General features: G+C 40.2%; 8 protein-coding genes and 2 long non-coding RNA genes across 15 annotated transcripts in view; 7 read left to right on the plus strand and 3 right to left on the minus strand.

Annotated features, from left to right (window-relative positions):
* LOC145482335 (uncharacterized) overlaps positions 1 to 756 on the plus strand; it is an 8,697-nt gene extending 7,941 nt beyond the window's left edge. For both annotated transcript variants that reach the window (XR_014048759.1, XR_014048760.1), the window contains exon 3: positions 1 to 756. This exon is cut by the window's left edge. This is a non-coding gene — a long non-coding RNA (uncharacterized LOC145482335).
* A 1,722-nt stretch (positions 757 to 2,478) lies between these two features.
* On the plus strand, positions 2,479 to 5,131 carry LOC145481767 (uncharacterized). Its single transcript, XM_081460300.1, has one exon. It carries the CDS (start codon positions 2,628 to 2,630, stop codon positions 3,798 to 3,800), a length of 1,173 nt encoding a protein of 390 aa, XP_081316426.1. The 5' UTR covers positions 2,479 to 2,627; the 3' UTR covers positions 3,801 to 5,131.
* A 12,895-nt stretch (positions 5,132 to 18,026) lies between these two features.
* LOC145463044 (uncharacterized) lies at positions 18,027 to 33,282 on the plus strand. Of its 2 annotated transcripts, none has more exons than XM_081446751.1 (3): positions 18,027 to 30,802; positions 31,233 to 31,363; positions 32,414 to 33,282. In XM_081446751.1, exons 1-3 carry the CDS (start codon positions 20,510 to 20,512, stop codon positions 32,565 to 32,567), a joined length of 10,578 nt encoding a protein of 3,525 aa, XP_081302877.1. In that variant the 5' UTR covers positions 18,027 to 20,509; the 3' UTR covers positions 32,568 to 33,282. The 2 variants fall into 2 exon arrangements, with proteins under 2 accessions (XP_081302877.1, XP_081302886.1); XM_081446760.1 differs by having other exon boundaries at positions 31,236 to 31,363.
* Positions 33,283 to 33,421: 139 nt separating this feature from the next.
* Positions 33,422 to 54,759, plus strand: LOC145463073 (RNA polymerase II elongation factor ELL2-like). Its single transcript, XM_081446792.1, has 15 exons — positions 33,422 to 33,629; positions 33,770 to 33,817; positions 37,031 to 37,281; positions 40,498 to 40,529; positions 40,639 to 40,735; positions 41,786 to 41,856; positions 42,706 to 42,755; positions 44,878 to 44,937; positions 45,671 to 45,720; positions 47,952 to 48,024; positions 48,846 to 49,068; positions 50,508 to 50,556; positions 51,121 to 51,292; positions 52,756 to 52,800; positions 54,155 to 54,759. Exons 1-15 carry the CDS (start codon positions 33,495 to 33,497, stop codon positions 54,260 to 54,262), a joined length of 1,464 nt encoding a protein of 487 aa, XP_081302918.1. The 5' UTR covers positions 33,422 to 33,494; the 3' UTR covers positions 54,263 to 54,759.
* Positions 54,760 to 54,839: 80 nt separating this feature from the next.
* On the plus strand, positions 54,840 to 79,982 carry LOC145463057 (solute carrier family 15 member 2-like). Of its 2 annotated transcripts, none has more exons than XM_081446772.1 (24): positions 54,840 to 55,767; positions 60,181 to 60,227; positions 60,711 to 60,795; positions 61,432 to 61,573; positions 63,436 to 63,522; positions 63,939 to 64,038; positions 64,472 to 64,562; positions 65,243 to 65,320; positions 65,479 to 65,561; positions 65,775 to 65,855; positions 66,524 to 66,613; positions 67,165 to 67,209; positions 67,510 to 67,542; positions 68,407 to 68,495; positions 69,827 to 69,908; positions 70,523 to 70,648; positions 71,512 to 71,676; positions 71,889 to 71,941; positions 72,308 to 72,445; positions 74,370 to 74,424; positions 74,945 to 75,031; positions 75,619 to 75,750; positions 76,610 to 76,717; positions 77,344 to 79,982. In XM_081446772.1, the coding sequence occupies exons 1-24, from the start codon at positions 55,602 to 55,604 to the stop codon at positions 77,542 to 77,544; spliced, it is 2,364 nt and encodes a 787-aa protein (XP_081302898.1). In that variant the 5' UTR covers positions 54,840 to 55,601; the 3' UTR covers positions 77,545 to 79,982. The 2 variants fall into 2 exon arrangements, with proteins under 2 accessions (XP_081302898.1, XP_081302906.1); XM_081446780.1 differs by lacking the exon at positions 54,840 to 55,767 and adding an exon at positions 56,282 to 57,012.
* A 1,261-nt stretch (positions 79,983 to 81,243) lies between these two features.
* On the minus strand, positions 81,244 to 82,650 carry LOC145484713 (uncharacterized). The gene is made up of 2 exons (XR_014049065.1): positions 81,966 to 82,650; positions 81,244 to 81,749 (listed from the first exon to the last, which is right to left on the minus strand). It is a non-coding gene; the product is annotated as an uncharacterized LOC145484713 (long non-coding RNA).
* A 25,850-nt stretch (positions 82,651 to 108,500) lies between these two features.
* On the plus strand, positions 108,501 to 112,499 carry LOC145502754 (uncharacterized). The gene is made up of 4 exons (XM_081482150.1): positions 108,501 to 108,511; positions 109,736 to 111,291; positions 111,493 to 111,952; positions 112,365 to 112,499. The coding sequence occupies exons 2-4, from the start codon at positions 109,772 to 109,774 to the stop codon at positions 112,497 to 112,499; spliced, it is 2,115 nt and encodes a 704-aa protein (XP_081338276.1). The 5' UTR covers positions 108,501 to 108,511; positions 109,736 to 109,771.
* A 61-nt stretch (positions 112,500 to 112,560) lies between these two features.
* LOC145481334 (tetratricopeptide repeat protein 28-like) lies at positions 112,561 to 116,262 on the plus strand. 3 transcript variants are annotated; one of them, XM_081459825.1, is made up of 3 exons: positions 112,561 to 114,579; positions 114,743 to 114,831; positions 114,992 to 115,076. In XM_081459825.1, exons 1-2 carry the CDS (start codon positions 112,632 to 112,634, stop codon positions 114,799 to 114,801), a joined length of 2,007 nt encoding a protein of 668 aa, XP_081315951.1. In that variant the 5' UTR covers positions 112,561 to 112,631; the 3' UTR covers positions 114,802 to 114,831; positions 114,992 to 115,076. The 3 variants fall into 3 exon arrangements, with proteins under 3 accessions (XP_081315951.1, XP_081315936.1, XP_081315943.1); XM_081459810.1 differs by lacking the exon at positions 114,743 to 114,831 and having other exon boundaries at positions 114,992 to 116,262; XM_081459817.1 differs by having other exon boundaries at positions 114,743 to 115,045.
* Positions 116,263 to 122,497: 6,235 nt separating this feature from the next.
* Positions 122,498 to 123,547, minus strand: LOC145481873 (uncharacterized). Its single transcript, XM_081460435.1, has one exon. The coding sequence runs from the start codon at positions 123,495 to 123,497 to the stop codon at positions 122,508 to 122,510; it is 990 nt and encodes a 329-aa protein (XP_081316561.1). The 5' UTR covers positions 123,498 to 123,547; the 3' UTR covers positions 122,498 to 122,507.
* A 12,607-nt stretch (positions 123,548 to 136,154) lies between these two features.
* Positions 136,155 to 143,140, minus strand: part of LOC145482269 (U6 snRNA-associated Sm-like protein LSm6) — a 7,593-nt gene continuing 607 nt past the window's right edge. Inside the window, exons 2-4 of the mRNA XM_081460933.1 lie at positions 142,916 to 142,986; positions 136,775 to 136,817; positions 136,155 to 136,344 (exon numbers count right to left, since the gene is read on the minus strand). Of these exons, the coding sequence (XP_081317059.1) occupies positions 136,307 to 136,344; positions 136,775 to 136,817; positions 142,916 to 142,986 (152 nt within the window). The 3' untranslated portion in view covers positions 136,155 to 136,306. The remainder of the gene's footprint in view (positions 136,345 to 136,774; positions 136,818 to 142,915; positions 142,987 to 143,140) is intronic.

Raw genomic sequence — 143,140 nt, forward strand, 5'->3', positions numbered from 1 at the left:
GGTCAGTCGACAACTCCTCCTCTCACATTTCTTTTCATAATTTTGGATTTGCCAGGTTTGAATGGAAGCCATAAGAAAGTTGTTGAAAACATGTCAAAAAATGATGAAAAAAAATTAGTTTGGTGGCCTGTGTTAGAAGTGCACCACTGTAAATACAATGATAAGTATTATATTAGTATGTCCAAAAGGCATTTACCTGTCAAAAATAGAATTTCTCAAACTAATTCTAACTTTGGTTATTTTGCCTTTGTAACAATACAAATCTCAAGATTATAGTGGTTTTACAATACAGGCTAAAAACAGGCCCTAAAATATAATTTTCGAAAATGGAAAAAGCAACGGTTTGTATCATCCGTGAGCATTGCAGGTAATTCAAGCCAATTAATTCAAGGTCACAAGTCAGATTGTTTTGGTTCGCCCGTGTGTAGAAAGATCTACATGTATAAGATTCCGGTTGATAGTGATAATGGTAATTATACCTGCTCATGAAAACACCAGTTGTGTAAAGTCCAGTCTAGCCATAAATAAAAAAAAAAAGATTTGTAATCTTCTTTGTCATAACTGAATTATGTTATTGAACTAGTATGAGGTCCGTGTTGGTAAAACATTGGTCGAGTTCTTCACCTTGCAATGTTATGGCGAGATCCATAGACTTGTAAAAAAAAAAGAGATACCCATATCAGTATCCGACGTAAGTTTCATTCCTTGTTCAATGCTAAATTCCTGAGTGGTATGCCTACAAACGAGGACTAACAATAGAGCTATAAATCAATGAACATAATAAATCCCTCTAAGATTCTCCAACCGAAACAAGTGATAGGTTGTTGAGGTATCACTGAATTCCTAATTTTCAACTTTCTGCTTTCATTTTATCGTTTCTCCCGGTTAATAACAGGCACCCGTTGTAGCTAGTTCCAGCCGATCCCAGGAATGCAAATCTCATTAGCAGTCAGTGCTCTGTCTGATAACCATAACGAGTACTTTTAAGGGTATCAAGTCTTATATCGGAGATTCGGTGATATTTCTTTCTAAGAACAAAAACTGAAATAGTGTTCAACACAACCTGCCTCAGCATGTTTGCGAAAATCTATTGGTTCCCTTCAGAGGTTTCTTTAAGAGCATTCGGCTAACTTCCAGGTACGATTTCCGTACAGCTCCATACATTAATTATGTATGCAACTATGTCAAACTATCACATTATACTCAAACAGCAAACGTGAAAAGAACGAGTCAGTCAAAAAATTGCATGCACAATTAATGTAAGGGGTGGTGCGAAAATCTTGCCAACCTCCCTGTCAAAATAAGAGAGCGCTCCTCTACCAGTTTTGTCCGCATAGTATAACTTCCACTGACAGAATCGCTATGATAACGATGACAACCACAAAGCGTTTTGTGGTGTATTGAATAGGCCACAAAGCGCTTTATGGTGTTTTGAATAGGCCACAAAGCGCTTTGCGGTGTTTTGAATAGGCCACAAAGCGCTTTGTGGTGTGAAAAATTGGAAAAACCAAATTATTTCAGAAAATAGCTGTGAGATATTTGCGAGTCAACGAGCCATCCAGTTTTCAATGTTAAATCCCAAAATAAAACACCACATAGCGCTCTGTGATGTTTTGAATAGGCCACAAAGCGCTCTGTGGTGTTTTGAATAGGCCACAAAGCGCTCTGTGGTGTTTTGAATAGGCCACAAAGTGCTCTGTGGTTTTTCGACTAGTACTGCTGTTTTGTAAAGCAAAGCGAACTAGGAACAGTTAGAAAGCACTCCGGCCATAAAATCTACTCGACAAGAAACTTTCTGTAATAAATGTTCGATGCTACAGGAGACGGCTTACCCAAAAAGGTTCAGTCAGTCAGCCTCAACAAACCTATAATGAGAAGAGGGCTTTCGCGAACCGGATTTCGTGTGAGTGACAAGATTGGGAATAGAGAAATATTGCGCAGATTGAGTGGTAGTTTTACAGCACCGAAACTAAAATTGGTTACACTGCTTCTCAGAAATTTTGTTTTGCCTCTGTAATATCATTGAACGACCTGAACGATTTGAGAATAATCAAAGCGCGGAGTTTGATATTGGCTGGCCGGGAACACGCAGTTCGCAAACCGGAGAGCAACCACTGTTTAAATCTTCGATCGAACTTTCATGTTGAATTTGAAACTGAAAATACACTAAGCGGTCAATTTCCGACAGAAGTCTTGTGATGTAAATGCAATTCTTGCAAATAGTCGCTGCATATTTACGTTCAGAGTTACTCTGGTTCAGAGTAAAGACATACAAAGTCAAATACTGCTTCCGAACGCTACCCCTCCAAAAATCAATTTTGCTCGAAGACCGAACTGCAACGGAGTTTAGTTACCAGTCTTATGCTGCGTGTTATTAGATAGAACGCATGATATGATTGGCTCCGTATATCACATTACGTCAGAGGACATGTCTGCCACATAGGACATAACTGCAATGGTACAGACGGTCTCTCGTGTTCGCAAAAATACGACTGTTTTGCAGTCTACTGGTAATCGAGCCTAGCGATAAACGCGCACTGAAAAACCGAAACATGTGACTATCTTATGACGATCCCGTAATACTGAAGGTACTCGCGTTGGGTTACCTCTTTTCATGTTGTACAACTATGGCCGTAATACGAATTGTACTTCTTGTGTGCCTGTTGCAAGGAACATGGGCACTTGTTTCTGTCAATTCAAAGATGAAGTCTTTCTCCTATGCCATAAAGAACGGTTTTATACACCCAAACGTAGAGAAAACGCTCTACGAACACGACACTGGGGAACCGGGTGTGATTACGGAGCAATGGTTTACCGGTCTCACGATGAATCAAGATACAAGAATAAGAATCTACATCGACAGTGAAGTGGAGGCAAGTTTGGATTTTAATCTCTTCCTCGCTCATGGATTAGGATTCTCCGAGAGAGACGACCTCGCAAACATTCCATGGGGGACACGGCGAATCGCTCATTCGGCTGATGGTGGAATCTACAACACTTTTCGCATACCGTTTGGTAAATCATTCCGAGTGACTGCCACCACAACCGATTCTGGTTACTTTTGGTACATCATCCGAGGGGTGGAGAATTATCCTTTGGTGTTGGGTGATCTGATTCTGCCGTCACATACAAGGCTGAGGCTCTATAAGAACGAAGACGTGCACCTGAAACCGTTGGAGTTCCTTCGTTTGGCATACGTCAATAACTCTGCTGGCGCATTGTTCATGGTGACATTAGTTGCCAGCAGTTCTAATCTTGTTTTTCTAGAGGGCTGTATGCGATCGTATATCGATGGAAGTAACAAAACAACTTGGCTATCCTCTGGCACTGAAGACTTCTTCCTGTCTGCATATTACTTCGATAAAGGACTATACCATCTCGACAATGCTGGCTTGACTCATTTAGACAAAGGCGGACTTGTGAGCGCTTACAAGTTTTTCGAACACGATCCATTGCTGTTTACAAAATCCTTCGAACTTTGGTGGAGGTGCAGTGATATGGACATTAGCAAAGATAAGTATGGCTGTCCTAACACCTGGCCAGATCCCACCCCTCCCAGAAATGAGCAGTTTTTCACCAAATATTCTTCCATGAAAGAAAAACTGTACAGCAAAGAAGAGCCCTCCATCAAGGGAAAACCATCCAGTAAAACAAAGTTCGCTGGGAACGAAGGGTTCTTCACCAATGACAGTCGTACACTTAAAGAGAAAATTGCAATGACTGGAAACTCCTTTCTATTAGACAGGGGAATTATGCAGCCTGCTGTTGTGACCACATACACCTGGGTGTATGAATGGTGAAGATTTGCTAGGCTGCATTAGGTGAACAAAAATTCAGATAGAACTCTTTCACTCATGCATTTTGTTTTCATCACGTACATCATGTGTCAATACTAAAGAGATTATTGTCTTTGAAAACAGGTAGCCCAAAAAAACTGACCCCGGGTCCGCGGACCCCCACTACGGACCAGGTCCGCGGACTACCTATGCACCAGTCCACAGACTCCCCCTACTGACCACCCCCCAAAATATAATAGAATTAATAAATAAATATTTCAGTTACGGGTTGTCTAATAGATTACTCGTGATGGCGAAATTTTGAACGTTACATTGTGCAAATGTAACAGACCTGGATTCAGGCTCGGGTGCAATTTAAATCATTACACATTGCCATTTCCTTTGCTGTGGCCATAAAGTATATGAAAGACGCGTACGGGGAAGCCCCCGGGAAGCCTCAAAATTTGTGTTCTTTCCCCTCTGCCATTTTGTTCAGCCCATTCTCCCGTGGATTCGTGAACTCGTTCCAGGCTTCACAATTTGCTCAGTGGAATAACAGATACAAACAACAATTGACAGCCTAAAAATATATCTTCCATAGCCAGATTGAGCCACGAATGGAAGGTAAGAACTTTCCTTCTTACCATCGGCATCTCCTTACGCTGAAAACAGCTTTTAGACATTTTTTTAGGAAGGGGGGTGGGGTGTTAAAAACCCAAGTCTGTTGCATTTGCACGGTGTAACACTCGAAAAATCACCGACACGAGTCTGAAGACAACCCATAAGTGAAATCTTTATTTATTATTTTTACACTAATTTAGGGTGGTCCGTAGGGCGGGTCCGTAGGGGTAGTCCATGGACCGGTCCGTAGGGTAGTCCACGGACCCGGTCCGTTGTGGGAGTCTGCGGACCAAGGGTCAGTGTTTTCAGGTTACCCTTTGAAAACTGTTCACAATCATGCTGGTATGCATTCATTTCAGTAACCGAGACAAAAGCTCAAATCACCTGCGAGTAATGTCACACGGTCTACAGTGAGGAAACAAAATGTACAAGTGAAAGAGGTCTCACATTGATTGGTGTTTGTCTAACATGTAAATACATTACATTGTAGTGCGACTGCACTGCTTCAATATCCACAGGTTTATTCAGGCTGAGGGGGGGGGGGGGGAAGGGTGCTAGGTTAGCAGGTGCAAGGGGACAACTGGTACTCCTAATTCTAGTGTTCTTTTGTAATGAATTGCGAAAGCATTTTATTCTAATGCTCATGAGTGAGGTCATGGCCCGCTTGTGTTGGGATGAACTGTTTTCAGCTGGTTGTTGTTGTTGTTGTTTTTTTTTTTCGTGCTTTGTTGGGGGGGGAAAAAAACTGTTTTTGCTTGCCGTTTGGTTGATTGTCCATTTCAACCGGCTGAGAAGTATGTTGAAATGGTTGAAGATGATAGGAACCATCTGCTGTTGATCTCAAATGTTGAAAGATGCCTTGGGTTGACTGCTAATGAGATACATAAACCTCATGTAGAACACAAATCCATATTACTAAGCTATTATGCACAGAATTGTTTTAAAAAGGAAGGGACATGAAATTGCCAAATCTCTCAGTGAAATATCAAGTACCCAATTAAAAATATCTGCACTGAGTCAGTTCTGGGCATGAGTGGAGAAAGGAACTAGAAGTGTCCCAGTGACTGACAAAAACTGAATTGTTCTCTAACTTGGTTATTACAGCAGTTGTGGATACATCTGTCTGTCAAAAAAGGTCCATCTTGGAACTTGAGAAAAGCTAGTTTCCTTTCCTGTCCTTTTGTTTACATTTCATATGCCTTAATTTGACTTAATTAATGCAGTAGATTATTAGTGCATTTCAAATGTATCCAGAAGGGTGTTCTTGAAAACACTTGTTTTGGTCACCACAATAATTGTTTGAAATTGTATGGTACGAAACTATTTGTTTAGAACATAGGTTTTACATGTAATGAAGATAGTATTCATTTCTTTTGATAGTTAGAAGTTTTGTAACAACAATTTTCATGGAATATTACACCAAAGAATGTAAAATGGCCTTTTGTTTCAAATGGTGTGCACATAAGTAGAGTTCACTGAGTTTGCACGCTTTTTTAACCTCCTACACAGACATACTCTTGGCTCGTCACGCAATCTTTCCTCCCCAACGATTGCATGATGAGCCAAAAGAATGTCTGCATAGGAGCCTATGCTCTTTTGGGCTTTTCCATGACTTTCCACGACCCTTCCCAGTTTTCCAGGAGCTACACACACCCTGTAATCAATGGCAGTGGTGGATAACTCCTTAATATCCCTAGCAACACAAGATCGTGACACTTTTTTTGCGATTCTCTTAACCAGCTTTTGACTCATCCTTTTTTCAACCCTGAACATAAACAGGACAAAATGGAGTTTAGTCGTTAACTAATACAGGATTCAACAAAATATCAAATCTATATTAGCAATGACATTAATTTAGTGTTGATTGTTGGCAGTTATTGGGCATCACAGACAGTATTTACAGTACAAATACTAAACATATTTCTCTCATCTCTCCTTGTGTGAACAAAATATGAACTGACTAACATATAAAAGAAGATCGACTCTTAAGCGATACTTGAGAGGACTTAATGATCAAAGGGTGCAGACTTTCTAGGATAAATAAAATTTTTGAGGTAAAAATGTAAATTTAGTTTACTTTTACCTCATCTAATAGATCGTTTTCACGTGACGTCATCACTTTCTAAAATCCAAAACTAAAGAGCCACCAAAGTTTTTATCTTCATCAGGCATAAGAGGCGGTATATTTGCATCTGTTTACAATTTTACAGCTCAATAGCGTTCGTTTGGAATCCAGAGCATTTTGAATTTCAGGGTTGTGGAGGTGCGTGACATAAGGCTATGATCGAGTTTGTCGAAAAATATATACTTATCTCATGATTTTGGGCCTTTTTAGAAGTTAGAGCATTAGGAAAAGTGCTTAAGTAAATGCTTGTTTGATCAGTACTGATAATCAGTCGCCTAGATAGCCAAAGTAAGTTCCAGATGGTTACACTATTTTCCAGCCGCTATAATCATGTATCACGGAGGTACACCTACATGACGTTTTCATACTGGGCTCTGTAAATATCTGCGAAACATTTCGACGAGTATCTGAAGTTTGGGGAAACGCACAGGCCTAAAACTTAGAGAAGTGTCTTATTTAGCTATCTTCTATAACATCATAATTTCATAGCTTTTTCCAATGGATGGTTTTCGATTTATTTTTTTATTGCGTGACAGTGAAAACGATCTATACTTTAGAGACTTTTTGTACCCTCTATTTCGTATGTTGCATGTCCTGTTGGAGATTGCATGACTTCCCTTATTCGGGAGCTTTTTCCACTGGATGGTTTTCGATTTATTTTTTTATTGCGAGACAGTGAAAACGATCTATACTTTGGAGACTTTTTTTGTACCCTCTATTTGGTATGTTGCATGTCCTGTTAGAGATTGCATGACTTCCCTTATTCGGTCTCATTTCGTCACATGCTCCGAGCCTGCGCTCTGCCTGCGGTTTTAGTTACCAGTCCCAAGCTTACTTTGCAAAATTAAAGGAGACCATCTACAGATATGAATTAACTGCATAATCTCTTTTGTTGCTGTTGACTGACTTAATCCATTTTTTCTAACAGTTCACTGACTAGAGCCACACCCCATACACCTTATTCCAAAATGACCGCCATTTTAGAGTTTTTTTGTTTACCTTCAAATTACCCTTTGTTGCCTCGTTCTTAAACTCGAAATTCAAAAGAATATTTTCCCTTGAACGAGGCAACAAGGGCTAAATTGCAAGCAAACAAAGGAACACTGAAATGGGGGCTATTTTGGAATAACGTGTATTGACACTCTCCTTCATTGTGCCAAATTTGGCTCCATCTCAAACGCACCCCCCCCCCCCTCAAAAAAAGTCACTTTGGGCATCGTTGCTTGGAGCCCTTCAATAAACTGCCATGCAAATTCAAAATTTTCGAGACATGAAATTTCCCAGTTAAAGTTACATTGTTTTGATTGACTTAGTCATCACTCAGAGCTGAATCCACGTTTTCAAATTTGGGGGTCGAGGGTCCTTTTCAAAATTCTGAGGGCCCATTTAATTATTTTGAGGACCAGCTAATTAATATTGCAAATATTTGTGACAGTATGATTACTTTGTTCTCCAGTCTGTTATGCATAAGTGTTTATCAGTAAATAATAGTAGAGATGCTTCTTTCTTGTGGCGAATTGATCTGTTTACCAACAGTTCATTTTCACATGTTGAACAGTTAAGCATAACTCTGCAAAATCATATTTATGTTTCATTAGCATAAACATTCAATTTACTTTTTTCTGTGTTCAACTGGACCCTTGTCCCATATTTTGTGTGGCCAACTGGTAAATAAGTGCATTCCAGGATGCAGTGAGTTATGACGCACTGGATACATCTCTGGTCACATAAGCATTACAGGAGTACAGACACAAAGCCAAATGGAATCAATTTGTAAGGCAATTTGTGACATAAATCAGTTTGTGCTTACATAGTGTAGTGAATTATGCTGTACAGTGTAAGGAAGATTTCTACAATTCATGCATTGAAGTACATGGATAGTGTTTTTTAGCACAGATATAAATGCAATTTGCATATGATTAATCAGCCAAGCAAGTCTTCGCCATTCACCCTTGTGTACGAGGTAACAGTAGCAGGCTGCATTTCACTTCCTAGTAGAAAGGATTGTCCTGCTATTAAAATTTTCTCTGTCAATAGGACATAAAGCATTGCTCTGTAATCACACCCGGTTGCCCAGTATCGTGTTCGTACAGCGTGGTCTCTACGTTTGCGTGTATGAAACCGTTCTTTATGGCATAGGAGAACGACTTCATGTTTGAATTAACACAAACCAGTGCCCGTGTTTCTTGCAACAGGCACATTAGAAGTAAAATTCGTATTATGGCCATAGTTGTACTACATCAAAAGAGGTAATCAACTCGAGTATGGGATTGTCATAAGATAGTCACACGTCTCTGTTTTCAGCCGGTGTGCGTTTGTCCTTTTTCCAGCGACAGCCAATAATATTTAAGGAAAATTACCACGTTGTAAATATTTTTTTGGGTCTAGTTCCAGTTCGTTCCGATGCCTCCTGCAACAGGCACGCAAGAAGGAGAATTCGTATTGCAGCCATCTTCTTAGTTCGCGTTAGACATGCTCCAAGCCGCCCTCTCGAAACTCTCCGATTGAGAAATTAAAGCGAGCTTGAAGTGAGGTCGCGCAGCGACCGAACGAGCGACGAAAGACTTTGAGAAAGTCTAAGTTCTCGTGCAATCATGAAATAAACCGAAATTGAGCTTATACCAGTATGTCAAGTGATTATTCTAATTGTTACTTGGGCGGAGGAGCCCAAGTTATGGTTTCCGACAGGGCTACGGCCATTATAAGTGGTTCCAAAGTAGATCCATCTTCACTTTGAATTGTGCATATAAAATGCCAACAATACTTAGTGCTGACGAAGCCTAAAGATTGCTGTCTTCAGAGCTCACAAATAAACCTTCCTCTGATTGGCTACGATAACTTAATTCGGATTCGAACCTTCTCTGACCTCTGGCAGGCAATTGCAACGCACGTTACCGAGTCTCGGAAAAAGTTAAAATTAAGAGTGCTTCGTCATTTGAACCTCATTCTGGCAGTGTGCGGTTGTTAACAAAAAGGCGGCTGCCTTTTTGCGTTTTTGAAGTGTCTGTGAAGAGGATTTAGATAAAGTTTTGAACGACTGGTAGATATTCGCTTTTGATTTCTGTGCGGGATATTTGGCTCAGAATGCGCCTTTCCCTGGGATTGCCCTCGTCAACTGTCAAATAGTTTTCCGCACCTCGCAGGAGCAAAATATCCGCTACTTTTTCATCTATAAAACTTTAAGCGGTAGAACCGTCCGAATGATGAATTCTGCTACATTAACCAAAATGGGGAACTGAAGTGCACTTTAAAATATTGAAGTACAATACTGCTCAGTTCCCTTCCCCAGGTCTTTCCTCTCACCCCTACCCCCACCTCCCTCACTTTCGTTTTCTTTCTCGTTTCCAGACTCCTAGTGCCAGAGTCAATTATAATTCCTTTCAAAAAAAGTCATTCTTTCCAATGGTGTTTTTCCAGTTTCAACCTGCACTCAACTTTTCTTACTCCATTGGCTGTTATTACAGTGGAGAGTGTTCCTGATGATGTACTGGTTAGCTTTGCTGGAACAGCAAACAGTCACGACGGACACGACTTTTGAAAGCGAGAATTTTAACATTTCGTCGTCAATTGAACCTCATTCCGGAACTGAGAGAAGAATTTTGAAGACACTCTTTACCCTGAGGAAATAAGAAGACCAGCTTCATTCACTAAACCGCAACAAAATGATACTCTGCAAGTTTGTCTGGACAATTAACGAAGACCTCAGTAAGGTATGAATTCTACACTCGGCATCGACCTTCGATTCACAAGAACTGAATCAGAGTGACATTTTCAAAGGAAGCTCGGTTGCTGCTTTACTTTTAAACTGAGATCACTGTATTTTTACTTGATAATTATGATTTTAAAGTTGCTGAAGAGAGTGAGTTTTTTTCATTGTTCTTGATTTTAGCAATCTTGCACCATCAGTCTGAGACAAATGTTCTACGCGTTAGCTTACTTGCAAATGCGAAGGTTCACATTCATAGTAACGAAAATTTCGCTCGCTACGTCGTAAAACAGTTACCTTAATCCAATTATTTCTCTCTAAATTTTGCTACAAGGCTAGTTTCAATGCGTTTGTAAATTTAGATCCCCAAATTTCTGAAATTTGGACGGAAAGGAGTTTAGTGTCACAGTGCGCGAGCAATCGAAAATGCCAGCGTTGTTTATGACGAAAAACTCGACTACGGTTTCCATGGATTCAGGTGAAAAATCTAAATCATTTGCTTCGGCTATCGGTGCGGTTAGTATCGAGTTTTGGAGCGAGAGAATTGCGACATTTTTCGTAGTGAAATTGAAGAGAAATTTTTACAAAAGACAAAAAAACAAAACAAAACAAAAAATATAATATACAAAAAAAAAAAAAAAAAAAATACATTTTAAGTTTTTGTTAAGACCGGTGTAAATAGCCGAGGATAAAAAATGGCTTCGCGGCTAAGCCGCGAAATTAGTGGTGGTGGCAATCATCTTCCTCCACTGAAACAAAAGTCTAAAATACCAGTCAGAGTGACTCGGTTGAGTGGTGACAGCGACAAAAGCTCTTCATCAGAAGACGAAGGCAATAAAAAGCCGAGCTTGTCGAAGGATTCAGTGGAAAAACTTCAAAGTCAGCGACCATCAAGGATTCCGATTAAGGTCGGTCAGAAAAAGAACAAGATCGAAAAGGACAAACTCCCAGAGAAGAATGTGCGAGCCGTAATGGGAGAAAAACCTTTAGGAAGAGACTCAGGTATTGTGTTCAATTTGATCTTTTTCTTTGGACATAAGCTTAAACCATGACAATGTAGATTGTATGTAGTAAGCTTATAAGAACCATGTTAGCTTCTGACCCAATTTTATTGCAGTGTTTATTCCAGTTAAATTATTTTTGTACTGTTTCATCATTTAGTAATCGTATCGTAATGTGCGATTTTTAATTTGCCATTAGAGGGAAAATTAAACCTAAACCAGTTTTATTTTAGAATCAGCTTTGGAATCTATACAAAGTTGGAGCTTACATTAGGTCCATTAGAAAAAAAAACAAGACTTAGAGTGGACGGTTGGATCAGGGGAATGCTATAACTGAAAACTGGAGAGAGCAAAACAGTTGTTTTGCTCAAATGAAACACTTTTCTTAGTACCATACCTGTGTATGGAACAAAAAATTTAGTTTTCAAAACACTCCTTCCTTTGTTCGTGAAGGGGAGAATGTCTCCCCGATTTGCGATTGTAGCAGATTTTTCTTGTTTAACTAGCGAAGGGCAAGCAAAAGATGAAAACAAAAAACACCTAAAATTAAACACAACTCGATAATCCGCAGTAAGTTCTAAAGTATTTATTACATTTCAGTCAAATAGTAAGAAAAAAGAACTACAATAAAAGGTTAAGATAGCCACTCAAAGCAAATCAATTCCGCTACATTGTAAAATGATAAAATGAGGTTCCCAAAGTTTCTGCAGCCTAAATTTACGATTAGAAGCTACTTCTCTGCAAGTAACCAAAGCTCTAAAGCTTTTTGAAACTATTTAGTTGACATGCTCATTAGTTTTTGTGTGTGTTCTGGGCTTTAATGATTAGAAATTCCCACCATCGAGATAACACGGCAAGGACACGGCACGAAAAATTGGATTTACTCTAAATTTGATCCTGATCAAAGTCGAAGTCAAATATGATCATAGCTTTGATCCAAACTTTGACGCGCGTCAAATGTGTGTCAAAAATGTCATGGCTTTGCCGATACATTTGATCCATGACAAAGAGGAGGGCAAATGTGATCTTAACTTCGACTCCACCTTTGACCCACGTAAAAGGGGGAATCAAATATCTTATGGATTTGCCATACATTTGATCCCTGCCAAAGGCGAGGTCAAACATGTCAATAACTTTGACTACAGTTTTGACGCGCGTTAAAGGCGTTCAAAGACACCACGGCTTTGCATACCTTTGATCTCTTATGTCAAAGGCGTTCAAAGGCGGCATGGCTTTGTACAACTTTGATCCTACGTCATGTCATGTCAAAGGCGAGGTCAAATATGGCCATATCTTGCGACTCCGCTTTTAACCCCCTAATAACCTGCGTTTTCGTATTTTTTGCTGTTTTAACCATAAAATGAAAGCTTCTTTTTTGTCAATGTGTATTTTTTTAATAAAAAAGTTTTCACTTGACCTGGAGGTGGCACAAGGAAACAACTCGAAAACAGCGGGAAAACGCGGCTGGCAGCGGCTTCCCGCATTTTTCTGGCCAATGGGAATAAAGGTCAACGAAGTCGGCTGTGAGGAAAGCAGACATTTTTCTTCATTTGGCTTCATTATGGCGGCTTTGGTGAAATTTTCGTTGTGTTTTGGACCAGGAAAAGGTAAGTCTCTGAATTTCGTTCATTTGTCTTCAATGTTCAGAGAATAACGGAGTTTAAAAAGTAAATTAAACGCAGCAATGGCTACATAAAGAGCTGTGAATTGTGTATATTTATGGCAAGGCAGATCCTCGGCAGTGAAAACAATTTGGTCGAAGGTTAATTGCACTTGACTGAATCACAGTTGATCGGCAAAGCTCTTCGTTAAGAAAGACCAAACTTTATTTTCAATTCACATATACTTATTTACAAACGTTGACAAAGATTTTTTTTTTTTTCTCACTCAGTCAAGTCTTGTGCATTAAATTGAAGTGTCTGTCATAGCATAGATTTTAGCATGATCAGTGCTTGAAATAAACGTAACTTAATAATTAAGCTTAAACTTAACTCTATTTACGTATAAATGGTTGTGCACAATACCTCTGGTAATTTCTGAGCTTAAACAATTCCCTTGAAAGAAAGCTCATGTAAATATAAAGGAAATTTGCATTGAAGGAAAAACTCAGTCAGCCATGCATGACAATCCATCACGACCTGACTTAATTATCATATTCATTATACCATTAAAAGAGTTGTTGACTCTGAAAATTTAATCTATGGATAAGTTTCTGCTTTTGTCTCTAGTTACCATTCTATTGAAAAAAAGCTCCTGGACAATACCAGTAGTTTTAGAGTTTCATGTCTTGGTCTTTTGAGCAGTAGACAATTAAATGCCAATAAATATGTGACTAGTGGAAATTTGCTTATGAATGTTGTTTTTATCCTTCAGCTAGCCACTCTAGAAGAACTGAAGAAATTAACAGAATAAATTCTGGGAGAGGATACAATATACAACTCTGTAGCTCATAGTCAACTCAGATGCAGTTAAATCATGCAATGCTCCAAAGTGTGCAAACATCAGAACATTTTGGTAAGTAAAAGGCTGGAATATTCATTTGTTATTTCTATAAGTTGTAGCATAGACCATCTTATAATTTCTTCAGCCACAACTTTTAATATCTTTTTCCAGTAAAGAAAGGATATAAATAGATTTTGAAAACCTGGCTATAGCTTATTAATGTTATTTTAATTGATCATTTTTATTACAGTCTCACTCTGTGAAAAAAAAAGTTGTTTCTTTTTGGTTCATTTAAGGGCAAGTAAGGAAATGTTGTCTTTCTTAAGGGACAAATACATCAACTGGCTCACCTGGATGAAAATTAAGTAATTAAAATGTTATTGAAAACATGCAAGGGGTGGGAATCTTTTTGGTAAATGAATCAAAGTTGCAGAATGTTGCAAACCAGTCTCAGGAAATGTTGGTTTTTGACTGGTAAAAGCTGAGTTTTGAATCTAAATTTTGAGTGGTTGTCTGCAATATCGACTGTTTTGGTTTGGCCATCAGGTTTCCAAACCAAATTTTTCCACGCAAAATTAATAATATGGTTAATTCATAACTATTGATGGGATCAGTAGAGAATTTAAGGTGTAGAGGATTTGATAATAACTTAGTAAAAGTAAATTGACAAAGACATTTATTTGCTTTTACTCAATTGAAAATTTTGTTGGCAAATTTGACTGGATAATAGCCATTTCTCTCTATGAGATGTGGCTGCACTGGGAATCATAGTGGTTGTATTCATCATCTTGGACTGGATTTTTGTTTCAATGAATGAGCCATGCGATTCCATGCAGGCATGTCTCATGTTAAATTATTTAATTTCAGGAATTTTTTTCAGTGGAAAAAAGTGTACAAGTAGTTGCTAACTGTTTACTAATCAAATGTGCAATTATTTTGATATGTTTATATGCTCCTTTTCACATATGATCTACAATGAAAATAAGGAAAAAGATTACACTACTGAACATGAAGAGATCTGTGGAAATTAAACAGGAACAGCAATATTCCCAAAGGTGTGTGTATTCCTCATTTCTTGTCACAGTTTATGTCAGATTTGTTGATTTTTAGATTGCTATTCTGCAACCATAAAAGATCTTTGTTGTAAGAGGTCTGTAAGATGTCTTTAAGAGACAGGCAGACAGATGGACTGGTAAACTGGCTCTAGGCTTTTTGTTTATTTGTGCCAAGCTGTACACTTTTAAAATGACCCCAAGTCTTTGTTCTCTTATGAAATTGTAGCTGGGGATAACCCTTGTTCAGCTGGTGAAATTAGCTTGTTAAACTGGCTCTTAATGACATACCTGTGTGACCAAATCTCTGAGTAGAGTGGAGAGAAATACAAAAAAAAAGGCTGCTATTGACAGAAGCACAAACTATTCGGAGGAGGAGTAATGATCTGATTGGTCACGTTTTATTAATGTGATATTAGCAAAAACTATAGGCAAACTTTAAGGAATAGAATGCCAAGATTCACCCTTAATATTCATTTCCAACGTTTTTGTCTGTTTGCTTCTGTTTAGACAAATGCGGACAAGCAGTGGTCGACAGGATGGACTTATCCAGTGAAGATGCATTGATTAATTTCGTCAACACCTTAGACTTTGTCAAAATGTGTCTTCCCTAGAAATCATGGGTATTTAGTTGGCATTGACCCCCAACAAGGCAGTTTAACCACTTTGATGAGAAAGAAGTGGAAAACACTGTGTTCCATTCCACTTATAATGCAAGAATGAGCAAGTGCAAGAAGCAGAAAAGGAGAACTGCCAAAACATAAGGAGTTCCATGCAACGGACTGTACGTGCCATCTGGAAAGGACGCTTATACACTAGTTGACTTTTGTGCGAAGTTTGCTATATCTTTCCCGAAATTTTGCGGTTGTCTTCCCTATTGTCTAGTCTGGTCTAGTAAATTTAAGGAACTGAGAATTTAGCCATAGTACTTCAATGTTAGATAAATGCAGTTTGTACCATGGAAGATTTGTTGACTGTTGTTTTCACGATAGACAGAACAATGTTTTCCTTATGATCAGTCTCATTACGTGTAGTTTGAAACCAAGCCTGTAACGTGGCTTTTTGAAACCTGAAGCCCAAAACATTTATGTAAGGTACTTGAAGGTATTTACTCTTGATAAAAACGGGGGAAAAAATTGAAACTGAGATGAAATTGAACATATTTATTTTCTTAAAATTAGGCGCAATGATCTTTCCGGGCCGCTTTTCCGTTAACATTTGTCAATAGTTTGGTACAAAATAACCTTATTAAAGCTGATATATTCTTCAAAACTTGTCAGACATAAATCAAGAGTACGGATCTAATTGCATCTTTCGTATGCGGAGCTACAAAGCTAGTGTAGCAAGCAGAAAAAAGCGTATACGATGTGGATCGCGCGAAACGTGATCAACGGTCGCGCAGCGCGAAAGAGGAGCGCGAGCGAGAAGTTCGTGCGAGACGCGCGAGCGCGGAACGCGCAGAGTACCTTTGACAAACCTTTGGCCTGCGTCACAGGCATCTTCGACCACGTCTTTAGCAAACCTTTGACACGAATCGCAGACAAATTTGATTACACTTTTGACCCGCCTTTGACAGTGCGCAAAGGCGTATCAAAGGATCACCTTTAACCCTAAAAACACAGGCGTTCAAAGGTGAGTAAAAACGGCCTTTCACGCCTTTGATTTGGTGGTAAAGGTTTATTCACAGATGATCTTTGATTCGCGTCACAGATCGTCAAAAGCGTGCAAAGGCGACCTTTACAAAACCTTTAACAACACATTTGACGCGCGGTAAAGGCGATTTTTCGTGCCGTGGGAACGGCAAGTATTTACGTTGCTATGGAGACTATTCAGCCCCAAGCCTCACGCTTATTTGACTCCAAAAACGCGAGAAGAATGGGGAGGGGAGTAATGTTTCTTTGTCATTTGTGGTTAGTTTTCGTCGTGCAATTGAGCTTTCCAGTTTTGTGGCATTGATAAATTTTGTCTTTTTTAATACTCTGTCAAGAACATAGGAAGACTGAAAGGAAACTAATGGTTAAAATTGCTAATAGGTATTAATCTAAGAGAAAGGCGAGGAAAACAAGCTAAGGCTAAATTCAGTACCAGTCCTCCAAGAGCTGCGAAACGTAGCAGTCGTAAACCTGCCAAAGAACCGACACCACAAGTGAGGCGACGAATACCAAGACAACTTACTCCGATAGAAACAATACAGGTAAATGACACGCTCTTGTTGCCGAAATGATGTAAAATAAACCTTTTCTTTTTCATACCCAACTCAAACTTTAATAAAGCGAATCAGAACAAAAGTATTCAAGGAATTCAACCAATGTTAGGGAGGTCCGTCTTGTTAATCTCACTAGATCCCTGCGGCTACTCCTTGGGATTTTTGGCGAGGATATGACACCCTGGGGAGGCATTATTTTAAAGCGTCTAAGAGTTACTTTTTTTCTTATTTTCAAAAAAAAAAACATGCAATTTTAGGGAACAACGATAAATCTTATTCCTGCTATCAGCAATGCATTACTTAGGTGCGTGGTAATTTGTTTGGTGAGTGATGGAGTCAAGAAGGAGCTCCTTAACTTTGCAAAGGAACATTGTGTTGATATTCTGTTGGTCAAATCCTAGTCAAGTTTGTCACCAAGCGTTTATAAATCTTATTGTATTAACAAACAGGTCTCCAAGGATGAAAAAGAACCACGCAATGAAACCTCGGCCGGTGATTCATCATCTGCAGCTAGGACAGATGAGATTACGCCAGATTTTGAGTGTAACATTCCGCGCGTGGAAGATGAAGATCTCATGAGAGGAGCAGAATCAAACATGAGTGGAAGTGAATATGGAGACGACTTTGAACGATATTCAGTCTCCAGCGATGAACAAACACTGCCCAATGTACCGCCATGGTTAAGAGAAGCAGTCGAGTAAGATTTAAGTCTGCAAACTAAGTTATTATAAGAAATTTAAGGCGTTCTTGTACATTTGATGATCCTGAACATCGTGTCGATAGACAGGTCAACAAGAGCAGAGAATTCCTCTCCCTCCCCTCAAAAGCAAAAGTTCTTACTTACGAAATCTACTTTTCAATTGTTGCAGGGAACAAAATGCGGCAAAACTGGCTGAAAAAGACAAGTAAGCATTCCTGTTTAGTAGCCGTCAAAGAACTGAAGAATGAAAACGATATCTGTATCTCTGAAACTTTCAACTCTTATCTTTAATATTTTAAAATTTTCAGGATTTTTTTGGTTTAGAATTGATTTTAAAATCGACGATTCGACAAATTTAACTGGCATTCTCCAGGAATAAGAATTAAAATTAATATTAACCTTGCGGAAAGAATCGCGAAAAACATAAACAACTTTTCATTCAAAAAATTTTACGGGCAATTTTTAAAGGTTAAGATTTACGTAAACTTCAGAAGCGACACATGTACTAACAAGTAGAATTTATTTTCAATTAAGGAACGCCTCAGAAAGTGCCAATGATGCCACAAGTGAGCTTGGTACTGGCCATAAAGACATCCGTGAAGACCTAACGGTTACTTCGTATCCGGCTCCAAAAGATATCTGCACTGACTTCGTGGCGGACGAGTTGGACAAAATAATTGCCGACCTGAGTGTCATGAACGCTGACATGACAGACGAGGAGCATGCTGATGCAATGGCGTCTTTGTTGTTGCTACGCGAAGAGGCCAGGTATGTCCTGAGTAATGTGTCCAATTATTTTACGTTAGCGCAAGAATTCAATGTGAGGCTTGTGAAATGATTAAAGATGTTTTAAAATGTGTTTGATGTTAAACGTCTTTACCAGAGACTAAGAGTATAGGGCTTCTGCTATAATGTACATTAAAGGCTAGTTCTAAATTCCTCCTTCCAACGTTGATGGATTTTCTGACACTGGTGTATATATCGTATAGTGTGCGTAGCGGGCTGAAAGAGCTTCAGGCACTAGTGCTTAGTTTCAGCGGCTAAGGACTCTCCTCGTGACTTCGCGGCCAAACAAAGCGCGTGCACGTCACGCAAGCTTAATAATATAAGATATTTCTAAACTTTTCTTTTAAAGTTGCTTCTTTCAATGCATTTTTGTATTTCATCGACATATTTTAACTTCAACGATTTCACTGTATATGTGGTATACTTTCCAAAATACGCCTTCAGGCTAAACTTAGACCTCTAGGGTTCGGCAAATCACTGCAGGGAAGAGGGGCGTGAAAGACTCCTATGCAATCTCATGAAGCTGTCTGTTTGAAGTTGATAAAGGTTAATTAACCGCCATAGTGAATTTGTAAGAGCTGACGTGTTGAACGCTAGCCCTTTTGCTGCTGTGAAACTCAGAAGAAGACCTGCCGTTAGTAACCTCAGATTCGTCAAATTCTCCAGGGGGTGGGAGTGGGGACATTCGTTTATTAATTTCTAAGTGTTTCACTGCACTGCCGATGCTAACCTGCAATCATACCCTCCCTCCCTTATATTCAGACGTGGGGAAGGAGGGCATGATACATTTACTTGTCGGATCATATGTTAAAAAACCAGATTCTGGTTTTTTCTCTGATTGGTGAAAACGAACTTATGAAACGATGCGTTCTTATTGGCTTTCATATTTCAACCTCACTTCCGGTCAAAAAGCTGGCCTGGCTAGAAGAAAACAAAATGGCAGAGACAGAGCGAGATTTTAGCGAGGACGAGTCTTCTGCTGCGTTAGTTGAAGCCCTGAGAAATTTTCACTATGATTCCCGGAAAGTAGAGCAGATAGAGTGCTTACGGCGAGTAATTTGTTTACGTGAAGATGTTTTGGCAGTTCCGCCTACGAGTGTCGGTGTAAAATAGGGTTGACTAGCCTACACGACTTCTACCGTTCGTGACATTTGTACATTTGCCGTTTTCTGTTCGGTCACTGGACCTTTTTTTGTAGCTTCACTCGTGTTTATGAAAGGCACTTCATGTTGTGTTATAAGGAAGAATTTTTAGTAGAGTTGAGCCGTTAGATTGTGCTATGGCAAATTATAGGTCTGCATGATTTCCGCTGTTATCTGCATGTTGCTTCGTCGAGTTTGACACCTTTGTAATTTGCCATGTGTTTATGCATTGTTTTGGCTCGTTTCTATTGCAAGCTATGTTTTTAAGTCTCCAAGTATTCGCTTTCAAGGGACAAAATTCAAAATTTACCGTGAACATGTTGCTTACTTGTATTCTATATTGCAAGCTGCTGGAGGACTCGAACATGCATTTGCATCTAAGCTTATGTGTAATCCTACGCTCTTGGGCAATTCTGCCGACACGATGCCATCAGCAGTGAAACAGCTCTTGCCAGTGAATTCCTTGTTTTTAGTTACCGTAAATAAAGGAATGACAGCTCCTACTGGTAAATTATTATCGCAGAAATAGCAGCACTTGTTTGTTTTTATCGTGAGCGCCATCTCACCTTGTTTCGAAACGCATTTAAGTTATAATTTCACATGGCGGAGTTTGCAAAGCTGATCTGCACACTATTTTAGAAATCCGAGTCTCGAATTCCCGCCAACTACAAATAAGTTTGACTTCCGGTGAATGCTGACTGGCTCATAAAATGACAGTCTGACCACACCTTAGTTTATTTAAATGAGGGGGCGGTTGGTGGCTGGTTAAATAAACGTATCAGGCGTTTTTCTTTTTCCTTTCTCCCTTTTCCCTTCTTCTTTCAAAAAAAAAAAAAAAACGCCTGATCGCAGGTTATGCCGATGCAGCACAGAAGGTCTTCTAGAGCCCTTATGTTTCGTTTGTTAATGGAACAATTATGCATTAATCTTTTACAGGGACAGAGAGGAACCCATGAAAGATACAAAATATAACATCAGTGAAGATAAAAAAGTCGGCAAAGATGATGCTACCATTACAAGTTTTGTCGACGATGCCGTGAAACTAGTGTTTGAAGAAGAAAACAACTTGGAGGAGAAAGCAACAAGTGACGAAGAGTTCGATTGTAGCTCTGTAACGGTATCGAGCGAAGGGGAAAGAAAAATTGCCGCACTGGATGAAAAATCAAGACGGCTTAAAGCTCAGTTTGCCGAGGAAAACAGACTAGCTATCGAATCTATGGACAAGATACGAGAAGAGATCAAACAGAGTCAGGAGAGAGAAGACGCCATAACCAATGATATAGAGGAGATGAGACACAGACAGGATGAAATCAAACAAGACCTGACACGCTTAGATGAGATATCTAAAAGACGAGAGCGCGAGGAGGAAAAGTGGAAAGCGAAGATCGATAAAAAGAAGAAGAAAATTGCACGAAGACTGGAGAAGGTACGGGCCCATCGGCTTGAGTATCAACAGGAGACAGAAGCTGAAAACGAGAACCCAGAAGACCAGAATGGAGCAGGACGTCAAGTGGAACAGGAGTGTAAAGATGCAACTGAAGCAACCACTTGTTGTCTCGAGGAGGACGCGTCCAATATCATTTTATATGAGTCTCATGAGGTTAAGGAATATAGCAGCGTAAAACAGCTGGAAAAGAAGCGAAAACAACTTCGACGTCTGGAGAAAATGGAGAAAAAAGCTATCAAAAGAGAGAAGTTGGAACAAAGAGAGCGAAAAAAGATCGAAAAAGAGAAACGAAAAGTTGCTCGTAAACTTGAAAAACTAAGAGTTAAGAATTCAGTAGTGACTGAGAAAAGCCTGGTGTCCTCCCAGTGTGTAAATAATCAAGTTCAAGAAGTTTCTAGTGCCAGTTTACTGCAGGAAAATTCTGAAGAACCCCAAACAGTTAATCAGACTGAATATCAAACCACTCACTTCACTTCGGCTTGCGACGTTGACCAAAAAGAACAGGATGCCTCAAATGAAGCATCTGATCGAGATCCAACAGAGGGACATTTGTCGTTACACGCACTTGAAGTCCGACCCAGTGTGTCTAACGGGGTAATACAGGCATTTGGAGATTCAGAGCTCGACATATCTGAAGATATGAAAGAGCCAGTTTTGGACAGCATCAGTTGTGAAACAGAAGTGGCAGAACTTGCTCCAGAAGAGGTGGAGACTTGTATGTTTAAAAGATCATTAAAACTTCAAAATGACAAGTGCGTGGCTACTGAAGGTTCTGTTGGAGAAGAAGTGAAAACGAAACCATACAACGAATTTGTTATGGAAAATTCAAAGGAATCCAGCCGCTCAGGTGGTAATCAAATGGACAACGAGGATGCCTCGGAAGACGTTGAGATCGATTGTCTAGAGAAAGAAGACACGTTGAAAGACATATCAGTGGAACTCTTCAGTATCGAAGAAGAGTTGGGTCTGACTGAACCCCACAACAATCCTAAATGTGGTGGGGAACTAGAGAAGAATTTCAAGTCAGAGGAATGTGCATCGAAAACAGCTGGCATGGAATATGATGAGTTATCTTCCTTACAAGGAGAGATTCTTGTAAACAATTCCTTTGAGAGGGAGATCGTTTCAACAGCTATTGTTAGGGCTAGTGGGAAGCTCGAAAAAATGTCTGGCTTTTTCGCAACAAATATCCGCACATTGGGGCCAGCCGCAGAGCGTTTGGATGATATATCTGTCTGCAGTGTGATGGCTCGCGACGAAATCCCGCCCCTATGTTTTGACGGTAAAGAAACATTGGCAAAAAGCGATGCTTTTGATCAAATTGATGGCTGGAACCAACATAATGACGGCCCGCTGCAGTGTTTGGATGATAGAGACGTGGAACTGTCCACTCGTTCCAATAAAAACAAGTGGACCGGAGATTTACTTGAAAAGAGTGTACCACGGCCTGAATATGTCAAAGAAGATAGCAATGATGAATTTTTGAATGATGGAAATGATGATACCATCGATATGACATTGAGTGATGAAGGCTTTGACCATGGCGATCCCAGTCGTACAGGGAACCGGAGGATTATAGCTAATGAACCTTCTCCATTAATGCGAAAAGTCTCTGGTAGGTTTGCACCAGGTGGAATACAACCTCTTTTCAACTCACATGGAACTGGACAGTTCAACTCAATATTTGAAGATACAGTTCCTTCAGAAGAGGAAGTGGAAGACAAAGTACGGGGTGAAGATGGCCAATTTACCTCGGAAGAAAATTCCTCTCTCGACCATTTGGAAACAGGAACTCTTGAAGATGAAACGTTGAGCCACGACCACGGCATAAGCTTCAAAGATTTACCCAAGGAAATGCAAGAGGCGCTTTTACAGCGATACGCTGCTTACACTGATGTAGAGGGGGCTGAAAACGTACAAGTGGATATCGTCTATGAAGAAGTGAGTCGTCGCTCATCTGACCCAAACTCATTCTCTATCGTCTGCGAAGAGGCCAGTGTCCAAACTTGCGACCAGGAGAGCTGGATGGAACAAGATATCGTTCAAGAAATAGATGATGCATTTATTAAGGAACCATCTTTAAGTGAGGAACGCCCGTTAGCCTTCCTTAAATGTGATGAGATGAAAATGAAACAAGAGTCAGTAGATGATATTGAGACAAGACCTGAAGTAGAGCTGGATGGAGTTGGATGTGATCATCATGATCTACGAGACAGCATTGACGAGCGCGGAGTAAAGGAGTTTTTACAACAACCATTAACAGCAAGCGAAGCTTCATCTCTTAAATCTTCGTCTGTGCATTTACCAGACCTTCAAAGCTCAACAGCTGGACGTTATAACAAAGCTGCGCTTCCTGAAAAAATGAAACCCATTCCGATGAAAGCAGCTTCCACGTCAAACACTTCAGAAAATTCGCCCATCAGTCATTTCCATGAGTGTTCAGACCGTTTCTCTTCACACGAAAAACCGTACAATTCCCAGTCAACTGCAAAGCGTAATTTTCAAGAGGACGATTTCATTGCCGAATTTGACGACTTTTTAGATGAAGTTGGAGAAGCCTTGGAAGTGGCGGGAAACCAAGGTGATGCAAAGACAATTGACGCACGATCTACAGTGGAGTCTCCTGATAGGAAAACGCAGGAAGTGCTTCCAGATCATGGTAATAACAAATCCATGGAGAAGTTCAGAGGGTTGAAAGAAGACACAACTTCACATAGAGACATTTACGAGGATTTTAACATTTCACTGCTTATTTCAGACAGGGATATAAACAACAAACCTCTTGCAAAGTACAAGGAGGCATTCCATTATAGCCATTCATACAAGTCTGGTAATGGTGAAGATGTAGAGAAGGCCTCCCGGGACAGAAATTTTCATCCCGTAATTGATACACCCAAAGAACTGGATTCCTCAGCTCTATTTAATGATGCACTTCAATCTGACTACTCCGGTGATAGGGATAACTATACCTCGGAAAGTAGAGCTTCCAGCGTTGGGAAAACTGTGCTGGAAAAAACGAACGACCAAAATCTGTTTCTAATGTCAGAAAATAAAGACGTGCATAACAGAGGTGAAGTTTCTGGCTTTGCACATTGCATGGAAGGACCACTCGCTGAGACAAAAGTGCAAGATGAGCAACACCTTTTAATGGATCTGGATGCTACGAATAAGAAAAACCAACAACTGATGAAGGAAAACGCACAAAATGACGAAGGTTCTTTTGATGAAAAGGCAGGTTATGATTCTTCTAAAAATTCAGTTGAAGTCGATTGTATCACGACTGATACTTCCCGAGCAGATGGTGCCGTGGCAAGAGCTGAGGACGAATCTCCTGTCAGCGAAATTCAAGAACTGCTTCGTGAGGAAGATTCAAAAGTTGAGAAATCACGTTCTATGTGTGATACCGGTGATGAACTTGATTCTTGGGGCTCAATAGATGATATGCCACCAAGTGATTCTCATTGTGTTATTGGTGGCATGGAAGAATCTGTCTGTGGCGCTCCATACTTATCTGATGTTGTTAATAAAGGACCTAACCAAAAGAATAAAGAAGAAGACAGGGAAACTCTTGAACTTAAGACTAGCCCAGCATCAGCTTTAAAGTCTACAGCAGCATCACCAGGACGTCATAGAGACAGTTTACTTTCCCCGCGCAAAGACGAAAATATCTCTGTTGTTGGTGAACGTGTCAAATCAACAAATAATGAAGTATGTGCTCTTGAAATAGAAAAACGTGCAAAATTGGATTCAGTGGGTGATTTGGCTCTCCCCAGGGTCAATGGCGTCATGAAAGAGGTATCCTCTGCTCATCAAGATATTTCAGTTTCCCGCATTGATGACGAGGCCTTGGCGGTTGGCGAAGAGTTTCAAAAGATAGAATATCACCAACAGTCTGTTCTACAGGTAGCTCCTGGAATGGGCAGAAGCTGTCATAAAGACAATAAGGCGGCTACTAGTGACGTTAAAGCTAATGGGGGTCATGGATTTGTGACAGTTGACTCAATTATGGATGAAAGGTTAGAAGCTTCACTGGAAGATAAATTTTCTCAAGTTGATACACCATCTAAAGAGGTCAGTCAGCGTCCCCATACTACCAAAAGGCTTTTATCAGGAAGAGGAAAAGTGACGAAGTCTAAGCTCAAAGAGGATGAGTTCATAGACGACTTTGACCGTTTACTTGACGAAGTTGAAGAAGATATACGAACTGAAGAAAGCATGTCGTCTCCTAAAAGCAATTCTCGTTCTTCAGAAACTAAAAAGGCAGTTGAGGAAATTGAATATCAATCAATCATTGATGTAGAAACTCTGGATGAATCTGTCACGTGGCTGACTGATGTTGACAACGATGAGTCATTGTTGTCGTCGTGTGACGAGGAAGTGGCAGCTATCAACGATAGCATTTTAGAGGTGATTTCAGAAAATGAAGAAGAACCAGATTCCTGGGACGCTTTGGACGAGCTTGTTGACAGACGATTTCAAAGTCGCGATTCTAGCTTTGTCGGTTTAACCGACGGAGAAAACAGAGTGACAGATGAACGCAGGCGAGCTAACTACCAGCGAAGGATAGCAGCTGTAGTAAACATCTCGGAACATCTTCTGCATCAAGAGTTACTGGCAGCTGTTAAAGCAGCGGCGTGTGAAGTTACTGAGATTGACGTCTTGGAAGATGAGGTAAAGCAAAACGTAACGAAACATCATGTACACCAGGATGATATAAAGAGCCCAACGGAAGACAAAATGCAAGCGCTTGTGACCAACAAAGAAAAAGGTGTTACTGTCAGTGGAAAAAAGGCAACAGTTGGAGACGCTATTGAAAAATTGAACAAACTGCATTCAATGGTCACTGACATACGACAGCAGCTAAGTGGAAGGAATGGAACTAAGGGACAGAGATTTGCTGTAAAAAGAGAGGTTAATACAGTCCCAGTTCTGCTGAACAGCATTAGTGTGCTTGATGATAGCATCGGAGAAATGGCAGAAGAATTAAAACAGGCAACTGGAAAGAGTAACAAGGGCTCAGTCAAAAGCGACGAGCATGTTGGGACGGAGATGTTAGAGGAAAGCAGAAAAGAAAACGCAAAAATGTTGGTTGAGATCACTATAATGCAGGAGGAAGTCGAGGCGTTTAAGAAGAAGAACGAATCTTTGCATTCTGAGCTTGAAACGACAAACGCTGAGTTAAAATGTCTTCAATCCAGGGATGAGTACAAGCAAAGAGAGTTGACAAATTTAAAAAATGATTTTGAAAGAAAGGAGAAAAAGTGGGATGAAGCAGAAGAGAGCCTGGAAAATGCTCTGAAGGACAAGCTAGAGTTATTGGATGATGTTGAGTATTTGGAGGACAGCTTGAGGTTTAGACGGGAAAACAATGAGAAGTTGAACAATACAGTTGACGAGTTAAATGAGACCATCAAAGAATTCAAGAAGCGGGCTAAGATGGATAATAAACGACACGAGTACGAACATTTACGCGAGGAGGTAGAGTTATTGAAGGGATCCCTGGAATTGTCTAATCAACGAGAAACGTTGTTGAGATGCCAGGTGGATGATTTGGAAGGACAAGTATCTCACTTTAAACATTGTGAGCAAACCTTGAAAAGCAACTTGGACACTGTAAAAAACGAGAAGTCGAGGATAATAGAGCAACTTGAGGAACAGCTGAGTACAGCTGAGAATGAAAATACCAGAATGATCGCAGAGCTGTCAAGGGCATCAGATAAGGAGAATCTGCTGAGCGAACTTAAAAAACAAAACATGAAGGTTATAAAACAACTTGAAGATCAGTTGAATAAGCTTACGAAAGAAAACTCCACGCTTAATGCCGAATTGTCCAAGGTATCAGAGAAGGATAATCAAATGACTGAGCTCAAAAGTGAAACGACGAAGGTCATAAAACGTTTTGAAGATCAGCTAGCGAACCTTAAGAAGGAAAATCACAACCTGGCCACAGAATTGTCCAAGGTATCGGAGAAGGATAATCAAATGACTGAGCTCAAAAGTGAAACGACGAAGGTCATAAAACATCTTGAAGATCAGCTAGCGAACCTTAAGAAGGAAAATCACAACCTGGCCACAGAATTGTCCAAGGTATCAGAGAAGGATAATGAGATGGCTGAATTAAAAGGTGAAACGTCCAAGTTCATCAATAAACTTGAGGATCAACTAGCGGCACTTAAGACGGAAAATTCCATGCTGGCCACAGAATTGTCCAAGGTATCGGAGAAGGATAATCAAATGACTGAGCTTAAAAGTGAAACGACGAAGGTCATAAAACATCTTGAAGATCAGCTAGTGAACTTTAAGGAGGAAAATCACAATCTGGAAAGAGAGAGGGACAATGAGATGAATGAATTTAAAGGTGAAACGTTCAAGTTCATCAATAAACTTGAGGATCAACTAGCGGCACTTAATAAGGAAAATTCCACGCTGGCCAGTAAATTGTACAAGGCATCAGAGAAGGATAACCAAATGCATGAACTAAAACGTGAAACGTCGAAAGTCATAAATAAACTTGAAGATCAGCTCGCGACTCTTAAGAAGGAAAATTCCATGCTGGTCACAGAATTGTCCAAGGCATCAAAGAAGGATAACCAAATGATTGAACTAAAACATGAAACGTCGAAAGTCATAAATAAACTTGAAGATCAGCTCGCGACTCTTAAGAAGGAAAATTCCACCCTGGCCACAGAATTGTCCACGGCATCAAAGAAGGATAACCAGATGAGTGAACTACAAAGCGAAGCGTCGAACGTCATAAAACAACTCGAAGATCAGCTAGCAAGGCTTAGGAAAGAAAATTCCACGCTGGCCATAGAACTGTCCAAAGTCTCGGAAAAAGATAAACAATTGACAGAACTCTGCAACCAAGTAGAAAACTTGACGACTCAGAACAAGTTATTGCAAGATCAAGCCGTGGAAGCCAAAAAGCAGTCTTTTGATGAATTGAAATGTCCGCAGGAAGAAACCAGTGAACTTGAAGAAGACAGCATGCGTTCGAGGAGGAGTCGCAGAAGTAAAAGCTCCGATATTAAAAAGTTAAGGAAACGCATTCGCCAGAATGAGCAAGAACTTGAGTTCTTAGGTAGATTTATTCGACAGAGAGGTCTTGAGTTTGGGAGAAGACCACAATACCACATTGATCAGGATCCAACAGACGGGCCTGATAAACTGCCGAACGTAAAAGACACCTTAAACCACGAGCAAGAATATGGAAAAGATAACCAGGACACAAGCCAAGTGCAAGAAATGGAAAAGACCATCGAGGGCATCAGAAAATCTCTTCGACAGACGGAAAATGAATTGCAGCAAACAAAGGATGCGTTAACACTGAAGACAGACAGGACTGAATTTCTGGAGCGTCGAGTTGAAGAGACAGAAAGGTTACTTGAGGAGACAAGCAGGCGTCTAAGACAGAACCAATACAATTTAGAACAGACTGATGCAACTTTGAGACAGCAGCTAGAAAGATCAGCAACACTTGAAAATCAGTTACAAGGAATGGAAAATGCCAGAAACACTGCAATAAAATCCATCATGAACAAAGATCAGGAATTGAAGGAGGCCTTCCGCAGGATATACCAAAAAGATCAAAGGATTGATGATATAATTGATGAGTTAAAGCAAGAAAGATTTGATAAAGAGTGTCTTAAAAGAGCTATTGAAGTGAAAGAATCTAATGCTGTTAGAGAGAGAGGACTATTAGTAAGACTAAGAGAACTTGAGAATCAGTTACAGCGGACGGAGGAGCTGAAAGAAACGACATCAGCCTCTCTTATGGACAAACAGCAGGAATTGGAGCAGTTGTACCGCAGCGTAAGCACCAAAGATTCACAAATTGATGACTTAACACTAGAGCTGAAACAAGAAAGGCTGGACAAAGACTTTTTGAAAAGGACCATCGCCGTTGCGGAGTGTAATGTTGATAAAGAGAAGGGACTTCTCGAGAGATCAACACAACTCGAAAAGAAGTTACAGGAGACACAAGAGCTGAGAGAGAAAACGCTAGAGTCACTTAAGAATAACAAGGAGGCATTAGAGCAAGCCAGTGATAAGATTGATGAACTAAATCAAAGGTTAAAACAGGAAATATCGGATAAGGAATGTTTGAGAAGGGCCGTTGAAGTTACGGAATGTAACGCGAAAAGAGAGAAAGGACTGTCGGAGAAACGAAGAACCGAGCTTGAGATTCGGCTACAAGAAATGGAAAAGCTACAAGAAAGGACCCAATTATCTCTCAAAGACAAAGAGACTGAGTTACAGCAGGTTTACACCAAGCTAAGCAGAAAGGACGATACATTTGACGAGCTAAAGCAGGAACTAAAACAAGAACGGTCTGAAAAAAGAGAATTGAGAAAGGCCATGGAGAGAAAAAAATCTAATGTTCAGCGACAAAAAATACTCCTGGATGGTAGAGAAGAAGAAGTGGAAAGTTTGAAGGAGCAGCTTTGTGACTACGAGAAGAAAGTTGAAAAGCTAAACGTTAACTTGAAGCAAATGAGAACGGAGCTAGAAGTAGCTGAAGACATCTTGACTTACAGACAAGACAGTGTTGGTAATGCGGGTATCTCATCGCGAATACAATACGATCACTTGCAAGTCTTTCCCACAAAGCAAAGCAGGCATACCCAGGGGAGCTTCAGAGAAATCGGATCGTTAATGGTACATGTGGCAGAACGGCTTAGTAAGCTACTGCAAAGGCAGAAAGAATTAGATTCATCAGCAGTGTTACTGAAACAGAGAGAAGCTGAGGCAAAGCGTGTCGTGGAAAGGTTAAGAGAAGAATTGAATCAACGAGATGATGAAATAGAAAGCTTGAAAAGTTCTCTTTTAAAGAGTGTGACCGAAGCAGAATGCATGAGAGGTCGCCTAAGAGAAGTCGAGTATGAAAATATTGATCTCAAGAAAACTCTTGCAGACGAGAGTGACCAAGTGAAGAAGCTAGAGATACTTGTCAAACAACTTGAAGGAGATGTACAAAGAGCGCACAACTCTTTAAAGGACAAAGACACCACACTGGAGGAAACTAAAGAGAGTTTACAATTAAAAAGGTCGCTTTTAACAAGCATGGAGACCAAATTGTGTCTAAAAGACAATGAAATTGAGGAATTGAGGGTAGTAAATAAGGAAGGAGGTTTGGAGTTGGAGCGTGTGCAGACATCTCTTAAAGAAGTAAAGAAAGAGTTGGAGATTTCTTCATCCATTATCACAAAGCAAAATGAGGAGTTTGTTCATCTTAGATCGAGTGTAAACAGAAAAAACTGGGAAGCAGACAAAATGAAGTTTCAGGTGGAACCGACACAAAATGAGGTAAAATTGTTGTCAATTCAACTTGAATGTGCCAAGAAAGACAAAGAAAGTCTTTCACGAGAACTGGCGGCTGCTACCGTGCGTTTGGAAAACGAGCAAGTCTTGGCAGATCGACAGAAGAAGGCTCTTCAGGAGCAAGTGAAGTCTGGATTAGAAGATCTGAAAGGTAAAACCAAACTTATTTGGGACATGAAGATGAGCCTTCAGGAGTCCACAGCTCGGATCTCAAGACTTGAGGCAGAAAAATTAGAACAAGAGGAATGCTTTAAAGACTACAATAGGAAATCTGTGCGTGGAGTCAAGCAGCTGAAACAGTCTTTAAACATGGCAAATGAAAATGAAGGTTTGCTTCAATCCGGGATAGGATCAGCAGAACGCGAGATATCTAAACTGAGAAAAGAAAACCAAAGGCTAAAGTTTGAATTGCTGCTAAAAGAAACTGGTGAATTCCCTCAAGATGTGATAGATGGCACATTTTCTGGGTTATTTAAGGTAGGACTTACCTTTGTTGTAACTTGTTCTTTCGGCGTTGAACGTTCACATTTGACACCCAGAGAAACGAGCTGATGGAAGAATGTTTAGCTCGCTCTTTACACCATGATTTCGAAAGAACATTTACTTTCCTGTTCTGTTAAACCAGTTTATTAGCTGGCTCAGTCAATTATTTTCTGTGAAATGTTTGTTTTTTATGGAAAGGTCTATCGGTTACTTGAGATATCTGGATCAGATTTGAATCGTCCATTTGAACTATTTTGGGCAGCTTCTATATGTTTTACCATCTCGTTTAAAAACTTTAGGATATTTTACAGTGGTTTCTTGTTATTAACCGGCTCTCATTGCCCTATGGTTCCACCAGCTGTATATGCTGGTTTGTGACACAGCGTTTTAGTTTAGTTTTCATTTTTGCCGTTTAAATTACCAGCAGACCGACTTGGACGCCAAAAGACAAGAAGTGATCACCAAGCTGAAGCAATTGGAGACTGAGGTTAAAGGAGACATGACAACTGGTTGTCATGGAGAGATGCATGAGCCGCAGGAGTCAAGTGATACGCGGTCAGTAAAACTCAGTTAAAAGCTCCGTTGATACTAAGTGTCAGATGCTGCGTTCATTCTAGGGAGGGGATTGGATCTTTGTACAGTCTCTACTTATTTTTAAGCAGTTAACCTTTTTTGAAGCCTCACATACAGAGCCCGGTAACGTAAGAATACGACAGGACTTACGGCTTTTTCCAGAATGAGCCTGAGATAAACACTTTCCCAGGGAAGAAAGGTTGTCTTATCTTAAGATATCAATCAGGGAAAGGTTTCATTCCACTCCACTGATCAACTCTTTTTCGATTTGATCATTTATTATTTTTGACTTTTAGCTCATTTTATCATAGTAGGTGAAAAGAATGCGCAAAATATGCCATCCATATATGCACGTTATGTCTCCGCGTTTTTTATGTCAAAACATCCAATATGGGATTTATTGGTAGTCCACCATTTCCCAATGTAAGGTCAAGAGAGCGCGCAAAATATGAGCCGTATTGTACGGTAGAGTAGTATTTTGTTTTTGTCATTCGCACGCACCTTATTTGATCGGTACAATTTTCATATGATTTATGATTGAGGAAGTATTTCAAAAATTATAAGGCGAAATACTAGAAAATGGTATAATAGTGAAAAAAGAAATCTCTTCTTGGCTCGGAAAAATACAACGTAACTCTCAAAGTATCCGCGTGTGTTATATGTTAAACCCCGGGTGGGGGGACTCCCACATGAAAAGCTCGGGGATGCTAATCGTCTCGCTTAGAGATATAAATCATGGAGTCTGGTCTCACTTAGGGCGTTCGGTGCCAAACGCCACTATTTTTAGCCGTCAAAGAATGTTTTAGGGTGTACTTGAAGAAATGTTAACGAAAACGCTGTCATGTCCTTTTAAATTGATATATTTTAGGAGTTGAATAAAGTTGGAGCCACGCCCAGTTTGGTCTCCTTAAGCTTTAGGAGATTTATTAAAATTTTCCGAAGAGCATCGCTAACCTATTCAGAAGAGGTGGCACCCCTTCCCGGGTTAAACTATCGAATAAGGTATATCTATTAAACTAATATTTTTTATAGGATGGAGATTGGACATTTGGACAAGCGTTTCTCATCGCAAGGAGTTGAAACTTCCAACAACAGTGCTGTTCTGTCCACAAGGGATCGAATCATGACAGATCCAACGGCACCAAGATCAGCTAAAAAACTCTCAGTTTTTGTATGCACTGCTTAATTACCATACAGCTGAAAGAAAACTTTATTTCCAACGTAAGAACAGTTCTTTAAATGTTTTTATAGTGTAATAAAGCGAAATTGTTTAAGCCGCCGAAAAAAAGAAATTGTGAATATGAATATCGTTTTCCGTTTGTTTGCTCATAAATGGATTAACAGAGAATTTTCCACAACAGAGCAATTGATCTGATGTGTAATTTTTTTTTTGAATTTAATTTCAATAAATTATATGAAAGCATTCGTGATGTTTTAGTGTTTTTTTCGTAGCCTTCTGGGAAGGAACTCTAGATTTAGAAGACAATAAGGAGAATATTCCAAGGTTGTGACAATCGGCCAGCAAAAGCAAGTAATCTTAGTCTCATTTTGTACAAGTTAGTCCGTCTACAAACGTTAAGTTTTTTGCTACGTCTTACGATGCGAGAGCGGCCACGTTTGTGGCTCAAAAACTTTCCCCAGTGCCCCACCCCTTTGCGTTCGAGCTTTTTCAAATGCCTTTTTGCTTGCAATCTTGACGAACTCAAGACACAAATATCGATGATGCGTCAGGCAAAGGTTTTAAACTTCTAAATCCAAAATTCTGCCTAGGAATCCCTTCCAGTTCAATGCCTAATTATCCTAAATTGTTTCAAGGACAGACCAGTAATTCCTGAAAAAGAAAAATGTCCGTGAGGACACTGAGTTCTAATCTCGCCTTTCTCGTGTCCAGTGCTTTCTCAGCATTCAATAACCCAATTGGCGGAAGCACGTGTATTAGCCTCATCTCGATGTCTTCCGATGATTCCCTGAATACTTCCGGTGTACCATATTAGGTCAAGATCGTAGTGTTTGGATCCGCGGTATATATTAGACAGGCGCAATGAAATTTTCTTAGCGGATGTTGCTCGCGGATGGAGTAGGAGTTTATTAGGTTTCGGGAAAAGAAAATGCGATGGCCATTGTTTTAGAACCAAAAACTTCGTACAACCTCATATCCCGAACGGAGTCAAGCAATAACAAGCTTCTAGTACACGTGAAATTAACGGATTCTTGTTTACGAGCGCTTGAAGAGTATCAACTTGTTGAGGTAATTTGTAGACAGCGCGAGTCAGCAAACTTGTGTCTGTGTCCACATACTGTAGAACGAAAGGCAATGATTCTGTGGTGTTTCTTTGAAAAGTACTTACCGATTCACTTCATTGTTTGACCTTAACTCTCCTCTCACAGGTATCGTCAAGACGGAAGCCAAGTATTAAATTTTCAGGATTACAAGGGGTACGTTCTTTAGTTGAAATTTTCATGTGTCTTAAACTTATATTCCCCGTTGATGGTCAGCTGGGGAGACATTATTTGTTCCTGGTATCGTCGACTATAATTAAAAGTGAGCCAGGTTGAAAATGAATAAATCATAGCACCAGATGTTAATTCAGGCATGATAAAAATTCACTCGTACTTGACTGCAATGCTAAGTTTGTATGTACAGCCGGGCGCCGTGTTGATCAATTTGTAGTTCGAACCTTCGCTTAGATTATTTATAGATTCTTACAGTTTGTGTGCTGTTCAGGGCTTAATATTAAGCGTAAGTCCTCTTTGACGCAAATTATATAGTTTATTGTCTATTGAAAGCCTCTGAGTACTGAGATCTTTTTGTCCGCCCTTTACGAGCATGAAAAAAAGGAGACAATTGATTGAACTATATCTAAGCTGGAACAAGAATTAACTTGGTTTTTACTGATATTTCAGACGGAATATTTTACATGTAAACCGTGAATTGTGTATATAATTTAAAATGGTAAATTCAGCCTTTGTTCTTGAAGAAAATATTATTTAGTCACGAACCTGGAGTCATAAAAAAAATGCCCTTTTGTGCTTTTCATTGAATGTGTATGTAAAGGAGAGGCTGTTTGGTGTAAATTTCAGTTTGTTCACAATATTTACAAATGGGCGAACAGAAAGATTCCAGAAAAAACACAGTTGTAGGTTGTTAAGCATTATGCCAAGTAGAGTATGGCAAATACATCATAATTTGTAACAATATTCAACAACAGTTTTTACTATTAAACAGAAATTGCAATCAGCTGATCAATTTTTTGTTCTGGCCAAACAGTTGAAACCTTTTATGTCATCCTGATCAGTAGATATGCATGTTGTGGTAATTGTGGGTTAAGATCATATTTACAAGGTGATAAATTACAGTGGAATCCCATTGTCGTTTTATTCACAGCATACAATTATCTTGTACCCTTTTTCAAACCAATGTCTGTTTCCCACGGTGATTCGAAAAATCCAGATTCCATTGTACATACCTTGCACCTGCTCCATGGCTGTTGATTCTGACTAGAAGATGCCTATTCCTTCAAAGCAATGTGGCTTTGTGCGTGTAACTGTCTTCCCCTGAAGTTGACCCCTGGGGTAAACAAGAGGATTGTAAAAACAGGGAGTGCCAAGACCATTATAAGGCAGTAGTGCTAAAGAATCTGTGCTAGACAATCAAGAATTAAGGGTCACTGTTCGGCCATTTTACTACTTTCAAGTGGTAAAATTCATACATTATCCATGTCACCTGGAGTACTGAGAAATCAGCTCAAGCAAAGATGTGAGTCCTACCAGTCCCCCCACTGCAGTTCCTGGTAAAGAGCCTTAGCTTGTGTGAACTAGTTCTTTTCACTTTGAAAAGTGATGTCTGTGAAGTGCCACCACTTATCACACACCAGTATCCGGCTGGTTACTCCAGAGTAAGGGGGCTGTGTTCTAAATGGTTGCTTTACAATAGCTGTTGTTAAATGTGATTAAAGAGTAGACTCTGTTTGGCTAGATTAACAAAAGATGCTTGGCATAATTCAGTTGGTACTACATGGCGTGTGGAGGCTTGGTGACATCATGGTTAGTGTGCTTGACTCCGGATTGAGCAGTCCCGGTTTGAGCCTTGACAAGGGACATTGTGTTGTGTCATGAGGCCATACAATTTACTCTCACAGTGTCTCTCTCCACCCAGGTGTATAAATGGGTACCAGCGACCTATAATGCTGGGGATAACCCTGCGATGGACTGGCATCCCATCCAGGGGGGAGTACAATGCAAAAATACTCCTAGTCGCTTCATGCTACAGAAACCGGGATAAGCTCTGGCCTGATGGGCCCCTTGGCTTGTATGCAGATTTGACCTTTTTTACTACGTGGTGTATTCAGAGTGTTTTTATTGCTGTGCAATGTGTAATATGTTCAATTGTGAGAATTTGCATGTAGTTGATCTATCATGCAGGAGAAATAATCTTAAACAAACTGTACTTAGCAAAATATTTGGTAAATTAGAGAGGTTTCAAATCTTTCCAGGGTCATGTAAATTTAACAGCAGAACAACGCAGACCTCAAAACATTTTGTTGTCACTGTGCATATGTACTAATTCAAACCCCTCATAACTGGGCATATAGACAACAGTGCCTTTTAGAAGCAAGTGTGAAGCTAAATTTATAGTTAAGAGGAACAAAATTAAAAGAGAATGGGAAACGTCATGCAACATGCTTGTCACTACAGTGTGACTCGTTACCATGATTTGAGCAAAATTAAGACGGGAACAGCACGATGCCGGAACACTGTTATTAACACCGGTTCCTAGACATCACTTTTTCAGTATGAAAGGCAATAGTACACATCTACAGGCAGGCAAAGTGCCTTTGTATTGATTTCGATTTCCTCCGGCCAAGGGAATTCTTTCCATTAAATTTCAGTGGTTGGCATTTCATTATCAGTCATTTCACTTTTATTGTTAATTCCCAGTTATGTACATTTACTCTTCCCTTAAAAATTAATTCAAATCTCCCTGTATTTTCTATTATTATAATATAATAATAGAAAATACAGCTATATTATAACTGTGTCTCACAAGGGCTGGGAACTACCAAATTCACGAATTTGAGTGGCTGAAATTGACATTGACCATGGTCTAGATTTTCCCATCTAGATTGCTTACATTTTGCAGTGAAAAAGTTGCAAACTTAAACACAAAAATGTTGACTATTTTCTTCTAAAATTAATGGAAGAGCTAAAAAGGCTGATGAGAAAGAAAAGAGTAAAGAGGACGAGCAAACTTTGGTAGATTTAAGTTCAGCTCATCACCATTCACAAGCAAAATGTCAGCTAGTACAAACCAGTTACATTAAGACAATTAAATTTTTCTTGTTTACTACACAAACATCTTGTTAACCAAGCGTAGTCGGTCTTGACCTTGGTCATGTGTGCAGACAGGCCTCACTGCATTCGGTCTGTACTCACAACCTTGGTCAAGGTTCTGCCATACAGACCTCCTGCTTGGTTAATAATCTGAGCTAAATATGAAAGTGTCTTTATCAAAAACACAACCCAATGACCTCAGCCAGCGCTGAACCTGGATCTTTCAATCTGTAATCCAATAACATGTACCTAGAATTTACATCCACATGTATCTATGACAAATAAAATCTACTTTGGAAACTTTTTTTATTATTGCAGTCAATATCAATACCACTAAGAAAAGCTGATTCAGGAGATGACAACACAGCACAGTTTCAGCTGGATTGCTCCGCAATTCAGTCTGGTGGACGGCAAGGTGTTATGGACTGTATTCAGCAGCCTGGAGGCAGCAGCGACATCAGAACTGTTGGAACAATCACTCATAAAATCAATGTCAAAGCTACCGACGACAGTTATCAGATGACTCAACAAAGGATGAAAGAGGCAGAGGAAGAAAGAAAGGGAGTTAGGTATGGTAGAAGTAAAGTAAGGTAATCTTACAGTGCAACCACTTGAACCAGGCCACACGGAAGAAAACTAACCAATCAAAATGGAAACTGAGAACAAAGGACTGGTAGCTTCTTGTGATGGCAAGTAATGGTCTGTTTGATGTGAAAACATTATTTAACACTATTGACTCCTCTGTGTTATATTTAATCTCTTGGCAGCAAATTATCATTATAATTGTAAATCTCACTCGATAAATTTAGCTTGAAAACTCATTTTGCGACAACTAAACCAAAACTGCTGAAAAGCGTACAAAGATTAGGATCAAAACAATTTCAATTTTGTTAAAATCTATTGTTAATTTCGTATTCTTCAATGTTATTGGTTTATTTGAGAAAAAGATTGCTATCCGAAGTTGTTTTCAAGTACTGTTCTCTTTTCCAAGTGGCCCAGTTAGAGTAGACGCAGGTTCCCCGCCGTACCAGTCTTTGAACGTCTCTGACTCAAATAAGGGCACCATTTCTGGTCACAGACTTTCTCCCAGATTTCATGTGAAATACATGTAGCCCAGAATGATAAGCCACACATCCATATCAGCCCTAAAATTGGTTGCTACATGTATGTGCCATAGCAACTAGGAAAGGGCTTATTAAATTTCACTAAACTAAGAAACTAGGATTGCAAGGTTCAACACTTTTCCAGCTCTGTGTCTGGGGGTCATGAGAAAAGATCAATAAAGAAAGATTTTGTGTGTAAAAGTTAAAACCTTTTTGCTCATGAATGAAACTGGAACTAAAAGTAACAATTAAAACAAGGAGGGAGATCTTGCCTTATATATACAGCACTGTTCAGACATAAGGGAAGCTAAAATTTGCATTTATTTAATAGTGTGTTTAAAATGTGTGTGTATTACCCCATGCAGGTTTTGCTGTGTTAGACTGCATTTTGAATCACCTTAGAGCACATTTAAGTAAATGCATTTAGTATGTATGAGCTTGATTATTTTTGAATGCCTTTGTTACTTTGTGAAAGGAAGTTAATGGCATTTTCTTAAGATATCCTTACATGTAGGTATGAAAGTCTAGTATTTAAAGGTTTCTAATTCCTAAGGTTTCTAATTTCTAATTCTTTCTTGCTGGCTGAATGTTGCAGTCGTTTAATCATTATATACATAATTTATACATTTTGTTTTGGTTCATTCAACCCTGAATAAAATGATTTGTGTTTCAAGAAATTAGCTTATAAATAAAGATAGAGGACTTTCAACAGGCACAGAATTTTAGCAACACTACATGTACATGTACACTGTGGAAAAGACTACACACAACACTGTGAAATTTCTAATTTTTTGTACTGAATCATCATTCAGCCTAGAAGATAATTAAAAGTATCGTTAAAAGTATTAGTATTGCTACCTACTATTTTGTTTTATTTCATCTATTTAAGGTTACAGTATACCTTCGGGTCGGCAATTTTCTTCAAATTTGGATTTTTGGGTCAAAATAGAGGTCGAAGAATAATCTCTAATCTCTGAAAAAAAATTTTGAAAAAGGCTAAATATTGGCGGAGAAATGGCGGTTTTACGTTTTCACCGGAAGTAAAAGTTTACCTCTTGATTGACAGCCCTATGGCGCGTATGCAATCAACCGAGATGATTTTCGCGGGAATTACCTATATGGATGTCACGAATTGACTACTCAGTTGATCAGCATTGTTGTTCCGACTACCCAGCATTTTTGATATTAGGCGTGTCTCTATTAAGTTATAAGTAAACATAGACCACGTTTAAACCATGGACCGGTTCGAAAACGAAAACAGCGAAGAACGAATGAAAATACATCAATGAGTGAAGAAGCGAAAGTTCGCCACGCAGATGAAGCTATAGTTATCGTATAAGGCGGGCAAATATTTGTGGTGAGAGAAAAGAAAGGTTCTGTAAAAATTTCGGAACTTGACAGCAATAACAGGGATGCTGACAGAGACTCTTCTGATGAGTCCGATATCGACGAATCGTCGGACTCATTGAGACCACTTGAAATATTATCCATGCACAGTTGCCCACACACAGTTGCTCTCCGCGCTGTCTTTTGTTTGTTTCCTTCGCTCAGCCACTCTAGCGTTCGTATCCTTTTTAGTCTTCCCCATTTCGCCAGACCAGCTTCAAGAAAAACCGAGCTACAGAAAAATTATCTCTCTGCCTTCGGTTCCTTGAGCGCATTGCGAAACACAAGAGTTTTTTTAGAGATTCGCGCGTAAATTTCACCAGGCGGTTAACGGCAGTAAACTTTCCCTGCACTGATTGGCTTAGTTACCTGAGAACCCAGTTGAAGGCGTTTGTGGGCGGAGTTTGTTCGCGAGGCAGAAAATTTTTCTTGGCGCTGTTTTCTCGAATAAATTTTTTCACTTGAAGCAGACACTTTAAAGAGTTACAACTCAAAGGGAATTTGTTCAATTGCTCTTAAATTTGGACAGTGGCTAGTTTAACATATAAACTACAAAAGCGTGTCTGGGAATTGTTAATTTCGAAATACTTTTTCTTCGAGAGCGATTTTTGTACGATCACTCCACATTTTTTTAATCCTATTTCGAAAATGTTCTGTAACTTTTTACTGCAATCAAATATGCCAAAACGCAGACACGTTTTTTAAGCGCTTTGGGCCCTGAAACCGAGGAAAAAATTAAATTGGCGAAAAACAAAATTCGCTTTGACTTGTAGCTTTCGAAAGGTGATTCGGGCGCTCGCATTTAGTGGTCGTGAAAAATTCGACAATTCATTTTCTTTCAAAATTGTTGGTATAGTTTGATAGCCAGCTCCATAAGCTTTAATTTGATATAGGGGTTTAGGTATCTACAGCTTAAACTGCACGCGCTACATCGCTTGCGCGCGAGACACCCCTGAAGGTATACTGTAACCTTAATACAAAAATATGTCCTGTGGCCTGTTTCAAATAAAACGATACTATCAGAAATAGCGCTTCCAAATGGTGCAGTAGGATGAAACTTTTTTACCTACAGTACATGCCAGATAAAAGCTTGGTGCATCAGTAAAAGCAACACAACAATCATTGCTTTTACTGAAAAAAGCATGTTGCCATTTCAAGCAACTTTTTAAATAAAACATAAAATTTGCTATTTTATTTGCTGGGTCAAGTCGCTGTCACTTTTGTTTCATTGACCTGAGATATGGCTCTTACATACATATACATGTAGAACACTAACAAATTTTCTTTAATTTTCAGCACAAAAGTGTTAAATACAGCCCCTAAGAAAGGTATACTCATGCTAAATTTGTCAATATCACAGAGATTTTAATTCAATTTGGTATTTTTCCCTTAAAATTAATTCATTGGTACATGTAAGTGTTTTTTCTTGTTTTTCAGGAAGTAAAAAAATTTTCAAAAAGCATGACAGTGTATTGGCTCAAATTAGATCTGGTTCAAGGGCCAAGGTTTCCAGTGGACCAAGCAAAACTCTCAGGTACATCTGTCCTCCCCTCCCGTTTTCTGTCCTGTCCTCCCCTTCCCTTTCCTCCCCACTCCTACACTCCCCACTCCTCCTGTATGCACTCCTCCCCACTCAGATTCCCTTCTGCTGTCATCCCCTCCCCTCCCCTCTTATCCCTTCCCACCCTCCCTTCATCTACCCTCCCCTCCCGTCTTCTTTCCTCTTCTCTCCTCCCCTTTCTTCTTTTCTTTTCTTCTCTTACACTTAACTATTCCTGTCCATGTATAAGTTCTAATAATTTTGCAAGCCCATAGGTCACGGAGGGCATCAAAACTTAGACAAAATGACTCGTAACAGATTATTTATTTTTTGAGGTGATGATGTCATTTGTCATCACTCAATTCTGTTGCGCAATGCCAGAGGATGTCCAGCGTGATTTATTTTATCCAGCAACTGTCTCACTCAAAAACCAGACATTGACCTTTGTTTTATGTGATGTTTAGTCAGAAGAAAACTAAGTGAACTACAAAATTAGTGTTCAGTTGCGGAATAATGATTTTTCAAACCTCCTGTATACAAAGTAATAGGGGAATAGAAATTGGTAAAAAAAATCAGGAGGCTGGAATGAGTGAGCAGAATTTTTTCCAATGGTTTTGCCATAGGAGAGAAACATTGTTTCAAATACACTGTAATCAGGAAATTCAGAAAAATTAACTAAGGTTTTTTAAAATCAGGATTTGTCTGTTATGTGATTACATGTATTTTTACTTAGTGAACCTGTTTAATGGCCAGTTCCTGTGGTGCAAATATCATTCATGTAGTACTTAGTACAAATATCATACGATATTTGTACCTTGTCAAGTAAAAGAACTTTGTCAGTATTATTGTACTTGACATTGAAGCTGAATGATGTATAAAACAAAATATTAATAAGAAGATGTTGAAATTTCTGCTTTTCACTTGTATTTACATGTGCATGTGTTAATTGATACTGAATGACAGTCACTGTAATTTTTGCATCGCCCCTTTGGACCTGTGGTAAGCTAGGAATATTTAGTGACTTGTATTTTCGTGTGTACACAGGGACAGGGTGATACATTTGTTAGCAGTTAAACCTTTCAAGAAACCAGAATTGATATCTAAGCTTACTAAAGGTAAGACATGCTTTTTACAAGATCTCTTGAATTACTGGATTTCTAGTGACTCCAGATTTCAAAGATTGATTATTTTCTGTGCATGTGCATGTCTGTATTTGTATTATTTTATTGTATGTAGCATACTGTAAGTTAGTTGTATGTAATGTGTAGATTGTAACGCATAGAATGATACGTACTCCTTAGACTGGTTTTTTAAAATTTTTTTTTGGTAACTGTAGTGTAAGTTTAATTGTAATTCTTGTAATTGTTTGAGCAAATTAAAAAAAAAAAACTTACAATGATTGCAAATTGGCTTGTTTTGCTTTTTGCATGCATCAGTCATTTAAAACCATTCCATGTGAATAGAAAGCGTTTCTTGAACCCATCAGACATGGACAGTAGCTTTATAATGATCTTAAGCACTAACCATGTCTTCTTGAACTGTACTGTAAGTTACAGATCCTTTTGTTTTCCCCTTTGATTCACGGCCTGTGTGCTTTATGTGTGGGCCATAAATTTCAAGAATGAAAAACTTGGTTTGTAACTCACAGTATGGACCTAAAACTTGGTTAGTAAGAGGTGCGTGTATTTATGCACACTTGACTGTACTGTAATGTTCATCACGCTACGTAACAGTGATGTAACAACAGTGCCAGCATGCCAACACAAGTGATGGTGACAATATTTCAGCAGACAGCCTTCACATTGCTCGTTCTTGTCAAGTTACTGTAGCTACATGTAGTATATAATTATAAGAAAAACTGAAAAGAAGTACAGGCAGTACCTAAGTACTTTTATACCAGACCTTTCTAGAAAGTCTGTTTGATGGTACATGTACATAAAATCCTGCTTTTGCTGATTTTACAGATGGAGTAAGTTTAAAGGACCGGAATTCATTGACATCAATATTACAACAGGTACACTGTAAATGTATAGTCAGTGTATGGTGTAGAATTTATCCATGTTTTTCAGCTTTTACTACTCTACATGTTTAACGTAATATAATGTTCATTGATTTAGCCACTTTAGAAACAAGTCTCATCTCACAGTCCCTTGTGGGACCTGGTACTAGGGGCAATGACTTCTCGTCATTTGTTGTTTCCTCAGTAACAGTCCCACAAGTGACTGCAAGATGTCTCTAAAGTGTGAATGTGTTCAGTTCATACACTGAATGCAAATATGGTGGACCATTCAGTTGGCTTGGGACGAGTTACATGAAAGTGAGGCTGGTAAGACCTGGGTGTGTTGTTTTAACAATGTGTCCCCAGAAAATTCTTGCCTCGTCATCTTCTAGTCATGCCTGCAAGTTGCTGTGTTTCTGAACACCACCAGAAGGGAGTGAAATCTAGTCCCGCATTCGTGCAACTTGCCTCAAGCCGACCGATTGGTCTGCTATATTGCATTCGGTGTGTACATGTAGTATCCAAAGACAACTAGATGTCACTATCACCTAGGCTGTGGTCTAAAACAAATTATGAGGAGCCCAAAAGCACCTAACCATGGAATCCTGAGAGCCCAGCACTTACAGTGTAAGCTTACAGAATTTGAAAAAGTAAGTTTTCCTAGTCACCCAAAGACAAAAGTTAGTCGCCCATGGCACCCGGGTGCTTCTAGAGAACAGCCCTGATCACTAATAATTATTCATGTCAGTTTACCAAACAATCCCACAAATCTTTATTCTGGTGCTTGCTGGTGGTTGCTACGTAGCACTCTACATGTACATGTACCTTCAACTATTTTGTCCTGCAACTTATGTAAGGGGGATCTGTTATTGTAGGGAAATAGTGACATTGAGTCGGACATTAAACATATTCAATCAGTGATCTCAGGGCTCAACTTTCAGGAAAAAACTTTGAGACCAACTGGCCCCTAAGTTTTCAGATTTAGTCACCAGCAAAAGTTTTGCGGTGAAATGTTAGTCACCAGTGAAAAAAATTTGGTCACATTGGCTTCCCCAATGGTCACAACGCCGAGCTCAGGATCTGAGCTACATTACTTGGAAAAAAGTTTCATACAATTGGAGTGAAACCCATGGCACTGGGTGGATACTCTACTTGTTAGCATATCCAGCATCAACTCTGGCTATCAGGAAGCTTATGGGAGTTTGGACTTTTTTTGATATCAGTGACAAACCTAACTTAGCACATCGTAAGATCAATGATTTTAGTTGATACAGTATGTACTAAGAAATGTTAGGACCTGATGACTATATACATTTTCACGGCACAGGGCTGGGCTCTAGAAGTACCTGGGTGCCACAGGCAACTAACTTTTGACTTTGGGCAACTGGAACAACTTACTCTTTTCATATAAGCTTAAGTGCTGGGCAACCAGGATTTCGTGGTGAGGAACTTTTGGGCTCCTTGTAATTTTTCTTAGACCACAGCCTTGGGGTAGGAAAAAAAAATTGAAATCCAGTTCCCCAGTGGGCAAGTACAGTTGCACATTTCAGTTTGCAGTTGCCCCCACTAATATATTACTTGCTCAATAGGCATTTTTCGTAGCCATCTTGAATATACAGTTGTACCATGTGCGTTATTAGTAGTTCCAAACTCCTGTTGTGCATGGCATCCAACATGGCAGCCAATATGGCAGCCTATATAGTAATCAGAGGACGAATGCGAAAGTATACTTGGATTTAAAATTAATCCATGCTTTCAACATATTGTTTTGCTCATCTTGCAGTCTTAAGTTTTAAAATTGTTTTTGATTGGAAATTATCACTAATAAGACTACTGAGGCTAATTTCACTTGCCCACCGTACCGACAAACTTCCATTTTCACTTGCCGAGAGCAAAATTAATTAGCCCCAGGCAACTGGAACTGTGGTTTTCCCTGCCCTTATTTTAAGCATAACACAACAGTCATGTACATATACAGGACTTCAGACACACCACTTGTTGTCATTTCTTTCCACAACACTGACATTTAGCCTATTGGATGCCACTGAATATATTGATACCTTTTCACCCTTGTGGATCGCTTTTACGCCAATAGCATGACTTAAATAAATTGTGGTATAAATTGTTTTTCTTACAGGTTGCTGTTATGACAGATAATCAATACAGATTGTTAAAACATTTGTATTCAGAGGTTCAAGTAAGAAATGTTGAACAATCCTAGAAGTTACACGACTGTACTCTTTATGTTGTGTTGTTAAACTTCTTTCTTTTCTTGAATATGAAGGTAATAAGACATATATGCACATGTATCTGCATTCCATCCTATAGACCAAAAAGGAAAACACTTTAAAAAAAAAAAAACATTTGTCAAAAAGAGAGGTCTCAATATTTAAAAGGAAGATTTTATGACCAGGTATTTTGTAAGTGCATTGTACACATGTATATTTGTACAAAAGTGTTCAAAACTTAATGTTCAAATGTCGTTGTTTATAGTGGTCAATGCGTTTAGCTACACCTAGCTACTTCACAAATGTGCCACTTAAACTGAAAGAAACAAATTTATCAACTAAACATACAAAGTAGTAGGCTTAAAAATCCCAATTGGTGGGAGGCAGACCAGTTGGCTATATTTACAAGCATGACCAAGGAGTTGAACTAGGGTCTACCGAGAAACAACTCGGGCTTAGTTGTTGGAGTAGGACTTCAACCCACAACCTCCGGATTACAATTCCGGTGCCCTAACCACTCAGCCACACTGCCTCTCCCAAGTAAACACTGGATCTTTCTTTGGGAGAAACTTATTCCAGAGAAGAGGCTACATACGACTAGTGTGGGCAAAAAAGGCATTTGTCTTGCTTGACACATGACTGTACTAATAATTGTTAATGTTTGTGACATTAATGTTGTTGTTTGTGCTGTGTTTTTGTCAGGTTGAAACATGGCCAAACTACAGTGAAGCTGAAAAACAACTTGTGCGCAGGTGAGAATGCTAAAGCTGTAGCTACCGACTCTCATGACGTAGGCATGGCTCACACCAGAGGTCAAAAACTACTATCTAGAGCTCAGTCATGCCTACTGACCAATTTCCCATGCCTACATGTAGCTGGAAAAATAAGAGCTTCAATACTGCAGCCTTAACTGACTCATTTTCCAAAAATACATTTACAGTGTATATAAACTTGAACCAGTGAGATTTCATGTAAATTATGGTATACATCCCTCTCCCTCCCCTTCTTCCCCCAATTAGTGATTTTCAAGGGAAAATTTTGTGATATTTAAAATCGGAAAATGTTGGAAATATCTTTGGAAATCTTTAGAACACCCTTGGAAATCAGCAGACATCTTTGTACATGTTCATGTGGTCATTGGAAATCCTTGCACTCCTAGGCTAAAAATCTCATGTCTGTGACTTGCAAAAAAATTTGGCAGGAATATAAATGACATGTTAAGAAAACTCCTTTTCCTCTTATTGTATTAGGGCAATGAAAAACATTTCATGTGTGCAAAATGTACATGGTACCAATACTATGTGTACCTTCTGTTGGTTCATGTACCTGACACTTGAACAACATAAAGAATTGAATGATTGTACAAGCTGCGCATTTATGGGATGTTTCATGATCAAAAACATTAAATGTACAGTCTTCCTGTCTTTGCCACAGCCAGGCATGCCAAAATGTTTTAAGAATGTTCATGTCCAAAATGTTGCCACCTACAGATATTTTTAAAAAACTAACTTTTGCCAAAAATGCAATAAAAATGGGGAATTAACACTGGGCTAGGTTTTGAGATAGGGCACATTGAAGACCATGTGTCGTTAAAAGCTTTCTGGTTTTCTAATGATCTTTTGAGACAGTATGTACGGCAATGAACCAATGTAATGATCAAATTATTGACTGTTTGTTTACATGTTTGTAAAAAATAACATTTACACAGTATTGTAACTGTTGATGCACGTTAATAACACAAAATAATTGTTGATCCAGTTAGAAGCATAATGTTATGTCCGTGCTTCAATGCTGCACATTAATTGGGAAGATAATATCTTATATTATAATAATTACTTTGATGAAGCATTGAGGATCAAAGGAAGGCTAATGTTTTGCCTTTGGTGTCCTGTGGGGCTAAATGGGGGATGAGAGATGTCATCTTGGGGACCAAAACTTCCCTCACTTCCTCATTGAAGCATGAAATAGTCCTTCCTTACTACCTCCCCCCCCCCCCTCCTTGCCCCTCGTCGCATTGTAAGCCTCTCTGGACCTGCTACTGTTAAGGGCCCACTTTCCTTCCCCCTCCTCCTGTGAATTGAATAAGTGGAGTGAGAACTGACGTTGCATCAGCCCCTTTATGGCCCAAACGATACCACAGACTGTATATTACAGCCAAAGCTTATACAATCATGTAACAAAGTACTTTTAGAGTTAAAAACTGTCCCAACACTAAAACTTCACAAAACAATGTGTGCTTCCAGAAAATATCCACACCCACACCATGGAGGGAATGGGAAATTCCGAAGGGGGAGGCGGTTCAAGAGATTCCAGAGGGGAGGGGTGTTGAATGGTCAACTTAGTTTCCAGATATCCTTAGCTGTTCAAAAATCCTTTGTTACCTACTAAGTGGAGCTTTCACATGAAAAATAGTAGCTTGAATGAATACTGTGATTCGAAATGCATTACATGTACAGTGTATAGTTGTATATTTGAAGTAAATTTTGTTTCTTCAAAAAAAACACTTTGGACGTTGACAAGTGCGAAGAACATGCTGTTTTGTGGACATGGCCACCATTACTTGTTACCAATCTACATGAAGTCACCTCATGGACCGAAAAGCACTGGTGACTAGCCTAGTTTGTTTTCCACTTCGATCTTTTAAGTCCAGAAAATGGAAATTCCGGGAAGGTGGGGTGTCTCACATGAAATTCCCTCTGTGGTGGGGGTATGGATATTTTCTGTAACTACACAATCTATTTAAAATCAAGGAGACATCTAGTTACAGAACATTTCTTAAACCTTTCAGTATTAAGACGTGTGACCTGGTAAGGATGCGACCAACTGTGTAGGGCCCTGTTCTTATGTGTGGGAGAAGATCCTGCAAGGGAGTGCCCACAAGACTATTCCACGGCCTCAAATCCCTTTCTTCAACAATCTGTTGGATTGGTGTTACTTGTTAACTTGATGTTATTGTTACATTTTGTACATTGTATTGTTGCAGGAAAAAGAAGTCGGAAATGAATGATAGCTCTTTAGTGATGTCGTCGTCATCATCTCCACCTAAAAGTATTGAGGTAGGTTAGTTCTCCTATTAAAACTGAATCAGGCCTTTTGTGTTTGCAAAATAATTTATGTTTTGATTCCAAAATTCACCTCTAACTCATCAACGATTCATCAAGTTGAAAGGAAGGAATCCATAATCATGATGATGTTTGGATGTCTGATCTTAACTAGCATAGTTTTTTTTTAATTTCTGTTTTCTCCTTGGCTTTAGATTTTACTTAGAAGTTATATCAAACACTCAAAACACTGTGCTACTACATTTCCAAACACTTTGACATTCGTTCAAAATGCTCTGGTGGGCATCTTGTGTTCAATTGTCTTCTTGATGTTTGGTAATGTGATACTATGATTATCAGTTGAGTAAGGCACAATGAAAATTTGGTGACTAGGTTTTAACGTTCAACTTGTGTTGTCAGGGAAAACTGCTCTGTCTCAGTCAGTGGCAGAAAAGTGTGCAAAATTACAGGTGACAGCATTGTTACCATTGGAAACAAGGAAAGTTGCCCATGGCAACACCATAATAGTAAGTCCAAAACTTTGTCAGCAAAACTCTGTCATGCCTTACTCAACTGATGGTAAAAAAGGTCTCTCGCATTTGATATATTACATGAAGAGGGAATTACCTAGTACATGTAAATCCTGAAGTACATGTATGACAACATAAGCGTGAGAAGTGACTTCACAATGTAGCCAAATCAATCATGTGTCCAGAATAGATCTCGTTCGATCCCCAATTAGCCACCTACAGCAGCTAAATAACCCCGACACTTAGATAACTTTGATGATGATGACAATGATCTTGCTAATTTGTGTCATTCTAACTTATTTCCAGGCAACTAAGCAAGCAAACAAAAGAATTTGTCCCAGTGAAGCTGAAAGATCTTCCAAGAGACAGCGCATTTCTCATATCAAAAACAACAACAATATAATCAAAGATCCTGACCAGAAAAGTCCCAATAGTGCCGATAAATCTAAATTGTCAAAGACAAGCTTAACTGAAAGTACAGAACCTGTCTCATTACCGGACAGACAAGTCGTGGAATCCAGTACAACAGGTAACCTTGACAGGTTTTTTGCTAAAGCACATGATCATAGCCATGATGGTTTTGTAATCGTAGAATTCCAAGAAAACACGTCACTCATCTGATGACTTAGTGTGAGTGTAGATAAAAGAATTTTTTCTGTGTAATAAAACACCAAATGGAAAGGAGGAAAAGGAGAATTTTATGCCTTTCGAGTGTAATTTCGTTTTGATGCTACAGATATGTTAGTCCAAACGTTTGAAGTGATTTTTTGTGGTGTACAAAAATAAATACCTTCGATGCTCTGATCTGAAGTATACTGATTTTTCACTGGCTGAGTGAAAAAATAAGTGAAGCATGGATGGGGGAGCTGGGATGGTGCAGTGGTCAGAGTGTTCGCCCCCTGCCATCATGGCCCGGGTTCGAATCCTGGCCCCGGCATCATAAGTGAGTTGAGTTTTTTGTTAGTTCTCGTCCTTCTCCAAGGGTTTTTTATCTGGGATCTCTGGTTTTCCTTCCTCCACAAAAACCAACACTTCTAAATTCCAATTTGATCTGGAAATCATCGATGAAGAGCCCCTCCATGGGACATCCTACCCCAAATTCCTATTTGTTTATTATTTCATTTTTTTATAAGGGGAAAATGTTTTTCTCTTGCACCACTGAGGCCTGGTCATGTGACCTTGCACAGGGTGTTGTTTTTGTTGCATATGCCACTACTGACCTTTTCCCACCCACCCCAAGTTTTAATTTTGGTACTTTAATAAACCCTCTGATCTGAAGCCCACCTACTTCATTTCAGAGCATAGACCACTATCTACAAACCTTGCTATTTGTGTAATGCCGATGTTTTCAGTAACTTTATACTGTTTTGTTGAGTTTGAAATAAAGTCAGGTTGTGGTGGTTAGCCTAGCATGGCTGCCAGTGGCAACCAAAATGGTTAAGACTGGGGAAGATTTGCACGGATTGCAAACTAAGATCTTAATAAACTTTGGCTCTGTGCCTCACACTTAAGCTTTTCTTTTACTATTGGTGATTTCTTGGTGTCGAGTGTTTTCACGTGACGCCACGGCAGCCAAGTTAGTGTCCCGAAACATTGAAGGGGCGACCCACTCTATTTACAAGTTTCTTTACAATTGGCCAAACGAAACAATAGATAAAGAACAAACGCAATGCCCTTAGGCCTGAGAACAAAAGAGGTGTAGATTAACAAGAACGAATCAAAGTAGAGGTTTTAAAGTTTTGCAGGGCAACAGACAATGAAACGGCGGCCATGTTGGTGTTCCAAACCGATCTTGTCGGAGTTGAACTCTTTTGTTGTGTAAAGAATTTTTTTGTTGCAATAAATTTGCATGGCTGCTGGTCACGCGAGTGAAGACGGTCTGTCTATAGTCTTAAAGGATGCATGGAGGTGAAATACTAAACATTTAGATTACACTGAATATTCCTTGTTTTCACATTGCTTTGACAGAAAAATCATTAAACGGTGTAAATGGTTTGGACTCTCCTGAATTTATGAGGTACGGTATCTGCTTTTGATCAATAATTATTTAGAGAAAAATGGACAAATTCACTCAGTCAAGTCAATTTTAATTTGTGACAGCGCTGAAGTCACAGCACAGAAAAAACGTAAAAGAAAGAAAGAAAGAAAGCGCGGGAAAAGTCACGTGAGCTTAGTCTCGCGCCTGACTGGATAACATTCTCTTGCTTGGTTATTTTAAAACACAGAAATCACAGCAAGCACACATTTCTTTTCAGCAGTCACTCCCTTAGTCTTTGTGAACAATTCTTATGCTCACTTTGCCACAACCAGCAAAACCTTGTGAAGCCAACTGGTCTGTCCACAAACCCTCTGTTTTGTCTTGAGTATGTCAAGACCGCACGCAAAATTATTAACCGCAGGGCAATTGAAGAAGCTGGAACTCAAGGGAGTATCCGTCGGGAAAGATTACTATTCTCGCGCGCTCGCGCTCCACGCTTTCTCACGCGCATGCGCATCGTTCGCGCTCTCGAAGAAAACACGCGTAGGAAAAACTAACCATCTGTGGACAGACTAGAAGCCAAGTGTCCTTTTTTCTTTTTAGAAAGTACAAGCCAATTACAAGTTACGAACAGCGTTGCTCGTACAAGAAGGACTTCCAAGAGGAGTATGAAGAGTACATAGGTCTGAAAGAGAAAACAGAACCTATCTCCATAAAGTTTACAGACCTTCAAAGCAAACGACTTCAGTTTCCTGAAAAAAGCACAGAAAGACAGGTTTGCTTGTCCACTTTTGTTGTCTTTGTTGACATTTGTGATTACCAACTGGTTGGGCGTGGTTTGTTCCCAACTTGCATAGGGTACCCCTTATATGCGCAGCCGCACTGTACACTGTAGAATTCCGGAAGTAACAGCCACCGCTACTTTCGGAGGTGGTTCTCTTGTAATGGGGCTCCGGGGGCATCCTTCCCGAATCCTCCGAAAATGGGATTTCCAGCAGTCAGCGTGTTATAATGTCTCAATTTTTTTCAATTTAGGGGGTTCGACCGAAACCCCTTCCCTCGCTAGATCCGCCCGGGCGGGCCGTTACTTTCGCGTAGCCGTCCCTTTGGACGGTCTAGAAACGTTTGTAAGGTAATCCACAGTCGTTTCAGACAAAGCGGACTTGTAACACACGAAATTTAAAGTTCCGTTTATGCATGTTACTGACTACCCAAATGATGGTACTGTAGGGCGAAAGTAAAATTATGTTCGCCTAAAATCGCAATGCAACTAATTATACTGTATCATTTGGCTCTGCTGCCAGACAAATACAGCTTCTAAATCATAGTTTCAAGAATTTGGCTTATTTCCGGGGAAGATAGGGAGCACGGACCTGGTCTGGAGGAAAGAGTATTTCTGTTTGCGTTTGCGTTTCTGCGTAGTTGGGGTCCCTTACCATGGGATCGTGATTTACTTTGTCCCCCCCTCCCCCCTCCTTTGAACAACTTTATCGAGAGTTTTGCTTGTGTAGCCACAGTCACTCAAGATTTTAGTGTGTGACGGAAGATTCTTGCATGTCGGTTGGGGTAATCACCGTAATGCAGTAAGGCGGTCATTGTATAGTACATGCCTCCCTTCTGTCACGGGTAGCTACTGTATGTTGTTCGAGGGCGCCCGTATGAATGGGGTGCTGCAATCCCAGTTGTCAGTTTAACAAATCAAATATGGTTTGGCGTTGTCTGTACTCTTATGGACAACAATATGCGTCATCACAGTGGTCAAAATGTTGTGGAGTCTCTCGGCTACGCCTCGTGAGTCCACAACAAATTTTGACCACTGTGATGACGCATATCGTTGTCGATAAGAGTACAGACAACGCTAAACCACATTCGATTTATTTTTTACCACAATATCAACGCCAAAGAAAATGTTTTTTTAGAGCGTGACCAAGAGCGTGACACATTGACGCGAGTAGCGTAGTCTGGACCCTCATCGACAACGGCAAATTAGCGAATTAGATTGCGAGATTAGTAATAATTGTGGTGAAATATAGTTTCGACGACTCCCCAGCTGTCAGTGAATTTGGCAGATCTCAGATCGCAGCTATCAATTCAAAATTGCGTCTTTTCTCAGCTCACAGTTCAAAGTTTGATCAATTCTCCGGCAACTGTCATTTTGAACCCCGTACGTACAGACCCTCGTATTTGACTCTTACATTTTAGGTTTTACTCTCATCATTTTGTTCTTCTCTTATTAAGGCCATAGACAAAGAAATTCAAGAGCTTTATGTCAAGGTTAAGAAGGTGAGAATGTAGTACGAACTAATGCTTTATCGGTGTGTAATGCTTTATCGGTGTGTAATGCTTTATCGGTGTTTAATGCATTATCAGCGTTTATTGTATAAAAATTTAGTGGTATACCTAGTGCAAGTGGTAGTAAATCGATAAAAGCAATCCCCCACATGTGAGGATATCATTTTTATCCACTCGTGTTATATAATTTTTGATATCATGTTTGTCCCTGAACTGTACTTAAATTTGTTGATGTATGCTGATCGAAACATCTTCGGATCTTTTTCGGAACTCTTCGGCAATCTTTGTCGGAAAATGTTCGGAAGCATTCGTTTGGTCTTCGGACAACTTTTGAGAACACACTCGAAAAGAAATTTCGTATCTCCCCGCGACCATGTGATATCCTCTACATCTTTTGGTTTTTGTTCTTCAACCTACCGGTCTGTCCCAGGTGTTGTGTTAGTTAAGGAGGAGGACGAAAAAACGAGCGAGAGACCACAGACCAAAGATCGTCGGGTCTCCTTCGCATCCCAAACTTTTGGAATACGAATAACAGCTTGGTTGTTCACATTATGGTAGCATGGTTTTCCGCAGAGTAGCGAGCAAAGCTCTCTAAATGTTATGCTAGGATAATAAATAAACAGTGACCCATTTAATGGAGAGAGCTCGAAGTGTATACTTTATGTCTACTTTTTTGTAGGTTTCGGGGAGGATTTGAAGGTTCAAATGGGAGCAACTTTCTTGCTCTTTGTTTTTCTGCGGTTGTCAATCGGTTCGCTTTAATATCAAGCTGTACGATCATTTGTTGTCTGCGCTGATAATACAGAATTTTTGATTGGTGAACTCGACGAATTTTAGTGCCTTTCGGTCCTGATATATGGAACCGGGGCTGCCATTGGTCGAATTTGATACTAGGAGAGCCTAACGATTGAGTTAGAGACTAAGAAAGGAGATGCGAGGCGTCAGGTGAGCTGGCTTGATATTGAGTAAGTTCTTTTTCTTTTTGCGTGTCTATGGACCGAGACGAAGTCGAAGTCCATAAATACGCAAAAGGCTCAATATCTAGCCATCTTGACGGAACAAGCTCGGCTAATAAACAATTATTTTATGGAAAAAGGACACCATTTTCTTGCGGGACACGGCGGGTATTCCCGAACGGGCAAGATAGTGCCATCCTGCCAGCTTGGGTAGCCAATCAGCGCAGGATTCGGTTCCTGTTGCTTGCTCACGGAGCTTGCAATATAATAGTCTTCGTGACACCTGTTATGTGCGTCGTCACGCAACGCTTCTCCCCAGTAACGGCTGCAAAGACTAAGAAATCAAGAGAGCTTCCAGAACTGACCATCAACTTATTTCTGTTTACTAGGATCCTTTGTGGCAACAGACGAAGGCACGATGTCTCGAGCTACATACTAAACTGTCTTACATCAAAGGACTCATCACCGCTTATGACAAAAGCGCTGCAAACACGTGACAATCGCCTGACTATCACGTGAACAGAGAACCATTCTCGCGCGCGCGTTGCTATGTCGTCCCTCCAGCATGTTGGTTGAAAACTAAGTAAGCTAGCAAATTGAATGGGACAAGCCAAATGCTATCGTTGTTTGCCTGTTTTTGGGAAAGGAGGAAGTGGTTAGAGAAGAATTCTCCGAGATTCGTCCTGTGTGGAAACTCGTGGGCAATTTTAAAATCTCCAATCACGAGGAATAAAACAAACTACCGTAACATAAATTAAATATTGCCCTGTATATTGCCACAATTGCGGGCTAGATAATATTGCAAATTTCTCTATTTGATAAGTTAAACTTACTAAATTACTTAGTTGAGTTACTATTCCATTATTAGACTTCCATGTGTCGTGGAATTAAATTCTGCTGTCTGTCACCTTTTACTGACTTTTCTTGCTAAAGGCTTTCAGAAGCTTATTAATGAACGAAATAAAACTCTAGAATTGACCTCAGCGACTGTGTTTTTTTGCAAGAAAAAGTTTTAAATGTGCAAAGCCGCTGATATAAAACGATAGGAAACCCCGAGGGGGGCGGGGGGGATTCTCATGTCAAATAGATGGGGCTGCTCGTCGGAAATTTTGAAAAGAACTCGTAGGAGGTACCGAGATCCTGTTTTGTGGGCGTGGCTTGAAATTTTTATCTTACCTAACTGGAACCAATTCTTACATAACACATCACCTGTCTTTTTTTTCGGCTTAATACCCTAAAAGGAACCTGGAAAGCTCCCGCTGGGAACCTTTTGAGGCGCAACACCCTAAGAGGTACCAAAACCGCGTTTTTACCGCGTTTTTACCGCGTTTTTGCCCATGAAAGGTACAACGGGCATCCCATGATTTTTACATGGTAGTTCCTTGCCCACTCCCCCCCCCCCCCACCCCCTGGGAAGGAAACGGTCAATTGTAGAGAAAAACTACCTACTGTATGCTGTATCAGGCTTGATTACCAGCCGCGGTGGAAATCGAGCCTAGTTTTGTTTATTTGTTTTCTTTTTGCTTTTTTGTGTGTTTTCTTGGATCTTTTTGCTAGAGTGAATGGCCTTCGATATTTTGGAATGTCAAGCGCAAATACTCCTTCAGTTAATTTATATAGGATCTTTCTAAACGTGTTGCAACCGTGTATTTGGAAAGGGATAACAGTTGTTTATGTTAGTCTTATTCTAAGTGACGTGTGTCTCGCAGAGCAAACTGAATAGCCAAGGAACCCGTGGCGACTGGACTTAATGTTTTATCTGTTCAAAGTGATATCTGCATATTATGTGTGGCCTGTAGCTAAGAAATTATTAGCAGAGAGCGAGATTTTGCGTCAATGTCGCGAACGGAACACGAACCACTTGTTGCAGTCCTTGGAACTCGCGAAAATTGTGACGGTTCTGTCACATCGAGAGAAGTTAATGGATCTGTGTCTTGTTTGCCAGTGGGAGTTCTAAGCGATGGAATCGCGCCATCGAAGTCGCCAAATTGGAAAAAATCTGGTATGAGATTGACAATGGTTCTTTTCGTTTCATGGTTTAATTTAATACTGCAAGGTATTGCGCCTTGCCTTATATCGTTTATTTTGCAACACAATGGTTATCGCCTTTTCTCGACGCCCTGAAATCACAGCTATTCCTGACCTATACCGATATTGTATCAGTGAAGAGAGTGCTTGGCCTTGGGAGTGGTGGAGGGCAGGGTAGGGGTGAGGCGGGAGAGACGCCTCCTTAATGGAAAATATTTTTATGCATCAGAATGGCTTTTCGAAGCTATAGCCAAGCGAAATTAGCAATCCTTTGTGAATACGATTCACAATAGCCCTGGTTACGTTATTTTCTATTTCGAGGCGCTCCTGTCAGCGGCGTCAGAGAGAGTCGCGCTCTGATGACCGATGACAAAATTTGAAATCAAAAAGAGGGGAAGGATTACTCGAATATGCAACCAAAATCTAAAATTCAGGCTTAACTACAAGCCGGACCACGCGCACTTTAGATTGCAAGATTTTTCCCTACCCTCCCACCCTCACACCCAAAAATACACCCGATGTCCGAAAAAAACCCTTGATATGAAATATATCAGCCAAATATTTATTTTCGTATCTTGCGATTTAAAATTCAACACCTAGAACGATGTTCTCGATGTGCATGACGAGGAAAGTTCATTTGTAGAATCTTATAACGAAAAAGTAGGGTCGATCCTTTACAAAGGACTATAAAAATCCCTCCCCCCGCAATATACTCCACCTCCTGGGGGCTAGGAATGAATTATGAGTTTATGACTGACAAGAAACGATAAAATCAAACAATAAACAGACGTCAGTGCAATAATAAACATCGGATTCTATCTACAAGTGTAAATTATCCCTCTTTGATTGTGTAATAAACTTATCTCAAATCAAGCAGACTCTGCTAGCAGCGGATACTAAGATTTTCAAGATTGAATACGGAGATGGTGAAATGTACCTCGAAATGAACGTTCTGGCTATCTTTCAAATGGATTTTCAATTTTCTTTCACGTGATTGGACATTCGACCGGTCAATTGACACCGACTGTCAATTGAGGACAATAAAAATTCGGAGAGATCTTTTACCGAAACAAACACGAGTAGACACCCCTTCAGTTTAGGTCCTGAACGTGAGATAGAGTATTTGTGAAATACAAATTTTGATTTCTTGTTGGAAAGCGAAGAACGATGGCTGGGATACGAGACCGCTCGGAAAGCAATATCAAGTATGAGCCAGCAAGTAAGTGAAAAACTGTTGCTATGATTGCAATAGAAGATTGTTTGAGTACTAGCCGGCAAGTGCAGGGTACGTCTCCAGATGCACTGGGGTTATTTTACATCTTTCCTCTCCTTTTCGTTAGTCGGTTACCGTTTAATCCTCGTTCTGTCCGTCTTAAAGTAGCGATTTGTGTCCCAGCTCAGTGCGCAAACCTATGCAATCTACAACAGTTGGAATTCGCGGGCAAGTTTCTTAAAAGCTTTTCACAACTGTTCGGCTGCGCCTAGCGTGATCATTCGAACAATATTGATCATAAAACATTTCGGATCGCGCGCTCACTTTTATAGATTGTTTTAATAACAACAACAGCAATCTTCCTGGAAATATCCGGCCTGGTTGAATACAGGAGCTACCCAGTTCAGTTCACGGGCGCGCCGAATCCCTTTTGATGTTACAGCTGCCGATGTTCTGTCAGACATTTGTATAATAAAATTTAGTATACAAACGGTCCGCTATTGTCAAAGATGCCGTCTTTGGTAGCAGAGCTGCACAACGAAACTATTTTCACCAAATTTGTTTCTTTAGAGAGTACATTGACGCTTTTGTCTCTCAATTACAATTAAAAAAATTGCGACCCTGTTAAAAGTTAGGTCATTAAATGTCGCTTTTTTGCAAACCTTTTGAAAACTGCGGTTGTATTTTTTCGCTTATTGTTATACTTAATATTTCGTTTGCTTTGTTTTTGAATAGAAATACAGCTGATTTCACCAAAGAGCCATGTTTGAACAAACCAATTATTAAACCACGGTTAACATTTTTGATTCTAAATTTGCACTGAGCCGGTAACAACAAGGTTAGGTAGTCAAGCCAAATTTCAATGTTGCAAGGTGACCCTAAAATGTATAAACATGATCCAGTCTTGTTTGTTTTGTCTTTTGTCGCAATGTTAGAGCCTTTGTCATTTTATTTTGACTCTATTTTCGTTGGTTTTAGTTTCTTAGGCTGAGATTTACACCGTTCCCGGTACAACCTTGTACAACAATCAGTCAGTAATTAACACAATGACCTCTCGCGCCCGGCCGATTAAAGCTTTCTTTTTTTCATATGTTCAAAAGACGAAACAATTTATGCCAATAGCAGCAATAAAAGGCGAAATGGTATGAAGAAGGCATAGCCTCTTTAGGGGAGTTTGGTTATTTTGAGACTTGATGTTGGGAGAGGACCTGAAAAATATTTATCAGAGACGGTATGCCTTTCATCCCAACATTACCTATCAAATGTCATCAAGTTTCTATCCTTCAATCCTATCTCGAGCAGAAATGTGTAATTGAAAGTCATGACCTTACTAGATCTCTCTTTTGTTTATTAGATACCCGAACGCAAAAGCAATGTTCTCCATAGAGATTAAACTAAACAAGATTTCTGTCGAAATCGAACCTGTAGACCTCGCAGCTTGCGGGATCTCGCGCGCGAGCGAGCCGGGGTTTACCAAAACACAGCACTCACACGGCGCGTAATCCCGCCAGCTAAGAAGGCTCTTATCCCACTCGTTCTTTGCATATTTGTAAAATTTTGGGCTTCATGCTTTTTATACTTGCAAGGATGTCGACAGCTGCGCTGCAGAAATTTGTCGAAAATGAAATATCTGCTAGCAGGCTAAGGAGAATGGTGCACGGCCCAGAATAAAAACATCTTCTTTTACTTTTCGTTCATAAGTGTTTCTAATTCCTTTTTTCATTCTTAGGGATTCGACACCAAAGTGTGAAATTTTTGTCATACCGCCAACGCGTAGGACCTTCTTGACTTGTCACACAACAATTGCTAACCTTGTAACGCGCGGAAACCATTAGGAAAATTTTTTCCTGTGTATATTCTTGTTTTTACAAGATTCCACGGTAACGTATCTACGATCAAATTAGTTGTCTGGAAAAACACTTTTACAGCTGCACTTTTGACTGCCGCTGTTTGATTAGCGTTGGCCAGTGGATTTCCCTGTAGGGGGTACGTGGGGCATCGTCCCGGGGGAAATGGTTAAAGGTCCTCAGAAACGGGATTTGCAGCGTTCTGAGGCCAAGTCAACGTGTTATAATGTCTCATTTTTGTTTAATTTAGGGGGTCAGCCCGAACCCCACGAAGTCCTCTCCCCATAGTCTGGCGGAATTTGCAGTAACGTTAGTTTCCTTTGCACTCTTTATTATTACACGAATGAGAATACTTTACTGTAGAGACACGCAATGCAGGATTAGGTACCCCTTGCCTAAGGTATGTGAAGGGTAGGGTTTTAAAGGGGTTGAATGGCCTGTCATTCACTGGGAAACTGATAAGTTTTAGTGGGAAACTACTCCGCTAGACCAGGACTTCGCACAAAAGTGGAAATACCAAACGTGACGTCAAAGATGATTTCCAGTCCGTACTGCGCAGTCTCGAGAGTTTTCTTACCGTTTTTGGTTTAATTTATTAAAAGACCTCACAAATTTTTTGTAACATTTCGAAGAAGTCCTTAATGTTTCATATCAACCGCTAAAAAAGGTGCGAAGCTTTATGCTTCGTTCTTTCTCAGATCACTCGATTCTAGCTGCAGAAATCAAAAAAGCTGTTGGAGAAACAATTCAGATTGCCTCATAGATAAGGTAAGCGGTTCGTAACGAATGATTCGCACTCCATCGTGTGAGACTCACGAACATCGGGGTGCTGAGCCTGCGAAGTGCACGGACTGGAAATTATCTTTTAACTTTAATAGCAGCTCACTGGCTGCAATAGTGACGACCTCGACGCAGGCTCTCTCTCCTTTGCCTTCCTTGACTGAACAACAAGGGAGGCAAAGGAGAGAGAAAGCCTGGGATCAAACTGCCTCTGTCGCTCCCGTCTAATTTGACGCTTTGCAATAGAGGGCCAAACGAGACGCCAAACCGTGCAAGGGAGGTACGAGAGGCGGCTGTATTCACAGGTTAGTCTGGGATGGGTCACTAGCGAATTTTATTGGCTAGTCTAGGTTAAGGTCTCTTTCTTACCGTCACGAAAGAAGTTACCGGCAGCTGCTGAGCTGTTTTCCAGTCTCGCTGCTGTCAGATTTGGCAGGGAAATAGAGAAAAGCTCTGAGACTAGAACACAGTGGACAACTAGAATATGCTATCAACACATGGATGTTAGTAACATCGTAAATACTTTTTTCTACGTTATTTTTTTCAGTTGCCGAAGATGAGGATCATGCGGGAAATTGCTGCACTAAAACCAAGGTTCTATTTAGTTTCTTTAGTTTCGTACTCAGTTCCCTCGCCACATATGCTGATATTTTTATATAACAACAAGAATACCTTGCAATTCAATTCTACTTAACCAGACAGCTTCAAATTTCTGAAGAACATCGGATGATCCCAAACCTTTACAACACAAGGTCGTAGTAAACTCGTTCCCAGATCTCTCTTCTTGCCGCCCCTCTCCACAGCAAGCAGAGAGAAGAAAAGAGAGAGTGCAGCCTCTGTTGGAAGAGAGATTGTAGTCATTTTTTGTACTTGCTTTTCTTGTAACAGACAATCATCATGATGAAAGCAACGAAATACCAACGTAAAAGTTTAAATTCAACCGTGGTATGACCCGCTGTTTAATTAAGTTGTTACCACAACTGCTACAGCCTTTTTTCTAATTCGCCCCTTGGTGACCCCCCTGTTTTTGATTGCTTTCTCATGACACTAAACTAGTCTTTTCTTTTTTCTGTTCAGAACTGGTTCACTAAATTCCCCAACGCAACTTGGCCGATTCTGATAACTGAATTTGGTGAACGTTTCTCTTATTATGGAATCAAAAGTAAGTAACTGCACTTAGTAAGCCTTACTGGGATATTCCAACAAGCAGTAGTGCATGACGTTTTACACTGTCAGTCGCACGGGCGAGCGCACGTGCGCGATAATCACCGAGATCGTGAACGAGAAATCCAGGGAGGAGAATAATGGGGACACGAGGCGCAACGCGTCGACTTGTCCGAAATTCTTTCGCTCGCCGTCGTGAGCTCGCGCGACCCCTACCTCTTCCCCTCGTCTTCCCATGTACCCCTCCTTATCAATGTTCTCCCTTTAAATATATTTCTATGTCATCTTTGATTTTTTTTAAGCTATGGACAGCCCCTTATTGTTCAAAATCGTCGCACGCGAGAACAAAACTGACCGCGAGAATTTTTGGGGTCAAAAGGCCCAAGATTTCGGGCGGATTTCTTTCTCCATTCTATGTGTTTTTTTGTTTCTGTTCCTCAATCCACTCCCTACCGTAGCGTTTCCACTAACTACGAAACTCATTAGTATCTCCCTGGAACCTGAAATCAGACAATATCTCACCAAATAGGGTCTTTAATCGAAAGAATCTCATCGAACTCGCCGTTTCCATTCCCACCCTACATTGATCTAAGTTTCGCTCAAGAGAACGTTTCACATATTTTCTTTTTCTTAGCGGTGCTGGTGCTGTATTTGACCAAAGACCTCATGTTCAACAAAGCAAATGGCAAGAGTATATATCATGCTTTTAGCATGACTAGTTACTTTACCGGAGTTATCGGGGCCATGATTGCTGACAGTTGGCTAGGAAAGTATCGGTAAGTCAATCAGTAAGTCATAGAAATTTTCACTCCAATGGTCAACCTTTTACTGTCTATTAAGGTATAATATGTGGTTCTTAACTTTCAGTCTGTGGATCAAACCCTAGAGCGTGGCCATTCAAATGAAAGCTATTGAGCAGTACTTTCATGTGGTACTGTTTATTTTGCTGTGCAACATGGTTCTAACTTTTAGGGACCGTTCATTTTTTATCAGGTAGGGGGGGCTGGTGGGATTTGGGGGGGGGGCCATGCGAAAAAAAATGGCTTTCGAGGGGGGGCCACCCCAAAAAAATAAGGGAAAAAGGGGGGGTCACGTGAAATATTATAGTAAAACTTTAAAATGGCATAATGTTTGAATATCAAAAAAATTGCTATAGAATAAACATAGAAGGTAGGATACAAATTTATTACAAACTTTCCTTCTGCTTTACAAAAACGTTTGGCGACAAAAAAGCATTTGTAGCTACTGAAAAGAAGTATTTAACACTGTTATTTTCGAATGCAACTTTCACTGGCACTCATCTTCATCTTCGCTGTCGTCGAGTTCTTCGTCGCCGCTTGTGCTGCTATGGGAGTCTCTTTCACCGATGCTGCAAGAAGCAGCAATGCTTTCCGTCCGAGTGTACTCTTCAGGGTACATGAAGGTGTAGACATAATCTCTGACTTCCTGCTCAAGGTTGGTGGTGATTCTGCTTCTTGCAGCATTGGTGAAATAATTCCCTTCTAAGAGCTGTGCGACGTATGGCCCATCTCTTCTAAATAACGACGTGGCAACATCCTCAACTTTAATACACCCTTCCGGGACGGCCGTTCTAGGAGGGTACACAAGGCATTGTGGAAGATCATTTCCTAGCGGGTTTCCAACACAGATTCCATAAACTCGTTGGCCGTTGTTTTCAGTCCGCTTCCTCTTTCTTGCATTTGACTTTCTGCGGTTTTCTTTTTTTCTTCTCGTTTTGTTGATGTGGTGTGCATGTTTGAGTATGCCCTTGAATATGCTGTTATAATTGCTCTTATTTTCTAGTGCTTCCATGTCCTACGTGACCTTCGTCAACTTAGCTTCTATACATTTGATCTGTTTTACATTAAAACTGTGGGCATTCATCAATTCAGATGAGGGAGATGCCAATGAGAGGCCAAATGCCACACGCTCAGGGCGAGCCATAACTAGGAGATCCGAAATTGACTTCTCTTTCTTTTGATTTGTTTTTCAAACAACAGCTCTCTGTAGTATAGGGATTGTAAATATTGTCTTCATAGTGAGCACAAAACGCGAAGTAGGGGGATAATAGAGAAATATTAAAAAGGTTGAAATCTAAATATTGTTTGTTCAATTTTTTTTGGGGGGGGGGTCATCCCAAAAAATGACCGCTATAAGGGGGGGGGCCACGTGAAAAAATTGGTAAGCTGAGGGGGGGTCATGCGATTTTTAAATGGTGCTTGCCAAATCCCACCAGCCCCCCCTCCCTCATAAAAAATGAACGGTCCCTTAAGTCTATGGATGAAACCCTACTGTGTGACCATTCAAATGAAAGTTATTGAGCGTATTTTCATGTGGTACTGCTTATTATGCTGGACATGATGGCTCTAACTTTAAAGTCTGTGGATCACACCTTAGTATGTGACTATTCATGTGAAAGCTATTGAGCAGTACAATTAAGTGGTACTGGTTCTAACTTGAATTAAACTTATGCTAATCTTGTGTTCCATAACGAACTGAAGTCGATACGCAGTTTTCAGTCCTTTCTCGTTTGTTTATCTTGCTTTTTGTACGCTGATTTAGTTGTAAGCCTGCTTTTGTCGTCGCGTGTGCTTTACAGTTTTCACACCTTTAGTTTTGTCGTATCATTGCTTTGTAGAACCATCGCCTACACATTGTTCCTTTATTCCATTTCTGAGGTCCTCCTTACACTGACCAGTGTAGACACTATTGGTCAAAGGAATGCGTAAGTCATTTTTTTTCTTGGTTTCTTTTATTCGGTTATTCGTCCATTCGTTCGATCGTCCGCCTGTCCACTTCGTTCAATCAGTCAGTCAATCAGTCAGTCAGTCACTCAGTTAGTCAGTCAGTCACTCAGTTAGTCAGACAGACAGACAGACAGACAGACAGACGATGAGTGCGCCAGTCAGTAAGTCAGTCAGTCAACCTCTGATACCGAGATATTCATCTATCTATCCATCCGTCCGTTCGCTTGTTCATCTGTTTGTTCGCTTGTTCATTCGTTATGTTAATTATCCAATTTTCTCTTGCCAATCTAACATCTGTGATCTACCAGTTCGATCCTCGCGGTAAATTTAATAATAACGGAGTCTTTCGCCGTCTTCCCTATTCATGGAGTTTAATTCATCATTCGTCTTTCAGGGTTGGACCTCTGATATCTTTGTTTGCCATGGCCATTGCTTGTGGTAACATCAAGCCTTGTCTCGCAGCGTTTGGTGGCGATCAGTTCCGCAAAGATCAGGTTAGTCCAGTCTTAAATCAACACAAAGAAATTGATATTTTTTTCTGCTCATTCTAGCTCCATGGCATTCTCTATCTCTCGTGCGCGAGTGCCTGTGAATGATTGACATTTCAGGAAGTCCCAAACCTTACGAGCCCAAATCGAGTGAACCGGAAGGAAGCGCATCTTTTGATCTACACAAGTTAAGATCAGAAGGAGCCAAACAAATACACTGTTTCGGGGGTACTACCTGTTCTCCACGACCACCTTTATATTGATTGTCGCGCAACGTCTTTATTTGGGTCATCACCCAAACATCTTCATTTAGGTCGTCACGCAAACATCTTCGTTTGGGTCATGACAGGATGACGTTTTCAAAGTCGTCACGCAACGCTTACCTTTCTTTCTTACTACAATACTCAAACGTTTGTTTGTAACTATGTTATTTCCACAGGAACACATGTTGGAGCTGTTTTTTGCCATGTTTTATGCCTCCGTCAATGTAGGCGCCGTGCTCTGCATGTGGTTTATTCCAATGGTCCGAAGTGAGTCTTCGTTTTATGGTGATTTGTTTCAATGCAGTAGCATATATTAGGGTTTTTTAAATTGTGAGGGTAAACTGAGTTTTTTCATGAGCTTTCGAGGGTAGATAACGGAGCGCGGATTACTCGCGAGTATTTCACGTTTCACCCTCGTATCTCGCCCATCGCACTTCAACTGACTAAGGCCAATTGCAAGCAAATCGTCGTTAGATTTTTTTCAATACCAATAATGATGATCTTTATTGACTCCTAATAGAAAAAGATTTCCAAAAACCGTTAAGCAAGAAAAATATCGAAAGCAAAGCAACATGACGTTTCGTCGACTTCATGTTATCATTGTCGAATTAAGAAGTTAAAAATAATGGCGAGGCATGTTTATGGACTTTGTGGGGAAATAAATTAGCAAAGATGACCTGAAAGCATTCAGATTAACCTCAAAAGCTGACCAGGATCGCAAATAGGATGCATGACTTTTTGCCTGACTTTTTTGTCGCTTTATCTACTGCAGATTTTTTTTTTGATAATTGCCTAACCCCTCCCTCCCATAAAAAATATAATGGTCCATCCCTTACGGTATTTCAGACAATTACGTTGATGGACAGAAAATTAAAGGTATTGATAATTTACGGACTTTACGATAGTCGTTTTAGCAGTAACAAATCTTTCTTTCTGTTTCTTTGCAGCTGATGTGCAGTGTTTTGGAAGGGACTGTTATCCAGCAGTGTTTGCAATTAACACTCTTCTTATCATTGGGGCAACCAGTAAGTTTGTTGTGGAAAAGTGCCATTGTTATCACTGTATTGGACGCGAACGGACTGTAAGTTCTCTCCAGACCCCTTTCGGTAGAACGCAAGTTTCTAGTCTCGAACTAAACGGTTTTACGTGTAACCTTTGCTGTAATGTTTTTCTTTGTTTACAGTTTCTCTTGTTGCGGGAAAGCGGCTGTACACGCTAAAAGATCCATCTGGTAACGTGATGATCCGTGTTTTCAAAATTATGGGGGTAAGATGTAGTCTAAGGTTTTTCAATTTGGGGCGTAGCGGTAGCTTGGCTTGTTACACAATACTTTCCAGATTTAGTGTTGCGTGACCATCTAAGTTATCGTCCATGTCACGCTTATAGTGTTCATGGTGCAATTCATTGAGAGTTGTCACGCTTTCGCCTGGTCCTTGCTTTAAGAAAGCAAGTTAACGGATTTTTTGAATCTTTTCGCAGCACGCAGTTTCAAACAAGGTCAGTGGTTCTGGACCTGCGCAGTGTAACCATTGGTTGGACAATGCTTCTGATGAATATGAGGTAAACATAGAGTTTGTTTTGAAGACAGCTCATTATCAAACTAACGTAAATTGGATGTTTTGATCAGATGTGTAACGGTCGCTTATGAAAAAATTCCCTTGACATCACAGCCACCTCTCCACCCGTGACAGTTGCTTAACCACACGTACCCTCCCCGTTTCTCGAAGTACAAAGCCCAAGGAGCACACCGGTATTTTATTCCATTCCCGACCAAGAGGCCGCACTTTCTTTGGCAAGCAGTCTGTCCGGATACGATTTTCTGAGCAAGCGCAGAGTCTTCGTTTCGTATCCTAAGCCAATCAGGCTTTCAGATTTGACGGAAGTCCGTCAATCGGTGCTGACCAAAAGAAGCGCAGGTTCTAGGGACGAGAATGATTCTAAAAAAATGAATCGGTTGCTTAACTGGCTGAGTGAATATTTCCACAGGCTTTCGAAGAAAATTTCTTTAAATTTGCCAGTATATTAACTTAAGCCAGGTGGGAGTGCAAACTACCTTGTCTGTGGAAAGGATATATCGGCGTTAAATCCAATTTTTAATAGTGCACGAGCAGGTTTTCTGGTGGGGATTTAGAGGCCGCAAAAAATGGGGAAATTAGCTCTTTACTTGTCTTTATCCTTTGTCCATTTTATTTTTCCATTCTTACAATGTTCGCCCCTTTTTTGCGCAGCACAAAGAAATCAACGACATCAAACTTTTACTCCGTGTGTTGAAGATGTACATACCTCTGCCTGTGTTTTGGGCCCTTTTCCATCAACAGGTAAAATATTTTATTTGTTAGACCAATGTTGCATCAACATAACCGCAACTCGAACCGTCACGCAACACGTGTCTCTGTTAGAAGAGCCGGAGAGGGGTTACCGTGACAGCTCAATTAACGGCAGCGAAAGGAAACAAGAATCAGTTGCGTTACCAGAAACAGGATTTCTTTGGTAACTTCTGCAATAGTTTTGAGGTAGTTTTTAGCGAGACCAAACTGCCTACGAAGCTGTGTCATAAATCAAGTGACGTAAACGTAGGGGATTTAAAACCTATCAAAGCTAGCTTGTTCAGAAGATGTCAGGACCTAATTTATTTCTAGGTGAATCGCGAAAAAGGAATATTAGAAGGTTGAAGAATACAATTGCAGACCTCGTTGTTTCGCAGGCTTGCTCTTAACGTTATCAGTCTCCAAAGCAAAACAACACTATTGATCAAGGTTCTCTATTTCAAAAACCAATATCGTCACCGGTTGTTGCATCTTTCCTTTCTCCCTGAGCAGCAAAGTTCGTCTTTAATTTTGCTTCAAATCACGTTCTTAAATATTTTCAGGGTTCAAGCTGGACTCTTCAAGCTGAGCAGATGGACGGCGACTTGGTGAGTTGTTGAACACAGGCAAAGCTTTAATCTGATGGCGCAGTGGTGAGAGCGCTCAATTCCGGCACGGTGCCATATGTGGGTTGAGTTTGTTGCTGGCTCTCGCCTTGCTCCGAGGGTTTTTTTCTGGGTACCCCGGCTTTCCTCCGTTTACAAAAGCTAACCTCTCCAAGTTCCAATTCGACCAGGATAGACGACCCTCGTCAGCTACGTCTGATGTGGTTTGCTTTCTAAATATTGAAAACTGTTGTAATTTGTATTTTAAAGTTCTTTGTATTATGATTTTATTCTCCAATTTAGGGTGGCTTCACGTTACGTTCCGACCAGATTCAAGTGAGTAAACTCCTAAAATATGTTTATACTTTTAAAGCAATGCGTCCCTTTCAAAAGAACAACGATTAGTTAACTGAACTTGGAGCTACCATAAATGATCAAAATAAACGCCCGGGGCGTTTATTAAGTGTTTGTGGTGTAAGGGGGGCGTTAAATAGATAAATAGGTATGAGACGTTTATTAAAGAGAGGCTTTTATTTCAAGTGAACCGTAACAACTACTGACAAAATACAAATAAAGGTTCATAGTTCTCTATCAACGCGGCGAAAATAGCGAGTTCATGGTTCTATATCAATTTCCTCGTCGTCATCTGGGTCAACAGTGTTTTCACAATCGGCTTCGTCGACATCCGACTCAGTGATGACCTGAAGAGGGTTTGGGAGGCCGGGCTCATCCGGTACAGAGAGCTGTGCTTGTGCTTGGGCCGGACGATAGCCTTTCCTTGTGGCGTTCATTGTCGCAGTTTGTGGAAAACGAAAACGTGAAGTGGGCCTTGTTGTTCTGTGTGCTATCGAGCCAGATCAAACCGAAAGAAAATTGACCGACATTCTGAGCGCAGAAAGTAAGAAAATAAAAGAGCGATATCCGTACTTTAATTTGAACTTGAGATCAAACAGGATACAATTCGAAAGCCATTGCTGTCTAAGCAACAAAGGCGTTAAATAAATCGCATGATTTTGCTTTACAGAGCGTTTTCTTGACTTTCAGACGGTTTTTTTTCGGGGGGGTGGGGAGGGGCGCCTCTATTAGAAAAGGGACGATTATTAGAGAGTGGGCATTTAATGGATAGGAGGCGTTTATAAGAGAGGGGGCGTTGGTTAGATCATTCACTGTAATTCTCTTTTCACTTTATTTCGCTTACAGGCTTTGAATCCAATTCTGGTCTTGATCCTTATACCTCTATACGATGGAGTTATTTATCCTATGTTTGAGCGATGTCAAATGCCTCTCAGGTAGATGGTTGTGGTTGAATGATTGATTGGTTGACCGCCCGCCCGATCGTCCAACCGTATTTCGCCCCAAAGCCCCTTTCGTCGGCAAATGTTAAATCCAATCAATCAGAGTATTCTAGTAATTTTTAATTTCACCCAGAATTAATTCACCAAGCCAGTGGCTTGCATCACAAGTTGATCAGCAGCACAAACAACCTCGTCAACACGGTCTTCGAGGCAAATCCAACTGACAGACATCTTGAATTTGAATGCTTTAAGATCCTTGGCATTACATTGCAACATGGTATATCATGACAATGGCGAGAAGCTTTCATTTCAATTACCGAAGCACTAGTCCTTTTGCTGATTAGTCAAGAATACTCGGAAATTCTTCGGGTTCCTCGCCCTTTCCGTCCTTTCCATTCAGTGGATAAAGACAAGAAATTGTGATATTATAGACGATAAATAAAGAAGACAGTTCTCCAAGTCTAAGGTGTGGGCGTTGTCCCAAAGTTGAGCTATTCGTTGAAATGTTCCGTGCAAAATTATAGAGCCTAGTATGGAGCCGCCATGCATGTTGGAGGACCCCCTTAGTCCTCCAATATGGCGGCCGGAAAATAGTGTAAACATCTAGAACTTACTTTGACTATCTAGGCGACTGATTATCTGAACCAATCCAAAAATAATTTACACAAGCACATTTCTTAATATTTTAACTCCTACAATGGCAAAAATCACGAGATAAGTGTATATTTTTTGACGAACGCGATCTTAGCTTTATGTCAGGCACCGCCATAACTCCGCACTCTGGTTTCCAAACGAAGGACGCTATTGAGCTGGAAAGTTGTAAACAGATATAAATTTAGTACCCCTTATGTCTGATGAGGATAAAACCTTTAGTGGGTCTTTAGTTTTGGATTTGAGAATTTAATGACTTCACTTGAACACACTCTATACGAGAAAGAGAAATTGCTCTTTCATAAACCTTGTTTGTTAATCTTGTTTTAGTTTTTTTTTTTTTTTTTTTTTTGATAACCTTGTCAGTGTAATCGCTTTATTTGCTATTCCTTCTGATGATTCAATCCATTCCAAACTAGTTATCGCGACTCAATTTCTTCCCCCAAGAATTAATGCGAAATCGTGTATACTGGATGTACGAATATAGCAATATTGGACAGCAAAGTAATTTGTTTTGATACGCGACTGATGAGTAAGCAAATTCTCCTTTCTAGTATGACTTAAAATGTACGAAGATCAGTAAAAGGAATTAGCATGTTACTATGAAGTTTTTACTCCTGGCATTGAAATATAAATCACGCGTCTTTCTGCGATTTTGCTATTCTATACCACAGTGCCCTGAAGAAGATGTCTGGAGGCCTGGTGCTCGCCGCGGTAGCTTTTGTTATCTGTGCTTTTGTGCAGATTCAGATCCAAGTAAGTTGACTAAACGCTCCCCTTCCTTGCACGAGTAGAAATGGGTACGAACAAATAACCATGGTAACCTGATAAATTGAACCCCATCCAGGGGAACAGTCTTGCAATATTCCTACTGGGGAAGGTTGCCTACCTTTTCAGATACAGTAGAACCTCGATATGGCGAAGGGCCAAGGGACTGGCAAAATATGAATGAATGAATGAATGAATGAATGAATGAATACCTTTATTTAAGTGCCAAACTAAAATAGCAGTAAATAACCACTAAATGGGGACACTATAAATAAAATTAATAAAACTATGTACAATTGATAAAACGAGTATGAAATTAATGAGATTATTTACATGTGCATGATTGTTGAGTGTGGCTTAGAACTATATAACGAGGTTTCGTTGTATCGAGGTTCCTTTCCATATATTTTACCATTACTGGGGCCAGGAAAATCGTTCGTTATGCCACGGACTTCGTTACATAGAGGTTTGTTAAACCCAGGTTCCACTGTACTAGACTTCAAAAAAACAATTAACGGCTTAATTTTATTTGCCCTACTCTGCTTAAGTTTTCTTAACAACAAGTTAACTTTTATACTTGTCACATGCATGTTGTTCTTTAGACTATAGGCGAGGGGCCTTCGGCGCCAGAAGCAGGCAAAACCACTGTGGAATTCATTAACAGTGTTCCATGTCCAATCTCTATCGACCGAGAATCCTTCTTTAGGGTGGACCTTGATTACGGAGAGGTATTTAACTGTTCTACTAGTGTTCAATGTTTAAGTTCAACATAGTGCAACATAACACAAGAGAGGCAACATAGCACAACATAGCGCGAAATAGAACAACATAGAACAACATAACGCAATATAATTGACACAAAAGAGGCAACATAGCACAACATTGCGCGAAGTAGAGCAACATGGCACAAAATGGCACAACATGGCACAACATGGCACAACATGGCACAACATGGCACAACATGGCACAACTTAGCACAACATAGCACAATAAAGCGCAACATACCAAAACATGTGGGAGGCGCGGTGGCCTCATGGTTAGTGCGCTCGTCTCCGGATCGAGCGGTCCGGGTTCGAGCCCTTGCCGGGGACATTGTGTTGTGTTCTTGAGCAAGACACTTTACTCTCACAGTGCCTCTCTCCACCCAGGTGTATAAATGGGTACCGGCGAACTTAATGCTGGGGGTAACCCTGCGATGGACTAGCATCCCATCCAGGGGGGAGTAGAAATACTCCTAGTCGCTTCATGCTACAGAAACCGGGATAAGCTCCGGCCGGATGGGCCACTTGGCTCGCATGCAGACTTACCTGCCTACCTACCTACCTACCAAAACATAACATAAGTACAACATAGCAGAGCATAGTAGAATAATGGGCAACAGATCACCAATGCTTTCTTTAAGCAATATTTAAGTTCAGATCAGAGTAAGTATGACTTCTGTGGAGCAATTGAAAAAAGTGCGATTACCGCAGTACAAAGCACGGTCGACTTTTCTCGACAGGCGTGTGACAGGGAACAGAAAAGTCCTAAAAGAAGAGTGTTTGATACTTTATTTATTTTTTCTTTTTTTGTGGTTCATTTACCAACGCAGAAGTCACCAGTGTTTGTCGGTCAGTCGGGATTGATGAATTTTACACTCAATACCCGTGGCGATGGCTGTAATGTCAAAGAGAAGCGCGTTAGCTTGCAACTCGACGACAGGAAAGTTTTCAGTGCCGTGGTAGAAATCTCCAACAATGAGTTCATTTTGAACAAGGTAAAGTAAAGAATGTACGTTTATCTGTTTTTGTTCAGTTTTTCGGTTGAACGATACAAGCTCGGTCCCAGGTTACACCGACTATCTTCTCACCACACTAGAGCGAAAGAAATAAAATACTGGGAACTACATGTGGAAACAATAAAACTTTGAGGTCATATCATTTCCTTTGGAAGCGTTCTGAGAACTTTGTTTCTTTGTCTTTTTTTTAGTTTACAATGAAACTGCCTGATATTGACATCAATAAAGCTGAAACCCGAGTGAGGTATGTCTCTATTGATATTACCTGGAGACCTTACTTTCTTCTTAAGCTAGTTAACAGAAGGACTACTTACATAATGATGGTAAATTGTGTTGTGTTCGTTTGGGTCAGCGATAGAGCAAGTGAATTCCATCTGAATCCACGTTTTCTATGACAGTTGCTTTTGTATCGCTGAGCTGACGAAGTAAGTGTTCGGAAGTGCTCGTATTAACCTCTGATTGGTTGATAAGTATCGGAAATTCTTCGGTTCCATCTTCGTGGATGCGCCTACGTGAGGCTCTTTTAAGGGCAATCCTGTCTTCGTGTAAACCTTAGAATATCTGAGGTTGTTAGAAGTACATTGCTTTCATTTTCTTTTCGCTTCTTTAGAGTGATTTACTCTGGTGGAGACAAGCTGCCTGAAAGAGTGGACGTGGAATTTAAGTCAATATTCGATAATGTCAAACCAACAGTTCTGGAGAACATTGGGCCGGAAAACTCTTCCTATAGTCTGATAGGAACTGGCGAGTAAGTACTGGTGCCCGCCCTTAAGGGAGCTCAGACACGATATTTTGACTTATTTTTGGCCAGGTACAAAATTTCTGAATAAAAACTAGCGATAAAAAGCGACGTTTCGATCTCCCTGATATCATTTTCAAGTTGTAGAAAAAGCGAATGAAATATATATGGGTTACTGACCGAACAAGCTTGGTCAATAAAGGATTTATCATATGGCTTTCGGGGAAATTTTTTCTTGCGGAACACGGCGGGTAGTCTCTAGCGGGCAAGATAGCTCCACCTTGCCCGCTCGGGTAGCCAATCACAACGCAGGATTTGATTCATCTTCCCCGCTCACGGAGCTGGCCATATAATAAACATATATAAGTACAAATTAGGGCGTGAGAATGTCCAACGATAAAATATGTAAACAAATACAAGCGCTAAAATGTAAGTATTAAAATAACAAGATGATATACGAAACTTTAAAAAAAACTTTGCACGCATTGAACAGACTCTTTGTTTAAAGTTAGCTTAAGCTCCTTTATAAAGAGCATTTCGTAGGTCAGGCAATCAAATTTACTTTGGCACTTTCTCAAGATCTTAAAATCGTGATATGTCACTTGGGACTGTTCCATGTTGTTCTTTAATCTGATTCCCGATTGAAGACGATCCTTTGTGTTCCTCAACCCGCTGATAGAGGTGTCGGCACGTATACCTGACATAGTTTGCATCGCACAAACCACACTTGTAGTAGAGTAAACAACACGTTACTGCGTACAAAATTACCTTTAAATTGGAGGAAACCTGAAAATGATAGTTTATCAAGCGGTCAGTATAAAACGCAAACTGCGGACTGCAGATAGTGACTGCTGTCCAGGGATAATGCAGACTGCAGACTACAGACTTTTTAAGTATATATCGTGTTATTTCTATGATCGAGTGCCAACCACGGTAAACAGAGTCATTCGGGCTAATCGTAGTGAAAATCTGCACTCCGGTTGGCCTGAATATCACTCTGGTTGGATTGAATATCACTCCGGTTAGGTTGGATATCACTCGGGTTAGCCAAGACAGCGCTCCGGTTAGCCTGTTTGCGCTTAGTTCTCAATGATGTAAAAGGTAACACGAATCAGTCAAGAATGCTACAAAATGCAGTCTGCAGTCTTCATTTTATCCCCGGTCCGCAGTCTGCAGTCCGCAGTCAGCGTTTTACACTGACCGGTTTATTAAGATAGAAAAACACCAAAGAGAATAATTAACAATTATTCACCGAAGTGGAGGTAAATATCCAACACTTTCACTGACACCGAGGTGAATAATTGTTTTAGTATTTACCACACAAGCTGAATAATTAGCGGACCTAAACGTTATTTTATGTGTGACAAGCGGTCGGAAATTTTAAAAGCTTTCGCGCCGGCTGCTCGGAGGTGAATAGTACTTGCTAATCACCTCCGAGTTAACCAATCAGAGCGCGCGAAAAGCACTATTCACTTGTGTGGTATATACTAATAAACCATATAGGAACAAGGGTGGTTAAGGATGGAGAAGATTGACACGGATTACAAACGACGAACTTGAAAAATGTAGGCTAAACTTTTCAATATGCGCAAACCGTGTCGTAGCTCCTTCAATACAGCTCGTCACGCTCTGTTCTCTTCCCTTTGCTATGACGACGAGCTTACGCTCAAAATATGAGCTTTACAAAACTGAGGCTGGTTTACACTAGCGCCTTAGCATAAGCAAGATTCACAGAAGTGGTAAGAAGTTGATAATTACCGCCTTTTGTAAGAAAAATGTGCTATCAGAAGGAGATACTTAAATGTAGAAATACTCCTAGTCACTTCATGCTACAGAAACCGGGATAAGCTTCGCCTGATGGGCCACTTAGCTCGTATGCAGACTTTACCTACTTAGACTGAGCTAGTAATTGTTTTGCTATTTTCCCCGCCAGGTACTATATAGACACTATCATGCATGCGACTAATGGAACAAAGTTTCACTCTGTGGTGAGTATTTGCGCAAGCTAGGCCAGTGTAAAACAGAAAAGATGTTTTTTATTTCTCTTTTCCTTCCTCTGATGGTCACTGTCTTAACCTAATATGAGCTAATTAAACTTATTTTTAACCAATTACTTTGTCTGAAGGCAGTGTAATTAAGAGCCAATCGGAACTCACGGAAAAAACTCGAGTGGGAAAACATGTAACTGGTTGAAGCGCGAGAAAATACGTTAGCCACATGGAAAGAGTGTAAGCTCTCGCAAGCGCGGGAAAAAGTGGTCTAGTCTTAACAGTTGATTTTCATTGGCTCAGTAGATAATGTCGTAGCCCTGATTGGCTGCAGCACGTTGCACGGGTTTCCTAAACTCGTGGATCGATGCGTAGTGAACTAGTTACTGAAACTTGAAAACGCAACATAGTTGAAACACAGTTTCAGTCGTTGGAAACACATGTCTTCGTACCTAACGCTCAGTCTTCACAGTGTTTCTTCCCTCGAGTAGCAAAGTACGTTAAATCTCTTTCCTTCTAGGAGCAAAACAGGAAAATCAAGTTTGGTAATTTTGGAGGTTACACTGTGGTTATTCACCCGCCTAAGGACGATCCCGACTCTGGCAAGGTAAATACTAATGCTAATATGTGTTTTTTGAAAGGAATAAGTTGAAAACAAATTGACATATGTGAAAAAAAAAACGGGGTATGTGAGAACTGCTCCGGGTGTTCAAGGATGGCTGAAGCTAACCAGTCGGCAAAGCATTATCTGCTGGATAGCATAGTTTGTTTTATAAACACTTCAATGGATAACGATTTAGTTATCCAGTGCATGGATAGCACCCTTTGAAACACAGTTGATGGAGGAGAATGGTTATAAATCCCTATAGAGTTCTTTGTTGTACATTTTCACTCGTTGTTTTAGCCTTGACCGTGCACAAAACACAATAGTTGTTTATTTCCGACCGAGGAACAAATGAAAGAAACGTTACGGTTATTGTAATTCACGTATACTGTATGCGCGAAAAACAAAAAAGATTGTGCACGGTCGTGGACCTTCCAACATAAATCTTGGCATCTTTTTTGCTGCTTTGAAGTTTTCCGGGCTTCATAGCCATTCCCCTCTATTAACTATGCTTTAAACGTCTGGGCGCTGGACGATAACTGCAGCTAACTATATATATTTAGTCACTTTCCTTTCCTCTCTTTTACCAGTTTGATTCATTCATGTACGAGGATGCTCCGGGTACGACCGTGTCTCGTGTGTTACAAGTTCCACAGTATGTTGTGCTGACTGCATCTGAGGTCATGTTCTCTGTGACTGGCTTGGGATTTGCATACTCGCAGGTGAGTAATTACAGCCCGTCCACACCACGTGTTTAAAGGAGTACGTCACGGTTTGCATATCTTGAGAAGTTTAGCCTGAATTTGTCAAGTTCTTCGTTTGTAATCCGTGTTAATCTTCTCCATCCTTAACCATCTTTGTTCCTTTACAATTTATTAGTATCTCTTTGGTGTTTATCTATCTTAGTAAACTACTATTTTCAGGTTTCTTTCCATGTTAAGGTAATTTTGTACATGACCAAACTATACCTTAAAGTGCCTATGAAGTAAAAAATCATTACTGCTTATTTGAAAGGCTTTTCAAAGTAAAGAAGAATGGCGTTTTCCTTTTTGGAATATCTTTTTTCGTTTCAGAGATATTCACGTTTTTGTACTATGCAAATGAGGAAAGTGATGACGTCATAGGTGGTGCCAATAAAACAGCACAACACTCAATCGAGAATAACTCTGAAAATATTAAAGCAGTGTTCTTTTAAACATGGCACCAGAAATGTAAATCACAAAAGAAACATAACGACACCCGTCGTGTCGTTGCCATGACAACAGTTATGCCGCTGGTTCTGTTTTAATTAAGACTAACATTACCAGATTTTATCTTAAACAAGGATCATCCACTCCCAACAATCTATCGGGAAGAGTTAAGACAATATGGGAGCCATGTGTGTTGCGAGCAAGACCCTCTGTCCCACTTTAAAAAGTTGCAAATGGGGATAATTGGTTTTTCACAGAAAGAGACTGGAGCCAAGAGTGTTGCCACTTTGACTCTATATCTCACGAGCTCGGTTCCTTAGCTCATAAGATATCCAGTTTTTTGACGTTTATAGAGGTACCGTTCATAACTATGATGTCCTTTCTATTTCAGGCTCCTACCTCTATGAAGTCTGTCCTTCAGTCTTTTTGGCTGTTAACAGTTGCTTTTGGTGATCTGATTGTGGTTATATTGGCCTCAGTGTTGCCTGCAATGGGAGTGGTAAGTTATGCGAGTCACCGGACTGACTGTAAGTGCCTTCTGTCTGTTAGATGGGGTGGCCTCATGGTTAGTGCGCTCAACTCCGGATCGAGCGGTCCGGGTTCGAGCCCTGGCTGGAGACATTGTGTTGTGTTCTTGGGCAAGACACTTTACTCTCACAGTGCCTCTCTCCACCCAGGTGTATAAATGGGTACCGGCGAACTTAATGCTGGGGGTAACCCTGCGATGGACTAGCATCCCATCCAGGGGGGTGTAGAAATAATTCTTAGTCGCTTCATGCCACAGAAACCACGATAAACTTCGGCCTGATAGGCTGCTTGGCTCGTATGAAGACTTTACCTTACCTTCTGTCTGTATGAAAAAATGTGTTCTTAAACCTACACGGAAAAAGTCCTCAATTGTTTAAATAGCGTACACTGTATTGTTACTGTGTTTTATTCTTGGTGGTGCAAATGCGAAAGACACGGAACAAAATTGCGGGCTTACAATGTGCCTCCAGTCTAATCTGGCACCCAGTTTTCACTCTGTTTGACTCCATTCAGCTTGGTTGGGGGAGATCTGGGCTCGATATTTCCTACGGTGAAGGAAGGAAAATGGTTTTCACGTGCATTTTTTGTTTTTCGCAGGATAAAGAGATGTTCCTGTACGGAGGTCTAATGGGCGTGATCGCCATTATCTTTGGAATCATGTCCTACTTCTACAAGTATGTCACTCCGGAGGAACTTGGAGAAATCGCCAAGGATGAAGAAAAGGAGAACCTCGACTTAAACGGGATCCCGATGGAGGATCGTTCACCAGATAGCAACGGAGATGACAATAAAGTGTAACGTAACTGTACACTTAAATGTAACGCAACTTAACACTAAAGTGTAACATATATACCTTTACTTTGTAGAGAGCCTGAGACCGTTTTACTCTTCAGTCCTTCTCTTTATAGATCGTTTTACTACTCAGTTCTTTAAGTTACAAGCCTCTTTGTAATCATTTCCAAATAGTTCTGAGAAAACTTTGATGTTAAAAGCTCTTATTTCGTGTCCTCTTCACAGCAGTCAAATGCACTGCGAACGTAATTCCCGTTTAACTAACGCGTGTAAACAGCTCAGGTCTTTGAAATCCTTGGCCAGTGTGCAAAGAATAGTAAACGTCTGCTAAGGTTTGTTATTTTGGAAATCCACAAATCTGATTGGTTCTCTCATTCTCTATTCTCTGATAGACAATGATCCCTTCTAGAGTCTACTGACACAGTTCTTTTTGGCAATTGGATTACGAGCCCGAGTTCTGTATGAGCCATAACCAACTCGGCTAAGTTCCCCTCGTTTACTCTTTCTATTCACTCATAGAAAACTGGGGCTCGTAGTCCATGTTACGGTATATTATGTTTTGCTATTGTATGTTATGCTTCGTCACGTTACGTTATGTCATTTTATCTACCATCGACTCGTAATCTGGTTAACAACTGCTTTTGCTTCAAACTCTTTCAAACTGTCTCGTGGCAACGAAAAACTGAATCAGCGCTAAATTTTCGCATTGTATTTGACCACTGCTCAAGGGGATGAATGGTGGGAGCTGAGGAATGACGCGTTTTTGACTGATTCCTGCGATCTGAGATCTGCAAACTATACGGATAGCTAAAGAATGGGTAGCCTCCTTCGATCGCAGACGCCCTTTGGTCTCGTCACGCGATCTTTCTCCCCCACGAAGAGAGGAAGAGGAAGATTGCGTGACAAGCCCAAAGAGCGTCTGTGTAGGAGGGTAAGGAATGGGCTGACACTGTTACTTAAAGCTGAGAAATCGCCAAACATTTAATTAACTAGGATAAGACTATCATTTACTCAGTTTTTAGAAGAACAGGCAAAATAGCTAGTGTAGGCTATGTGTAGATAGGTGTTCACAGTCCGAACAGTGTGCTGTTCCTCTGCCTAAAACATGCGCAGTCAAATTGAAAGTGACCACGCGAGAATGACGCTGTCACGACACGCTGCGTGTCTTAGTAACCCCTCTGACCAAGACTGCGGGCCCAACCTCTTCCCCAGAATCACTCGTCTCCTAGCTAGCAGGGGACTGGGGCGAGGAAAAGCAAGGTGGCTCTAGAGAGAAATGATTTGATATACTACATTCTTGGACTAAGATTTTCACTTATTCGTCTGTTTCTGCTAGTTGATCTGTGCCTTAAATTGTGCGACCAAATCACCTACAGATCTTCACGGCGTTTAAAATTGGCTTACGGGAAACATTTGTAGAGACGTTCTCCATTAGAGATCAACTAGTGGATGCTTCCGAGAAGGAAATCAGCGTTGAATCCGGGAACATTTGAATCCACGAATCCAGCCAATCAAATCATGTGGGTCAAGAGCTTCCTTTTCTTCGTGCCAGGGCCCCACCGGAAGAAGAGGAACAGGTGACTGGGGATGAGAATTCGAGCTACAAAGTAGCTTTTCTCCATACGGGCCAACTAAGCATGTTTGGTTCAGATAGGCTGTGAATAAATGAAGGACGAGAAAGATAGATGATTATCACTAGAATCAATCAAATTATTTTTTTATTCATATGTATCTTTAAAATAATAGAGGTAACTATTGGCTGTATGGTGAATTCACTTGTCCCTCCGGGGGCTCTTGTCTTGTGGGTGATAAAGGAAATAAGGCCGAGCAGAAACTGGACGCCAGGTGCACGAAACAAGTATCCTTCCTCAGGCCCAGTTTCTCACTCGACCATTTCTATGTCGCTTCTTTCACTCCTCATTCGGTAAGGCCTGGTTCACACTAGCGAAATAACGACATAATCGCTTATTTCGGCAATGCGAACATCGACATAAAGACATAAGTGAAGTGAAAAGAAAACTTTAAAAATGGAGCAAGAACAACTTGTTGCATTTGCGATAATAGACGATATTCGTGTTCTTAATATTGGACCGGAATGAGCTTACAGCTGAGGCTAATGCGAGGAGTCTTTTCAAATACAGAAAAGGCTGACGCGTTCATAAGTAGCTCATTTGCATAGCGCGAGTCGGTGTTTTCAATTGTCAACAAATCTTGACAAAGATTTCTTTCGTTGTCTTTTTTGCTGAGATACTGCAACAATTTTCACCAACGCCAAAGAGCTACTAACATCATGTGTGTTTCTTTAACACAGTGAAATTTTACACTGCGAAAATAACACAGACAAGGAGTTTTGATAACTCAACTAACAAAATCGAAATCGTTCATTCGAGTTGATTAAAGAAAGCGTCATCGTAACTTTGCTGATTATTTCTGCTGTATTCACATATTTTCAGCTTAACTTTTAATATGTTCTCAAACATTTATCAACCTTAAACATATTTAATAACTATAGATATATAGCATGAGTTGGATGAACGTTTTCACACGAAATTGCGGAAGTCCAATTTGTCATGTTTTACTGACTGTACAAAACACGCATCGGCGGGCGTTCTTATTCATCGACAACAGACACTTTATTGGATTTTTACACAAACAAAACTGAGCAGTATCTACGGACATAAACTTTATTGTCACTTATTGGGCCTTGATAAAACATCAAGCGTTGCTTACAATTCACGCGAAACTCAAACTTGCAATTATTTTGTTTTTACTTTTCGGTCGAGATAGACTCTGGCGAAATCCTCGCAAGCGTGTGGCAAGAGGAGGGAAACTTTGGAGTCGTAAAACAGTGCTGTATCCAAATATATCCAACTGTTTTTTTGCTGTGTTATGGAAAAGCTGTTAATCTTCAACATATGTGAAACTTAAAGTGGAGTAATGTGGAGCCCTTGTTAAAGAAGCAGCGAAACGGGACAAAACTAAATTCGACACAGTCTTACTTCACTCAAACTGGAGCAGCTTACGACGAAAATACTGAAGCAAAATTCCAACAGACATTAACGTATTGATTTGTGGGCCAAAAGCATCAAACGTTTCGGAAATATTTTCGGACGCCATTTCCCCGCGCTATATCCGCAAAAGTCCACGCATTATGTACGCGCGTGTGCCGCACATGATGGCGCAATTTGCTCTAAAAATAGAAAAATCGTCCTATATCATAGGGACAACCCTAATACTAGAAATAGCGCGCGCTTACGGTCTCCGTCCCCGATTATGGTTCCTGTTAAGATAAAAAAACATTAAGGTTTTCCAAATAAAGCGCCCTATCTCCCAAAGTACAGAAGTTCACTAATCAAGTTCGTTTCCGGTCGGATTTTAGCGGGAGGACGCGATCAACATCGCTATGTCTTCTTGACACCTTTCTCAAAAAAAAAAAGCGTCAGGAAATTTTGATTACTTGTCTGGGTTGTTTTTGACACGCAGTTATCATCATTTGACACGCAGTTATCATCGCTAAAATAGGCATAACTTTTAAAAGAAGCAAAATAAAAATTCCCCGACACCGTTTTTCTGCCTGATTATCGGGCAACAAAGAGAGAAAAAAACAAAGTGCTTTATGAGCAAGCCCTTAAATTTTACGGTGAATGACATGAGGCAGTGTGCTTTCCGTCCTTTGAAATAATTTTGCTCTTTTCATAAAATTAAAGTGCCTATAACACCAAAAAATTTTTTGCGCTTAATTAAATCTCTGTACGGAATTGGGAAAAATGTCGCAAAAATTTTTTAATTCGGTTCAAACCGCGATTTTTTATGATTTTTTAAAGATCGGAAAAATGGCACTTTTTCAAAACACGACCGAGTCACAGAGTCACTGAAAAGGGTCTGGGTATAGCGAAACTTGTGACGTCATTCCAGGCCATTGATCGCTTTCTTGTTTGGAACCGCGTTTGCTTCGCTTCGGAAGGTCAGAAATCTTGAAAATGCCAGATAAATGCGTTGTTTTCGGCTGTAATAATAAGCCAAGTAAGGCAGAAGGTATTTCGCTTCATCCCATACCTTTTGAAGGGGCTGATGAACCGCAGAAGCGAAAAAGAAGAAAGCAATGGGTTGACTTCGTAAAATCTAAGCGTGCTCATTGGGAGCCCACGAAGTACTCGGCAGTGTGCTCAAAGCATTTCCGAGAAGAGGACTACGAAGTAATGTTCCCTGGACTGACAAACGTCAATATGCAAAGAAGACTACGGAAAGATGAAATTGGCATTTGTGTTTGCCCGACGATCCAAGCGACTTGTGTTTCGGGCGGATGACAATGTCGCTCTCCAAAGCTTCGACGCATCCGTCTAACTCACAACAGCAATAGCATTCACTGATGTTTTGCAAACATTCAAGGCTGCATTTGCCACAATGACACCTAAGAAATAAAATACCAAACAAAATTTACAAAGAAGAACAGCTAAAATAATAGTAGAATATGCACCCGACAACCGTAAACTTGCAAATGGCGCGTCGCCACGCGTCGCTAGCAACGCAAAACAATGCCAACTAACCATTCTTTGATTTCCTCTGATCCACTTAATCGGTTTTGAAGCTTCTTCTCTAGTTCTTCCTCCGTTTTTCTTTCCTCTTCATATTGAGCCAGCCATTCCTCGTCTGCCATCGGCTCATTCGCATAGGCATCTGGTTCATCATCTGAGGTTTCGTGTTCGCTCGGGTTTGATGAACCCTCGACTTCTAAGTCGTACTCGACCTCGACCTCTGCGGCCTCAGAGTCCGAGCTAGAGTCATAGCTAGAATCGCTGGACGACATTATAAGTACGTTTGAATATTCAAACTTTTGTTGAATCAAATAAAAGTTCTTTTGACGAAAAACTAACCCTCAGTACTCTATCCCACACACAAAACAACGTGAGAGTTTATACTGGAGCGACGCTGGCAATGGCCTGGAATGACGTCACTAGTCCCATTCTCCCGAATGCTCGGTCGTGCTCTTAACAGCGCCAACTTTAAAAATTCGTAAAAAAATTCGGGTTTTAACCGAATTCAAAAATTTTTGCGACATTTTTCCCAATTCCATACAGAGATTTGATTAGGCGAAAAAAATGTTTTGGGGTTATAGGCACTTTAACATTTTTCTTTAAAAAGGAAAAGTCACAATGATCAACATGACAACCAAGATTTCATTAACTCAAAATAACTATTCTGACGATAAACTTTCGCAAAATGTTTTCTCAGGACTTTGCGCCCACAACAGAGAGCGTGTACTAATGTGGCATTCTGAGTATAAGGACTGACAAGTCGGGTAAACGGTGCTGTTGAGCTGCACAATAAACATTCATAGCATTGCTTTCATATATTAATCATTCAGCGATAATTAGCTCTTATTAACCGAGCGGGAGGTCAGTATGGGAGAATCTTGACCGAGGTCGTGAGTACAGACCGAACGCAGTGAGGTCTGTACACACGACCGAGGTCAAGATTCTCCCATACAGACCGACTTAGCTCGGTTAATGAGATGTTTATTATACGGCAAAGAAGAAAACTTTAATCCGTTTAATGTAACTGGTTTGCTGACATTTTGCCTGCAAACGGAGATGAGCTGAACTTAAACCTGCCGAAATTTGCTCGTCCTCTTTACTTTTTTTTTTGTCATCAGGCTTTTTGGCACTTCCGTAAATCATCGAGAAGAAAATAAAAGAAAACGGTGGACATTTTTGTATTTGAGTTTGCTACTTTTTTAACGCAAAATGAAACCGGTCTAGATGCCGGTCTAGGTGGGAAAATGTAGACCGCGGTCAATATCGATTTCAGCCAATCAAATTCGTGAATTCGGTAGTTCCCACTCCTTGTGAGACAAAGCCATATAATAATTCCCAGTAATATTTTTTTGTCAGTTTGGCATGGAAGTTTCTTTGAAGTTTCCGAGTAATCGGCTTAAAAGACATTACTTTTCCAAGTGTGCCGCATTTTCTTAAGTGTGGCGCATTTTTTTCAAGTGTGCCGCATTTTCGTAAGTGTGGCACATTTTTGTAGTTTGCCTGAATTTCTTAAATGTGGCCCATTATTCCAAGTGTGTCGCATTTTCTTAAGTGTGGCGCATTTTTCCAAGTGTGCTGCATTTTCTTAAGTGTGGCGCATTTTTCCAAGTGTGCCACATTTTCTTAACTGTGGCGCATTTTTTCGTAGTGTGCTGCATTTTCCTAAGTGTGGGCATTTCTCGAAGTTTACCGAATTTTCTTAAGTTTGGGGCATTTTTCCAAGTGTGCCACATTTTCTTAAATGTAGCGCATTTTTCCAAATATGCCGCATTTTCTTTAGTGTGGCGCAATTTTCCAAGTGTGTCGCAGTTTCTTAAGTGTGGCGCATTTTTTCGAGTGTGCCGCATTTTCTTAAGTGTGGCGCATTTATGCAAGTGTGCGCAATTTTTTTAAGTGTGGTGCATTTTTTTAAGAGTGCCGCATTTTCTTTAGTTTTGTGCGTTTTTTGCAAGTTTCCCGCATTTTCTTAAGTGTGGCGCATTTTTCCAAGTGTGCCGCTTCTTTTTAAGTTTGGGGACTTTATCCCAGTGTGCCCCATTTTTCCAACTAAGACGCATTTGTGGATGTGTGGCGCATTTTTGCAACTGTGCCGCATTTTCTTAAGTGTGGAGCAATTTTCCAAGTGTGCGGCATTTTCTTAAGTGTTGCGCATTTATCTAAGTGTACCGTATTTTCTTAAGTGTGGTGCATTTTTTCAAGCTTGCCGCATTTTCTTAAGTTTGGCGCATTTTTTAAAGTGTGCTGCAGTTTTTTAAGTGTGGCGCAGTTTCTTAAGTGTGGTGCATTTTTTTAAGTGTGCCGCATTTTTTTTAGTTTGATGCATTTTTGCAAGTGTTTCGCAATTTTTTAGGTGTGGCGCATATTTTTTAAGTGTGCCGCATTTTCTTAAGTTTGGTGCATTTTTCCAAGCGTGCCCCATTTTCTTAAGTTTGGCGCATTTTTCCAAGTGTGCCGCATTATTTTTAGTGTGGCGCAATTTTTCAAGTGTGCCGAATTTTCTTAAGTGTTGCGCATTTTTCCAAGCGTGGCGCATTTTCTAAAGTTTGGCGCAGTTATCCAAGTGTGTCCCATTTTCCAAGTAAGATGCATTTATCCAAGTGTGGCGCATTTTTCCAAGTGTGCCGCATTGTCTTAACTTTGGCACATTTTTGCAAGAGTGCCGCATCTACTTAAGTGTGGCGGATTTTTCCAAGCGTGCCGCATATTCTTAAGTGTGGTGTATTTGTCGAAGTGTGCCGCATTTTCTTAATTATAACGCATTTTTTCAAGTGTGGCGCATTTTCTTAAGTTTGCGCATTTTTCCAAGTGTGCCCCATTTTCTTAAGTGTAGCGCATTTTTTTAGGTGTGCCGAATTTTCTTATGTGTGGCACATTTTTTCAAGTGTGCGGTATTTTCCCAATTGTGGCGCACTTTTCCAAATGTGCCGCATTTTTTTAACTGTGGCGCATTTTTCCAAGTGTGCCGCATTTTCTTAAGTGTGGCACATCTTTTCAAGTGTGCCGCATTTTCTTAAGTGTGGCGCCTTTTTCCAAGTATGCCGCATTTTCTTAAGTGTGGCGCATTTTTCCAAGTGTCTTGCTTTTTGTTAAGTGTGCGCATTTTTCCAATTGTGCCTGATTTTCTTCAGTGTGGTGCATTTTTCCAAGTGTGCCGCATTTTGTTAAGTGTGACACATTTTTCCCAGTGTGCTACATTTTCTTAAGTGTGCCGCATTTATCCAAGTGTGCCCCATTTGTCCAAGTAAGGCGCATTTATCCAAGTGTAGTTCATTTTTCCAACCAATGCTTACCTAACTCTGTAAAGATGCTACTTTTAGCCCTCCCCCAAATCTACACAAGTGTATTTTACTTGTGAGAGTTTATCGATTTGGACAGTGCTGAAAGTCGATTAGACCGGGCTACGCGCAGCGTGATTTTGACCAACTTTGGGTCGAATTCTAGGAACTTGGGCGATATTTCCGAGTCCTAGGGACTCTAAACTAATTCGAGAAAACACGCGAGTGAAAAAAAGATATAAAGGGGCGAGAATCTTTAACCCAGGCATTGTCCAAAGCGACAGACTTCCACAAGTGAAATGCACGTGTGTAAATTTGAGAAAGGGCCAAATCTAGCATCTTTAAAAAGTGCAGAAATTATAGTTAAGGATCCCGACACCAAAACCGCGATTGTAGCGCATCTCTAAACGCGAGAGAACTTACTAGCTAAAAGAAAGCTTATATAGGCGAGAATCTCAAGCACTGCCCAAATCAATAGAACTTACAACAGAAAAGAAAGTTGATATGGGCAAACATCACCAACCCAAATACTGTGCACATCGATATTTTTCCACAAGTAAAATACACGTGTGTACATTTGGGGGAAGGCAAAAAGTAGCACTCTTTAAAAAGTTAGGTAAGCATTAGTTGGGATCCCCGCACCTAAAACGCGAGTCTGGCGCATCTCTAAACGCGCGAGAACTTACGAGAGAAAAGAAGGTTGATAGAGGCGAGAATCTCTCACCCAAGCAATGTCCAAATCGATAGACTTCCACAAGTGAAATACACGTGTGTAGATTTGGGGGAGGGCTAAAAGTAGCATCTTTACAAAGTTAGATAAGCATTGGTTGGGATCCCCGTACCTAAAATGCGAGTGTAGCGCCTCTCTAAAGTCGCGAGAACACGCGGGAGAAGAGAAAATTGACATGGGAAAGAATATCTGATCCAAGCACTGTCCAAATCGATAGACTTCCACAAGTGAAATACACTTGTGTAGATTTGGGGGAGGGCCAAAATTGGCATGTTTAAAGAGCCATGTAACCATAGTTTGGGATCCCCACACAAAAAACGCGAGAGTGCCGCATCGCTAAACGCGGAAAAACACGCGAGTGAGAAACAGATTTAAAAGGGCGAGAATCTTTAACCCAAGCATTGTCCAAAGCGACAGACTTCCACAAGTAAAATACACGTGTGTAGATTTGGGGGAGGGCTAAAAGTAGCATCTTTAAAAAGTTAGGTAAGCATTGGCTAAGATCCCCCCACCTAAAACGCGAGTGTGGCGCATCTCTAAGCGCACGAGAGCTTACGAGAGAAAAGAAAGTTGATATGGGCGAGAATCCATCACCCAAGCACTGTCCAAATCGATAGACTTCAACAACTGAAATACTCGTGTGTAGCTATAAATTTGGGGGAGGGATGAAAGTAGCAACTTTAAAATGTTAGGTAAGCATTGGTTGGGATCCTCGCACCTAAAACGCGAGTGTGGCGTATCTCCAAACAAGCGAGAACTTACGAGAGAAAAGAAAGTTGATAGCGGCGAGAATCTCTCACCCAAGCACTGTCCAAATCGATAGACTTCCACAAGTGATATACACGTTTGTAGATTTGGGGGAGGGCTAAAAGTACCATCTTTAAAACGTTAGGTAAGCATTGGTTGGGATCCATTGGTAGCCGTGCATGGGCACCTAAAGCACTGACAATCTAGCCTAGCTCCATGTACTAAGTTTCTCCTCGCGCTTTTTTTTTTTTTTTTTTTTTTTTTTTGCCCTCGGCTGTGTAATTGTGCGATGTTTTCTACACAATAACTTCAATTGCCGAGCATGATAATACTGCACGTGGCTCCCACTGCCAACGACATACTCAGACAAGTATTCCAGATCATCTGGCTTTTTATTCCTTAAGATCTGTGTTAAATTGATTAATCAAACGCTCCTTTACGCCCGGACAAGTATCTCGATGCAAGCTTAGAGTTTATTGTGATGGCTTTCATTGGGTAAACAAGACATTCACGTCTGCTCCCCGCGCTCAACATCCATTCGTAGGCACTTTGGTATCTTTAAGTTCAGTTCGTAGATCTGAACTTGGTTCAGGGGGAGAAGCAGAGGAAGGTTCAAGTTGTGTAATTCGTTCATCATTGCGGGATTACTTGATTTATCGGCATTGCCCCAATACTGATCTTCTGTCCCTAGCACTGATCTTCTGTCCCTAGCACTGATCATCTGTCCCCAATACTGATCTTCTGTCCCTAGCACTGATCTTCTGTCCCCAATACTGATCTTCTGTCCCTAGCACTGATCATCTGTCCCCAATACTGATCTTCTGTCCCTAGTACTGATATTTTGTCCCTAGTACTGATATTCTGTCCCTAGTACTGATCTTCTGTCCCTAGCACTGATCATCTGTCCCTAGTACTGATCTTCTGTCCCTAGCACTGATCATCTGTCCCTAGTACTGATCTTCTGTCCCTAGCACTGATCATCTGTCCCTAGTACTGATATTCTGTCCCTAGCACTGATCATCTGTCCCTAGTACTGATCTTCTGTCCCTAGTACTGATCTTCTGTCCCTAGTACTGATATTCTGTCCCTAGTACTGATCTTCTGTCCCTAGCACTGATATTCTGTCCCTAGTACTGATCTTCTGTCCCTAGCACTGATATTCTGTCCCTAGTACTGATCTTCTGTCCCTAGCACTGATATTCTGTCCCTAGTACTGATCTTCTGTCCCTAGCACTGATCATCGGTCCCTAGTACTGATCATCTGTCCCTAGTACTGATCTTCTGTCCCTAGTACTGATATTCTGTGCCTTGTACTGATCTTGTGTCCCTAGTACTGATCTTCTGTCCCTAGCACTGATATTCTGTCCCTAGTACTGATCTTCTGTCCCTAGCACTGATCATCTGTCCCTAGTACTGATCTTCTGTCCCTAGCACTGATCATCTGTCCCTACTACTGATCTTCTGTCCCTAGTACTGATCTTGTGTCCCTAGTACTCATCTTCTGTCCCTAGTACTGATATTCTGTCCCTAGTACTGATCTTCTGTCCCTAGCACTGATATTCTGTCCCTAGTACTGATCTTCTGTCCCTAGCACTGATCTTCTGTCCCTAGTACTAATCATCTGTCCCCAATACTGATCTTCTGTCCCTAGCACTGATCATCTGTCCCTAGCACTGATCATCTGTCCCTACTACTGATCATCTGTCCCCAATACTGATCTTCTGTCCCTACCACTGATCATCTGTCCCTAGCACTGATCATCTGTCCCTAGTACTGATCATCTGTCCCTAGTACTGATCATCTGTCCCCAATACTGATCTTCTGTCCCTAGCACTGATCCTCTGTCCCTAGCACTGATCATCTGTCCCTAGTACTGATCATCTGTCCCCAATACTGATCTTCTGTCCCTACCACTGATCATCTGTCCCTAGCACTGATCATCTGTCCCTAGTACTGATCATCTGTCCCTAGTACTGATCATCTGTCCCCAATACTGATCTTCTGTCCCTAGCACTGATCTTCTGTCCCTAGCACTGACCTTCTGTCCCTAGCACTGATCATCTGTCCCCAATACTGATCTTCTGTCCCTAGCACTGATCATCTGTCCCTAGTACTGATCTTCTGTCCCTAGCACTGATCATCTGTCCCTAGCACTGATCTTCTGTCCCTAGCACTGATCATCTGTCCCCAATACTGATCTTCTGTCCCTAGCACTGATCATCTGTCCCTAGTACTGATCTTCTGTCCCTAGTACTGATATTCTGTCCCTAGTACTGATCATCTGTCCCTAGCACTGATCTTGTGTCCCTAGTACTGATCTTCTGTCCCTAGCACTGATCTTCTGTCCCTAGTACTGATCTTCTGTCCCTAGCACTGATCATCTGTCCCTAGTACTGATCTTCTGTCCCTAGCACTGATCATCTGTCCCTTGTACTGATCTTCTGTCCCTAGTACTGATCTTGTGTCCCTAGTACTGATCTTCTGTCCCTAGTACTGATATTCTGTCCCTTGTACTGATCCTCTGTCCCTAGTACTGATCTTGTGTCCCTAGTACTGATCTTCTGTCCCTAGTACTGATATTCTGTCCCTTGTACTGATCTTCTGTCCCTAGCACTGATCATCTGTCCCTAGTACTGATCTTCTGTCCCTAGCACTGATCTTCTGTCCCTAGTACTAATCATCTGTCCCCAATACTGATTTTTTTGTCCCTAGTACTGATCTTCTGTCCCTAGTACTGATATTCTGTCCCTAGTACTGATCTTCTGTCCCTAGCACTGATCTTCTGTCCCTGGTACTGATCGTCTGTCCCTGGTACTGATCTGCTGTCCCTAGTACTGATATTCTGTCCCTTGTACTGATCTTCTGTCCCTAGCACTGATCATCTGTCCCTAGTACTGATCTTCTGTCCCTAGCACTGATCATCTGTCCCTAGTACTGATCTTCTGTCCCTAGTACTGATCTTCTGTCCCTAGCACTGATCTTCTGTCCCTAGTACTGATATTCTGCCCCTTGTACTGATCTTCTGTCCCTAGCACTGATCATATGTCCCTAGTACTGATCTTCTGTCCCTAGCACTGATCTTCTGTCCCTAGTACTAATCATCTGTCCCCAATACTGATTTTTTTGTCCCTAGTACTGATCTTCTGTCCCTAGTACTGATATTCTGTCCCTAGTACTGATCTTCTGTCCCTAGCACTGATCTTCTGTCCCTGGTACTGATCTTCTGTCCCTGGTACTGATCTGCTGTCCCTACTACCGATCTTCTGTCCCTAGCACTGATCATCTGTCCCTAGCACTGATCTTCTGTCCCTAACACTGATCATCTGTCCCCAATACTGATCTTCTGTCCCTAGCACTGATCATCTGTCCCTAGTACTGATCTTCTGTCCCTAGTACTGATCTTGTGTCCCTAGTACTGATCTTCTGTCCCTAGCACTGATCATCTGTCCCTAGTACTGATCTTCTGTCCCTAGCACTGATCATCTGTCCCTAGTACTGATCTTCTGTCCCTAGCACTGATCATCTGTCCCTTGTACTGATCTTCTGTCCCTAGCACTGATCATCTGTCCCTTGTACTGATCTTCTGTCCCTAGTACTGATCATCTGTCCCTAGTACTGATCTTCTGTCCCTAGTACTGATATTCTGTCCCTAGTACTGATCTTCTGTCCCTAGCACTGATCATCTGTCCCTAGTACTGATCTTCTGTCCCTAGCACTGATCATCTGTCCCTAGCACTGATCTTCTGTCCCTAGCACTGATCATCTGTCCCTAGCACTGATCATCTGTCCCTAGTACTGATCTTCTGTCCCTAGTACTGATCATCTGTCCCTAATACTGATCTTCTGTCCCTAGCACTGATCATCTGTCCCTAGCACTGATCTTCTGTCCCTAGCACTGATCTTCTGTCCCTAGCACTGATCATCTGTCCCTAGTACTGATCTTCTGTCCCTAGTACTGATCTTCTGTCCCTAGTACTGATCTTCTGTCCCTAGTACTGATCTTCTGTCCCTAGTACTGATATTCTGTCCCTTGTACTGATCTTCTGTCCCTAGCACTGATCATCTGTCCCTAGTACTGATCTTCTGTCCCTAGCACTGATCTTGTGTCCCTAGTACTAATCATCTGTCCCCAATACTGATTTTTTGTCCCTAGTACTGATCTTCTGTCCCTAGTATTGATATTCTGTCCCTAGTACTGATCTTCTGTCCCTAGCACTGATCTTCTGTCCCTGGTACTGATCGTCTGTCCCTAGTACTGATCTGCTGTCCCTAGTACCGATCTTCTGTCCCTAGCACTGATCTTCTGTCCCTAATACTGATCTGCTGTCCCTAGTACTGATCTGCTGTCCCTAGTACTAATCATCTGTCCCTAGCACTGATCTGCTGTCCCTAGTACTAATCATCTGTCCCCAATACTGATCTTCTGTCCCTAGCACTGATCATCTGTCCCTAGTACTGATCTTCTGTCCCTAGTACTGATATTCTGTCCCTAGCACTGATCATCTGTCCCTAGTACTGATCTTCTGTCCCTAGTACTGATCCTCTGTCCCTAGTACTGATCTTCTGTCCCTAGCACTGATCATCTGTCCCTTGTACTGATCTTCTGTCCCTAGCACTGATCATCTGTCCCTAGTACTGATCTGCTGTCCCTAGTACTGATCTTCTGTCCCTAGTACTAATCATCTGTCCCTAGCACTGATCTGCTGTCCCTAGTACTGATCATCTGTCCCCAATACTGATCTGCTGTCCCTAGTACTGATCTGCTGTCCCTAGCACTGATCATCTGTCCCTAGCACTGATCTGCTGTCCCTAGTACTAATCATCTGTCCCCAATACTGATCTTCTGTCCCTAGCACTGATCATCTGTCCCTAGTACTGATCTTCTGTCCCTAGTACTGATTTTCTGTCCCTAGTACTGATCATCTGTCCCTAGTACTGATCCTCTGTCCCTAGTACTGATCTTCTGTCCCTAGTACTGATCTTCTGTCCCTAGTACTAATCATCTGTCCCTAGCACTGATCTGCTGTCCCTAGTACTAATCATCTGTCCCCAATACTGATCTTCTGTCCCTAGCACTGATCATCTGTCCCTAGTACTGATCATCTGTCCCTAGTACTGATCTTCTGTCCCTAGTACTGATCATCTGTCCCCAATACTGATCTTCTTTTCCTAGCACTGATCATCTGTCCCTTGTACTGATCTTCTGTCCCTAGCACTGATCATCTGTCCCTTGTACTGATCATCTGTCCCTATTACTGATATTCTGTCCCTAGTACTAATCATCTGTCCCTAGCACTGATCTGCTGTCCCTAGTACTAATCATCTGTCCCCAATACTGATCTTCTGTCCCTAGCACTGATCATCTGTCCCTAGTACTGATCTTCTGTCCCTAGTACTGATTTTCTGTCCCTAGTACTGATCATCTGTCCCTAGTACTGATCCTCTGTCCCTAGTACTGATCTTCTGTCCCTAGTACTGATATTCTGTCCCTTGTACTGATCTTCTGTCCCTAGTACTGATCTTGTGTCCCTAGTACTGATCTTCTGTCCCTAGTACTGATCTTCTGTCCCTAGCACTGATCATCTGTCCCTAGTACTGATCATCTGTCCCTAGTACTGATCATCTGTCCCTAGTACTGATCTTCTGTCCCTAGTACTGATATTCTGTCCCTTGTACTGATCTTCTGTCCCTAGTACTGATCTTGTGTCCCTAGTACTGATCTTCTGTCCCTAGTACTGATATTCTGTCCCTTGTACTGATCTTCTGTCCCTAGCACTGATCATCTGTCCCTAGTACTGATCTTCTGTCCCTAGCACTGATCATCTGTCCCTAGTACTGATATTCTGTCCCTAGTACTGATCTTCTGTCCCTAGTACTGATATTCTGTCCCTTGTACTGATCTTCTGTCCCTAGTACTGATCTTGTGTCCCTAGTACTGATCTTCTGTCCCTAGTACTGATATTCTGTCCCTTGTACTGATCTTCTGTCCCTAGTACTGATCTTGTGTCCCTAGTACTGATCTTCTGTCCCTAGTACTGATATTCTGTCCCTTGTACTGATCTTCTGTCCCTAGCACTGATCTTCTGTCCCTAGTACTAATCATCTGTCCCCAATACTGATTTTTTGTCCCTAGTACTGATCTTCTGTCCCTAGTACTGATCTTCTGTCCCTAGCACTGATCTTCTGTCCCTGGTACTGATCGTCTGTCCCTAGTACTGATCTGCTGTCCCTAGTACCGATCTTCTGTCCCTAGCACTGATCTTCTGTCCCTAGTACTGATCTTCTGTCCCTAGCACTGATCATCTGTCCCTAGTACTGATCTTCTGTCCCTAGCACTGATCTGCTGTCCCTAGTACTGATCTTCTGTCCCTAGTACTGATATGCTGTCCCTAGTACTAATCATCTGTCCCCAATACTGATCTTCTGTCCCTAGCACTGATCTTCTGTCCCTAGTACTGATCTTCTGTCCCTAGTACTGATCTTCTGTCCCTAGTACTGATCTTCTGTCCCTAGTACTGATCTGCTGTCCCTAGCACTGATCTTCTGTCCCTAGTACTGATCTTTTGTCCCTAGCACTGATCATCTGTCCCTTGTACTGATCTTCTGTCCCTAGCACTGATCTTGTGTCCCTAGTACTGATCTTCTGTCCCTAGTACTGATATTCTGTCCCTTGTACTGATCTTCTGTCCCTAGTACTGATCTTGTGTCCCTAGTACTGATCTTCTGTCCCTAGTACTGATATTCTGTCCCTAGTACTGATCTTCTGTCCCCAATACTGATCTTCTGTCCCTAGCACTGATCATCTGTCCCTAGTACTGATCTTCTGTCCCTAGCACTGATCTGCTGTCCCTAGTACTAATCATCTGTCCCCAATACTGATCTTCTGTCCCTAGCACTGATCATCTGTCCCTAGTACTGATCTTCTGTCCCTAGCACTGATCTTCTGTCCCTAGTACTAATCATCTGTCCCCAATACTGATTTTTTTGTCCCTAGTACTGATATTCTGTCCCTAGTACTGATCTGCTGTCCCTAGCACTGATCTGCTGTCCCTGGTACTGATTGTCTGTCCCTAGTACTGATCTGCTGTCCCTAGTACCGATCTTCTGTCCCTAGTACTGATCTGCTGTCCCTAGTACTAATCATCTGTCCCCAATACTGATCTTCTGTCCCTAGCACTGATCATCTGTCCCTAGTACTGATCTTCTGTCCCTAGTACTGATCTGCTGTCCCTAGCACTGATCTGCTGTCCCTAGTACTGATCTTCTGTCCCTAGTACTGATCTGCTGTCCCTAGTACTAATCATCTGTCCCCAATACTGATCTTCTGTCCCTAGCACTGATCATCTGTCCCTAGTACTGATCCTCTGTCCCTAGTACTGATCTTCTGTCCCTAGTACTGATATGCTGTCTCTAGCACTGATCTTCTGTCCCTAGCACTGATCTGCTGTCCCTAGTACTAATCATCTGTCCCCAATACTGATCTTCTGTCCGTTGTACTGATCTTCTCTCGTTAGCCAATCTGTTTCAGGTCTAAAAAAATTGGTTAGTAGGTAGTTTTTAGGGCTTAAAAAGAATGAAGGCATGACTGATCAGGCATTTTACGGAAGGTTACAGTGGATATCCTTTCTTTAAAAGAATTTTCACATCAAACTTACTTCAAACGGAAGAAAACAGGATTCTACAAAAAAAACATATCTATTCAGTTAAAAGGAAAAAGAAAAAAAGAATAAAAGCAATAGTAACTCGCCGTCTTAACAAACCTTTTTATAGCAGTCAAAGCTTAGGCCAAAGATTAGTTCTGTGCCACATTAAGTCCGATAAAGTTCAAATAAAAACATTACGAAAAATTTTATATAAGTTTTCATTTTAATAAAGCCTTTTTCAAGTCGGTTGATAAAGTCGTCATAACTCACATGTTTAAAACGCTTGGTGTTCCATTGGCTCTGGTATCTTCACATTGGTTAGTAGGCAATTTTTAGAGCTTGAAAAGAAAGGCAGACTAGTCAGGCATTTTACGGAAGCTTACAGTGGATACCCTTTATTAAAGACAATTTTCACATCAAACTTACTTCAAACGGAAGAAAAGAGGATTTTACAAAAATATATATATATATATCTATTCAGTTGAAAGGAAAAAGAAAAAAAAGGATAAAAGCGGAGTCCCCCGACTGGCGTCAAGCGTATATATGCCCTTCCGACCGCACAGCGGGTCAGATGCGTAACCCATTGGGCTACCGGGGGACTCCTTGACAAGGTTAGAAAATTTAATAGCTAAATACGTGAACGATATAGGTCTTACTAGCAAACTAATTTTGCTTTAACCAATATGGATTAACAAATATTTTCAGACCTGAAACAGATTGGCGTATGGATAACTTATAGCTACTCTAAAGATTTCCGTTCTTCTAACAATAGTAACTCGCCGTCTTAGCAAACCTTTTTATAGCTGCCAAAGCTTAGGCCAAAGTTTAGTTCTGTACCACATTAAGTCCGATGAAGTTCAAATAAAACCACTGTGAAAAATTTTAAATAATTTTTCATTTTAATAAAGCCTTTTTCAAGTCGGTTGATAAAGTCATTATAAATCACATGTTTAAAACGCTTGGTGTTCCATTGGCTCTGGTATCTTCATATTGGTTAGTAGCTAGTTTTTAGAGCTTAAAAAGAATGAAGGCACGACTAGTCGGGCATTTTACGGAAGCTTACAGTGGATACCCTTTATTAAAAACAATTTTCACATCAAACTTACTTCAAACGGAAGAAAAGAGGATTCTACAGAAAAATATATCTATTCAGTTGAAAGGAAAAAGAAAAAAAGGATAAAAGCAGAGTCCCCCGACCGGCGTCGAGCGTATATATGCCCTTCCGACCGTACAACAGGTCAGATGCGTAACCCATTGGGCTGCCTGGGGACTCCTTGACAAGGTTAGAAAATTTAATAGCTAAATACGTGAAACACTGATTTCGCGTCCCTCTGCAGGGGGCTGAACGCCATGCCTTTTCGAATTGAAACTTTGAATTGTAACCCCTTGGCCACAGGAGGACTTCTTGAATTGAGTAGCAAATTTAACGCCACCTATATGCACATGAAATGTACTTTTTATTGACAGGCTAATCTTGCATTGGAATAAAAAATTTGGAGTCCCTCAGCGGGGGGCTGAACCCCGTGCCCTTCCGAACCTAAGCTTGGAATATGACCACTGGGCTACAGGGGGACTCCTTCTATTGAGTAGCAAATTTAACGCTACCTATATGCAAATGAAATGTAGTTTTTATTGGCAGGCTAAGCTAGCATTGAAAAATTTGCTACAAAAAATGACAGACCTTATATCAGTTATAGAGTTTTTAAGTCCATTATTTAATCCATGCCCTTCCGAACCAAAGCTCGGAAATGTAACCACTGGGCTACAGGGGAACTTGTAGAATTGGGTGGCAAATTTAACGCTACTTATATGTACATGAAATGTACTTTTTATTGACAGGCTAATCGTGCATTGGGAAATGTACAATGAAAAACGAGACCTTGCATCAGTTACAGAGTTTTTTTAAGTCCATTATTTAATCTTTTCAAAACAAAACAAAAATAACGTTTATCACAAAAAAAGACAGAAAAAATTTAGAGTCCCTCTGCGGGGGGTTGAACGCCATGCCCTTCCGAACCAAAGCTCGGAAATGTAACCACTGGGCTACAGGGGGACTCCTTGAATTGGGTAGCAAATTTAACGCTATCTATATGCACATCAAATGTAGTTTTTATTGACAGGCTAATCTTGCATTGGAAATTGTGCTATGAAAAAATGACACACCTTGCATCATTTATAGTTTTTTTAAGTCCATTATTTAATCTTTTCAAAACAAAACAAAAATAAAGTTAAACACAAAAAAAAAAAGAAAAAGATTTGGAGTCCCTTTGCGGGGAGCCGAACTCCATGCCCTTCCGAACCGAAGCTCGGAAATGTCACCACTGGGCTACAGGGGGACTTGTAGAATTGGGTGGCAATTTTAACGGTGCCTATATGCACATCAAATGTAGTATTTTGTCTCCACTTCACAACGTATAAACACACAGCTAATAGGCAAATAAGTTTATTTGGGGACGGCCTGGCAAGAAGGAACTTAAACTACGTTACAGCAACTACATGAATAAGAATCTACATAAATCGGCCAATAACTGTTCATCAGACAGGTATAAACTCCTGTCACCGACAACTTGTACGATCTGTGCTTTTGGATTCTTGTAAAAAGCTCATCTTCAGAGTAGATGTGAATACAATATGTATTTGACGACTGCGCACATTTATTACATATACACGTAAGACGCGCACAAACGTAACGCAAACTAAACGAGCTTTACATCTGACTGCCATTGCGGCTAGAGTGTCCACTATTTTGGACCAAAATCTCCTGCGTATACAAATATAACTTCTTTAAGCTCGCAGAGCTAAGAAATTTGCACACAACTAGCAGACAGCCTGGTTTGTCCACAATTTGGACTAATCGCCATTTTAAAGCACATCATGCCAATTAGGCTGGGGAGTCCACAACTTTGGAAGGAAATCATGTACAAATATGTCACGCCAGTTAGGCTGGGGTGTCCATTACTTTGGACGAAAATCTCCATGTACAAACATGTACAAGTGAAAAATATGGTCGTTAATGCCATTATTAACCGCCGAGATGGCCCCACCCGAACGCAAGGAATGAAGACCGAACTTAGATGGGTCAACTTCAATGTTTTTCAAGTCCCGTCGAAATCCATCGCGAATACATCTGTAGGTGATAGACCTATCTGGGGAGACTAACTTGCAAAAACCCTTCCCCTTGGAAATGGGCTTGAAAATGAGGTCCCGTAAATTGGGAGGAATGTGGAATTTATCTAAATACCTCCTGACCAGACAAAGGGAACATGTGGGGCTAGACAGCTGAGAAGTGGAGCAAGTCGTCCTTACTTTATGCACCTGAATTACCATGAAGTCTTCATTAAGGTAATATCACCTCTTCCAACTCTAGAAATTGATATCATCAAATCTGAAAAAGCCAGTGAAACAAAGAACATACATGGTAACATTACGCAAATCTACGGGGTTATCTACGTTGGCATTGCTAACAATTTTATGGATCAAATGTGAGGAAATAGGTTCTTTACGGTTGACAGTAGCAGTGCCAAGAATTCTATTGGATGCCGACCTAACAGCATCAACAACACAATTCGTTTGGAGAGGGAACCCCAGCCACATCATGGATTCTTTTGCCCATTTAATGCTTTAAAAGGAGGTATCAATCACGCTGGGAGACTGGGCCTGCTCAATGAGATGCTGTAAGTAAAGAGCTACCCGAAAAACTATTTTCCGTAAGCTTACAGGAAGTGCTGTAAGCCTTAGAGGATCAATTTGTCCCTGAGACCCTGGATAAATCCATCTCCTGGCATCACCTGATGTCGCCAGAAGCCCGAGCAAAAACATCTGAGAAGACAAAACAGAGCACAAACCGATACCTACATAATTGTAAGGAGAACATACAGCCAAGACATGCATGCGAGTCTTGAGTAGGTCTAGATTGCATATAATAAAAACGAAGATGACAGGCAAGACGCTAAGAAAAACATAGTGAACCTAAACCGGCTAAGGTCTAAGAATGAAATGGAAAAAACATTCTACGAAAGGAAATCTGTAAAAAACGTCTATGAGCTACATTTACCAGGGGACAATGTGCAATACCCTCTAAGGGACGAGGGGGGCCTAGGACGGCTGAAATCAATTCTAAGCCTCTACAAAATCGACGTTTAACGATCTGGAACCAAAGAGGGAGTTGCGCACTTTCCCTTTGATGAACAATTCCATGAGAAGGTACACCCAGTCGATGACAAAATTGCTCCAGTGGTCTTCCTCTTTAGAACAGGGATTTAGAAGAAAGATGAATTGCATAAGGGGACTATTAGGGTCTCTCTGGCATGGCACAGCTCCAAATGCTTAATGGTCCTAACAATGAGGCAGATTGAGGGACACAACCAATTGTTAATAAATCGCCAGTCCTGGCAAAACGCATCGAATGTTTCGGAACTCACCTAGGGTTAAATCTGCGTGGTTTGGCGTTGTAACTGCAGGTAAACCAGTCCACGGTATGAGGGCCCTAAAGCTCCTCAAAGCCCTGAAAGATAACATCGTTTAGTTTATAATCATTAGAATCGATAAGCTTGCTGATTAGTTCCGCTTAAGAGTTTTAAAGGTCCCTGGGGATCCACGTAGGATCCAAAGATACATTACGAAACTGTAGGGTTGGGGTTTAGACTACGAAACTGTAGTCAGATTTGAAACGCCATGGAAGTCAAGCAATTGAAATTCGACCTTCCGGCTGCCGTTTTAAAAGTAGAATGGAAGCGGCATTCTGGATGTCAGAATACCAGACGACTTTAGAACACGATAGATGTCTTGCAAACGCTTCTAAGGCGAGGCACACAGCCTAAAGTTCCCTCCACGTCGAACTTTGCGCGCTCTTAGTGATCAACCAGTTCTGGTGAAACACTAGTTCAACCTCCGGTTGCAATTGCACGAACGCACCACAAGCTGAATCAGAAGCATCAGAAAAACTAATCTTGGCAGGGAGAGATTTAGCTCCCAATATACTTTGCTATTTAGGGTGTGGACTTTGCTATTTAGGGTGTGTCTCCAAAAATCAATTTCAGAAATGGCATCCTAGGTAAGCAATACTACATAGTCCCAAGAAAATCAAGCCAGCAATGCTTGCTACGCGCTTGACGTGAACGCGCTTGGGATGCTGAAGGGTAGACAAGGTCTCTAAGTCGTGAGAAAGCTTGGAGATTCGCCCTGATGGAACCATCGGAAGTGTCGAGAATAACTCCCAACCCCTTATGATCTGTATGGTTTCCCACTGGGACTAGTCTTTATTGGTAACAAAGCCGGAATTCAGTACGAATCGGAATGCACGCCACGACTAAACTATTTGTTTTGGCGGAAAAAGGGTCAGCTCCCCCACCAAGGCCGTAATCAAGAAATGATGGCTGTGGGAATGCCCCCACTGCCCCATCATTAAAAAAGCGGCTAAAACATTTCAGTAAATATGAAAGGGGCTGAAGACAACCCAAAAGGAAGGACGCAAAACTGAAAATATCTGAAAGATCTAGTTCAAAATCCCAAGCGAACGTAAGGAACTTTCGATGCGCGGGAAAAATTTCTATGCGATAATATCCTGACTTGAGATCAAATTTGAATAACTGATGAAAGTGTTTATAAAATACGTGATTTGAATGGCGAGACTTAAGTCTTCACATTTAAACTTTCGTTTGAAGATAAAACTGTTCACGTGCCTTTAGTCCAGAATCAACTTTTACTTGCCGGAGCTACACATGGAAACAGAAAGCGGGTTGATAATATCAGGCACGCAAAAAATCTCTTCAACAAGGTTAGCATGGAGCAGTTCATTAACAGCTTTGGACAAGAAGGAACTGTTAGAAAGCACCGAAGCATTGTTGGCCTTGAAAAAAGGTGTCTGTAGTTCAAAGAAGGGAACCATGTAACCTCAACTGATGAAATTCAGAATAAATTGCTAAGTACATAAAGAAGCCCAGAAATAAATACACAATTGAAGCCTTCTTCGCACTGTGGGCTGACTGAAAAACCAGATGTGCCGTGGGAATAGCCCAGCGAATCCCACATGAGAGGATCAATATCAGAACGGAATGAGACAAAGTACAATATCTACCGCCTCGATAACTAAATCATTATAATCAAAAATGAAATTTACTACACCTGGTTTGTCCTGATCTCGTAGTCACTTTAAAGCCGGAGGGGGCTGCTGTTTGCCCATCGATGGACAGGCAGAAAGCTAATTCCCGGGTCTAGCACGAGCGAAATAACTTCCCATATTGGAACGACGAACCGTAAACGTAGAGGGCATAAGAGGTTGAACGGCCTGACGCTGCTGTTGAGTGCTGACCAATGAATTAGAGGGAACCGACGCGCGTACAAGCGAAGGCCCTTTGCTCGCGGTAAATGGGGTGCAACTTTTATTCTGCATAATGGACAAAGTCGATCGAGCGCGCCACTCAGCACTGAAAATTTGCTTCTCGTCGTTCGAATTTTCCGCCAGATCATTTTTCTTCGACAAACCAACCTGAAATTTACGTGAATGCGGTGAGATATTAAACGGAGCTCTAAACAGGGTTGATTCAGAGGCCTGGGTGACTATCACGTTCTACACTCCCCCTTATATACTCCTTTCTGTCTACCCATGATGCACCAGCCTGGAGCCCAGGCCGCGTTATGTCCCGTGCCGGCAAAATAGTTATTTCGACCTTCTTCGCAAGGTCATTCGTCAGAAATAACATTTTTATTGACAGGCTAATCTTGCTTCGGAAAATGTGCTGTGAAAAATTGAAAGACCTTGCATCAGTTATAAGGCTTATTTGAAGTCCATTGTTGACTCTTTTCCAAACAGTAGAAAATGACGTTCCAATTAAGTTCCGTACTTTCGTAGGTCTTCGCCTATTGGATATAAGCTAATAAAGAGGTCTCAGTAAAGGTACAAAAAAAATGTTACATGGGTATGACTATTCGGGCCCACAGTTTTAGCTAAAACTGTGGGCCGGAACATAGTTATGTCACGCTTAAAATAGTCACGCTTTGCATATTTTCCGCCTGTTTTCTTGACGCATTATTTGGTGGTTTACATATCCGTATTTGTTCTGTGTTTATAGGTGTTTCTGCCATCAACATTTGTAATTAGAGAAGTGAAGTGTAGAAATACGCGAATTTTCTGTAACTGTACAGCTTTTCTTGATTTCTTTTTACATACCTTTTAAACAAGAGAACGGTTGAGTTCCCATAAAACCTTGCTACGTTTTTCTTGAGTTTTGAAAATAAGTTAATTCTTTCGTGGTCATGTACTGTGTATTTCAAATGTTATTAGAAAACAGGCCTAAGAAAATACGCGCGCTGATTGGTTAAATGTCGTGTTTCTATCAAACAATTAGATTATGAGCTCGAGTCAACTATCGCGCACAGAAATCGAGGGCGAAAAATCTAATTGTATTAGTATAAATCTACTAGTCGTTCAAAACTTTACTTAAATCCTCTTCACAGACACTTTGAAAACGCCACGAAGCGGCCGTCATTTTGTTGACAAGCGCACAGTGCTACGCTACTCACTACCTATCACAGAATAGATAGTGAGTAGCGTAGCCAATCAGCGTACGACGTTCGTGATAGAACGCTAGTAGATCTATACTGAAACTCAATAGAAACACGGTACATGTTTTCTATTTCTTAAATATCAATATTTAAAACGCACTTTCAAACAGGCCATTTCCGAGTTGCTTTTTTACTCTAGATCTGTGTCAAAACGAGTCTTCGTGTAAAGCCATTCACACGAAAATTTGTTCAAACTACAGATTCATTTTCATGCAAATCAAACTCGGGATCGAAATGAAAGGAATCAAAGAGAACAAGACTTTGCTCCAGGGTTTTCCGTCAACCTCTTCTGATTTCTTCCCGCCAAAGCTGAGCTTATTAAAATAGACAGCTAGTTTTAATCGAAAACAACATTTCAAGGTCAATATAGTTTATTATTATTATTATATTATTATTATTATATTAAGTCTTTAAAGTCTTGCCGCTTTTAACTTGTGGTGCCGAGTTCAATCCGTGAGCCTAGGGCAGTCATAAGTGTGCTGGATTACTTGATGGATAGAGTCCTCCTAAGTATGTGAGCAGTTCCAAGGAGGACGGTCTTCTGTAGCTCTGTTATTCTAATATTGCCTGGGATCTTGCCGATGTAGTTTTCTGTTCACTTCTTGGCAAGCCCGAAAGCTCCAATGATCACTGGGACAGTTGTTGTTATTATTATCATTATCATTATTATTATTATTATTATTATCATCATCATCATTTTAATTCACAGCAATAATACATGAGCCCCTTATAAAAAGTTTACTTATTGCGTTAGTTGATATTGTACGAAACACTGGCTGCAAACTAATGAAACTTCACGACCTAGAGATCAGATATTGTTCATTAACCAAACTGCTGAAATAAAGTGTAATGATAATAATAATAATAATAATATTAATAATAATAATAATGACTTTACTTGAGTGTCAAATGTGTTTAGCACTGTTGTGTTAACTGGGGACACTGTAAACAAATAACCAAATATTGCAAATAGCACATAAACTATTAAGAATCCCAGCTGGTGGGAGGCTGACCGGTCGGTTATTTACACAACACGGTCGAGGAGTTGAACTCGGGGCTACCGAGAACAAATCCACATAGCTGTAGGGTGGAGGAGTTGCACCAGGGATGCCTCCCTACGTATGCGCTATACTAGAGAGCCCTAGAGTTCCAAAATGATTGGAGCTCGCGACTCTTTACCAGTAAAGCCTTGTCTTTAAGTGTTTTTCTTTGTAAGTGCCACTAATCCTATTGCAATATCTCCCACCAGTTAGTTTCCCTTTCTAAATAGCAACCCTTTACACGAGAAAGTGACAGAACATGCACTGACTACCAAACTCTCACAGAACACTCCATAATTTTCTCAGTTTATTTTTTAGGACCAAACTGTTTTGTTAATGTGCAATTTGTAAGATCTGGAAATATGGAATATAGAATCTACTTTATTGCTACAATCTGTATTTTAACTTGAGGCAAACGGAATTGAATGACAACAATTCCAAATTGCTTGATAATTCTTACTTTAATGCCCTCACACTAGAGATCCTCTTGTTTCACATTAAAGTTTCGACTTCAGACTTGTTTGTACAGCAGAATGGGTATCATACATGTTACACAAACTTTAAAGGCTATATATATATATATATATATATATAACCAAAAGAGCTACCCGAGAAAGTCCTCTCTTATTGATTTCTTGTTTTGTTTTGTTGTTCTTTTTTTATTTTTGTTTTGTTTTTTTTGGCTGTTAGAGAAAAGATATTTTGACCAACTTCCAAAAGGTTTAAGCCTGCCATATTTTCTTTTCATGAATTTAAAGATTCTGCAAACAAATTTATTAAAAGCTTGAAATTAATGTACAACTAAATTTAGGCCACATGGTTACAGTGGTAAAACTCGAAAAAGCGTTTCATCCACTGATTTCCAAACAACTCAAAATTCGTCCAAAATACACCCGTTCGGTAATAATCATCTTAACAATAAGATTTGTTTCCTAAGAAATTGATAACGAAAAAGCTCCAGAACGGTGTAAAGGTTTGTTTTCCAAGACGAGACCGGAAAATCTCCAAAACCAGTCATAACAGGTGCTACTTGCGTGACAAAATATGGTGACATATGGCGTTGGGAAATTCCCCAGCGACACTTTCGAGGTTTCGCTTTCAAGAATTTCGTGATCGTACAAAGTATAATTTTATTTGTTCGGAGTATATGCATCTTGAAAACAAGTTAAACTTCAATTTTATCGTGTAATACTTATTAAGTGTCTCTACATTTAGATAGCCGCTTCAGTCTAAAGGTTTGTTTTCTCGGTCGAGGCTGGAAAATCCGCAACTCGGTGGTGGCAGATGCTGCTTGCGTGACCAAGTATGACAGTATTGGGAAAGTCCCTTGCCGAGTGTTTCGTGGATTCACTTTACAAAGTGAAATTCGCCATGGTGTAAAGTACAATTCCTTTTGTCTAGTATAATTATCTTGAAAATTTAAAAACAGATAGTCTGATTTCTTTGTTATCCAGAACAATAAGGAAATTGGGAAAAATGTAATTGATCAAATCCGACAAAAACCTTTACAACTCTACACTGATGATGTAAAAATAATTTCATAGGCAAGAGGTCTATCTCCGTATATTTCAATAATCAAGATAATAATTAAGAATTTATAGTGCGAAAATTCAATATGGATAATGCACATTACAACTCAAATTATCTAAAGCTAAATGTAACAAGCCCTATAGTTATAATTACGGCTAACTAATCTAAGGGTGGATCAGGGTCAGTGATCCAAGATCACTCGGATCATGGTGCATTAAAGGAACCGATGAATCCGTGACCAGAGTGGATTCGGCGGTTCCTTTGATGCACTATGATCCGAGTGATCTTGGATCACTGATCCAGATCCGGATCACCCCAAAGAAACGCACCCTAAAGCACAAAAGTGGTAATTATAATTTGTCTATTTGTACAATGTACATGGTAGGTAAAGTCTGCATACGAGCCTAGTGGCCCATCAGGCCGGAGCTTATCCCGGTTTCTGTAGCAGGAAGCGACTTGGAGGCTTTAATGGCGGGCTTCTTTTTGGGTGGAGGGCTTAACAGCAAGGGGAGGGGAGAGGCTTATACTTGCCAAGAATTTTGCGTTTAAAAATTAGTTTTTCGGTTTATACTTAAAATCGATATGGCCTCTCAAAAATTGAAGCTGCGTTCAAGTTTCTGTAAAAAATTTCTCTAAAATTAATGATATGAAGCCAAGTTCAACGCGACTTTTAAACTATGAACATCACGCTTCGAAGTCCTTGAGAGTATTAAAGAACATAAAATACAACCATGCTCTCCAATAGAAGGTTTATAATCGGAAAACGTTTTATCTTTCTTAGAAAGAATTAAATCTAAATATCATTAGACCATGAATTTGTATTCAGGGTGGGTTTGTTAATGCCACGGTTTTTTCTTCTGCGATTTGGAGGATTGTAGGGCGACCATTGGTAAACGACTTCGCTAGTGAGGGAATCATGCCAGATATAAAAAGCCTCCAAATATTTAAAGAGGTTTTAAACCTTAGTAATTGTTGTAATTTTCAATTCTTTTGAGTGTGGTATTGAAGGAGGTACTGGCTTATGTAAGATTTTTGGGCGGCAAAAGTAAAGCCGCGCCAATGAGCTCTTTGTAAAATTTCGCGTATTTACAAGTGTTTCGTAGATCGGTTTCTAATTCCTTGGCACAGTTCATCGCGCCATGCCTTTATCTTCAGAACTTTTGCGCGTTCAGAAACTGAAACGTTTATGCTAACGAGGCAAGCGTTGTAAACAAACATTCCCCCTGTTATCGTAAGTTTACAGTGAAGAGATTATAACGAGTTCTATGTCCTGAATTGAAATAAGCTGTCCAATAATTTCGCCGACATAACTTTTCAGTGTTTTTGTCGCGTAATTCCTAATTCGTTGGCGTGGCTACGTTTGACATATTTTCATTATTTTCGTGCATATCATTAAAAGTTCATTAAAGTTAACCCGCCAAAACTTATCCACCGAATGTCATCGTTTCGATTCTATTATTACACCAGCTTGCTGTGACACAAAGGCTGGCGATATTGCAAAGATAATGAGAGCCGATAACACTCGCTTTCCGTTGTTACTCGTGTTTTTCTATATTTTTAATAGTATTTTTTCAAGCTGAAGCTTTGTGCTTTTGTCAGATTTTGAACGTGATCCACAGAAAAAAGCGCACCTGAAAACGTAATCGCGAACATTTTAACAGCCACCATTGGACGATGTTGTTAATTTTAAACCCCGTGAAAATAAAAGCTATCTTTGTCTATAAGAAAGTGCACACTTCTTGCTTTGTATTATGTAAAGCAGTGGCCAGAAATATGAAAGAGGGCTATGCAGGATCGTATAGGTGTAGGTAGGAAAAGCTAAGATAAGTATTTTCAATTTCATTATCGACCGTTCATTCTGTTATTTCATCCATTTCGTCTTTTTCTTCCGCACTAGCACTCTCCCCCAAGTCGCGGGGACAAATTCCATCGTACGAACTAGCCATTTTTGCTTCAAAATCTAGTCGCTGGGACCAATCCCTGCGACTAGTCCCACGAATTCAAACTGGTTTGAATTTTTGGGAGTAGTCCTTGCGAGTTGTTCCTCATAACGCTTTGTGTCCCCTTGTGTGTGCCGACCTTTATATTACTTCGAAACCAAAATATTCCCTGAAAAACGCAAGCCTGAACCAATCTTGGTAAATTTTTTCTTGCTTCGAAGATGAGGATGTATTTATGAAAATTTCAGCTTTTTTGCAAACCTGACTGTGACCCCTGTAACACTCTGTAATAATTATTATTGACGAGTTCCTTGTATGATAATATGACAATTTGCTTCCTTGGGATGTCACGTGATAGGAGTCATTCATTTTCTCAAGAAAGTGAACAATCAAGCAACATTTCGATCCACGGATATATTCTTTTTTTGTTAATTTGGGAGAAAACTTACAAAAAACGGCGTTATTTTAATTTAAAAAATTAAAATGCGCCATACATCCTTTGTTTAACCATGAAGGTGATCGGCAACGTGGACCTCTCACTAAATTATCAAATAAAAAATATTACAAAGTAAAGAGCTAGCTAAATAAAAGACCCATATACAATGATAGGATGATAAGACTTAGATTAACAGATTTAACCTGAGCTAGAAAAATATTATTCATTGATAAATTCAATAATAAACGTCGGTTACATACATGTATGTATCATGTTCCATATATTAACTTGGAAAAATAGTTTTGTAAATATTCATTATTATTCACACACGACTTTTTAATGAACGAGATTTGGCGGAAAATTTCCAAGATAAATGGAGTTTATCAATGGCGAATAATTGAGAAAATATAAAATTTTTCAATGAATAGGGAAACATGTAACCCCTCTGGGAGGCTGTCAGTTTTCAAGCTACTTAGAGTTCTCGAGGTTTTGTTACTAAGAGCTGTGTATCATGTTGTATTCTTTTTGATCAGTTAAGTAATTTTGTAGCAGTAATGAAATTTAAAATCTTCTTAAATCGCCTTCCCACCCCTCGCTACCGCAGATTTCTAAAAATACTCTCGTGATTTTTTTTTTTTTTGCATGGCTGTTTTTTTAATAACACTATCTCAGATGCTTTCATCTTATTTTTGACGTATATTCGCCTTACATGGTGATCGTGACAATTGCAAATTTCGCTTTTAATTTGACAATAATTTCGTGTTAGTGTATCTGTGGTCTCTCGTCGTAACTGCTGTTAATTATTATTTGTAATACCATTCGTTTATTAGTTGTCTCTAGTCATTGTTGTCAATTTTAGTCTCTTTAGTTCTCTTGTTGCCTTCAGTTGTATCTAGTTGTACCTAGTTGTATATTCATAATTCGTGTAAACATGCCCCGCCTAGATTAGCTCAGCTATCCGCCGGGATGTTGTAATTGTAATTTTAATTTGAAAACAAAAATAAAATGTATGCATGTATGTATGTATGTATGTTAAAAATTAATAAAAAGCCTAATTATCTAAAAAATGTATTTATATGACTTCAGCCCCATCGTATGGACCATATAAGTTTAATTTTATCCTTTCCTCTAACGAGAGAAGAAAATTCGTTCAGTATGATTTGAAACTGACTGACACCGGGCTAAATATGTTTACCTACTCTGTACAACAGTCGCCAAAAATTCACAATCAGCGATAAACGATAAACGATATAAACTGTGATATAAAGGTGAATTTTTAAAACTTCATTGTTCTTGGGGAAAGTGAAAACACATTGTTGTTCATTCTTCTTCTAGAAAATAAAATTATATCTACCTAGAAAACGCCATTTTCTAATCTCTCAGAGGAACGGCTGACGTTGAGATTCACGGATTTCCGGTCTTTTCAGTTTCCAAAGCGAACAATATCAAATGAACTTGACTGAGTGCAATTTACTCCATACAAGGAATACGAGTTTTTAAATCAACTTCAGTATTTCGTTTCTACGTTGGCGTGGTAAGTGCTACTGACATTGTATTTTCTTCATCTGTATTTAGAAGGTCTGGATGAGAGTGCTGGAATTTTAGTTATTAGTCACGTTTTCGGTGATTTTTATTTTTTTTTAGCCCATTTCCCAACGATCACTAAATTTGGCAGATCGCAGATCTTAGCCATCAGTTCATAATTGCGTCATTTCTTAGCTAACAGTTCAAATTTTGATAAATTATTTGCTATAATTAAATGAAACCTCTTCCAGACCCTCTATTTACCATTCAACTCAAATAGAACTAATATAAAACTAGTTATTTTAGTTACAAAGTTCAAGAGGAACTTCATAATATTGTTGCCATTTTATAGTTAAATCTCATTCAGTGATAAACAAGTGCTTCCAGATTTTACTGCCTGGCCCTTTTTTTTTGCGCCTAAAAAACTTGTAGCAGTTTAATAGTTCTAGATCCAGATTACAAATTACACAGGTTTTCCTCGCACAACAACAGCATCCTCTTTATTACCTTTTTTCATTAATTAATACAGAAAGATATAAAATATTGCTAAAATTTAGGGTTCTGGCAACCCGAAATAACCACTAGGTTAAAAATTCCGGGTTGCCAGTTTACAAATTGGTTAGCCAAATTTTGGCCGGACACATACACGTACACACGGATACACATACAAAATATAATATATACCAGAAAGTAAAGAAGAAAAATCAAACTAAACGGATTTTGCTTTATTCAGAATTTTATTTGCCGTTCATTTCATAATAATATAATTGTTTTAGCCAGTCAGTTTCTAGTTATATTCTTCCCTGGCCTCAAAATTGTTTTTTTGCCCAATATTTCTGTCGCTTAGATCAGAGTGTTTTTTTCGCGCCGAGTTTAAAACAGTTATGTCACCGGGAAAGAAATTTCACTTTGGTACTTTCCGTTGAGAGTGGTTCAATCTTCGCTCGATATTCAGAGTTATTTCTGTCGCTCACTTCAGACTTTTATTTGCAGCTAGATTCAGAATTCTAGTTGAAAGTATTTTCGCCCGGATTTAGAAACTCTTTTGCGCAACTTCTATGTCGCTCAGTTAGATATTATTTTAACTTCTTGTATTTTCGTAAACATGTCTGCCCTAATTGAATGCTTGAAACGCGTTTTGGCGTGTAAAGAGGAATGGATTTTTTATTATTCGTATTTTTGACAATATACCCTCGAAATCGATGCTTTACGCTTTGTTTTATCCTTTTAAGAGGATTTTTTTTTTACAAGACTTACAGAAGAGGGCGTCATGAATGACCTTGAAGAAATTATACGAGCAATCTGTATTGGCGTCGTTGTTGCCACGTTCCTTTACATGACCGGTCGTGCTAGAAAAGCAATCGAGTTATGCAAGGAAAGCTTGGTTTTACTAAATAATAAAGCACTGGAGAAAGAAGAGCAGTTTGGTAAATTTCTTTACGAGGCAATCTATAAAACAATGTTCGCGGCGTACTTTCGTATCCGTGATCACACAAATGCAATAACATACGGTAGGAAACTTCTCGCCGTTGAACGGAACCGTGGTAAAACAGTCCAAGAGGGGAAACTTTGCATAAAGTTGGCAGCAATATGGAGTGCTCAATATAAGTATGTTGAGGCAAAAGAACTTTATGAAAGAGCAATCAGTGTCATGATCAAAACAGGAAATAGGAAAGAGGAAGCACACGCTTGCACAGGGCTAGGAATTATGCATTACTCTCTTAATGAATCTGGCAAAGCAAAACAATATATCGAGAAAGCACTTGCGATCGCAATTGAAATTGGTGACAGAAAAGCAGAAGCAGCATGTTATGGACACCTAGGAACAGTGTTTAAGTCTCTTGCTGACTATGCCAACGCAAAAGAATATCTCGAAAAAGCACTTGCGATCGCAATTGAAATTGGTGACAGAGAAGGAGAAGGAACATGTTACGAAACCCTAGGAACAGTGTTTAAGTCTCTTGCTGACTATCCCAACGCAAAAGAATATCACGAAAAAACACTTGCGATCGCAATTGAAATTGGTGACAGAGAAGGAGAAGCAAGATGTTACGAAAACCTAGGAACAGTGTTTATGTCTCTTGCTGACTATGCCAACGCAAAAGAATATCTCGACAAAGCACTTGCGATCGCAATTGAAATTGGTGACAGAGAAGGAGAAGGATCATGTTATGGACACCTAGGAACTGTGTTTTGGTTTCTTCCTGACTATGCCAACGCAAAAGAATATCACGACAAAGCACTTGCGATCGCAATTGAAATTGGTGACAGAGAAATAGAAGCAATATGTTATGGAAACCTAGGAAAAGTGTTTATGTCTCTTGCTGACTATGCCAACGCAAAAGAATATCTCGACAAAGCACTTGCGATCGCGATTGAAATTGGTGACAGACAAGGAGAAGCAGCATGTTATGGAAACCTAGGAACAGTGTTTAAGTCTCTTGCTGACTATGCCAACGCAAAAGAATATCTCGAAAAAGCACTTGCGATCGCAATTGAAATTGGTGACAGAAAAGCAGAAGCAGCATGTTATGGACACCTAGGAACAGTGTTTAAGTCTCTTGCTGACTATGCCAACGCAAAAGAATATCTCGACAAAGCACTTGCGATCGCAATTGAAATTGGTGACAGAGAAGGAGAAGCAGCATGTTACGAAACCCTAGGAACAGTGTTTAAGTCTCTTGCTGACTATCCCAACGCAAAAGAATATCACGAGAAAGCACTTGCGATCGCAATTGAAATTAGTGACAGAGAAGGAGAAGCAACATGTTACGAAAACCTAGGAACAGTGTTTGTGTCTCTTGCTGACTATGCCAACGCAAAAGAATATCTCGACAAAGCACTTGCGATCGCAATTGAAATTGGTGACCGAGAAGGAGAAGCAGCATGTTATGGACACCTAGGAACTGTGTTTTGGTTTCTTCCTGACTATGCCAACGCAAAAGAATATCACGACAAAGCACTTGCGATCGCAATTGAAATTGGTGACAGAGAAATAGAAGCAATATGTTATGGAAACCTAGGAAAATTGTTTATGTCTCTTGCTGACTATGCCAACGCAAAAGAATATCTCGACAAAGCACTTGCGATCGCAATTGAAATTGGTGACAGACAAGGAGAAGCAACATGTTATGGAAACCTAGGAACTGTGTTTAAGTCTCTTGCTGACTATGCCAACGCAAAAGAATATCTCGACAAAGCACTTGCGATCGCAGTTGAAGTTGGTGACAGAAAAGGAGAAGAAGCATGTTATGGAAACCTAGGAAAAGTGTTTATGTCTCTTGCTGACTATGCCAACGCAAAAGAATATCTCGACAAAGCACTTGCGATCGCGATTGAAATTGGTGACAGACAAGGAGAAGCAGCATGTTATGGAAACCTAGGAACAGTGTTTAAGTCTCTTGCTGACTATGCCAACGCAAAAGAATATCACGACAAAGCACTTGCGATCGCAATTGAAATTGGTGACAGAAAAGGAGAAGCAGCATGTTATGGAAACCTAGGAACTGTGTTTGAGTCTCTTGCTGACTATGTCAACGCAAAAGAATATCTCGAGAAAGCACTTGCGATCGCAATTGAAATTGCTGACAGACATATAGAAAGAACATGTTATGGAAACCTAGGAACAGTGTTTATGTCTCTTGCGAACTATGCCAACGCAAAAGAATGTCACGAGAAAGCACTTGCGATCGCAATTGAAATTGGTGACAGACAAGGAGAAGCAGCATGTTATGGAAACCTAGGAACTGTGTTTATGTCTCTTGCTGACTATGCCAACGCAAAAGAATATCTCGAGAAAGCACTTGCGATCGCAATTGAAATTGGTGACAGACGTGGAGAAACAACATTTTATGAAAACCTAGGAACTGTGTTTACGTCGCTTGGTGACTATGTCAACGCAAAAGAATGTCTCGAAAAAGCACTTGTTATCGCAATTGAAATTGGTGACAGAGAAGGAGAAGGATCACGTTATGCAAGCCTGGGAACATTGTGTATAACTATTGCTGACTATGTCAACGGGAAAGAATATCTCGAGAAAGCACTTGCGATCGCAATTGAAATTGGTGACAGACAAGGAGAAGGATTACTTTATGAAAACCTAGGAGCTGTGTTTATATCTCTTGCTGACTATGTCAGAGCAAAAAAAATATATTGAGAAATCACTTGCGATCGCAATTGAAATTGGTGCCAGAGGAAGAGAAGCACGTTCTCGGGTTAAGTTAGGAAGCGTGTTACTATCTCTCGGTATAAACTATGCTGACGCTAACAAATATTTCGAGGAAGCACTTCTGTTTGCAACTGAAACTGGTGACAGAAAATGCGAAGCAATATGTTACAGTTGGCTAGGAGATCTGTTTGAGCGTCTGGGTAACGATGTTAAGGCCAAAGAATATTATGAGAAATCACTTTCTATCGCCGTTGAAATTGGTGGCAGAGTAGTAGAAGCAAGTACGTACGTGAAGTTAGGAAGTCTGTTTATTCTTCGCCATGAATATGTCAAGGCTGAAGAATACCTCGAGAAGGCACTTTCAATAGTTAAGGAGGGAGTTCAAGACTTTAAAGTGGAGTTTTTCTGCTATCAGAACATGGCAAAGGCAAAGATACCACAGGACAAGAAACAGGAAGCGTTTCCCTATTTGTTTCACAGTATTCAAAAATGCGAAGAATGCAGAGGCTTTCTCAAAGACAATGATGATTTCAAGGTACTTTATTTAGATGTGTACAAATATCCCTACAAAAGACTCAGTACATTGCTTTGTGCCGCTGGGAATCCTAATAGAGCTCTCTATGTTGAAGAGCTCGGACGAGCTAGGGCCCTATCAGACTTGATGGCAGCTCAGTACTCTGTTGAACGGCAAATCTCAGCTGACCCACAATCATGGACTGGCATTGAAAATGTCGCCAACCTAGAAAGCGACTGTACCTGTCTGTACATTTCATATGATGATCAAAATATATTATTGTGGATTCTGACAGCAAGTGGAGTCATTGACTTCCGAGAAAGCACAGTGGAGAAAAAGACAATGTACACTAAACAAGCTAATAATTTGGATACTTTTTTTAATAACGTGGCCGAAAACTTCCGCAGCTTTGGTATTTTACCTCCGAAACTTTGCGAAGATCGATCTTTCAATAGCATTGAACAGACACCAGATTCCTCTGAGGAAGACAACCTCGTCGTTTTACGACAACGGGGACGTGAAGTTGATCCCAGACCAAATCTAACTTTGTTCTACAAAATGATCATCGCTCCTGTGGCCAACTTACTTAAGGGGTCCGAGATCATCATTGTTCCTGATCGCCACCTGTACCGTGTTCCATTTCCAGCTTTACTCGATGACAGTGGAAAGTACTTATCAGAGACTTTCAGGATTCGCATTGTTCCCTCGTTGACGGCTCTCAAATGCATTCAAGACAGTCCTGCCGACTATCACAGTCAGACGGGAGTTCTGATAGTGGGTGATCCTGACGTTGGTGAAGTGCTCTGGAAGGGTTGCCGAGAAACCATCTCACCACTGCCCTTTGCAAGAAAGGAAGCAGAGATGGTTGGACGACTGCTGGGTGTTCAGCCTTTGATAGGACAGCAAGCAACTAAGCAGGCGGTACTTCAAAGAATAAATTCAGTGAGCCTGATACACTTTGCTGCACATGGTAATGCGGAGAAAGGAGAGATTATTCTTGTGCCTGTTAGAACTGGTAGTCGACTTCCACGTGAAACCGACTGCTTATTGACGGTGTTTGACATTTCGCAAGTTCAGCTACGAGCCAAACTTGTTGTACTTAGCTGTTGTCACAGTGCTCGCGGACAAATTAAAGTCGAAGGAGTTGTTGGAATGGCTCGGGCATTCTTAGGATCCGGTGCACGCTCAGTGTTAGTGGCACTGTGGGCTCTAGAAGACAGGGCAACTGAGCAGTTGATGAGTCGTTTCTACGAGCATCTTTTTCGTGGGGTGAGTGCCAGTGAATCTCTTCACCAGGCCATGAAGTGGATGAGAGAAAACGGCTTTGCCAAGGTTTCCGAGTGGGCGCCGCTTATGCTGATTGGAGATAACGTGACAATTGACTTTGGAAATAAAAGTAAGTACAAAGTTTCACTTAAGCGTGGGAATGGACTACAAGGTAACGTGCACGGGGAACTGGGGCCAAACTGTGTCAGTCTAAAGCATGCATAAAGGCAAATTAGCTTACAAGAAATAATGATTTATATCTTGGTTGTTTTCTATCTTTGTTTTTGTTGCAGGAAATGATGACCTAAGCAATGGAGGGCCCCAGGCAGATATCAAGCAAGCAATGACCTGAAAACCTTCTTGCAAACGTGACATTTGAAAAGTAAGTACAAACATTTCACTCTAGCCGGGCAATGGACTGCAAGGTAACCTGCACGAGGAACTGGGGCCAAACTGCGTTAGTCTACAGCTTTGAAAGGGAAATGGTTTACTTGAAAAATGATTTATAACTTGTTTTTTCTCTATCTTTGTTTTTGTTTCAGGAAGTGATGACCTCAGCAATGGAGGGCTCCTGGCAAACACAAGCAAGCAATGTCTTGACAAACCAAGTGTAAAATATGTTGATTTTATTTTCGTGAAATTTTCTGAAAAGGCATCTTCTACGACATTTCAACCGAAATTTGAAAAGGCTTCTTCAAAGTTTTTTTTGAAGTTCTTTAAAAAGCAATCAGTGTTTTCAGTGTAGTAAATAAATAACTTAGTTAGTTTTCAGTGTACTTAGAATTCGAACACACGTCTTGTTATTATATGAGTGATTATATCAATGTAACAAGAAAAAGTAGAAAAAGAAAAAAAAAAGAAGAAAAAGGAAAAAAGTACAACTGAAATAGTTTTTGTTTATACATGGATGAGCCTGTAAATGGAAGGCGGTGGGGGAGGGGGGGTTAAAACTGTGAGGGGATTATAACGAGAATTTTATAACAATCGGAATACGCGTAGGGTCGATTACCAGACGCTGTTAGGGAGGGGAGCCCCTGAAAGTAGACCGGACAGGAGAGAGCGGCGAAAATCGCGCTTAAATACGCGTGTAACGCACAAGTGTTATCACACGTTTAATATAACCAGGTCAAACCCTTTTGTGGTGTTGGAAAGTGGGTTGTTAAGTATAACGAAGTCCACCCAAAAATATTCTATAGTAGGACCTTGGCACTGAGCCGATATTTTTAGGTCACTCAAAGGTTCTTCCCAATAACAGCTGCTTAAACTTGAACCACTCTCGTTCGCGCGTCTTATTCCGTGTCAGCCGGCTTCGCTCATATATATAAACAATAGCCTCCATTTGGCGCGAAAATATGCTAGGATATTTGTCCGCGGACATTATTTGTTCCGAGAAGCGAACAGTTTTCCGAGAGCGTAGCTCGAGGAAAACGTGAGCCTCGAGGAACAGATAATGTTCAAGGACAAATATCCAAGCATATTTTCGCCCCAAATGGGGGCTATTGTGTTTATTATTCTTCAAATCTTTTTCGCAACGCGCGCAGTTTTGAAAATTGGGGAATATTCTCGGATATTCCCCAGTTTTAGCTGGGGAATATTCGGTAACGTGACGCGTTTAGACCAATCGCGCGTGAGCGAAAATATTTGATGGATTATAATCGTAAATATGTGACGCAAAAATTTGCTCTTTACGCCAATCAAAAGTCGTGTCTTATAGGTATTCCCAAGCGTCAGCAATGTCGTGGCCTTTTTAATTTGACGCTGACTGGGCCGTTACTGAGGAGGAGCGTTGCGTGACAACCCAAATAAGGCTGCAAAGGAGACCAGGGCAATTTTGACTATTTTGTCAACAGGCTGACCCCTATTACACTTTACTTCAAAAAGATTAGAAAGATTATATCATTTTTAAGAAAAGTGGTAACGAACATTATTCGCAAGTTATTTCAGGTAATGAACAGTACTTAATTCGTTGTCATATATTAAATACAAAAGGGCATTTGCAAAAGCTCGAACGCAAAGGGTGGGGCACTGGCGAAAGTTTTTGAGCCACAAACGTGGCCGCTCTCGCATCGTAAGGCGTAGCAAACAACTTAACGTTTGTGGAGAGACCACCTGGTACAAAATAAGACTAACATTACTTGCTTTTGTTGGCTGATTGTCACAATCTTGCAAAGTTCTCCTAATTGTCTTCTAAACCCAGAGTTGCTTCCCAGAAGGCTAAGAAGAAAAACACTAATATATCACGAATGCTTTCATATAATTTATTGACATTAAATTTAAAAAAATATATTACACGTCACATCAATTGCTCTGTTGTGGAAAATTCTCTGTTAATCCATTTATGAGAAAACAAACGGAAAACGATATTCATACTCACAATTTTTTTTCGGCGGCTTAAACAATTTCGTTTTATTACACTATAAAAACATTCAAAGAATTGTTCTTACGTTGGAAATAAAGTTTTCTTTCAGCTGTACGGTAAGGAATTAAGCAGTGCATACAAAAATTGAGAGTTTTTTAGCAGATCTTGGTGCAGTTGGATCTGTCATGATTCGATCCCTTGCGGACAGAATAGCACTGTTGTTGAAAGTTTCAACTCCTTGCGATGAGAAACGCTTGTCCAAAGCTCCACTCTGCATCCTATAGAAAAATATCTTAGTTTAATAGATACACCTTAGTCGATAGTTTAACCCGGGGAGGGGTGAGACCTCTTATGAATAGATTAGCGATGCTCTTCGAAAAATTTTAATAAATCTCCTAAAGCTTCAGGAGACCGATCTGGGTGTGGTTCAAACTTTATTCAACTCCTAAAATATACCACTTTAAAAGGACATGAATGATATTAAATTTTGATAAACATTTCAAAATAAAAATGAGCGATAGAAATTTTACACAACGTTTCGATGTCGTCACGACATCATTGTCAAGTGACAAGAAAATAACGGTTCAACAGTGTTATATATGCGGTAAGAGGTGTGATTGTTCATTAACATATTTGTTTAAACAAATAGTTTCGCGCGGATGGAATCCGATTGCGTGCTCAGGCTAGGTTTCTTCTTTCTAATAAACAGCATTTCGTAAATCAAACAATCCAGTTTTCCGTTGCATTTCTTTAGGACGGAAAAATTATTGGCAAGGTCGTCGATGGAAAACTGGATTGTATAACACTGTTGAGCCGTTATTTTCTTGTCACTTGATAATGATGTCATGACGACATCGAAACGTTGTGTAAAATTTCTATCGCTCATTTTTATTTTAAAAGGACATGACAGCGTTTTCGTTATTATTTCTTCAAGTGCACCCTAAATAAACTTTGACAGCTGAAAATAGTGGCGTCTCGGACTAAACATCTTAAATGAGACCAAAATCCTTGATTTTATACCCCTAGGCGAAACGACAAGCATCCCCGAGCTTTTCATGTGGGAGTTCCCCCACCGGGGGTTTAACTTATAATACGCACGGATACTTTGAGGGTTGCGTTGTATTTTTCCGAGCCCAGAAGGGATTTCTTTTTTTACTATCATACCATTTTCTAGTATTTCGCCTTTTGATTTTTGAAATACTTCCTAAATCATAAATTATATGAAAATTGTACCGATCAAATGAGGTGCGTGCGAATGGCAAAAACAAAATACGATTCTATTGTGGAATACGGGCTGATATTTTGCGGGCTCTCTTGACCTTATATAGAGAAATAGTGGACTAAAAATAAATCCCATATTAGATGGTTTGATATAAAATACGCGGGGGACATTTTACCCACTGCTCGTATTTTCTACAAACTCACAAAATATTTGCTTGTTTGATATGTTGAACCATCGGATAACGTGCATATATAGACGGCATATTTTGCGCGTTCTCTTGACCTACTATGATAAAATGGGCTAAAAGTCAAAAATAATAAATTATCAAATCGAAAAAGAGTTGATCAGCGGAGTGGAAAGAAACCTTTCCCAGATTGCTATCTTAAGATGAGACAACCTTTCTTCCCTGGGAAAGTGTTTATCTCAGGCTCATTCTGGAAAAGACCGTAAGTCCTGTCGTATTCTTACCTTATATATCGGGCTCTGTATGTGAGGCTTAAAAAAAGTTAACTACTTAAAATGTACAAAGATCCAATCTCCTCCCTAGAACGAACATTGCACCTGACACTTAGTATCAACGAGTTTTACTGACCGCGTATCACTTGACTCCTGCGGCTCATGCATCTCTCCATGACAACCAGTTGTCATGTCTCCTTTAACCTCAGTCTCCAATTGCTTCAGCTTGGTGATCACTTCTTGTCTTTTGGCGTCCAAGTCGGTCTGCTGGTAAACGACAAAAATGAAGACTAAACCGAAACGCTGTGATCACAAACCAGCATATACAGCTGGTGGAACCATGGGGCAATGAGAACCGGTTAATAACAAGAAACCTCTGTAAAATATTCCAAAGTATTTTAAACGAGCTGGTAAAACAGTGAAACATACAGAAACCGCCCAAAATAGTTCAAATGGACCATTCAAATCTGATCCAGATATCTCAAGTAACTGATAGACGTTTCCAAAACAAAACATTTCACAGGGAATAATTGACTGAGCCAGCTAATAAACTAGGTTAAGAAAACAGGAAAGTAAACATTTGTTCGAAATCATGGTGTAAAGAGCGAGCTAAACATTCTTCCATCAGCTAGTTTCTCTGGGTGTCAAATGTGAGCGCCGAAAGAACAAGTCACAACAAAGGCAGGTCTTACCTTAAATAACCCAGAAGATGTGTCCTCTATCCCATCTTGAGGGAATTCAGCAGTTTCCTTTAGCGGCAATTCAAACTTTAGCCTTTTGTTTTCTTTTCTCAGTTCAAACATCTCGCGTTCTGCTGATCCTATCCCGGACTGAAGCAAACCTTCATTTTCATTTGCCATGTTTAAAGACTGTTTCAGCTGCTTGACACCACGCACAGGTTTTCTTTTGTAGTCTGTAAAGCATTCCTCTTGTTCTAACTTTTCTGCCTCAAGTCTTGAGATCCGAGCTGAAGACTCCTGAAGGCTCATCTTCATGTCCCAAATAAGTTTTGTTTTATTTTTCAGATCTTCTAATCCAGACTTCACTTGCTCCTGAAGAGCCTTCTTCTGTCGATCTGCCAATACTTGCTCGTTTTCCAAACGCACGGTAGCAGCGGCCAGTTCTCGTGAAAGACTTTCTTTGTCTTTCTCGGCACATTCAAGTTGAATTGACAACAATTTTACCTCATGCTGTGTCGGTTCCACCCGAGACTTCATTTTGTCTGCTTCCCAGGTTTTTCTGTCTACACTCGATCTGAGATGAACAAACTCCTCATTTTGCTTTGTGATAATGGATGAAGAAATCTCCAACTCTTTCTTTACTTCTTTAAGAGACGTCTGCACACGTTCCAACTCCAAACATCTTTCCTTATTTACTACCCTCAATTCCTCAATTTCATTGTCTTTTAGACACAATTTGGCCTCCATGCTTGTTAAAAGCGACCTTTTTAATTGTAAACTCTCTTTAGTTTCTTCCAGTGAAGTGTCTTTGTCCTTTAAAGAGTTCTGAGCTCTTTGTACATCTCCTTCAAGTTGTTTGACAAGTATTTCTAGCGTCTTCACTTGGTCACTCTCGTCTGCAAGAGTTTTCTTGAGATCAATATTTTCATACTCGACTTCTCTTAGGCGACCTTTCGTGCATTCTGCTTCGGTCACACTCTTTAAAAGAGAACTTTTCAAGCTTTCTATTTCATTATCTCGTTGATTCAATTCTCCTCTTAACCTTTCCACAACACGCTTTGCCTCATCTTCTTTCTGTTTCAGTAACGCAGCTGATGAATCTAATTCTTTCTACCTTTGCAGTAGCTTACTAAGCCGTCCTGCCGCATGTACCATTAACGATCCGATTTCTGTGAAGCTCCCCTTAGTATGCCTTCTTTGCTTTGTGGGAAAGACTTGCAAGTGATCGTATTGTATTCGCGATGAGATACCCGCATTACCAACATTGTCTTGTCTGTAAGTCAAGATGTCTTCAGCTACTTCTAGCTCCGTTCTCATTTGCTCCAAGTTAACTTTTAGCTTTCCTACTTTCTTCTCGTAGTGACAAAGCTGCTCCTTCAATTTTTCCACTTCTTCTTTTCTACCATCCAGGAGTATTTTCTGTCGCTGAACATTAGATTTTTTTCTCTCCATGGCCTTTCTCAATTCTCTTTTTTCAGACCGTTCTTGTTTTAGTTCCTGCTTTAGCTCGTCAATTGTATTGTCCTTTCTGCTTAGCTTGGTGTAAACCTGCTGCAAATCAGTCTCTTAATTGAGAGATGATTGAGTCCTTTCTTGTAGCTTTTCCATTTCCTGTAGCCGAATCTCAAGCTCGGTTCTTCGTTTCTCCGACAGTTCTTTCTCTTTTTTAGCGTTACACTCCGCAGCCTCAACGGCCCTTCTCAAATATTCCTTAATAATAATAATAATAATAATAATAATAATAGAGTAACGAGACCATTAGCCATATTGTAAGTTCGTGATCGAAACTGGCACAAAAAGAATACAAAAGGAGACATGATAACGTGGCTAGAGCAATCCATTGGGACCTGTCAGGAAAATGTGGGTTTGAACGAAAGGAGAGATGGTATGACCATGTTCCAGACTGTGTGCTTGAAAATGAGGATTACAAACTTCTATGGGACTTCAGTGTGCGAACAGACCATGAAATAGGGGCTAGGAGACCGGATTTGGTGATCATTGACAAGAGGGACAAGAGCTGTCAGATTATAGATGTGGCAATTCCATGGGATAATGGGGTGAGAGAGAAGGAAGATGAAAAAGTTGAAAAGTATCAAGATCTAGCAACAGAAGTTCGAAAAATGTGGGGTGTGAGGACAAAGGTTATTCCAGTGGTAGTGGGAGCATTGGGATCAATACCACTGAGATTGAAGGACAATCTGAGAGCCATTGAGGTGGGCATTCCTGTTGGACTGATCCAGAGATGTGCATTGTTGGGGTCGGCAAGAATTCTTAGAAAGGTGCTGGAGATGAAGAAAGAAGAGAAAAAGCAAACAAGGGGTGTTTCTTGGCTTCCCTAGGCAACTTGTTGTTGCCCGGAGGCAATGACGAAACCAGCTTCAATATCATCAATAGCTGTGCGAATCTTTAATAATAATAATAATAATAATAATAACTTTATTTATCCTGGTAAAGACCGGTCAGCCGATGTTTCCCGTGTTAACCTTTGATTTAGTTGATCAGTCTCATCATTGGCTTGCTCTAATGCCTCCTTATTATTCTTAAGTGACACTAGCATTTTCTCTCTCAGCTCTTGTGTCTCCGGTAACTTGTTTTCAAGCTGTGTTGATCTCTCGAGAAGTCCCTTCTCGTTATCGAAATTACACTCCGCAACGGCAATGGTCCTTTTCAAAAAGTCTTTGTCCAGCCTTTCTTGTTTCAGCTTTAGTGTTAAGTCGTCAATTTGTGCATCTTTAGTGCTTACGCTGCGGTACAACTGCTCCAATTCCTGCTGTTTGTCCATAAGAGAGGCTAATTTGGTTTTTTTTAGCTCCTCCGTCCGCTGTAACTGATTCTCAAGTCCTCTTAGTCTCTTTAATAGTCCTTTTTCCCTAACAGCATTACATTCGTTCACTTCAATGGCTCATTTAAGACACTCTTTATCATATCTTTCTCGCTTTAACTCATCAAATAAATCATCAGTCCTTTGATCTTTTTGGCATATTCTGCGGAAGGCCTCCTTCAATTCCTGATCTTGATGGATGTTATTGCAGTGTTCCTGGCATTTTCCTTTTCTTTTAATTGATTTTCAAGCGTTGCTGATCTTTCTAACTGCTGTCTCAAAGTTGCATCAGTCTGTTCAAATCGTATTGGTTCTGTCTTAGACGCTTGCTTGTTTCCTCAAGTAACATTTCTGTCTCTTCCACTCGACGCTCCAGAAATTCAGTCCTTTCTGTCTTCACTGTTAAAGCATCCTTTGTTTGGTGCAAATCATACTCCGCCTGTCGAAGAGATTTTCTGATGCCCTCGATGACCTCCTCCATTTCTCGCACTTGGCTTGTGTTCTGTTTATCTTTTCCATGTTATTGCCCACGGTTTAAGGTGTCTTTTACGTTCGGCAGTTCATCAGGCGTGTCTTTCAGATCCTGATCGATGTGGTATTGTGGTCTTCTCCCAAACTCAAGACCTCTCTGTCGAATAAATCTACCTAAGAACTCAAGTTCTTGTTCATTCTGACGAACGCGTTTCCTTAACTTTTTAACATCGGAGCCTTTGCTTCTGCGACACCTCCTTGTACGCATGCTGTCTTCTCCAAGTTCACTGGTTTCTTCCGGCGGATATTTCAATTCATCAAACAACTGCTTTTTGGATTCCACGGCTTGATCTTGTAGTAACTTGTTCTGAGTCGTCAAGTTTTCTACTTGGTTGCAGAGTTCTGTCAGTTGTTTATCCTTTTCCGTGACGTTAGACAGTTCTGTCGCCAGCGTGGAATTTTCTTTCCTAAGCCTTGCTAACTGATCTTCAAGTTGTTTCATGACGTTCGACGTTTCGCTCTGTAGTTCACTCATCTGGTTATCCTTATTTGATGCCCTGGACAATTCTGTGGCCAGCGTGGAGTTTTCCTTCTTAAGAGTCGCGAGCTGATCTTCAAGTTTATTTATGACTTTCGACGTTTCGCGTTTTAGTTCACTCATTTGGTTATCCTTCTCTAATACCTTGTACAATTCTGTTTCCAAATTGTGATTTTCCTTCTTAAGGTTCGCTAGCTGATCTTCAAGATGTTTTATGACCTTCGTCGTTTCACTTTGAAGCTCAGTCATGTGATTATCCTTCTCTGATGCCTTGTACAATTCTGTGGCCAGCGTGGAATTTTCCTTCTTAAGTGCTGCTAGTTGATCATCAAGATTATTGATGAACTTGGACGTTTCACCTTTTAATTCAATCATCTCATTATCGTTCTCTGACACCTTGGACAATTCTATGGCCAGGTTGTGATTTTCCTTCTTAAGGTTCACTAGCTGATCTTCAAGATGTTTTATGACCTTCGTCGTTTCACTTTTGAGCTCAGTCATTTGATTATCCTTCTCTGATACCTTGGACAATTCGGCTTTAAGCGTGGAGTTTTCTTCAGTAATCTCCTTTGACTGATCTTCGAGTTGTTTTATAACCCTCATGTTTTCTTTCTTAAGTTTGCTCAGCAGACTCTCCTTATCTGATGCCCTTGACAGCTCTGCGATCATCCTGATAATTTCATTCTCAGCTGTACTCAGCTGTTCCTCAAGTTGCTCTATTATTCTCGACTTCTCGTTTATTACAGTCTTCAAGTTGCTTTTCAAGGTCTGCTCACAATGTTTGAAGTGAGATACATCTGCTTCTAAACCATCCACCTGGCATCTCAACAACGTTTCTTGTTGACTAGACAATTCCAGGGATCCCTTCAATAACTCTAACTCCTCGCGTAAATGTCCGTACTCGTGTCGCTTATGATCCATCTTAGTCTCTTCTTTAATTCTTTAATGATCTCATTTAATTCGTCAACTCTATTGTTCAACCTCGCAATGTTTTCCCGACTAAACCTCAGGCTGTCCTTCAAATACTCAACATCATGCAATAGCTCTGGCTTGTCCTTCAGCGCGTTTTCCAGGCTCTCTTCTGCTTCATCCCACTTTTTCTCCTTTCGATCAAAATCATTTTTTAAATTTGTTAACTCTCTTTGCTTGTACTCATCCCTGGATTGAAGACATTTTAACTCAGCTTTTGTCGCTTCAAGCTCAGAATGCAAAGATTTATTCTTCTTCTTAAACGCCACGACCTCCTCCTGCATTATAGTGATCTCAACCAACATTTTGGCGTTTTCTTTTCTTCTTTCCTCTAACACTTCCGTCCCAACATGCTCGTCGCTTTTGACTGAACCCTTATTACTCTTTTCAGTTGCCTGTTTTAATTCTTCTGCCATTTTTCCGATGTTATCATCACGCGTACTAATGCTATTCAGCAGAACTGGGACTGAATTCATCTCTGTTTGTACAGTAAATCTCTGTCCTTTAGTTCCATTCCTTCCACTTAGCTGCTCTCGTATGTCAGTGACCACTGAACGCAGTTTGTTTAATTGTTCAATAGCGTCTTCAACTGTTGCCTTTTCTCCACTGACAGTACCACCTTTTTCCTTGTTGGTCACATGCGCTTGTATTTTGTCTTTCGTTGGGCTATTTATAACATGTACATGATGTTTCGTTACCCTTTGCTTCACCTCATCTTCCAAGGCATCAATCTCAGTAACTTCACAGGCCGCTGCTTTAACAGCTGCCAGTAACTCTTGATGCAGAAGATGTTCAGAGATGTTTACTACAGCTGCTATTCTTCGCTCGTAATTAGCTCGTCTGCGTTCATCTGACACTCTCCGTCGTTTAAGACAAAGCTAGAATCGCGATTTTGGAATCGTTCGCCAACAAGCTCGTCCAAAGCGTCCCAGGAATCTGGTTCACCTTTGTCTTCCGAAATCACCTCTAAAATATTGTCGTTAATAGCTGCCACTTCCTCGTCGCACGACGACAACAATGACTATTCGTTGTCAATATCAGTCACCCACGATACAGATTCATCCAGAGTTTCTACATCAATGATTGATTGATCTTCAATTTCCTCAACTGCTTTTTCAGTTTCTGAAGAATGAGAATTGCTTTTAGGAGACGACATGCTTTCTTCAATTCGTATGTCCTCTTCCGCTTCGTCAAGTAAACGGTCAAAGTCATCTATGAACTCTTCCTCTTTGAGCTTAGCCTTCGTCACTTTTCCTTTTCCTGATAAAAGCCTTTTGGTAGCATGGAGACGCTGACTGACCTCTTTAGATGGTGTATCAACTTGAGAAAATTTATCTTCCAGTGAAGTTTCTAACCTTTCATCCATTATTGAGTCAACTGACACAAATCCATCACCGCCATTAGCTTTAACGTCACTGGCAGTCGCCTTATTGTCTTTCTGGCAGCTTCTGCCCATTCCAGGAGCTACCTGTAGAACAGACTGTTCGTGATATTCTATCCTTTGAAACTCTTCGCAAACCGCCAAGACCTCGTCATCAATGCGGGAAACTGAAATATCTTGATGAACAGAGGATACCTCTTTCTTGACGCCACTGACCCTAGGGAGAGCCAAATCACCCACTGAATCCAATTTTGTATCTTTTTCTATTTCAAGAGCACATACTTCATTATTTGTTGATTTGACACGTTCACTAACAACAGAGATATTTTCGTCTTTGCGCGAGGAAATTAAACTGTCTGTATGACGTCCTGGTGATGCCGCTGTAGACTTTAAAGCTGATGCTGGGCTAGTCTCAAGTTCAAGAGTTTCCCTTTCTTCTTCTTTATTCTTGTGGTTAGGTCTTTTATTAACAACATCAGATAAGTATGGAGCTCCACAGATTCTTCCTTGCCTTCAATAACACACTGAGAATCAGTTAGTAGCATATCATCCATTGAGCCCCAAAAATCAAGTTCATCACCGGTATCACAAATAGACTGTGATTTCTCTACTTTTGAATCTTCCTCACGAAGCAGTTCTTGAATTTCGCTGACAGGAGATTCGTCCTCAGCTCTTGCCACGGCATCATCTGCTCGGGAAGTATCAGTCGTGATCCTACCGACTTCAACTAAATTTTTAGAAGAATCATAACCTGCCTTTTCATCCAAAGAATCTTCGTCATTGTGTGCGTTTTCCTCTATCAGTTGTTGGTTTTTCTTATTTGTGGCATCCAGATCCATTAAAAGGCGTTGCTCATCTTGCACTTTTGTCTCAGCGAGTGGTCCTTCCATGCAATGCGCAAAGCCAGAAACTTCGCCTGTGTTATGCACGTCTTTATTTTCTGACATTAGAAACAGATTTTGGTCGTTCGTTTTTTCCAGCATCTTTTTCCCAAGGCTGGAAGCAGTACTCTTCGAGGCACAGTCATCCCTATCACCGGAGTATTCAGATTGAAATGCATCATTAAATAGAGCTCAGGAATCCAGTTCTTTGGGTGTATCAATAACGGGATGCAAATGTCTATCCAGGAAGGCCTTCTTTACATCTTCACCATTACCAGACTGGTGTGAATGGCTATAACGGAATGCTTCCTTGTACTCTGTAAGAGGTTTGTTGTTTGTATCCCTGTCTGAAATAAGCAGTGGAATGTTAAAATCCTCGTAAATTTCTTTATGTGAAGATGCGTCTTCTTTCAACCCTCTAAACTTCTCCACGGATTTGTTATTGCCATGATCTAGAAGCACTTCCTGCGTTTTCCTATCAGGAGACTCCAACGTAGATTGTGCGTCAATTGTCTTTGCAAACGCGCCAACTACCTTTGAAGCGTTAACTGTCTTTGCATCACCTTGGTTTTCCGCCACTTGCAAGGCTTCTTCAACTTCGTCTAAAAAGTCGTCAAATTCGGCAACGAAATCGTCTTCTTGAAAATTACCCTTTGCAGTTGACTGTGAATTGTACGCTTTTTGTTAATGGCGGTTGTGAAAACCCCATTACTTCAATGCTGTCTCGTAACTCATGATGATCACATACAAGTTTTCCTCCGCTTCCACCCAGTTCCACTTCAGGTTTTGTCTCAATGTCAACTACTGTCTCTTGTTTCATTTTCATCTCATCACATTTAAGGAAGGCTAACGGGCGTTCCTCACTTAAAGATGGTTCCTTAATAGATGCAACATCTATTTCTTCAACGATGTCTTCTTGTTCCATCCAGCTCTCTTGGTCGCAAGTTTGGATACTGGCCACTTCGCAGACGATAGAGAATGAGTTTGGGTCAGATGAGCGACGACTCACTTCTTCATAGACGATATCCACTTGTACGTTTTCAGCTCCCTCTACATCAGTGCAAGCAGCGTATCGCTTGGGTAAATCTTCGAAGCTCATGCCGTGGTCGTGGCTCCACGTTTCATCTTCAAATGGTCCTGTTTCCAAATGGTGGAGAGAGGAATTTTCCTCCAAGGTAAATTGGCCATCTTCATCCCGTACTTTGTCTTCTACTTCCTCTTCTGAGGGAACTGTATCTTCAAATATTGAGTTGAACTCTCCAGTTCCATGTGAGTTGAAAAGCGGTCGTAGTCCACCTGGCGTAAACCTGCCAGAGACCTTTTGCATTAATGGAGAAGGTTCGTTGGCTATAAGGCTACCGTTCTCTGTACAAATGGGATTCTCACGGTGAAAGCTTTCATAACTCAATGTCATATTCATGGCATCATCACTTCCATCGTTCACAAATTCATCTGGGACATCATTGCCATCTTCTTTGACATATTCAGGCCTTGGTACACTCTTTTCAAGTGGATCTCTGGTCCACTTGTTTTCTGTGGAACGCGTGGACAGTTCCAGGTCTGTATCATCCAAACACTGCAGCGGGCCGTCATTATCATGGCCCCCGCCATCAATTTGATCAAAAGCATCGCTTTTTGTCAATGTTTCTTTACCGTCAAAACATAGAGGAGGGATTTCGTCGTGAGCCATCACACTGTAAGCAGATGTACTATCTAAACAATCTGCGGCTGGCCCCAATGTGCGGGTGTTTGTTGCGAAAAAGCGAGACATTTTTTCGAGTTTCCCACTAGCCCTAACAGTAGCTGTTGAAACGACCTCCCTCTCAGAAGAATTGTTTACAAGAATCTCTCCTTGTAAGGAAGATAACTCATCATATTCCATGCCAGCTGTTTTCGATGCACATTCCTCTGACTTGAAATTCTTTTCTAGTTCCCCACCACATTTAGGGTTGTTGTGGGGTACAATCAGACCCAACTGTTCTTCGATACTGAAGAGTTCCACTGATATGTCTTTCAGCGTGTCTTCTTTCTCTAAACAATCGATCTCAACGTCTTCCGAGGCATCCTCGTTGTCCATTTGATTATCACCTGAGCCGCTGGATTCCTTTGAATTCTCCATAACAAATTCGTTGTATTGTTTGGTTTTCATTTCTTCTCCAACAGAACCTTCAGTAGCCACGTACTTGTCATTTTGAAGTTTTAATGATCTTTGGTGCATAGTCTCCACATCTTCTGGAGCAAGTTCTGTCACTTCTGTTTCACAAATGATGCTGTCCAAAACTGGCTCTTTCATATCTTCAGATATGTCGAGCTCTGAATTTTCAAATGCCACTACTACCCCGTTAGACACACTGGGTCGGACTTCACGTGCGTTACGACGAATGTCCCTCTGTTGGATCTCGATCAGATACTTCATTTGAGGCATCCTGTTCTTTTTGATGAACGTCACAAGACGCAGTGAAGTGAGTGGTTTGATGTTGAGTCTGATTAACTGTTTGGGGTTCTTCAGAATTTTCCTGCAATAAACTGGCACTAGAAACTTCTTGAGCTTGATTACTTACAGACTGGGAGGACACCAGATTTTTCTCAGTCACTGCTGAATTCTTAGCTCTTAGTTTTTCAAGTTTACGAGCAACTTTTCGTCTCTCTTTTTCGATCTTTTTTCGCTCTCTTTGTTCCAACTTCTCTCTTTTGATGACTTTTTTCTCCATTTTCTCCAGACGTCGAAGTTGTTTGCGCTTCTTTTCCAGCTGTTTTACGCTGCTATATTCCTTAACGTCGTGGGACTCATATAAAATGATGTAGGACGCGGCCTTCTTAAGGCAACTAGTGGTTGCTTCAGTTGCATGTTTACACTCCTGTTGCATTTGATGTCCTGCTCCATTCTGGTTTTCTGGGTTCTCGTTTTCAGCTGCTGTCTCCTGTTGATACTCAAGCCGATCGGCTCATACTTTCTCCAGTCTTCGTGCAATTTTCATCTTCTTCTTATCGATCTTCGCTTTCCACTTTTCCTCCTCGCGCTCTCGACTTTTAGATATCTCATCTAAGCGTCTCAGGTCTTGTCTGATTTCATCCTGTCTGTGTCTCATCTCCTCGATATCATTGGTTATGGCGTCTTCACTCTCGTGACTCTGTTTGATCTCTTCTCGTATCTTGTCCATAGATGCGATAACTAGTCTGTTTTCCTCGGCAAACTGAGCTTTAAGCCGTCTTGATTTTTCATCCAGTGCAGCAATTTTTCTTTCCCCTTCGCTCGATACCGTGACAGAGCTACAATCGAACTCTTCGTCACTTGTTGCTTTCTCCTCCAAGTTGTTTTGTTCTTCAAGCACTGGTTTCACAGCATCGTCGACAAAACTTGTAATGGTGACATCATATTTGACGACCTCGTTATTTTCACTGGTGTCACGTTCTGTATCTTTCATGGGTTCCTCTCTGTCCCTGTAAAAAGTTAATGCACAATTGTTCCATTAGCAAACGAAACAAAAGGGCTCTAGAAAACCTTCTGTGCTGCATCGGCAGTGCAGTGAAACACTTAGAAATTGGTAAAGGAAGATTATGCCCTGGAGAATTTGACGACCCTGAGGTTTCTAGCGGCCGGTCTCCCTCTGAGTTTCACAGCAGCAAAAGAGCTAGCGCTCAAAACGTCAGCTCTTACAAATTCACTATGGTGGTTAATTGACCTTTATCAACTTCAAACACACAGCTTCATGAGATTACATAACATTGTTTCACGTTCTAAGGCTTGTTAAGGCTTATTTTAAAAAGTATGCTGTATATAGTAAAATCGTTTAAGTAAAAATATGTAAATGAAATGGGCATACGATACATACAGCTTTTCAAAAAATTCATAAACTTTGGAAAGAATACTTCTGTAGCCATTTTTGCGGTGTTATTGACTTCTTCGTAACTGGGTTCACATAAAATCATTCAGGGCATCACTCCGGGCATACCTGGCCTCGTCGCGTAGTAACAACAAAGACGCCATTGCATCACCATGCTCCTCGTCTGTCATGTCAGCGTTCATGACACTCAGGTCGGCAATTATTTTGTCCAACTCGTCCGCCGCGAAGTCAGTGCAGATATCTTTTGGAGCCGGATACGAAGTAACTGTTAGGTCTTCCTGGATGTCTTTATGGCCAGCACCAAGCTCAATCGTGGCAGCATTGGCACTTTTTGAGGCGTTCCTTAATTGAAAATACATTCTTCTTGTTGGTACATGTTTCGCTTCTGAAGTTTAGTTTATGTAATTCCTTAGTTTTGAAAATTTTTCGTATAGTTTTTTTGAATGAAAAGTTGTTTTCTGTTTTTCCCGATTCTTTCTGCAAGGTTGATATTAATTTTAATTCTTCATACCTGAAGAAGGCCAGTTAAATTTGTCGAATCGTCGATTTTAAAATCAATTCGAAACTCAGAAAAATCCTGAAAATTAAAATTAAAGTTAAGAGTTGAAAGTTTCAGAGATCATGACAGATATCCCTGCATACGACGGCTGCGCCCGCAGTACAAGCGGCAGTCAACACTGAGCTGTCCTACCGAAACGACACGGTAATAGCTTTTTTCTTCGCAGCTAACAAAAATAAAGACTATGCTAAACGTTGCTTTGGCCTCTTCTAATACTGAGTTTACTTGAGAATTCCGGGCTCAATTTGACGAGGAACAGCATATTTTGTTCAAAATAACACACTGTATTATCCTACCTGGCGACACTCGACGAACTACAAGCGATTTGCCATGCGGACGCCGGCGACCCACTTTTGGCGCCAAATTAGAAGCTTGGAGACACAAAATTTTCCGTATTTTTCACTTTTTACAATCTGTTATGGTTTTTAGAAATGTAAATCCCTTTCCGTGAATATTTAATGCCATCTCCAGTGACAAAAGTTGCCCGATTTCAATACCTTACATTGACGATTTCAATAACTTACATTACAGTTTCATATTTCACTTCTTTGAAAAGGTCATGAACTTGCACGGCTACAAGAAAATAATACTCACTTTTCATTTTGGGCCAGTTTCGCCGCTTTTTGTTCCCTGTGATAGATAAAAAGTAAATTTCACAAATGAGAACTTTTGCTTTTGAGGGGGCGGGGGCGAATTCTCTGCTCTTGTTGGCCTGTCTATCGTCACGACGGTTAGGATCGTTACGAGTGTTTGTCTGTGGTTGGATGATTGTATCACTTTGTTTGACGCCTGGATGCTTTTGATCGTTATGCGATCATTAAAACACAACATGAAGCACATCAAATGTGTAAGAACGCCTCAATTTTCCTATAATAATATAGTTAACAGACTTAAATCTTACTCGACTGCTTCTCTTAGCCATGGCGGTACATTCGGCAGTGTTTGTTCATCGCTGGAGACCGAATATCGTTCAAAGTCGTCTCCATATTCACTTCCACTCATGTTTGATTTCGCTCCTCTCATGAGATCTTCATCTTCCACGCGCGCAATGTTACACTCAAAATCTGGCGTGATTTCATCTGTCCTAGCTGCAGATGATGAATCACTGGCCGAGGTTTCGTTGCGTGGTTCTTTCTCATCCTTGGAGACCTGTTTGTTACAATACGATTTATAAAAGCTTGGTGAAAAACTTGACGAGGATTTGACCAACAGAATATCAAAACAATGTTCCTTTGCAAAGTTAAGGAGCTCCTTCTTGACTCCATCACTTAATATATAAATTGCTATGCACCTTAGTAATGCATTGCTAGTAGCAGGAATAAGATTTATCGTTTTTCCATAAAATTAAATGGTTTTCGTTGCAAATAAGAAAAAAAAAGTAACTCTTAGACGCTTTAGAATAACACCTCCCCAGGGTGTCATATCCTCGCCAAGAATCCCAGGGAGTAGCCCCTTGGATCTAGTGAAATCGACAACATTGGTTGAATTCCTTGAATACTTTTGTTCTCATTTCACCTTAATAAAGTTTGAGTTGGGTTTGAAAAAGAAAAGGTTTATTTTACAACATATCGGCAACAAGAGCGTGTCATTTACCTGCATTGTTTCTAACGGAGTAAGTTGTCTTGGTATTCGTCGTCTCACTTGTGGTGTCGGTTCTTTGGCAGGTTTACGACTGCTACGTTTCGCTGCTGTTGGAGGACTGGTACTGAATTTAGCCTTGGCTTGTTTTCCTCGCGTTTCTCTTAGATTTATACCTATAAGCATTTTTACCATTAGTTTCCTTTCAATCTTCCTTTGTCCTTAACAGAGTATTTCAAAAAAAGACAAAATTTATCAATGCCACAAAACTGGAAAGCTCAATTGCACGACGAAAACCAACCACAAATGACAAAGAAACATTACTCCCCTCCCCATTCTTCTCGCGATTTTGGTGTCAATTACGCGTGGGGCTTGGGGTTGAGTAGTCTCCATAACAACGTAAATACTTGCCGTTCCTTGCCGTGTTATCTCGATGGTGGGAATTTCTAATCATTAAACCCCAGAACACACACAAACACTAATAAGCATGTCAACTAAATAGTTTTAAAAAGCCTTAGAGCTTTGGTTACTTGTAGAGAAGTACCTTCTAATCGTACATTTAGGCTGCAGAAACTTTGGGAACCGCATTTTATCATTTTACAATGTAGCGGAATTGATTTGTTTTGAGTGGCCATCTCAACCCTTTGTTGTAGCTCTTGTTCTTACTATTAGACTGAAATGTCATAAATACTTTAGAACATACTGCGGATTATCGAGTTGCGCTTAATTTCAGTTGTTTTTTGTTTTCATCTTTTGCTTGCCCTTCGCTAGTTAAACAAGAAAAATCTGCTACAATCGCAAATCGGGGAGACATTCTCCCCTTCACGAACAATGGAAGCAGTGTTTTGAAAACTATTTTTTTGTTGTTCCATAGACAGGTATAACCTATAAAACAATCTTCCCCTGATACTAAGAAAAGTTCTTTTTTTATTTGAGGAAAACAACAGTTTTGCATTCTCCAGTTTTCAGTTCTAGCATTTGTCTGATTCCAACCGTCCACTCTAAGTCTTCTTATTTATTCTAACGTAAGCTTCAGCTTTGTATAAATTCCAAAGCTGATTCTAAAATAGAATTGTTTTAGGTCTAATTTTCCCTCTAATGGCAAATTCAAAATCGCACATTACGATTACTAAATGATGAAACAATACTTAGCTCTTATTAACCGAGCTCGAGGTCTGTATGGGAGAATCTTGACCGAGGTCGTGAGTACAGACCGAACGCAGTGAGGTCTGTACACACGACCGAGGTCAAGATTCTCCCACACAGACCGACTTAGCTCGGTTAATAAGATGTTTATTATATGGCCGGCAAAGAAGAAAACTTTAATTCGTTTAATGTAACTGGTTTGCTGACATTTTGCTTGCGAACGGCGATGAGCTTAACATAAACCTGCCGAAATTTGCTCGTCCTCTTTACTTTTTTTTTTTTTTCATCAGGCTTTTTGGCACTTCCATAAATGATTGAGAAGAAAATAAAAGAAAGTGGTGAACATTTTTGTATTTTAGTTTGCTACTTTTTCAACGCAAAATGAAACCGGTCTAGATGGGAAAATCTAGACCGCGGTCAATATCGATTTCAGCCAATCAAATTCGTGAATTCGGTAGTTCCCAGTCCTTGTGAGACACAGCCATATGATAAAAACATTTATTAAAGGGGAATAAAAATTGAAAATTTGGTCAGAAGCTAACATGGTTCTTATAAGCTTACTACATACAATCTACACTGTCATGGTTTAAGCTTATGTCCAAAGAAAGAGATCAAATTGAACACAATACCTGAGTCTCTTCCTAAAGGTTTTTCTCCCATTACAGCTCGCATATTCTTCCCTGGGAGTTTGTCCTTTTCGATCTTGTTCTTTTTCTGACCGACCTTGATCGGAATCCTTGATGGTCGCTGACTTTGAAGTTTTTCCACTGAATCCTTCGACAAGCTCGGCTTTTTATTGCCTTCGTCTTCTGATGAAGAGCTTTTGTCGCTGTCACCACTCAACCGAGTCACTCTGACTGGTATTTTAGACTTTTGTTTCAGTGGAGGAAGATTACTACCACCACCACTAATTTCGCGGCTTAGCCACGAAGCCATTTTTTATCCTCGGCTATTCACACCGGGCTTAACGAAAACTTAAACTATATAATTTTTTTGGCATATTATATTTTTTGTTTTTGTTTTTGGCTTTTTTTGGCTTTTGTAAAAATTTTCTGTTCAATTTCACTACGAAAAATGTCGCAATTCTCTCGCTCCAAAACTCGATACTAACCGCACTGATAGCCGAAGCGAATGATTTAGACTTTTCACCTGAATCCATGGAAACCGTAGTCGAGTTTTTCGTCATAAACAACACTGGCATTTTCGATTGCTCGCGCACTGTGACTCTAAGCTCATTCCAGTCCAAAATTACGGAAATTTAGCGACCTAAACATAGAAACGCTTTGAAACAGTAGCGGAATTTAGCGAAAATAATTGGATTAAGCCTACTTTTTTATGACATAGCAAGCCGAATTTTCACTGATTACTGTGAAAGTGAACCGTCGGGTTTGCAAGCAAGCATTAAACATTGGTTCCGACCGATGGTGCAAGATCGGAATGCTCACTCTCTTCTGCAACTTTAAAATCATAATTTAGGTGTTAATTCATTGCCATCAGATTAAAAGTAAAGCAACAACCGAGCTTCCTTTGAAAATGTCACTCTGATTCAGTTCTTGTGAATCGAACGTCGATGCCGGGTGTAGAATTCATACCTTACAGAAGTCTTCGTTAATTGTCCAGACAAACCTGCAGAGTATCATTTTGTAGCGGTTTAGTGAATGAAGCTGGTCTTATTATTTCCTCAGAGTAAAGTGTTTCTTCAAAATTCTTTTCTCTCAGCTCCAGAATGAGGTTCACTTGACGAAGAAATCTTAAACGTAAGTTTAACTTCTCGCTTTCAAAAGGCGTGACTGTCGTGACTGTTTGCTCTTCCAACAAACCTAACCAGTACATCATCAGGAACACTTTCCACCGTAATAACAGCCAATGGAGTAGCAAAAGTTGAGTTCTGGTAAAAACCTGGAGAAACACCGTTGGAAAGGATGACTGTGTTGAAATTAAAGGAATTATATCTAACTCCGGACCAGGAGTCTGGAGACGAGAAAGAAAACGAGAGTGAGGGATGTACAGGTAGGGGTGAGAGGAAAGACCTGGAGGAGGGAACTGAGCAGTGTTGTACTTCGATATTTTAAATTACACTTTAGCGTTCCATTTTGGTGCAAAATAAAACGTTAATGTACTAGAATTTCTAATTTGGATGGTGTTAGAGGTAAACGTTTTACAGATGAAAGTAGCGGACATTTTGATAGTCGACGAGGGAGCATTCTGAGCCAGCTGCCACGCACAGAAATCGAGAGCGAAAATCTACTAGTCGTTCAAAACGTTATCGAAATCCGCTTCACAGACACTTCAAAAACGCGAAGCAGCAGCCGCCTTTTTGTTAACAACGGCACACTGCCAGAATTAGGTTCAAAAGACGAAACAATCTTAATTTAAGGCGGCTCGCTACATTTTTTCGAGACTCAGTAGCGAGCGCTACCATTGCCTGCCAGATGTCAGGGAAGGTTTGAAGCTAACTTAATTTATCGCAGTCAATCAGAGCAAGGTTTGTCTGTGAGCTCTGCAGACAGGGATCTTTAGGTTTGGTCAGCACAAAGTATTGTATCGTCTGACTGAAGCCGATTCTTTGCGCATGCTCAGAATACTCATTGTCTACTGTCAGCCAATGTAGATTTGAGCAAACTTTCTGAATGGCAGACTTTCAATTTGGACGCGGTTATAGGGAGAGAATTAAACTTTTTCACGCTGAACAAACAGATCACAACCTCTAGCGATGAGAATGAATGTCAAGGCTTGTTAATTTTACATTGTCCACAAAAAGAAACTTGTGTTAAGCGGACAACGAGCAATTCATTGTTTACATGGTGGCTGCCTGTTTATTCACAATAAAGTCCATTGCACAGTGACAAGGGGGAGAAAATACAAAAACAGTTGCTATTTACACATAGTTATCACAAACAAACAATATTTTGGTTGTTTTTAGTTCAGTTTCTCTCCAGCCCTTGTTGTCTTTATCTTCGGCTTGTCTTTTGTGTGCTGATATATAACACTGTAAGAGAAAGATGCAAGCGTCAGTTAACAGCAGAATGGTAGCCTACAAAGTGAGAGGTGGCCCAGAAAAGTCAAAAAATTAAAGTTGTTGTCATATGCACCTTAATGTAACAAACTGAAGGGTAGTCTCAACCATTTCGAATACATATATGCAGCAAAGAAGGCATACCATAAGGAAATAGAATTTTAGAGGAAGACGGCTTATTGAAGGGGCAGGGGGGGGGGGAGAGTTAAATCAAATTACTGTAGTCTGCATGATGTCATGTACTGGGATGTGATTACAATGACATTGGGATAAATGCATGTACCAACTTGATCCCCATCTTAAAGCTTATTGTCGTTGTTTTTCACCAAATACATAAGTTTACAATTTTTCTGACAATGGTGAAGTTCATGTTAAACAGACTAACACTGTTAATACAGCTTACCATTGTTTCCTCTCAAGAAAGCATCTCCATATTTGTTTTTCAGCTGAAAGGGAGAAAGAAAGCTATGTAATAACTGAATGATACAACGATAAAACAGAAGCCAAGGGAAAGAGAGCTCAGTTCAAAAGACTACACAAGATAGCAAATTTAGTTCATTCACTGTTCAAAAATGTTCATATTTAATTAGTACCAACAAACAAACAAACAAACAAAGGAGGAAAATTTTGTCATGCTTGGCTTCATTAAAAAATGTAATTTGTGATAATAAGTATTGACATAAATTACTATTTTGCTGACACAGAATAGAGAACTGGGTGCCTATCTTGCGTGTGTTCGGTTGTGTAATGAATGCAAAATATGATATATAAAAGTCATGGTGATTGATTGAAAGTATCACTGCAGTGAGTTTTCTGAAATTCTGGTTGAAACTTTGCTAAATTATCATAAAGAACTTTGCTCTGTGAGTGTGAAAAAACTTGGACAGATCTGAGAAACATTACAGTGGCAGATCCAGACCTTGGGCTAAAAGGGAGGGGGGGGGGGGCAGTTTTTTTTTTTTTTTTTTTTTTTTTTTTTGCTTACCGTACTGGCTTTTCTTCCTTCTGCGATTTTTTTGTTTTTACCCAAAGTAAGGGGGGGGGGGGGCCCTCAGGGTCCCTCCACTAAATCTGCCACTGCATTATGGGATAAGAATCTGACCAGATCATCAAGAATCCTTTTACATACATATATGAAAACCAAAATATCACGAAAAAACTGACAATAAATGAGCAAAAAAAAGAAACATTCAAAAATAGACAGGTCTGGCACACTTTCAGAAAATTAAAGATTAACAGAAAAAAACTGAGGAAACAGAAAAGTTACATGTATGAATGTGTACATGAAGTTGAATGAGTAGTCATGTAAATAAAGCTTTCTATGCACTAGTGTACAATTAGCTATAATTTTTGTGATCTAGCTATCTTTGCCCCATAACTGAAGGAAATTTTCTCCAGTTTGTATTACAGTGGAACCCTGTTAATACAGTCACCAATGGGCCATGAAAATTTGGCAGTATTAATGGGGTGAACGTATTAACAGCATAGGGTCATTTAACCTCATGACTGGCCTAAATTTAGTGACATGTTAACAGATATATCACAATTTCACTTCCAAACAGTTCTTTATTAATAAGCATCCAGAAAGCAGATATGTTTAAAAAATCAACACTTGAATCAATGTATAAAATATTCAAAATGGAAAGATGAACATAACTAGTTTGAGTGGCCGTATAAATGGGGTTAAATTATAAAGGATTATACAGGTTGGGATTTCAGACAGTGGCCATTGGTCATATTAATGGAGTGGCCACATTAACAGGGTTTTCTTATAAGAAAATGCAAAGGCATTTTGCCAGGACAAAAAACAAGAGGCCGTAATAACGAGGTGACCATATTAACGAGGTGACAGTAAGGCGGGGTTTCACTTTACATTCTTCAAGAAAATCTTACTTAGAAAAGAAAACCAGTATTAAAAATATTCAATATGACAAATTAAATTAGCAAATTCTAGCTTTCTGATTACATGCACATTCTTGTGTTTTGTAAACCACACTGAACAGCATGTTAATTTTTTTAAAAAACGACGTTGTTGGCCTTGAGTTTGTTGCTGACAAAATAACCTACAGTAGTTTACACCCACTCTAGACGTGATGTACCACCAAATTCTCAGGACTGGCATTTAAAGAACAGTAAGGATATCACCAAGAAGAATTATTTAACATTTTCAACTTAGGGTGAAAGGGGTAATTTATAAAGCTACAAACAAAAATATTTATTGATGATGGCCTGAACATTTGTAAGCTTTGTGCTTTGTATTGTCATACATACTGTATGTGTTATTGAACTTGTGTGTGGTCCATATTGGAGAAATATTGGTTGATTTCTTTACAGCCTTATGGGCAGGCCTGGACCGAGACACAAGCAAGGTCCATAGGCTTGCAAAAAAAAAAAATAGGACATGACCAATATTCTCCAAAATGGACCAAATTAGCTAGTTCAATAAAGTATTTATTGTAATGGATCTTTTTAATCTGCCCATAACTTGGTGCCTCCCTGCAATCCATTCAAGGCTAACAGCATGCAGAAGGTAAACATTTATTTACGTTTCTTGTGTTTCCAAATGTACCAGTTTAATACTGGCAAACTACCAAAGATCTTTGATTCTTTTTTTGTCAAAACATCTTGTGAACATAATGTAAATACTCACTTTGCATCTGGATCTACTTTCTATCTTCCAAAAATTCTAACAAATTATGGCAAATTTAATATTCGATTTAATGGTCCTAAATTATGGAATGAACTCGATGAAAGATTCAAGTGTTGTACTTCTAATCAATTTAAAAAAGAACTAACTTCGCATTTCATTAGTCTCTATTAATCTTTACTGATATTTTGATGGTTTATATCTATTTATTTTGTTTTGTTTTGTATATTTAATCTTGTACCAAGTTTGTGATACTTATGTGTACCAATGTATTTGTTGTGCCTCTTTCCTGACGCTTACATTTTTAATTATTATAATTACGGTCACCCAACTAGTTTACCTTTTTAGTTATTTTGGGTGTCCCACTACTGTATGTACTGTACTGTTTATTTATATATTTATAATTACAATCTTGTAAATTCTTTTAGTTGTTTACAGTAGTAGAAAAATAAACTGTTGTTGCTGTTGTTGTTGTCAAAAGATTTCTATATAACAAGAAACTGTATTTTTGAGAAAAGGTAATTTGGTGAAATTAATTCAAGAGCAGTTCATCTCAGCAGTCCCTGTTGCAAAATTTAGACCAGTAAGGGAACCAATCAGATTTCTCGTTTTCATTGTGGACCAGTTCAGCCAAAAAATAAATGACTGTATTGCTAATTTACACTGTCACGCAATCAAAAATAAAAATCATAGCCATTTAATAAATTAAGTCAAGAATCTGGGATATGAAAGATAATAGAGGCTAGCATGCATGAGACCACAAGTCAAAACTTCGAAGCAATACGCGAATTGCCCGGAACTTGGTCAGTGTTCTCGATTCCTCTGATATCACTATCTTTTCAATCAATGAAGGAAAGCAACAAACAACAAAATTACGCTTGAAATTGTCTTAAAATTGCGCTAGACAAGTGACACGAGGCAGCCCAAGCAAAGAGCCTTTGATTCAGGTTGTTGCTTTATTGAAAAAAAGACCTTGGAGTTTATCGACGACGGCATTTCGCCAATTTCTCTGGAACTTTATATTAGTCGAAGGTGGACTTAAATACGAACTTGAAAAACGGTTAATTTTAGCAGTATCAATAGTACGGGTTCTCAGAAAGGGTGCTTTGGTTTTAAAAAGAAGAAGAGAGATAACGAAAAAAAAAAAATCGAGTGACGTGGTATCCAACCAGCCTTCAGTGTAAGAGTCAACGGCCTGCAGCGCAGCGCTTTAATCGCTTGCGCCAACAGTGCACAGTATGCTCTGTGAGACAATTATTTCTTTATGAAATACTTGTTTCGGCTCCACTAACTACTTTATACTATTTGAAGGTGGACTTAAACACGAACTTGAAAACGGTTTATTTTAGCACATCAACAGGACGGATTCTTGGAAAGGGTGCTTAGGTTTTAAAAAGAAGAAGAAGAGAGAGAACGAAAAAAAAAAAAAAAAATCAACCGAAGTGATATCGAACCACCTTCTGGTGATTCAGTGCCCGGACCGCAGCGCAGCGCATTAATCGCTTGCGCTAGCAAAGCAGCGTTGTCATATTTGTTCAATTATCTGTTTGTGACACTTGTTTCAGCTCCACCAACTGGCGGCTAAAGTGACGCTTCGCTGATTTCATTGTTCAGCGAAACAAAAGACTTCTTTTGTTTCTCGATCTCCAAAAGATGCCGCAGGAAAACGGAGTTTTTTCTGCATACGTTATTTCTCGAAAACGAAGAGCAAACCAGCGAAAAAAAATACAGGGTGATGTTTTTCTATTAAATTGAAAACCACATGCAAAAATTCAGGCACTTTTGAGGAAAAAAAAACACACACACAAAATCGTCACTTAGCATGGTTTTGCACTCACCCCTTCAATTGATATATAGTCAAACCTCCAGTTGCAACCACCTCTCGTAAGCAACCGCCTCTCCTCAGTGACCAGTTTTCCAAAATACCAAAACTTTCCCTGTCAAATCACTGCATTATGACCTCTTACAAGTAAGCAACCACCTCTCGTAAGCAACCACGACCATTTTTAGAGCTAAAAGTTTGAGAGTTTCTTTTGTTTTTAACATCCTGTAAACAACCATTTGACTGAGAATAGCTCTAACGGAAATGGGATAATAAGGTGCTGTAATATTATCTCATTCCTGGGTTGTACAAGAGACAGAAATACTCAATGAGAATTACCAGAATAAAATTCTCTCAAAACTGACTTTCCACAAGGAAAAACAGTTTAAATGCACATACACTGTATTCTATCAGCCTTAAACAAGGCACAAGTTTGACTCAATATGGTCTAAATTCTCATAAGTGACCATCTCCCGTAAGTGACCTGACCTAGGCTTGACATTTTGGGTGGTCACTTATGGAAAGTTCAACTGTATATTCAATCATGCCAAAATCTTGGTCTATGTGGTTTTTCCTTCATGCATTATTCGGAAAAGTGTTTCAACCAAATAGCTTTGTATGGAGACACTATGTTGGTGCCCTTCCAAGGGGCACCAACATGGCGGCTGTACAATAACAGAAACATCTGTCATTGAGTTTTGCCATTGAAATGAAAAATTCTTACTCTAGAGTTCTGACACATTGAAAGTGATAATTCTTCTAGTGCAAGAACTGTTCACTTAGCAAAAACTTGAGCAATAACTCCTGTTTTGACCTATACGAGAGGTTTGTCATGCTGCCATTTTAATGTCACACAACCCATAAACTTAGAAATTCAAATGTCCTCTATAACAAAACAAAGAACCCTGCCGAGCAAAACATCAAGTTCTTATAGGCTCTTATATCTGATGAAACTAAAACTTCAGAAGAATTGGTAATTTGTATTCTTGGAAAATGATCACATCACATGAAAACCAGCAATAGCGTGCTGTTCCAACCAATGAGAACATGGCCATCATTTGTTTTCTTATAAAGCACATAAGTCACAAGAGTACAAAAGACGTGTGTGCTGAATATCTGTGCCACAGATATTTAGCACTTTCTTAATATATAGATTCAGCCAAGCCTAAAAGTGGAGCTCCTAATTGCAGTAACTAACTACATGTATAAAGGAAAGAGAGGATTTGTTTTTCTTAGATCAGAAACTCAAAAACTGATCAAATTATTGTGAGCAAGCAATTGTTTTGATATTTTTCCAGTTAAATTTTAACAAACTATACCTATTAAGCGTAACCAAGATTGCAAGAAATTACGTATGCAATATATCAGCGGCTTTCCAAGGGACGATTGTGCAAGGAATATATCGCAAGAAACGTCAACAACACGCCAGGGGTTAATTTGCGTCAAAATTTTGCCTTTGCATGTACAGTGGAACCCCGCCTTACAACCACCCTGTTAATACGACCACCTCGTTATTACAAGCACTTTATTCTGGCCCAAGAAAAAGCTCAGTCAGTCATTTTTTTATTTAAAGAACCCCTTTAACAGGACCACCCCCTTAACATGACCAATTTTCCATGGCCCGAAGGTGGTCGTATTAACGGGGTTCCACTGTACTCCCTCTTTTTCCCCTGAATAATAACCTGGCTTGAGTCCATGATCCAATTGAAAAACTAGTAAACGATCAGCGATCTACTTCCAAAAAACGCACGACCTCGATGAGCTCTAAACTTGAGCCCACAGTATGGTCATGTGAAACTGGTCAGTGGGTAGCTTGTTGTGACAGCTGTCTATTGACCATAACATAAATGCCCAAAATCAAAGATGTAGCTATGGTAATGATGCTACTATCTTATTTTGCAAGGTATTGGAGTATGGAAGGACAGACATACGCACAGACGGTCACTTGACGACCAAAATTGTTTAGATCGACAGGTTACCAAATTTTCTGAGGTATGCGGCTTCACTTGGGCACCTTCGGTGCGCAGGAGCTCCACTAGAAAAGGAAATGATTCAGTTGTATAAATTCAACTAACCTGGCCATTGGCATATTCTTCTGTTTGTTCTAAAGCAATGTTCATGTAACCATCTAGGCAGGCAAGAACTCCTGATAAAGAAAGTTCAACAGTGAAAACTTCAGCTTAGTTCCTTGGATTTTTTCAGCCTTCAAACATTATTTGTAGCCAGAAACTACTACAGTTCTACTACCGCTTATAAAATACATGTAACTCATTAGTCAATAGGTGTGTTGAGATGAGGGT

Source organism: Orbicella franksi, chromosome 1 (genome assembly GCF_964199315.1).
Source record: "Orbicella franksi chromosome 1, jaOrbFran1.1, whole genome shotgun sequence".
Classification (NCBI taxonomy): Eukaryota; Metazoa; Cnidaria; class Anthozoa; order Scleractinia; family Merulinidae; genus Orbicella; species Orbicella franksi.

Excerpts from the sequence above, each read along its gene's own strand:
- LOC145463057 (XM_081446772.1), top strand. The coding sequence starts at position 55,602 with ATGTCGCGAACGGAACACGAACCACTTGTTGCAGTCCTTGGAACTCGC. Across the intron at positions 55,768-60,180 it reads GCCAAATTGGAAAAAATCTG|TTGCCGAAGATGAGGATCAT; the intron begins GTATGAGATTGA and ends TATTTTTTTCAG. Across the intron at positions 76,718-77,343 it reads TGTTGCCTGCAATGGGAGTG|GATAAAGAGATGTTCCTGTA; the intron begins GTAAGTTATGCG and ends TGTTTTTCGCAG.
- LOC145463044 (XM_081446751.1), top strand. The coding sequence starts at position 20,510 with ATGAAAGATACAAAATATAACATCAGTGAAGATAAAAAAGTCGGCAAA. Across the intron at positions 30,803-31,232 it reads CATTTTCTGGGTTATTTAAG|CAGACCGACTTGGACGCCAA; the intron begins GTAGGACTTACC and ends TTAAATTACCAG. Across the intron at positions 31,364-32,413 it reads CAGGAGTCAAGTGATACGCG|GATGGAGATTGGACATTTGG; the intron begins GTCAGTAAAACT and ends TATTTTTTATAG.
- LOC145502754 (XM_081482150.1), top strand. The coding sequence starts at position 109,772 with ATGAATGACCTTGAAGAAATTATACGAGCAATCTGTATTGGCGTCGTT. Across the intron at positions 111,292-111,492 it reads TACGAAAACCTAGGAACAGT|AGAAATAGAAGCAATATGTT; the intron begins GTTTGTGTCTCT and ends AATTGGTGACAG. Across the intron at positions 111,953-112,364 it reads ACGACAAAGCACTTGCGATC|GAACTGTGTTTACGTCGCTT; the intron begins GCAATTGAAATT and ends ATGAAAACCTAG.
- LOC145481873 (XM_081460435.1), bottom strand. The coding sequence starts at position 123,497 with ATGACTGAGCTCAAAAGTGAAACGACGAAGGTCATAAAACATCTTGAA.
- LOC145481767 (XM_081460300.1), top strand. The coding sequence starts at position 2,628 with ATGGCCGTAATACGAATTGTACTTCTTGTGTGCCTGTTGCAAGGAACA.
- LOC145481334 (XM_081459810.1), top strand. The coding sequence starts at position 112,632 with ATGTCAGAGCAAAAAAAATATATTGAGAAATCACTTGCGATCGCAATT. Across the intron at positions 114,580-114,991 it reads AATTGACTTTGGAAATAAAA|GAAGTGATGACCTCAGCAAT; the intron begins GTAAGTACAAAG and ends TTTTTGTTTCAG.
- LOC145463073 (XM_081446792.1), top strand. The coding sequence starts at position 33,495 with ATGGCCATTGTTTTAGAACCAAAAACTTCGTACAACCTCATATCCCGA. Across the intron at positions 42,756-44,877 it reads TGACATCAATATTACAACAG|GTTGCTGTTATGACAGATAA; the intron begins GTACACTGTAAA and ends TTTTTCTTACAG. Across the intron at positions 52,801-54,154 it reads TTTATGTCAAGGTTAAGAAG|GATCCTTTGTGGCAACAGAC; the intron begins GTGAGAATGTAG and ends TCTGTTTACTAG.